General features: G+C 39.9%; 1 protein-coding gene across 1 annotated transcript; it reads left to right on the top strand.

The window, feature by feature from the left end:
- The first annotated feature begins 58,011 nt into the window (after positions 1–58,011).
- Positions 58,012–116,322, top strand: igsf10 (immunoglobulin superfamily, member 10). Its single transcript, XM_067449938.1, has 6 exons — positions 58,012–58,256; positions 58,365–58,494; positions 106,658–107,048; positions 107,240–110,953; positions 112,864–113,764; positions 114,201–116,322. Exons 1-6 carry the CDS (start codon positions 58,057–58,059, stop codon positions 116,113–116,115), a joined length of 7,251 nt encoding a protein of 2,416 aa, XP_067306039.1. The 5' UTR covers positions 58,012–58,056; the 3' UTR covers positions 116,116–116,322.
- Positions 116,323–144,179: the final 27,857 nt, after the last annotated feature.

Genomic DNA, 144,179 nt, shown 5'->3' with positions numbered 1-144,179 from the left:
ATGACAGTCAGAATAACCAATCATGCTCAAAGCAATACAGAGAGACAATGAATTAATGAATTGTTTAAATTGTGTGTGTGTGTATATATATATATATATATATATATATATATATATATATATATATATATATATATATATATATATATATATATATACATAAATATACATACATACATGTATATATATATATATATATATATATATATATATATATATATATATATATATATATATATATATATATATATATATATACCAACCCCTACTCTGCTAAACACATACAGCGTAAACACTGCATATGTATTAATTTCAATTTCTGCATCTTGGTGGCATTACAGTTACATTCATGTGACCTATAATGACCCTTTTACATTTGTACAAATTACTGACCTTTCCTTTAGAAATAATCTTGCCTATTGTCAACTTTCATTTTCCCTTTTACTGTGTGGCACTATAACATAACTTGTTGATTTAGGGTGGATGCTCTGTCCAAAGCAACACTTGTTTGCTAATATTGCCATAATTCCATACAAGTTACACCATACACAGATGAGGCTTTATGACCACCTTCCTAATATTGTGTTGGTCCCCCTTTTGCTGCTAAAACAGCCCTGACCCCTAAGATGTTAGCAGATCCTTTAAGTCCTGTAAGTTGCGAGGCAGGGCCACCATGGATCAGACTTGTTTGTTCAGCACATCCCACAGATGCTCGATTGGATTGAGATCTGGGGAATTTTGAGGCCAAGACAACACCTCTGCTTTGTGTCAGGAGCATTATCTGCTGGAAGAGCCACAGCCACAGCCACCAGGAAATACCGTTTTCCATCAAAGGGTGTACACGGTCTACAACAATGCTTAGGTAGGGACGTGTTAAAGGAACATCCAAATGGATGGCAGGACCCAAGGTTTCCCAGCAGAACATTGCCCAAAGCATCACACTGCCTCCGCCGGCTCGCCTTCTTCCCATAGTGCATCCTGGGGCCATGTGTTCCCCAGGTAAGCCACGCACACGCACCCGGCCATCCACGTGATGTAAAAGCACACATGATTCATCAGGATTCGTGCTTTGTGGTCCAATTCTGATGCTCATGTGCAAATCATGGCGAAAAAAGGCCATCATTTACCCACCAAACCTGTACAAGTTTCTTTTTCTGTTTGTTATGAAGAATGTTGGTAACCAGACAGCTGACTGTCATCGACTACTGTTATGGAGGTCAGTTTGAAGTCAGTTAGCTGTCTGGTTACCAACATTCTTCATAACAGCTTCTGTGTTCAAACAGAAAAAGAAACTTGTACAGGTTTGATGGGTAAATAATGACAATTATTTTTTTTTTTTTGGTGAACCATCCCTTTTAACTCCCGAATTTAATAGAAGAATGCTTTATTTTCAAATGTGTTTTTTTCCAAGGTTTTGACAAAAATAAACGTGTTTAACTATCATTTGTTTTTTCCTGATACTTATTTTACTTTTGTCAGAATTCTTGGCTTTCTTCATCTAGGCCAGAGTTGAATTTGTATATAATTTAAGAAAACAGAAAAAATACCATAATATAGTGATTTTCTCATAAATATTTGATTTACTGTTATTTGTCATTAATGATTTAATACTAAAACTTGCAGTCAAAATATTAATTTACAGATATTGTTTGTAATTTTACATTAATGTTTATCAAATTTATGAAAACAGAGATCTACTCTTTAAATAATAGTCATTTTCCTGTATAAAAAATAAGAATTACTGTTATTTGTCATTAATGATATAGTCCTTAAAATAATAGTCAAGTTGTTAATTTACAGATATTGTTTGTAATTTTACATGAATTTTATGTAATTTATGAAAATAGAAAAAATTACTGTATAAATAATAAGGTAATTTCCTGTATTAAAAACTGAGAATTACTGTAATTTGTCATGAAGGATATGATCCTTAAAATAATGGTTGAGTTGTTAATTTACAGATATTAATTGTAATTTTACATGCATTTGTATGTAATTTATGAAAACAGAAAAATACTATATAAAAAATACAGTATTTTTTCTGTATAGAAAAATAAGAATTACTGTAATTTGACATTAATGATATAGTCCTTAAAAAAATAGTCAAGTTGTTAATTTACAGATATTGTTTGTAATTTTGCATGAATTTTTATGTAATTTATGAAAATAGAAACAAATACTGTAAAAATAAGGTAATTTCCTGTATAAAAAAACTGAGAATTACTGTAATTTGTCATGAATGATATATTCATTAAAATAATGGTCAAGTTGTTAATTTACAAATATTATTTATAATTTTACATGCATTTGTACGTAATTTATGAAAACAGAAAAATATTATTTAAAAAATACAGTAATTTTCTTGTATAAAAAATAAGAATTACTGTAATTTGTCATTAATGATATAATCCTTAAAATAATGGTCAAGTTGTTAATTTACAGATATTGTTTGTAAGTTTACATAGTTTTAAACATAATTAAAAATTACAAAAAAATACTGTAAAAAATTTAGAGTTATTTTCTGTAATTTTAGGATTCTTTTTTACAGTGTAGTAAAACTCGTAACAAGAAAATGCCTCTCTGTATGACCAGGTCTTTGCCATAGTGTTTTAATTCTCTTTTCTTTTAAAACCCATGGCATCGATTGACCATCTTTACCATTTATTTTTATGGAAGATAGGCTGATAATATCTAGCTTCTCAAAGTCAGATAAACCCTTTAATTCCTCAGAATTAAAGCCATAATCACCCACCAATGAACATGGTCCGAATGATAGACTGAAAGAACATATCTAACTCCTCAAAGTCAGATTATATTAATTTTAATTCCTAGAATTAAATCAGCCATAATCACCAGACGATACTGTTTATATATTTATACATACGGAATCATCATCTACACGCTGCCTCAGCAAACGCGAGATACGATCCGAATACAACATATTTGGCTTTCATCCCTCGAGATGAAAGACCACAGACGCGAGGATGAAATCCCCGAAAAACGTACGCATTTTCTCTATACGCGTCGAGATATTCTCAAACAGTATCACATGTACACAGATGCTTGTGTTACTATAGACCGAAGTCTGAGGCTGAGAAGAGCGCGCGGGGAGAACGCGCTCGTCAAGCCTGCTTTACACAGACTCGCTCATGATGCTCCTCATTGGCAGGGGATTGAAGTGGTGAGTCCTCAACCCCTGCCTCGACAGAAGCAGAAAAATACAACGTTTTGGTGAAATAAATTCACATAACCACAAAATAGAAAAATAAAACAGGACAAAACAATATGTGTCATTCTTTAACATGTTACGCATGGGTGTGTTGTTTGATTTGGTTATGGAGAGGATATAGTTTTATCAGGGGTTTTGTTGGTTAGCCGAAAAGGTGGGATAAGTGATATATGGTAACCGTTGTTGTTATTTCAAATCACCAAAACAAACACGCCCCTACCCCCAAAGAGGGTCTCGGCCCTATATTGATAGCTCCGCCCCACACTATGGCAGAATTTGTGTGTTACTAATCCAGGTCGAATATTCACTGAAAAAGTCACCCCTTCCATCACAAAAACACAAACCGTTCTCATGAACAACTCGATAAAGTTAGAAATAAAGTAGGCTATACAAGCTCGATAGTCCAGCTAGCGACATATATTATAATTATGACCGGATGTCACTCCAACCTTTCATTTTGCCTGGAAGGCATCTGCACTGTTGTGTTTGTTTTTAGGACAGTGCTAGTTTTGTTTTTTGTTCTGGAAAGTCACCTGGGATAGATGGCTTTCCAGCTGAATTCTACCAAAAATGTATAGACATACTCTGCCCATTTTTGACTGAAGTATTTTATGAAGCGTTTGAATATGGATCACTTCCTGAAAGATTTAACCAGGCAGAAATATCTCTAATTCCAAAAGGCGACAAAGATTTAACTGATCCAGCCAATTATAGACAAATACGTTTAATAAATGTCGATTGTAAATTATTAGCAGCTAGTGTTAGCAACAAGGTTAGAAATTGTATTACCACAAATTATTCATAAAGACCAGGTAGGTTTTATCAAGAGCAGATCTGTGTTCGATAATATGAGATTACTGTATCTCTTATGGATGAATAGAAATAATGTTAACCCTGTGTTAGCTATATCTTGCCCAGAAAGCTTTCGACTGGGTAGAGTGGAGTTCTTTGTTTACAGCCCTGGCGAAATACGGTTTAAATGGAAAATTCAGCAGATGAATTAGAATCTTGTATTCGGGACCAAATGCAGCTGTGTTTACAAATGGGGTGCTTTCTTCTTTTTTTTATATTTCCAGATCAACACGACAAGGGTGCAGTTTAAGTCCATTATTATTCACTATCTTTTTAGAGCCATTGGCCATTCAAATTAGAGAAAACTCAAGAATTAAAGGTGTATTTGCTGGGGGCAGAGAACACAAATTATTTTTTTACAATAATGACATATATTATATATTATATATCTCTGTTGGAAATGTCAGATAGCTAAAGGCACTTTGATACATGTCCTTACGGAATGTCCGGTGATTTCTGCTTTTTGGAGCAGTGTTTTAAGTTACATGCAGGGTGTTTGCTCGGATACAAAAGATAAGTGCCACATGCCCCAACACTTAGAATGTGGAAAGAAAGAATGACTGAAAATGCTGCATGTGAAAAGATGTTGGGAAGACTACAATGTACGAATGAAACCATGAAAGAACAATGGGATAGTTTCTGCACCTACATGTCTACAATGTAATCTGAACATAAGCTGTTTATAGAGATTTACATGGATCCTCACTGTTGTTATCCGTTTTTTGTTTGTTTGTTTGTTATAAAATGAAAAACTCAATAAATATTTGAATTATAAAAATAAAAAAATACTGTTCAGAAATTACACTATGGGGTGTTAGCCAATACCAGGAGCAGAAACAAGACATGGCAGAAAATATTGCAAAAATACTTTTATTAAGGTACACCACATTAAATAAAAATTCATAACAATATATTCACATTTAAAAATGTGAGACTTTTGCAATTAATTGCAGTCAAAATAATGACTCTCATCATTTCCATATGAAAACTGCTAGTCATAAGGTCTGTAATATATCAGGTCAGATACACAAAGGATTGTAAAAATATCATCTATCTCCTCAATACAAAATGCATGAACATGCTCATTAAAACACGTAGTAGTAACCCTACTAGTCAAAAGGAATGCTTTCTCATCCTTCAAAACAATATTAACTATCTTATTAAAAACTGGCATTTCATTTTCAACAGCAGAACAAACGAACATTCCAGCTTGGTATTCAGTGCTGGAGTGTTTTACCCAAGATATTGTTAAAATAGTTGACTCACTGAAAGTTTCATTTAAAACCTCACTGCCTTCCAGACTGCAAGTAGAGACAACATTAACAGGCCCAAACTGAAATCTTTTAAAATGAAAAATGTCCCAATGAAAGGCCAACGGAGTATGATGTTTCTTTACCAGTGTTTTGGTTAGATTTTTGAAAATTTGAACAGACCTCTTAAAAAAAGTTATGTTTACCTTCAAACCGCATACACCACATATGTATTAGTGGACCTATTTTCCTAATAAATCTAGGGTAATGAATCATTAAGTGGTGCTTTGGAATAAGACGTTTTTCTGGAAACAGAGACTTTAAAAGTGTTTGATGATCAAAAATTAAATGCTTAAAAAAATAGGTCATACAGTCGGTTACAATTGGTGAAAATACAATGGTCACAATTTGCATCAAAAGGAGAATCAAATTCCAAAAACTATTGTCTTGGTCAACTTAATCTCCAAACATTAAAGTGGTATTGCGCAGAAGGCACCATGACTGAATGGCATTGAGGCCAAGGTCCTTGCTCCCATCATCGACTTTGATTCCACTTGGCCGGTTCTTTCTCTCGCCTTATCCATAGTTAAAGCTCTGAATACGTTCTTTAAGGCTGTTTACAGAAATACAGTCTTTAACCAGGTACTGATAGAGAAGTTTTAACTCGTACTATACAACCCCTTCAAGCAAATCATGCATAATGTCAACCGCAAAGTTCTCTGAAGAATGAAAATACTGTAATGAATTGAGAGGACAAGTCCTCTTAACACCAAACATTGACAGAAGAGTAGGATCTTGAGCCAGAGCATTACAATGTTCTGAATACAGTTCCTTTGTGTGGAGTATCAACCCACATAGCAACATTGTGTCGGCCCAGATCTGGCCCTCATCTGGCTCATGTGGAATACGGATCTGGCCCACATGCTGCGATGAATTACGGCCCTTGAGTGGCCCACTCCTGTTTGCCAGATCTGGGCCACAAGCAGGCCATAACAATGCCACGTGTCAGCCAAGAGCAAAGAAATAAACCAGAACTGGACCTTATCTGAGTCACAAAATCTGTATATAATAAATATGGAGTCATTTCAGCATTAATAAGCCTGTTAACAAGCAGAATTAAAAGTAGAGGAAAGTAGGAAAGATGAGAACAGAAAAAGAGACGAGCAGGAACACAATAACTACAACTTACTTCAGCCACAGCTTTAGATGAAATCAACTGAAGATAAAAGAAGACATTAAATCTCTGAAGATCTCAGCAGAGGATTAAACAACTCCACAAACAGCATTACCAGCTTCACACATTACTAACCAGACTGACTTTATTTCTGATATACATCTACATAAGCACTTATTGAGAATTAACAGAGGTTTAACTCTAATGTGTTTCATTTGAAGTCACCATAACGGTGATCAGTGTTTCCATTAGTTGGGCTCTTTACTCTTATTATACATTTGTCTGTTTCTGGCTGCTGTGAAAGTGTGTTTGTAAAACACATCTGCAGCAGCAAAAGAACCTTAAACAAACTGACATCAGATGGTGATTGTTACCTGTTAACAGTTTTATAATCATCTTAAAAATGACCGATGTCCTTTGGTTCTAACAGTTGTGTTATTAATGGATTTTCATTACAACCCCTGAGTTACTGCAGCATCAGATCCTGCAGTATTAGTCAATAAAAATCAGAATTTTTTTTTTCACAAACAAGAGGGTACTCTACAATGACTAGGGTTGGGAATCGTGAGAAATTTTCCGGTTCCGGTTCCGATTCCGCCTAACGATTCCGGTTCCATTAAAATTATTAAACAAATAGTGGTAAAGGAAAAAGGCACAATACGCCACTCAAACAATCTTTTTTGTGTTTATTACTTGCTCTCAAATTAAATTACAGGTTGGCAATGTCAAAAAAGTACTGCAATGTACATATATTAAAGTGTTAATTAAGCCTTTCTTGCAACAAGAAAAGTACTGTACTGTAAATATTAATTAAGCCATTCTTGCAACAACAAAAAATTAACAATTTTTCTGCAGGAAAATCAACATGTCTGCTTTCTCTGGTAGAATTCGGGACCTCTCCTGGCTTATTGTATCTCCAGCAGTGGAGAATACCCTCTCTGAAGGGGTAGAAGAGGCTTGGACAGACATGTAAGATTCAGACAGGTGAAACGGAATAGGCAATGCCTCTCTCTTCTCCCACCACCAAAGAGCAGGGTCTTCATAGGTGGGGATTGAGGACATGTCTTTGTAGAAAATAAGTTCTCTGTCAACTCTCTCACCAACTGACAAGCCAGTAGCCTTTGGAAGCACAATCCCCTGCAAAGCTTTATCCTCCTTTTCAAACCAGCCTAGTCTCACCCTTAATACGTAGGTATTAATACGTTACTTTCAAAGAGACTAAACGTACGTCTTAGTACGTTTGGAGAAGTGCTAAAATGTAAAATATAGACGTATTTGCAACATTTAAACGTAGTATTATTACATTTTTACAGCAAAAAAACGTGAAATATTTACGAATCCATCATTAAATCTTTTTTTTTGTTATATCATAAAGATATCTATATAATTTCCCTTTGACCATTTTATTGATTAATCTACGATCCCTTAACACTATCCAAAACCTAAACCTACCAATTTAATACAGAATATTAAGAAAATAAAAGGTAAAACGTTGGAAAATGACGATTTTGGTAAGAATATAGCATTAAAAAAAATATTTTGAACGGCTAATCCTACACTTACCCCTAAACCTACCCATTAGCATTTATTAAAACAACGTACTGTTATAAATCAAAGCATAACAGACAGAACAGTGTACTCACAATAATTTATTTATGGCAAAAATGTCAAAAGCGGTACCAAAAGTAGTTCAAATGAAGATGTGTTGCAGTCGCAGTCCTCTCTGGTGGTATATAACGTTAATAGTTTTGTATGAGGTACAGAGCAGAATGTTAGCTATTAATCAATGAAAATATTAATCCGGCTTCTCTCCGTGAAGTTGCGCGTTTCCCATTTCAAATACAAATCGACTGAAACACGACATGTCAAAATCTGTGACGAAGCAGGCGAGAGCCAATGAGCGTTCGATGCCACTGCCGTAAATCATGTCGTAACGCTTCATGAGGGCGCGTTTTTTAAATTTGAATTTACGAGCGCGAGATTTGATGTTTGCCGTCGCGCTACTGAGAGGAGATGAAGATCACCGGGCTCAATTTTAGATTTGTTTCTCGCAAACATATGGATTCTAACGATTTGGATTACAGCAAACGAATAAAGTGTTGCGTTTTGTGAATTGATGTTGTGTTTTGGTGTATATTGTGATCGCCAGTTGCTGGATAGGAGAAAATGCCTTTTTATGTCTGACAGCAAACAAGCTAAATACTACAAAATGGTTGGCAAGAATGTTATTCATCTGACGGTTTTAAAATTCAGTCTTCTTTTAACATTATCTAGTCACCCGAAATGAGTTTGTAGTGATGTCACGAGAGCAAAATGTTATTTTATATTTCTGTTATTTTATATTAGGTTGATTAACTTAGTAAAATGCATTTAATAAATGTGACTGAAAACATGTATTGATGTGACTATTGGATATAAAATAAACAATATTAATGCCACGATTTATGGGAGCCGGTGGCTGGCTGCTTACACGTTAACAGATACGTTGATAATTTACATTTTAGTGCTGTCAATACGTCAATATTGTACATTTTAGTGCTGTTAATAAGTCAGTATTGTACGTTTTATTGTGTGTTAAAACGTTAGTAAATGTACGTGTAGTAGAATCACACTTACTTGTGACAGAATCACAAATACTCACGTATTCTCATGAGATCACGTTGTTCAAACAGAACTGCTAATGGACATGTTTTTACTTTCTTGCAAGGCACTTCCTAAAAAACAAGAAAATGTGGGTATTAGTTTAGGGGTGTAACGGTTCACAAAATTCACGGTTCGGTTCGATACGATACACTGGTGTCACGGTTCGGTACGGTTCGGTATGTTTTAGATACAGCAAAAAGAAAAAATTGGCAGATAAATTACCTTTTTTATTATTTTTTTATTAAAACTAACAAAGTATGATTTTTTTACATTGAACAATGATGGAGCTATACATTACCCTTCTATGTAGTTACAGGAATAAGACATTATCTTTAAATTAGCGTGTGCTAATGTTGCGTTGCGTGTGCGTTGCAGGAGCCCCACACCCTGTAGTGCTTTCACATATACTGCCTTTGCAGTCCGCAACTGATCCGCTGTTGCATACCACAAACACAGCATTTATTCAGTATTTTTTATTTAAAATCCAGAAGTTTTTACTGAACATGCCTCGTCAGAATTCCAATTCTCTTTGTTTACTCTTTAATAGAAGTCAGGTTACGTAGCCTACTACATTTAAACAACATTTTATTAAATTCATTTATTCATATTTATATACTTTAGATTTAGCTCACACAAGTGGCAAAACATTTAAACATAGTTTATAGCCTTAAATCACAAACATTTTAAATTAGAAACGTACAATAGTCTATTCAAAAGCAGCCGACTCTCGTCTTTTCTTTAGTTTTTACACCCTTTTAAAAGAAATCCTGCAGGTCAAAAATAACTTTGCTTTTCACCTCCAAGAAAGTACGAGTGCTCTCCATTATGGCACATTTTTTACCTAAATGCCAGGTAAGGTGTCGTTTTGTTGCTTTACTTGAGAAAAAAAGCCATGTCTTGACTTTGAAACAAGAGTATATTTTAAATGATATGCATCTGTGGTGAAATGACTAGATATTCGCGTCAGTACATGTTTATTTTAATGCGAACAATGTTCTACCACTTTAATGCAGCAACACAGCGCAGCAAAAAAAAGACTCGGTACGAAAACGGTCCGTGCACTGCTGCAGACGCACCGCTCCTGGAACGGACTGACGGACTGCATCCGCGTGCAGTGTGAAAGCTGTCATCTGTTAACATGGGTACGGAAAAAAATACACACCGCACACGCACTGCAGACGGAGTATGTGTGAAACGGGCGTTAGGTCTCATATCCGCGGCTATAAATGGACCAGTTGCCGCGGTGATGTCTTTTGCCATTTGAATAAGTTGGAAATGTCTGTCTAAATGCTGCGGGGATAGTTTGTGGCTGTTTCTCCTTTTTATCGTCTTGTTGTCGGCGTAAATGAGTTGATTGACATGACATGAATTATTCCCGCTGCTGTACCATCAGAAAATGCGACATACCGTTGTTTTTTAATCCATCACTCTTGCCAACACCATCATAGCTTACAAAGAATCCAAAGTTCACCCAAACACCAGACCTGTTGGTTATTGGAGGATCTTCTATTTCTGGTTTGTTAAACGCAATAGCCATTTTGCCACGAGCATTCAGCGCGTAGCCTACTGAGTAAGAGCACCGACTGGGCAGCCTAAAACATATTTGTTTTTTGTTGTGTTTTTTTTACTTAGGCGGTGTCAGGGGCATTGCCTGTTATGTCGTTTTGGTTATTGGGCTACCTTGTTGAACGCATGTTATTATATTTCACACACTTTTTTTATTTTCCAAATCTAATTAATTAGTCCAAGAACCGTTCGGTACATAATGCGTACCGCGTACCGAACCGAAAGCCTCGTACCGAACGGTTCAATACAAATACGCGTATCGTTACACCCCTAATATATATATATATATGTAAGAAAAGACAATGTCTCATCCTTTTGATTGCCAGTGTGCATTCACCTTTGAAGTGTTGTCTTGTTCTTGCTCTTGGCCTTTCTCCCTCTCCTGTTCTTCTGACACCTTTACAGAGAGCTTGCCATTAGAAGTGGATATTTATACATATCTCTTTGTATCTGTGTGGGAAAAAAATACCTTGTTTTGTGCAATTAATGCAGCCATTCTCACCCTCTCCCAAATGTTGTCTGCAAGTAATTTATTTTTGAAGCGTGGATCCATCAATGTGGCCTCTTCAAGGAAGTGCCTGATGTCCTCATTCTGTAAGAAAATCAATTCAAAACAATTAATCTGTAAAGCAGTAATCTCTACTGGGTATTTCATGATTATTTATCATCATCATGAAATACCAAGTTGTAGCTAGCTGGATAGTGTCTTTTACTGTTTGCTGTACTGTACCTGGTACCGCTTGGACAGATCTTCCCAAACCTTTTTCTTGATTCCAGCCACAAAGAGGGTGTCATTCTCTTGAACTTGAAAGTGTTCTTCAAGTTTCTGGAGGATAGGAAGGACTTGGCCACAGGTTGGAGTACTGTCACTCGATACACATAGTGTGGAAGTGTACATTACACTCATAAGCTTTGTAAACTCCTCTGCCTTTTTGAGGTCCTCATCAGTGATGCGCTCCAATCTGAAATTTGCAAACATTATATCTGGCATCAAATAAATATTGTGTGGGGCTGGGGTATTTGATAAATTGTCCATTATGCAATGAATCAGATTCAGATTAGTTATACTGAAGCCACATTAATTCATTCTACCTGTCCCTCTCTATTGGGCCTCTCAGCCTTGGGTCCATGGAAGCTGCTTGGATGGCAGGATACTGTTCAAGAAATCTGTCTATCATTAGATAGAGGGAATTCCACCGAGTTCGGACATCCAGGATGACCGTATGCTGTGGCAGGTCTGAAAAACAACAAATGACAATTTCTACTGCTGTATATTTCTTTACTACATACAAGTACCAGAATTTTTTTATCATTTAATAATATTAAATGACTTACTAAGGAGATGTTGCTTCTCTAGCAAAACAGTCTTCGCCATTGAAGATCTCTTCAGCCATACAATGACACTTCTGATCCGTGCACACCATCGAGAAACAGAGTCTATCGAATAGATTTTCTGTGCTGCAATGTTCAGTGTATGTGCAAAGCATTAGGGCTGTGTATTGCCAAGACTCTGGCGATACAATACGTATCACGATACAGGGGTTACGATACGATATATTGCAATATATTGCGATATTGTAAGAGAGGCAATATATTGCGATATTTCTTTTTTGTGTGTTTGTTTTTTATAATTTAAAAGAATAAAGAACACAACCATAAGCCTAAAACACGAGACAAAGTATTTTATTTAATTAATACAATATCATTTATAACACTAATCATATGCAATGTGCAATCTAAGTTAAAGGAAATGTAAAGTGACTGCAGGATTCTTTATGTGTAAATGTTTTAAAGGTTCACAGTATAGCAGTGGCTATTTAACAACAGAAAGTGCAGTCCATTTCATGACTGAAGGACTGTTTGTTTTATATTTAACACAGCAGCCCCGATCACACAGAACGCGTTTTTGCAGCGAGAGGCGCCTTTTTTGAATGGATTTCGGTTGGCAGAGAGCGTTATGCGCGCTGCTTATGCGCGCTGGGCGCCTCGCGTTTTTGAAGGAGCGCTCCGAGCGCATGAAGTTGAAAAAAAGTCCACTCTGAGCGGAAAAGCGTGCAACATCATCGCGCTTATGTTCTGTTGTCCAATCGAATGAATGAAGCGGCAGGCCTTCCGTTGTGTTGACCGTTACATTGATTTGACTGACAGTACAGGTGATTCGGGGGTTGCCTAGAAACATTAAAGCGCACTGCTCATTTTTGAATGAGAAAACACCGACCAAAAAAGGGAGTGCAGTGCGCCTCGCGTTTTCGAACCTGAAAAACGCGTTCTGTGTGATCGGACCCTAAAGCTGTTTTCTTTAAAGCAGTCTATTGTATAAAGTGCTATTTCAAGTAACGTTACTGAACTGCAGAGCTGGTGCATCCATATCCACATCGCAATTATCTTTCGTTCTCCTGCCACCGCTGTCAGTTTTGGTGTGTGTTTATTTTGTTACTGAGAGGAAAACGTGCAGGACATTCTATCGAAACACTTCTCATCAGCGCGGGTGACATCAGGATGTTAAGCGAGCTCTCTGTTTCAATGTTTTTCCCGAGTATTAGATTATGACTTTGCCTATTTTGCAAACAAAATGATTCTTGTCGATTTCCTTAGTGGCTTCTTTATAGCTGAAGCCAACATGAGTCCACACTTCAGCTCTGTATACTGCAGGAGCGGAATAATTCTATCGTCTTGAGAGTTGGGTTTGCTAATGTAAACGCTAGCACTTTCACCTTGCGCTTCTCCGGGTCCGCGTCCGTTATACGTTCTGAGATAACACTGCCATCTAGCGGTTGGGTGTTATACAGTCTGTGGTTTAAACCGAACACAAAGCCACGAATCTTGGATGTAAATAAATAAATATATAAATATCGATACAGCGTTTTTGAGAATCGATACAATATCGCCAAACATAGTATCGCGATATTCACGTGTATCGATATTTTCTTACACCCCTACAAAGCATCCCATTTTTTTTAAGCTGAAGTCTACTAACAGCTACATTCATGTTTGCAGCATTGTCCACTGTGACGGCAACTATTTTCTCCCTAACTCCAAACTCTTCCAAAATTGTCTCTATTTCTTTGGCAACATTAGGGCCTGTCTGAACATCATAGACTGCTTTACTTTTTAGGACTGTTTGTTTCATTTTCCCCTCACTGACAAAATGTAATGTGACTGTAATGTAGTGGTCCTGAGTAATGCTGGTCCATCCATCACTTGTAATTGGTGCACTGTTGATGTTTTTCAGAGCCTCGATAACATTCTGCTTTTCAATGTCATACCAAGCAGGAATAAGCTGGTTGGCTAAACTGTCCCTTGAGGGTGGGTGGTATTTGGGGTTAAGACACTTGGTCATCTCCCTAAAAGAAGAAAATATGGAACTTATGCTAATTAAAATTAAATATGTTCAAATGAACACCTCTAAACTGGTCAATTACATTTTCTGTCTCTGAATAAAGCCAAGTTATACATTATATTTATTAGTTATATTTAATTAGTCGTATGTTAGTAATTTAATAGTAATTCAGTTATTCAGTGAACTTGTAAACAATACATGGTAAATCAGCATTACAAATGTAATTGTGCCTAAACACTTACCTAAACCATGGTGACTCAACGGTGGAAAAAGGATGTAAGCCTTTTACTATAAATCTGGTAACAGCCCTGTGGCACTCATCTGTTCTCTCTGTCGTCATTTTCCCTTTACTTGCTAACGTAAATGGAGTTACCGTTTCCGACGTTCCAGGAGTGGCACATTGTTTTACATCTGAAAAAAACCCCGTAAATAATATTTTTATATAGCCTATATTAATGGTCTATAGTTTATTACTACTAAAATAATCTATTTACCCGTTTATTAATTCATACCTGGCGATGGGGAAGTGCAAGGTGCAGCAGTGTTCCTCAAACAGTAGAAAACATTGCATGTTTTGAAGCAAACACTGATCACCATAATGGTAACGTCAGAAGAAACAATCAAACATCATCTGTTCATTCTCAATAAGAGCTTCTGTAGACGTCTGACAGAAATAAAGTCAGTCTGGTTAGTAATGTGTGAAGCTGGTCATGCTGTTTGTGGAGTTGTTTAATCCTCTGCTGAGATCTTCAGAGATTTCATGTCTTCTTTTATCTTCAGTTGATTTCATCTAAAGCTGTGGCTGAAGTCAGTTGTAGTTCTTGTGTTTCTCTGTCCTTCAGTGATTCTTGTTAACAGGTGTTATCAGTTATCACTTCATTAATCTCTTAATTATCTCATGAACTTCATCAATGCTTCAATTACTCTAAAACTCTGTAGTGTGTACACTCTTCAGTGTTCATTTAAAACTGAAGATTTTGCTGTGGGGTTAAAAGGGTTAAAGGGGTTAGATGAAAAAACCCACAGTGGGAACCGTAAATTAACAGTAAGAAACTGTAAATTAATTTACGGAAAAGTTCTGTAAAAAAACGGCACTTTACTGGAACCAGAGCTGCCAGTAGATTACCGTTAAATCAAGGAAAAACAGTAATATACTGTAAAACGTAACAGTCAGATTTACCAGATGAATCAAGATATTTGCACTGAAATATTAGTGAAAGTTAATAGAAAAAAGTTGTGCAAAGTCAGTAACTGATAAGGAGAGTAAATATTAAAATGACCTGTGTTTATGTGTTGTTGCACAAGATGATATAGAAGAGATCTTTCAGTTGAATTCATTAGTTTTGTGGGTTACCGTTGTGCTGAAGAGTAGAGCCTGTGCTTCAGTCCAGGATGAGCAGAGAAACATTGATGATATGCTGCCTGATGCTTTATTTAATGGCAGTGACTGTGCTGATGCAGTTATGAGCCGTTTGTTGAGTAATTTATCACGTACGTGTGTGCTATTGCTCACAATGAACCGCAAAAAGTGAAGTTAAAGTCATGTTTCTAAATGATTTCACTACTACACCGTACACATGTGAAAGGACTCAAATGAAGTTTTACGATACAAACACCTATAAATACTAGTTTTAAAATGAGAACTGTTTGAAGCAATCAGTTTTCCAAATGAAAAGTTACCTTTCATGGTATTATTACGGTAAAATACTGTAAAAAATGAGAGCTGTATATAAACAGTAGAGGGCTGTAAAATAACAGTACATTGCTGGCAACCACAGCTGCCAGTAGATTACCGTTATTTTTCGACACAATTTTTTACAGTGTAGACAAAGTTTCAAAAACTAAAGTTGGACGTTTGATGGAGTATTTCTGTGTCAAAAATACTCCTTCCGGTTTCTCACAAGTTTTGGAGAGTTTTTTTCGAGTATGGGTCGGCTTGACGTCGATAGAGCGGAAGGTCCTTGTATGGGCCGTACGGGCTCTTCTCCCGGTAGGGTGCGCGCACGCGAGACTAGAGCGAGAGAGGAAATGCACGCCCATAAACACTATCTCAGGTGCACATCCACTCGTCCGTGAACACTTCTGTCACGCCGCATTCCACTTTATTCCTATGGGTGACGTCAAGCGACTTCAACGCTTCAGCACAGCATTCCGGGAAGGCAGCGCTGCATTTGTACCGATTTGAACGCAGAAATGACGGGAAGCTTCACAACATACGCTTCAGTCTTGTCGCAAAAGTGGATCTCCACGGTCACTGCTGTCACAGGACTTCACCAAATCAACAGTTACATTTACATTTAATCATTTAGCAGACGCTTTTATCCAAAGCGACTTACAGAAAAAGGGAGATTAATAGAAGCACCGAAACACACAAGGCCAACAACCTGTAAGAGCTGTAAGAAATCTCAATTAATTAGCACAATACACAACAATTTTTTTTTTATTTTTTTTTTATTTTTTAGACATCTACAACAAAAACTAACGTACGCAAAAGGCCGAACACTGGATTTTGATAGCTATGATAACAACTCATCATAACAGGGTTCTGTTATTCAGGTTACGGGTGACAATTTAGCTATACATGGACTTTTTGGTATGGTTGAGTCATTCAGTGCAACCCATATAACCATGTATAGCTAAATTGTCACCCGTAACCTGAATAACAGAACCCTTAAATGGAGCATGTGAAAACAGTAAACAGACACCCCCTGTCTCAAGAGTTTTTAGATCATCAATAAGAGGCTGGAGGATATGTTTTTAAGTCCTCTGAGTAAAAAAGAGTCACAAGATGAATGTTCATCAACACAGAATTGAGCTTGGGGGCAAATTTCTTAAAATAAAGTAAACGCAACCATGTTTGTATATTCTTTTTTTTTTTAAATCTGAGCGGATTTGCAGTTTCAAAATCGTCATAATATAGCTGTACCTGAAGAGCATGCACAGCAAAATTCCCAGTGTTAAATCAACACTGCTCAGAGTGTATTTGGTCCCACTCCACAGAGAGTTAAAATAACACTGAAGCCGTGTTAAAGTTAATGAAATAATTAAGAGATGAATTAAGGAGTGATTGAACCATTAGTGATGAACACCTGATGATAACGAGCATAATCACTGAAGGAAAGAGAAACACAAGATCTACAACTGACTTCAGCCATAGCCTTAGATGAAATCACTGAAGATAAAAGAAGACATTATATCTCTGAAGATCTCAGCAGAGGATTAAACAACTTCACAGTTATTCCTGTCATACTGTTCGTCTACTTAAGCTCCTATTGAGAATTAACAGGTTTAGATGTTGATGTTTTATGGAAAATGTTTGGTCACCATTATGCTGATCAATGTTTCCTTTAGTTGGGCAGTTTGACTTGGCTTTTTCCAGAGCAGTGTTGCTAACAGTGTTTTCTACACTTAGTTACAATGGAATTCAGAAGCAAATCAGTTCATATAGTTTTCATAATGAAATGGAATGATTTTATCTCATCAGTGACCAAATGTGTGAGTGTATATATATATATTTGCCACGGGTCAGAGTTTGAATTTAGATTAATTTTTTTAAAGTTACAGAACCAATTATTTTAGCAAGACATCAAGAATCAGCATATGATTCTCAACAATGGTGACATGGTTCATGCTGCAATGCATGCTGGGAGCCATGAGTTTTATAATTTGTCGGCTCCCAGAATGCATTGTGGCACAAAAACATGTCACCATTGTTGAGATTCATATGCTGATTCTTGATGTGTGTGTGTCCAAATATCCCCCCCCCCCCAAAAAAAATAAAAAAATCTAAATTCTGTTTAATTTGTGCCAAGATTTTCACATTGATGATCAATTTACTTAAAAACAAATAACTGCTTTTGTTCAGTATAAGATTGGTGAGCTTGATCTTTAAAACTTGACAACAAACTGTATGATGCATGTCACAAGATCACATTTCTTTGCAAAAAAATGTGTTTTGGCAAAACACTGTTACAAAGATTGAAATGTTAGTTTAAAGTCAAACTGCTCAACTAAATGAAACACTAATCGCCATAATGGTGACCAAATAATTTCCATAAAACATCAGTATCTAAACCTCAATAAAAACATATGTAGAAGTACAGTATGACAAAAGTAATTGTGGAGTTGTTTAATCCTCTGCTGAGATCTTCAGAGATATAATGTCTTCTTTTATCTTCAGTTGATTTCATCTAAGGCTGTGGCTGAAGTCAGTTGTAGATCTTGTGTTTCTCTGTCCTTCAGTGATTCTGCTCGTTATCATCAGGTGTTCATCACTAATGGTTCAATCATTACTTAATTAATCTCATATTATCTCATTAACTTTAACACCACTTCAGTGTTATTTTAACTCTCAGTGGAGTGGGACCAAATACACTCTGAGCAGTGTTGATTTAACACTTGGGATTTTACTGTGTGTTCGTGTCCAAATAATGTGTTTTTTGAAGTAAGAACCATCATTAATGTCTTTGTAAAAGCCATCTTGAATAAGCTTTACTTGCTGGAAACATTGGCAAAGTTCAGAGTTGGTGAACAGAGACTCAAGAGTTCTTAAAATGGGCACATCAATTTGTCATTGACAGGGACGTGGCTGTATACACCTGTTGTTTTATCTTTGCGCATATCGTAACGCACACCAAGAACATATTCTACGGGTTCAGTGATTTTCCATTTATTCTCAAAATGTTTCTGTCTCTTTGCTTCAGTATTGAGTAGTCAGAAAGGATTTAAGCTGCTGAAAACACTTTTCAACTGTCCAGGGCTTGCCCAGGGGCCTCAGACGAAACGCATTTAAGAACAGCATCTCGTGCTTGAGCATGAACATCAAGTTTATGGAATGACCTTTGTCTCAATAAAACTGAACGAAACTTTTTCAGAAACTATCAAAAATATGCCATTACAAAATTAAATATTTTGATAGTTTCTAAAAAAGTTGTGTCCAGTTTTACAAAGTTTCGTTCAGTTTTATTGAGGTGAAGGCAATTCCATACAAGTTCCTCCATAGAACCAACTAAACATTGAACAGTACTTTCAGAAACTCCAGATGCTTGTACCTGAGCAACAATAGAGCTACACATATCTAACAGCTGAACATTGTCAACAGGAGTTGGGAAAGAAACAGGAGGATCCTCAATTTGCGGTGAATTGGAATTGGGTAGAATGTTACCCCTTTCCAAGCTGTCAGCAATATCTGAAGTTAGACCGTTTCCAGCAGCACAGTTTCCATGCACTCTTCAATGTTTCTTAAAACCGTAATATGTATAGAACACTGATAAACAACCAGGTTCGCCTCATTTCAAACGCAATGCACACTCTGGGTACAAACCATGGTGAAACTTTAGATGCTGAAATAAAGCAGGACAACTTGTGTGGTGCACGGACTGTCACGGTTCATGAATTCACTAGCTGTGTCTCATTTCAGAAGGCTGCATCCTCCGGAGGTCGCATTTGAAGGGTGAATACGTCATAAGGCCATCTCATTTCAAAAAAGTGAGTAGGACTCTCCAAACGCGACCTTCGAATGCGCCCTTCTTTCACAGGAATTCGGAGTGTGCATGGGGTGTGTCCTTCGCGGCTGGAGATAACCCACAATTATTTGCGTCGCCGTTAACAACCGTCATAAATATTTTTTTATATTATATGAAAAAACGGCAACACTGCCAGATATACATGCGAGCGTAGGTGTGGTGTTTAAAATGTAAGTTCAAGCTTGTTTTTATTTTTAAGCTCTATTACCTCAAACAGATGATTGTGGTTAACAGGATTACAACGCTTTAGTGCTTTTTAAACGTTTAGAACAGTACATTGCTGTCAAGACAAGAAACATTTCATAGTCATTTTCAAGTTATAAATAATGTTCATTCATATAACTGGCGTGAGAGCGCAACAAGGCTGAACTTGTTGGCATAGCAACGTGATACCTGCCTGTGTGTCCTACGAAGGACGTCTCGTTTAATTCTGATTGAGGACACTCCGTATACTGCATCCTACACAGGACGTGTCCTCTGGAGGACGCAGCCTTCGAAATTTAACGAAATGAGACACAGCTACTGTCTCCTTCTGCCTGTGTTGTCTTGTTGGAGGCGTGGTCACTGATTACTCATCACCGATCACTCTCACCTGCTGCACCTCATTACCGGGCCTATATATTCCTGTGTCTTACTCAGTCTGTTGTCAGATCGTTGCAGTGTGTCTTGTGGTTCCTGTGTGTTCGTGTTCTTTGTGGGATTGCTTCGCCTCGGTTCCGGTTCCACCCGACCGCGTCTGCCCTTGTCTCCCTGCTCACGGAACATCTGTGTCTGCCGGCTCTCCGCACGGACTGCGCTGCTTCACTGCCCCATTACCACCTGAGACTGATCTACCTGACTTTCTTGTGAAAGACTGTTCTTGCTACCTTACTGAGATAAATAAATCTTTATTATTTCGCAATTGGATCTTGCTGTTCTTTCTTCCCAGCGCTCACGGCAGAACGATCTGACCAAAGATGGATCAAGCGAAATTGATTGAGTTACAGGAGTATTTGACTGCCCACAGTCAGCGGATGGAGCAGCAGGAGGAGCATGTCACCGCCAACGCCCGAGCCGTGCAGGCACTAGTCAAGCAGGTGTCCGAGCTCACGACTCAAATCAAGCAACTGACATCACCCACTGCGCCCAGCCTGCAGTCTGTTTCCCCCAATCCAGCCGCCGGCCCTAACCATCTTGAACCACGCATCCCCACAACTGAGAGATACGCGGGTGAGCCTGATGTATGCAGACCTTTCTTGACTTGCTGTTCTCTGTTCCTTTTCACTCCAGCCGCTTACATTCGCCACGGAGAGACCCAAGGTTGCGCTGGTGATCAACCTACTGTCCGGCCGTGCGGCGGTCTGGGGAACGGCGGTGTGGGAGAACGACCATCATTGCTGCTCTTCGTTCCGAGCACTCTCAGCGAAACTTAGACGGGTCTTTGACCGCGCCGCTACGGGTCGTGAAGCGGCCCGCCAGCTCTCAAAATTTACGCCAAGGCAAGGACTCTGTTTCGGATTACATGATCCAGTTTCGTACGTTGGCCGCTGAGAGTAAGTGGAATGAAGAGGCGCAGTGGGACAGATTCCTGCATGGGCTGGCTGACCGTGTCCAACGTGAGATTTATGCCCTGGAGCTTCCCCACCGCCTTGACGACCTCATGGACCTAGCACTTCGAGTGGACTCCCGATTGGAGATTGGAGATGCGAGACCGGCGCACCCATGTCAGAGAGCCCACCGAGCCGGTCCAACCGTCGGCGAGAGACACACCCACCCAGCGTCAGCCCACCCAGCGACACCGAGCCCATGCAGGTGAGTCGAGCTCGGCTTTCCCGGCAGGAGAGAGAGCGCCGAAGAACCGAAGGACGGTGTATGTACTGTGGAGCGGCGGGGCATTTCCTCAGTAACTGTCCACTAAAAGATCAAGCCCGGCAGTAGAGAGGAGGCTACTGTCGGGTGGAGCTTCACTGAGGAAATCCTCGTCCGCAACTCTCTTGCCGGGAAGAGTGCAATGGGCAGAGCGGTCACACAGCTGCAATGTGTTTTTGGACTCTGGAACCGAGGGTCATTTTATGGACCATGCACTGACCACCCAACTCCAGATTCCCACGCACCCCATCAACACTCCCATTTCAGTACACGCCCTCAACGGACAGACACTCCCTACCATCACTCACACCACTGACCCTGTCACACTCACCATCACGGGCAAATCACACTGAGACCATCACCTTTTACATCACTGACACACCCCTCATGCCCGTCGTCCTCGGTCATCCCGGTTGGTCAAGCATAATCCCAGGGTTGACTGGGGACGCAGTTCAGTATCTGCCTGGAGTAATAAGTGCTATGCCTCTTGTCTTGTGTCTGCTCGTACGTCTGTGTCTAGTTCTGTGTTACAGGAGGAGGCGGTGAATTTGTCTAACGTGCCAAAGGAGTATCACGACCTGAAGGAAGTGTTCAGTAAGTCCAGGGCTGCTTCTCTTCCTCCTCACCGTCCCTATGACTGTGCAATAGGCAAGGCAAGTTTATTTTTGTATAGCACATTTCATACCTTATGCCAGGTACGTCTCCACCTAAAGGCAAGCTTTATTCACTTTCAATTCCAGAAAGGGAGGCCATGGAGAAATATTTTTCTGATTCGCCCCTCTTCTTCTCCGGTGGGGGCGGGGTTCTTTTTTGTGGGTATAAAGGATGGGTCCCTGCGACCTTGCATTGATTACCGAGGGCTGAACAACATCACGGTAAAGAAAGACGACAAGATGCATCCGTGCACGTTTTTATCTCACCGTCTGTCGCCAGCCGAATGTAATTACGACATTGGTAACAGGGAACTGTTGGCAGTTAAGCTTTCATTGGAGGAATGGTGTCATTGGTTAGAGGGAGCGGGGGTTCCTTTTATCGTTCGGACCGACCATAAGAACCTGGAATATATCAGATCTGCCAAAAGACTCAACTCTAGGCAGGCTCGGTGGGCTCTTTTTTTTGGACGTTTTTGATTTTACTCTATCGTACCGCCCAGGTTCCAAGAACATCAAACCCGATGTTTTATTTCGCGTTTTTGACCGCTCCGAACGTCCATCTACTCCCAAGTGCATTTTTCCTGAGAGACTCATCGTCTCGTCACTCACATGGGAGGTCGAATCGAAGGTCAAATCGGCCTTAGAAGGGGTAACGCCTCCGCCCGGTGGTCCACCGAATCGTTTATTTGTGCCAGAGGGAGTTCGGTCCGACGTAATTCGATGGGGTCATAGCTCCAATGTAGCTTGCCATCCGGGAGTCAATAGAACCACATTTTTGGTACAGCAACGGTTTTGGTGGCCTTGTATGGTTCGTGACATCCGGGAATTTATTTTGGCTTGTTCAGTTTGTGCCATGGGTAAGACTTCCAATCGCTCCACAGATGGGTTACTCCAACCGCTGTCTGTTCCTTCGAGACCCTGGTCCCACATTGCTATAGATTTTGTTACCGCCCACCCAGGGCAAGGCGGTCTTTTTGACCATCGTGGACCGGTTCTCGAAAATGGTTCATTTTATTCGGCTGTCGTAGACCACGTCTTTCGCTTACATGGCCTTCCGACAGACGTGGTTTCCGACAGGGGGCCCCAATTTGTATCCAAATTTTGGCATGAATTCTGTAACTGGGGGCGACAGTTAGTCTGTCTTCGGGTTTCCATCCCCAGAGCAATGGTCAAACTGAACGAGTCAACCAAGATCTTGAGCGAGTGTTACGATGTATTGCCGCCAAAAACCCTTCCTCTTGGAGCCAACTGATTTCTTAGGTTGAGTACACTCACAACTCGTTACCAGTGTCGGCCACGGGCCTCTCTCCGTTCAAGTTTAGTTTAGGGTACCAGCCACCTATCTTTCCCAGTCTGGAATCCGAAGTCGCGGTTCCCTCCGCACACGCCTTCGTCCAGAGGTGTCGTTACACATGGAATAGAGCCCGTTAGACTCTACTCCATGTAGGTAGATGCACCAAGGCCCAAGCCGATCGCCACCGGTCTAAGCCTCCCGTGTACGTCGTGGGTCAAAAAGTGTGGCTTTCTACCAAGAACATTCCGCTGCGTTCCGTAATTAATAAGCTCGCTCCCAAATTCATTGGCCCGTTTCCTGTCACTAAAATCATTAGCCCAGTGACAGTCCGCCTCAAACTACCTCCAGCGTACGGGAGGATTCATCCCGCCTTTCATGTCTCCAAATTAAAACCTGTTTTTCAGTCCCGCATTAATCCGCCAGCTCCGGTAGGCCTGTATTTCTAATTCCATCTGTTTGAAATATAATTGCTTTATGTAAACCTTTTAATTTAAAGTGATCGTTCCAGTGGACAAATATTATAGATTTATTTAAGAAACATTTGCAAAAATATCACCATACAACAACATAATACGCATTTTTTGTAACTCCGCGCGCAACTCCGCATCTGAAGATGAACGAGTTCTCTGCGAATCTAGCCGAGCATGACGTCTCATCACATCGACCCCCAGTTTGCACATAAAAATTAGGTGCTTATATTTACTGAATGAGCCTACAAAAGCAGAAATAATATTATAGAACTAATATTAGTTGCGGAAATAGCAACTAATATTATAGAACTAATATTAGTTGCAGAAATAGAACTAATATTAGTTGCGTCTTAATCAGCTCCCTAGTTCAGTAGTCAGGGCATTGATCAGGGCATACCGGTAAATCAATGGGCCGACTCCCTGATCAGTGCCCTGACTACTGAACTAGGGAGCTGATTAAGACGCGCGCATTGTGAAGATCGATATTTGTAGCCTGCCTGTCACGCCATTTTCACAGACGTCACATCGGGGCGCGTGGCATCAGGATGGTTTCGCTCCATCATGTTGTCGGTCAGTCGTCACGGCTCAACCCTATTGAACATTACGATGAACTTGAATGCACATTAAATTAACGCCATTTAGGAGATTATCCACACCTTAGCATAGCATTTAGCTTAGCCCACTAAGCCCAGCTCATTCACTATGTTACCAAACAGAGAAGTTAGAAGCTACCAAACACCTCCACATTTTCCCAATTTAAATACAGTTAACCATTACAAAAATAGGTTTAACAGATCTCTAGGTGTTGATGTTTAATTGAAAATATTTGGTCACCATTATTGTGATGTCGTCAACTGTTTTTTTGTTTTTTACTGTGCCGAGTCGAAGTACTCTCAGAAGTGCTATTCCGCCATAAATTATAGTTCCATTTTAACCCGCTAATCAGAATGCTATCAGATCGTCACGTACTGAGACAAGAGGTATATATCAACTCGTCTTAGTTAAAGGAATAACACAGTTTAATATGAAAACGCGGTGGAGTATCCCTTTAAATATTAAATATTTAGCTAAGTCACACTCTCAGGCAATTAAGTGTGTGTCCCGCTGAAACTCGTGCTCGCACCTTCCATGAACATAAAGCCCGCCTTTTATGATTTAAATTTTCGCCTATGAGACCGCGGATGCACTGCAGCTCAGAATATATCATAATATACAGTCATTTAATTGGCATACATATTTGCAGAACCAAAGTATAGTTATTGTAAGAGATTTAAGGTTATTTCACCCAAGAATTATACAAAAATAGACACTGAACATGCTAGCTTACCTTGCCTCCTAACTCTGTAACGTTATCTCAAGTTCGAACGTTACCAATTGATTTTAATGGGACTTAGTGACCATAGTGGCCGTTCTCGGGAAACAGCCCTGGTCAGCTAATCAAACGTTAACACAACGTCCCAATTCAGAAAAGTTACAGCTCGAATAAATATAAGTTAACCAACATAACGTTCTTTAATTTGAAAAGGACACTAAAATATAACACTTTTGCAATATTAAAGAGCACACTGGCAGTGTTATTTCATTAACATATAGTGTTAAAGTAACACCAACACTCTTTATTTTACACTGTCCCTGGAAATTTAACACTAATGATTGTGCTGTGTATCTTGAGTAATATTAGTGTCTCTCTCTCTCTCTCTCTCTCTCTCTCTCTCTCTCTCTCTCTCTCTCTCTCTCTCTCTCTCTCTCTCTCTCTCTCTCTCTCTCTGTGTGTGTGTGAAAGAGGTCCCTTATCGATCCCTTTCCATCATAGAAAATCTGAAGTTCAGCCTTTTATATTGCTCTTACGAAAGGTTCCAGTTTACTCCAGTGACTACTTTTTCAGAATGAGAGGACAGAATTATGGAAAGCATTGCTCACATTGGGCAGATGAGACCCCGGACACAAGCAATGTTTAATTTAGCACTGGTTTTGACAACTTAGACAGATGATAAATCCTTTTAGAAAGAGAGGCACAGGTGTACACCTGGAGAGGTCTTGTTGTCATAAATTAGTAAAGTATGAAACATCTTCCTAGTGTTCCAACCTTCCTCTGGTTTTTACTGGTCAATAGTCAACAGAAGATGATTTGGGGAAAAAAGGATCACCAGAGAGCTGTTTTCTTCCCTCAGTTTTGGGCCATTACAGTCATATTCAGCAATCCAAAACACATGTTTCATTGTTCTAAAAAATGTTCTCTTGCCCAACACTGGATAAATCTTCATATTTGAGAAGAGTCAGTTGGCCAGACATGGCATTATGACGCTCTTTGATTAGAATAAAACATGTTCATAAAGACTACATCAACTCTTTCCCCGATCCAGTCTTGCAGTGTATACGGCAAACATTATTCATTCCAGGGAATCTGGTTAATTAACATAATGGATATGTTTGCTATTGCTCATGCTCTATTTTTATTTAATTTTGAGGAGAATGCTTCGTCAACCTATTTTGTTCTCTTTGGCATAACTTGGTGCACTGAATATAATGTACTGATGTGACTTTCTTTCTTTCTTTCTATAGTGCTTTGTACAATAGAGATTGTTTTAAATCAGCTTCATAGTAATAACAAGAAAATAACAGTGTTAATGTTAATTATGTTAATAATATTAAAAAGTTTTAATTTCAGCTTTAAAGTAGCCTTAAAGAAGACAATAGTGTCAGTGACCAGCTCTTCATAGTCAATGGTGAGTCCGTTCAGTTTAATGAGTGTTAATTTTGCAAATTATTTGAATTAATTTCTATTAATTATGAAACAGACGTCCAGCAGGCACATCGAAAGAAATCCACAGAGAAAAAGAACCAGTGTGGGGAAGTCCCAGAGCAAGTGAGGAAATTAATTAAATATAAGAGACAAACATAAATTATTCTGAAATGTTAATTGGGAAATTGAGAGATGAAACCACGTTGATGGTCTGAGTCTGTGGCTGAAGAATTGAGTTTAATGCAAAAGTCGGGGAGCAAATCTGCTCGGGTCTATTGAGACGCCCAATAGATTACGTAGGTGTGCTGAAAGAACACCATGGACAAAGTACAATAAACATGGGAAAATCTCACAGGAAAACCGGCTGCCAGACAAGAAGTTGACCTATGCATCATCTTTTTACTCTTTTAATTCCTTTTATAACTGCTTTCATTTGCCTTGCTTTTATTTTGTGATTATTTTAATACCTTTGTTCTGTGTAAATCTCTTTTAATCTCTTTTAATTACCATAGTGTGTGAAATGTGCTATAATAAAATTAGTGTCACTACAGTAAGATTGATTTATATTTTCTGAATATTAATTGTCTCTTATGCCCCAACTGAGCAAGCCAGTCAATGAACCCAAGCTCTGTCAGGTGACAGTAGATGTGGGGGCGGCAGTGGCTCAGTGGTTCGTGTAGGTTGTCTACAAACCGAAAGGTTGGTGGTTCAATCCCCGGTTCCACCTGACCAAGTGTCGAGGTGTCCATGAGCAAGACACCTAACCCCAGCTGCTCCCGTCGAGCTGGATGGCGCCTTACATGGCTGACATCACCGTCGGTGTATGAATGTGAGGCAAAATGTAAAGCGCTTTGGATGGCCATAGTGTCTGTTAAAAGCGCTATGTAAGTGCAGTCCATTTTTACCATTTAGTGGAGAAGAAAACCTTGAGAAAAACCAGGCTCAGTCGAGGTCCAGTTCTTCTCTGGTCTAAACAGAGGTGGGTAGAGTAGCCAAAATCTTTACTCAAGTAAAAATAAAAGTACTTACGGAAATATTTACTCAAGTAAAAGTAACAAGCGTAATAGTTACTTGAGTAAGAGTAAAAAAGTATTAGATGAAAAAACTACTTAGTACTTAGTTAGAAGTTTAGTATGAAAAAGTACTTAGTTAGTAGTTACTTTCGATCTGATTGATAAGAAGCTAAAACCCTGAATTTCAGACTACTTAGAGAGCTTTCACACACCTCCATATTTATATATATATATATATATATATATATATATATCGTCGCTGTCCGATAAAAACCATGTATGTCCATTTTGCCGATTTTTAGACGGATTGAATGTCCAGGTTCATTCCCGTATACAGTATGCTTCACATATCTAAATGACCAATGGAAAGTTGTGAAATCATGTCATCTGATTTTCACGTATATTCATTTGGTGTCAAAGCTGTCAATCTTGGCGCGTATCTCCCACCCGTGGAAGCATCTCACCGGTCTTGTGAAGTTTCATCGTATTGTGAAGATGTTAACGCACGGATTTCCAAAGTGAAGTGAAACAATGTTGACTGGGCATAGCGCTATATTTTTTCTGATCTATTTTTCTCCCTTCCTTCAGGATGTTTGTCTCTCTAAAGGAGCTGTGTGAATTGATGAGTGTTAAATATGATAGGGCTGTTATTGAGGCGATTGCGAGGGTCAACAATGATGAGGAAGGTTTGTAGGAAAATCGAATTGAGTCAGCCAAACAATTAAGTCTACATTACTGAAATGTAGGGCTGCTCCGATCACGATTGGACGATCGTTAATGCACATTTTGTCAGTAAAGCCGGTTCTCTAATCAGCGGTAAATTCTCTCAGGTGCGTGCTTTCACATAAAGCAGCTGTTAGCCTTAAATGCAGACGTCATTCACTACCCTGCTCCTCATTCATTTTTTAAAGTTAGACATCAACCTTCTTAGTATTCCTCAATCAATCCATTTTAAACAATATTCAATATTGATTGAATTGATTTAACAATACTCCTTCGGGGTCGGTCAGAAATCTTGGAGTAATCTTTGATGACCAGCTGTCCTTCAAAGACCACATCTCGAAGACGGCTCGGTCATGCAGGTTTGCATTGCACAATATCAGGAAAATCAGACCGTTCCTTACGGAGCATGCAACACAGCTTCTTGTCCAAGCCCTGGTCATTTCTAGACTTGACTATTGCAATGCGCTTCTGGCTGGACTTCCATCTTGTGCAATCAAACCGCTGCAAATGATCCAGAACGCTGCAGCACGTCTTGTATTCAATGAGCCCAAAAGGGCTCATGTCACACCTCTATTCATCTCTCTGCATTGGCTACCACTCGCTGCCCGGATCAAATTCAAAGCCCTGACTCTTGCTTATGGATCTTCCACAAGCGCAGCACCCGCATACTTCGACTCACTCCTACGCGTCTACACACCCACCAGAAGCCTTCGCTCAGCTAATGAGCGAAGGCTTGTGATACCATCACAGAGAGGCATGAAATCCCTCTCTCGAACTTTTTCTTTCATTGTTCTGGGTTGGTGGAAGGATCTTCCGTCCTCCATACGCACAACAGAATCACTCACTTCGTTCAAAAGACAGGTAAAAACTCATCTCTTCCATGAGCACTTCATCTTACATTAAAAAATAAAAAATAAAAAAAAAATTTCTTTCCCCTCTATTTCTCCTTTCTTCTTTCCTTTTCTGGTCTTTGCTACTCTGAGCAGTGTACAAATCTTAGTATTTAGGGCACTTTTTGTGTTTCGTTGCCTCTTCTTGACGGATCGCTTCCTGTTCTCCTGAGTTGTAAGTCGCTTTGGATAAAAGCGTCTGCTAAATGCATAAATGTAAATGTAATATAACAAGAAAAAAATTATATAATTATAATTTAATGCCTGTTTTTTCACTAGTTTTTTGTCAAAATTGTATAGGGTCGCTAATGACCCAAGGTGTGTAGGATTGTAGGCTAGGTATATTTTTTTGCACAATGATAACATGGGGACGATGACGAAATAGGGCGCAATTCACCTTTATTCCACAAGGTGGCAATGTCGGATACGCAATGATGAAGTGACGTTTTACTCATAGTTACCTCTGACAGAAAACGAAACGATAATAATTATGATCTGCAAAACTTGAAATGGCTCAGTGATTTACAGCAGAGAGCAAGAACTAAACACAATCAAATATTAGTGTCACTGTCTCTTGATAATGGATGTGCTCAAGAAGCTGTCAGTGAGCAAAATATTGATTTTGAAGACATTAAAAATGAGTTTGGAGAAAATGCTTGAGATTGCGAATATGAGTCTGAATGCATTGGTAAACGAGCTCTGACAAGGACATATGATGATGGTATAACATCTGCTCACACTGAACCCTTCCAAGCTCCAAAAGGTAACGAAATAGGTTTTGTTTTATTCTTATGTAAGTGTTACTCTAACATCAGGAGTTTTACGCGCCAGGTAGAGGTCTATCCACGTTAAATATAGATCCGGATCGCTAACGACCCGAATATGTAAGAATGCTTGGCAAAACAGTCATGCATTTAAGGCTGAGAATATGCGCAAATAAACGCTGAAAATGAATGTGAAATATGAAACGCGACTTGTCCATTCTAATTAATGATCGGAAGAACGCGTATCGACTACCGTTACTGTAAAATATGCCCGTATATCCATTTAAACTCAATTTTGGTCCAATCTGGATTATATCATTACACTGGTAAGAATATGGTTACATGTAAAGATGCCTTACCAAGTATGACAACGTTACATTCAACTGCTTTTGAAATACAGTGTTTTTTTCACTTCCTGAAAAGTTACCGTTTTGGACATACGTGAGTTTCATCGGGCAGCGATGATATATGTGTGTGTATATATATGTGTGTGTGTGTTTAATGTAAATTAATGTGTTTAATGTTAAACAGTGTAAATTAATGGTGTGCTGGGCTAACCACAGCTCTTTTTAAAACATACTTTGTTCTTATATTTTTATAAGTATATGCATTCTTAAAAATACAGTCCCATTTTTAAATGTATGTATACACTGCAGACTGTTGTTGTCTGTTTTGTTTTTAGCGTGATCTCATTGGTACCCGTGGCAATGCTTTTGCAAACCACAAAATAAGTACCAATACGTACATATCACGACAGTTTCAAAGTGAAATGTCCACTAGGTGGCGCTAAAAGCCTAGTTTTTTCCCGGAACAGATTTGTGTGAATCTGGCATGTTTTTTTAAGTTGTGTTTTTAACATACACCCACACTAAACCCTAAACCTACACCATAGTGTTAACAAAAGCAAATGTGACAAAAATAAAATTGTGTCCATGTATTTTTAGCTTGTGTTTAGATCTCGTCTATGAGCTCTTTTATCATGACTCGTTCTTCACGGGGTTCGTTCTCAAGCTTTTCGCATTGCAAATACGAATTTGTGTCAGATGAGCTATCGAGCAAGTGTGGTAAATCAAAAAAGCAGAACATATATAGCTGTGACGCAAACTTCAAAATGTATTCGTTTACTCGTACCCACGTGTTTCATAGTCTAAAAAAAAAACAATAAAAAAAATATTTTTTCCTGCCTAGTGTTGATTTCTGTTGGAAAACTACAGTGTGTATTAGTATGTATTTTGTGGTTTTCAAAAATCATTTTCAAAGGTACATTTTGCCAATGAGGTTGCTCGTTTTGTGAAAAAAAAAGATATGTAAATATGCAGATGTGAACGTTTGTTTCTGAACGTGTTGTTCGGAGGATTCAAACGATTTGTCAATGCTTGCACAAGAGCGCATATGAGGAAAACACTTGGACAGTATGGGCACTTTTCCTATATTGTAATACTATTTCACACAGTTTCCAAATTACCATTAATAGTCTTCAAATATAGGCATCATTGTTACACTTACAACTGTTTTCTCAGGTAGGAGCTGGAATTATTGTACGCTGAGATGTCAGTTCATTTTGGTGCACACAGCATGCATTAAATTATGAAACTGTTCTTTTTGACATCTTGGACTGAAAACATAAGCTGAACTTAAGGCCATGTACGGGTGATCTGCCTATAGCTCACACACATGTCCCTCTGCTTCGGCCATCATCTTCTGACTAAACGCACGCTTTATGCGGGTGATGCGTATCCACCTCTCGCGAAGCAGCCTCTCCAACATTTCGCGAGACTTGCGAACTAGTCATAGTCATAACTTATTTTAAAATATAGAATTAATTATTACCATTGACAGTAGCGGAGGAACGCCACCGAATGTAATGAAGTAAAAGTACAGTTTTTTCACAAGAAATGTACTTGAGTAAAAGTAAAAGTACCCATTTTTAAATATACTCTAAAAGTACAAGTTACCCAGAAGATGTACTCAAGTAAATGTAATTCATTACTACCCACCTCTGGGTCTAAATGAACAAACACAACATGATTTATGATTCTAGGCTGCATCACAAGTCAGTCGTTTTTTGGACTGATATTATGCAAGTTTTTGAATAAAACTTGCTGTTTGGAGACCATAATATGTGGCGCAAAGACAACAAAAGAGGATTGCATTAATACTGGGGTAAAGAGAAACACACACACGCAAAGAAAGAAATGTATGGGTTTGACTCACAACAATGATATGATAATGTTCAGAAGGACCATGCAATGTTTCTGCCTTTAGACACTGAAAATAAATGGATAGTTCACCTAAAACCGATGATAGTTTGAAAATGCAAAAAAGGTTGGCAGTAGCTACAGTAAAATGTTTGGTCATATAGCAAAAATCTTTAACATAAGCTTTGAACACGCAGTCAAGTCAGTCACGGTTTATTGCGGCCGAGGACATATTCAGATCATTCAAACCAAAAAAATTTATTTGTTGTAGTTTCAGGGTTCAGTACCATCAAATCGATCAAAATCATTGTATTGTTGCTGACTTTTTTTTAAGACATATGCAGCTTTTATTTGTGTAGGCCTATTTAACTTTTGTAAAAATTCTATTGCTTAAAGGTGCAGTGTGCAGTATTTATGAGGATCTATTGACAGAAATGCAATATAATATACATAACTATATTTTCAGTGGAGTATAAAGACCTTACATGATATACCGTAATGTTTTAATTACCTTATAATTAGCAGTTTCTATCTACATACACCACAGAGCTTACAGTGAAGTCACCATTTTGTGCAGTCATGTTTCTACGGTAGCCCTAAACGAACAAACTTCTCTCTCGGTCATGTTCGATGTACGTCGGAACTGACCGACGAATTGGGATCTGATTTCAGAGACCAATCTAGTTCGAGTGTGTTAAAAACGAGACAATGGAGATTGGCATTCGATCCACACATTCCACGCTCCGCCCTGCAGCGCGGGTATAAATAAGGAAGTGAAATGGTATATCAGCGCTTTCTACTTCGGAGCCGAACAGTGCATCGTGCTGTTTCTACGAAGAGTGTTGTTAAGACTGTGTCTCGTGAGAGAAACCAAAGCTGCTGCCAGTGCGGGTGTGACGGTGCGTCAGCGAGTGATCGCTTCTTCATTCATAAAATAACTTGTTGGTTCACTGGGCGTTTCCCTTTCTTAAAGCTCACACATGCTTGCACCCCCGAACTGCGTGAGCCGCGGTCATCACCCTGAGTGCTTCAGCACGCTAAAAGAGCATTTTTTCATCCTAGCAACACGGTTTGACTCTGCGTCTTTTTCAAAATGTCATTAAAACCGTGTTTCTGGGTGCGGTCGATTTCTGTCCCCGCTTGACAGTCATGTTCGATGTCCCACGTGTTTGGGAGTACAGCAAGCTGAGGCAGCATTCATAGATGAATCATGTTCCCACTGTGGGAATATGACAATCACAGTGCTCTGGTCCAGACTCCAGTACCTCAAAAGAGGCGGAGAAACATTGCGCATCCCCCGATCTAGCAGTCCTCCTGCTGCAAAGCAGAGGGCTGCTACTTTGGCTGATGACATTGGCAGGGACCTGAGGATGACGGTCAGAAACAGCTGAGGTCACTTCGGGCTATTCACATTCCAGGTGTGCTCAACCGGACAGCCGACGGGCTCTCTCGGCAGCCGACACCTCCGGAAGAGTGGTGACTCCAGCTGATATGGGACCTCTTCGGAACCGCACAGGTAGACCTGTTTGCCTCTCCGGACTCGACCAATTGCCAGCTGTACTATTCCCTGACCGGGATCACTCTCGGCACGGATGCACTGGCACACAGCTGGCCCCGGGACCTACGCAAGTATGCGTTTCCCCCATAGAGCCTTCTCTCACAGACCCTGTGCAAAGTCAGGAAGGACGAGGAGCAGGTCTTGTTAGTTGCGCCCTATTGGCCAAACCGGACCTGGTTTGCAGAACTAACTCTCTTCGCGACAGCCCCTCCTTCGCTCATTCCCCTGAGGAAGGACCTTCTTTCTCCGGGATGGGGCACTCTATGGCACCCGTGTCCAGACCTCTGGAATCTCCATGTCTGGTCCCTGGATGGGACGCGGAGGTTCTAGGTGGGCTACCAGAGGCAGTGGTAGACACCATCTCTTCGGCTAGAGCCCCCTCTACGAGGCACCTCTATGCTTTGAAGTGGAACCTATTCGTTGAGTGGTGTTCTTCCCACCGCGAAGACCCCCAAAGGTGTTCGATTGCCGTCGTGTTTTCTTTCCTGCAAGATGGGTTGGAGCGAAGGCTGTATCCCTCCACCCTCAAAGTGTACGTCACAGCAATAGCTGCGTATCACAACGCAGTTGAAGGTAAGTCCGTAGGGAAGTCAGTTTGTACAGCCTTTCGTGGAAATGTTTTTTTTCTGGTAACTGTGGTCTCTTTCACCAGGATAATGTGCCCTGCCACAAAGCACAAATAGTCCAGGAATGGTTTGAGGAGCACGAGTTTTAGGTGTTGACATGGCCTCCGAATTCCCCAGATCCCAATCCGATCAAGCATCTGTGGGATGTGCTGAACAAACAAGTCAGATCCATGGAGGCCCCAACTTGCAACTTACAGGACTTAAGGGATCTGCTGCTAACTTCTTGGTGACATATATCACAGCACACCATCAGGGCTCTAGTGGAGTCCATGCCTCGATGGCTTCAAGGCTGTTTTGGCAGCAAAAGGGGGACCAACACGATATTAGGGATGTGGTCATTATGTTATACCTGATCGGTGTAAATACATTATTTTTTCACTTTTTACAACTCTCCATATAACAATTTGAGAGAGGCATGAGTATGTAATGATGCTGTGAACATGCTGGCATAGCAACATGATACTTCCCATTTCCTTTCCCACTCGTATGTCCAACGAAGGCCGTCTCCTTTCTAAGACACTCGACAAAACAACTTCCCTCAGGGCTTTTACTTCAAATGTGTGCAGATGTGGAGAAATATTGATAGATTCTCACATATTTGAGTCAAATTTCTATACAGAGAAGTATTATTTATTCAATCTTTATCCAAAATCCATGGATGTATCATTATGAGCGCAGTAGACTGTGATATGCTGTGTTTTCAATTCATTCTGGCAGCCGGAGGGCGCTGGAAAGCTGTACTACTGAACAATCACTCCATATATGGAATAGATGAAGAACAGACACACCATGTGACATTCAGGAAGTATCTGACATGACCAATACAGCTCCCAGAGATCTTTAGATCGCTATTTCATGCAGATAGACACGTTTTAAGACAATAAACACACAATCGCGGCAATATATGGTTGGTCTGTGTTCTTTATGCCATGTTGGGTGGTTTCATAATAGATGATATTTATAATGCAATGCTATCCACATAGCTTTTAGCATTGTATATTTTCTGTCAGATTTTTTGACCCGAAGCTACATGAGATCACGTATTGTTATATAAAACACTTGACTTATAAATTATAAAGTGATATGAAGCAAGTTTTGAATAAAACATGATTTTAATCGTATAAATTGTTGTTTTGCTGGTGTGCTAAGCTAACATGCTAGCTTGCCCTAGATGCACCTGCCATTGAGTAAATACTTAATTTTTATGAACATTTTCTAAATGTAAAACTACTGAAATGCTTATTTGGACGAAATGCATTCAATAGAGTCTCAGTGAGGGTAAAGTGAGAGGTTTGATTTAGAAATGAGGTTTGAATAGAACAGTTTGAATAGAGAATCGTTAGTAATTATAATGCAGACAAAAGAATAATAATTAGAGCCATAACCAGTCCGCAGAAGTGTGAATGTGTGCCTGGGAGACAAACTGAATGGGGCAGTTTGCACCTCTAAACAATAGAGGCAGGCAATAGACTGAATGAAAGCTGAGAAGACATGGCAATAAACATCAGTTGATATTTTAGAGATATATCAAAATAAAATCACATGAAACGATCTTGTAAAACGTTTAATAAAATTCAGAGTTTTAGACTGATCATCTTCAGATCTGAAATATAACATGGTCAGACTTGTGGCTTTAGCTGTAGTGCATTTCTAGATTTCTCCAAGGCCCACTTCAATTTTATTTTCTTAAAGATATTTCATACAAATACATTTCTAATAACTTTACAAAACTTTGAAGCTTATTATAGCTTTTTTTGATTATAAAAAATATTATCATTTTGACTTTACAGTAAACTGCCAGGTGTCTGCTTTCAAAATGAGACCATAATTATGCTTTTAGTGCAAAGGATTCACAAACTGTATTTGTTTTAGTCTGAGTATGCATTTCTTAGGATTTTTTCAAAAGTTGTGATTCAGCTTAACAGGTTAAAAATAGTAATGTCACGTTTTTTGATAATTTAAAATATAATATGTCTTTGTAAACTGCCTTTGGCTTTAACCCTCAGTCACATACCTGACTCAAAGCCCTATTCATTATGCAGCTCATTGTATAGTTATTTGTCTTCTCAGGTGTAAATCACAGCATTATTCATGGTAATTCACGCCTCCTTGCATATGTCCTTTGAAAAGAAAAAAGTGTCTTACAAAATGTAAATCAATATATTCTCACAAAGGCACAATGATTAGTTTGAAGCAACAACACTCATTAGTCAAAAGTCTTATGGACACATATCTATTGTGTGTTTTGTGGTCCTAATTCAGTAAAATACATTAATTTTTTTCAAAAAACATGCATAAACGTTACTTTCTCAAAAATACAAGCATGTACATACATGTTGCTCACCTATTATAGTAGCTCAGTTTGTGCTGAATAAAGGGTAATGACACTTTTGTGATTTATCTGTTTATAAGAAACTGAAAAAAAGCACAAATTTCTGAGCATGTCAAAACTTTTAAAGGGCACCAAAACTGTGCAGTCCTCTAGGGGTTAAACATTTAAGTAAAGATGGTTTAAGTAAATATTATTTGTGCTTCTTATGGAAACCACAGTCAGAGCGCAGATGTGAGAACTGAGATCAAACCAGCAGATAAAGCAACAACCAGAAACCAGCTGTAGAAAATAGAAGAAAGAGGACAGAACGAAGACAGAACGAGAGAAGACATCAAGCTAGACTTGAAAACGCTCTTATGCCACGAGCACAGCACTGTAGAAATCTCTAGAATAACTCTAGGTAAGAGACATGGTTATTCTTGTTTAAAGGGATAGTTCACCCCAAAATTAAAATTTGATTTTTATCTGCTTACCCCCATGTCTAATTCTAATTAGACCCCATTGACGTGCATTATACGGACAACGGTTGGAGTTACAAATCTTCATTTGTGTTCTACTGAAAAAAACAAATATTGGATGTCCTGGGGGTAAGCAGATAAACATAACATTTTAATTTTTGGGTGAACTATCCCTTTAAGTTATTAAATATGAACTGACACGTCATACAGATTAGAACGCATTAATATTTTCAGTGTGATGATTCTGAGTGGTAGAATATAAAGAGATTTATAACTTCTGAAAGGTGCTTAGCATGCCGATACTAATTTTCCACTCATTCATATTTTCAGCTTGCTATCACAAAGAGATCAAAGACAGACTGGAACATGGAAAATTATCTATTTAGCTGGAATCCAGAAAATTATCTATTTCAAAGGAATCCAGTACCTGTCCAGATAAGGGTCAGATGGTCCATCTTCATCACCATCAGTGTGTGTGCAGGTCTACCAGCTCTTGTTTGGTCTGCCAGTTATATAATTAATCACAGAAGGAACAGATACTGTATTTCAGACTTCATCATCCCCCTCCTCCTCACTGACTGTATTGAGCTGTTCTTAAGTCCCTACGTACTGATTAAACTTCACTTAAATGAGCTCAACTGGGATGGAGATTGGACATGTCGGGTTTCTATAATTGTATGGTCCTTATCAAGGGTCTGTGGTCTCCTCCTGAACCAGCTGGTGGCGCTAGAAGGAAATCTCTCAGTGAAATATCCACTGTACACTGCTCAGGTTTTCTCTTCAAGGAGTTTAGTCACTTTCTATGTATTTTTGTTTCTCTGTATCGTTATTGCTTGTATTTTAAATCATTTTTTGGTTGCTCTTTTAGTGATCATTGTGTCAGTGGTCGCATGGATCGTTTCTTGTTTCGCTTCGTGTTGTTCTGATCATCACTCTCACACATCCAGAGAACCAGATCCTTATATTTGGGTTGTTTTCGTATTCACTCTGCTGGTGCTTTATCTGCCCTTGATTTTATACACTTTTTTTCTCTTACAGTTTTCTCTATCTTTTCCTCTGCTTCTTCACGTCTGGTTTATTCCTTGCTACTTAAAGAGTATGAGACTGATTTCAGACCCTCTCCTGTGTGTGCTGGTCTGCAGGCAGAATCTCAGGATTCAGACATCACAAGCCGACAGGACTAGTTTAGTCTGAGGAGGTCTGGGAAGATGGACTAGTTGTGAAGACATTATTTTGATTATACCAAAGACAAGAAGACAGTATCTTTTCATTCATAGTACTTGTGTACAAAAATGTAAGGCCAGTATGACCAACACTGATACTGATGCCTCAATATATTGGATTTTTATTTTTCAATTTCTGGGGATGAAATTTGTAATCATAGCCATTCAATATTACAGTAAAAATTATTATTATTTTTTTTTCTCCATTTCCTAGTTTGTACTCCAGTTTCAAGTCAACTGTCCATTCATCTGTCCCTGTCTGCGTTTGCACTGCACCAATAAAGAGACTAGGTCTCTGTTTCGTGACATCATCATCCACCGCATGCATTTTTTTTGATTTACACAACTTAGCAAAGTGATTTATTTTATCCAGTGTTGTGCAAGTTACTTCCAAACTGTAATATATTATAGATTACTTATTACTGCTATTTAAAAGTAATTCTTTACATTACAATATTACTGTCTCAGAATTGTAATGCGTTACATTACTGCTGTATTACTTTTGAGTTACTTTCACCAAAATAACTACAGAAGTAGCTCTTAACATTCTAAGATGTAGGCAGAGAGCATTTTACATCCAGTAGAAGGCGATATGATGAAGAATAATGACATGGGCTATCCAGGCTAACAATAGAGAATTGGCAAAAAAGTGAATGCTCAAGACAATGCAAGAAATCATGACGATCCAACTCTGTTATAAGTATTATTTTAGAGGTAAAGTGATTATCTGGCAATATCTGGGAATAGCTTAGGTCTGTTCATAGACAGAACAGAACTGTGTAAACTCTAAGTTATGACAATAACTTTCTTTTCTTATTGTTGCGACATAGCTGCGAGATAGTTATTTCGGTTTTTAGACAAAGGTTGCATTTGACTAGCCTACGTTCTTCTCCTTATCTCTGATAAACTAAGCAATGCGGTGGGGACATTTTCCCACCGGTTAATCAAAGTGTGATGACATCACCGGTATCTGGGCTTTTAAATCACTAGTCTATTTAACCGAAAGGAACATGCGCACCGCTGCTTGGGCATTAATGACGGGAGCGGATGCAAAGCGAGTGCTTTCAATGAATTCCTATAAAAGTTAAGCTTCCATACGAACTGAAAAAGCGCCAGTGCGCGCACACCGTGAATGATGACAGCTTGTTAGTAAATGCGGCCAAGCAGATTTGAGTTTTGGTTTAGAATTAGCCTATTATTCTTAATGAAATACACAACACAATGACAAACACCCTTTAATAGGCGCTTTTACATTTCACTTTGAAACCAAATCTTCCGCGATCATCTGTCAGCTCAAGATCACACGTTCGGATCATGCAGCAGACATCCGTTCCGTTTTTATTTGTACGGTCTGTTCTCTAACTGAACTAAATTACTTTATTATTATAAAAAATCTAAACGACGGTGTCACGGTGTGCAGTAGTCTTATTCTGTCATCTTCACCCAAGTGTTGTTTATAGACATTAGGCCTATAGTTTGGCTCAGCAGCGCGCGCCTCGTCTCTCGTCCGTTCTTCGACGCGCTTGTTGTTGTGCTATTCTTTGAAACGACAGAGCCTTTAAACCTTCTTTAGCCACTTTTCCACTGGCCAGCGCGAGCACAGAGGCTGAAATTATGCCTGCGGCACTTCTGTAAAATCCACAATAAACACGTACGCCTACGCCTTCACTGGACTACAGTATTGTTCAAAATAATAGCAGTACAATGTGACTAACCAGAATAATCAAGGTTTTTAGTATATTTTTTATTGCTACGTGGCAAACAAGTTACCAGTAGGTTCAGTAGATTGTCAGAAAACAAACAAGACCCAGCATTCATGATATGCACGCTCTTAAGGCTGTGCAATTGGGCAATTAGTTGAAAGGGGTGTGTTCAAAAAAATAGCAGTGTCTACCTTTGACTGTACAAACTCAAAACTATTTTGTACAAACATTTTTTTTCTTCTGGGATTTAGCAATCCTGTGAATCACTAAACTAATATTTAGTTGTATGACCACAGTTTTTTAAAACTGCTTGACATCTGTGTGGCATGGAGTCAACCAACTTGTGGCACCTCTCAGCTGTTATTCCACTCCATGATTCTTTAACAACATTCCACAATTCATTCACATTTCTTGGTTTTGCTTCAGAAACAGCATTTTTGATATCACCCCACAAGTTCTCAATTGGATTAAGGTCTGGAGATTGGGCTGGCCACTCCATAACATTAATTTTGTTGGTTTGGAACCAAGACTTTGCCCGTTTACTAGTGTGTTTTGGGTCATTGTCTTGTTGAAACAACCGTTTCAAGGGCATGTCCTCTTCAGCATAGGGCAACATGACCTCTTCAAGTATTTTAACATATGCAAACTGATCCATGATCCCTGGTATGCGATAAATAGGCCCAACACCATAGTAGGAGAAACATGCCCATATCATGATGCTTGCACCTCCATGCTTCACTGTCTTCACTGTGTACTGTGGCTTGAATTCAGAGTTTGGGGGTCGTCTCACAAACTGCCTGTGGCCCTTGGACCCAAAAAGAACAATTTTACTCTCATCAGTCCACAAAATGTTCCTCCATTTCTCTTTAGGCCAGTTGATGTGTTCTTTGGCAAATTGTAACCTCTTCTGCACATGCCTTTTTTTTAACAGAGGGACTTTGCGGGGGATTCTTGAAAATAGATTAGCTTCACACAGACGTCTTCTAACTGTCACAGTACTTACAGGTAACTCCAGACTGTCTTTGATCATCCTGGAGGTGATCATTGGCTGAGCCTTTGCCATTCTGGTTATTCTTCTATCCATTTTGATGGTTGTCTTCCGTTTTCTTCCACGTCTCTCTGGTTTTGCTCTCCATTTTAAGGCATTGGAGATCATTTTAGCTGAACAGCCTATCATTTTTTGCACCTCTTTATAGGTTTTCCCCTCTCTAATCAACTTTTTAATCAAAGTACGCTGTTCTTCTGAACAATGTCTTGAACGACCCATTTTCCTCAGCTTTCAAATGCATGTTCAACAAGTGTTGGCTTCATCCTTAAATAGGGGCCACCTGATTCACACCTGTTTCTTCACAAAATTGATGACCTCAGTGATTGAATGCCACACTGCTATTTTTTTGAACACACCCCTTTCAACTAATTCAACTAATTGCCCAATTGCACAGCCTTAAGAGCGTGCATATCATGAATGCTGGGTCTCATTTGTTTTCTGAGAATCTACTGAACCTACTGGTAACTTGTTTGCCACGTAGCAATAAAAAAATATACGAAAATATACGAACAGGTAATAACTTGCATTTTTCATGTGTTAATTTATGGCATCTTTTTTTCCTTTTTCGTTTTATTGTATTTTTTGGGGGGGTGAGGGTAACGCAAGCGTTACTGAAAATGTACCGAGTAAAATATTACTGAAAATTGATTAATAATTCCTTACACTACTGCGTTACAGCAAAAAGTAATAAGTTACTGTAATGTATTACTTTTGTAATGCGTTACTCCCAACACTGATTTTATGACAGTTCTTGCACTGTTTGCCATATGCAGGGCAATTGCGTGATGCATGCTCTGTTCCACTAGCCTGACGTGGTCATACTCAATTCTAGTCAGAATATGAGTCTGAAACTGCTCCATTGGGCTGTGATTATAGGGTGTGTTTCAACCGAACCAGGAAAGACATCAATTGGATAGACCTACAACCAATCAGAGCAACGAAGCGATGCATTGTCAAATGTCAACAGAGTTTAACTGCAGTGTGTTGCCAAGTCCGCGTTTTTTCTTCTTCCGCGGGTTGTTTTCTATGTCCGCGGGTTGAAGCGACTATTATGTGATATATAGAGCCATGAGTGTGAATGTTAGCAGGCAACCTTGCCAAAATAACACACATTTTACCGCCCAAACGCCCTTTTCCCCCCGGAGAACCCCCCGAGAAGCTATTGTTTAGGGCTAGTAGTTGGCGGGTTTTGTTGTAAAAACTTGGCAACCCTGTCTGCACGTGTGCTGAAATCAGGCTGGAATACACCACTTGGGTGAAGATGACAGAATAAGACTACTGCACACCGTGACACCGTCGTTTAGATTTTTTATAATAATAAAGTAATTTAGTTCAGTTAGAGAACAGACCGTACGACCCAGGTGGTTTAGTTAAGTAGCCTACATGGTATAAAGATATTTAATCTCAGGAGTATATTTTATGTGACTTTTTTTTAAATTCAAAATGCGTTTAATTACAAAGTGTGTTATGACTGCTTTGAGTCACAATTTTAAATTTAAACACATTAATTTACACAAAATATAAATTAAAAATGTATATCAAATTCTTAGTTTCTTCAATTATACTGTATATTGATTAACCTCCTTAAGTTTAACTAATTAGTTCATTATCAGGTAAAATAAAGATGGAATCAGTAGGTTATATGTAGTCACTAAATTACAGTCAGATATTTTAAAGGTTGTCTAGAGGCAAGACAAGACTCAAGAATGATTGAAAAATATATATGTCATTTCATTTGAAAACGTATTTTATTATTTTGGCCTTCCGTCCACACTGAGACAGCGTTCTTGTTGTACCCCTGAAAAGGGGAGAAGATGATTAAACAGAAAACTCGCACTCGCTGTTTCTCCACTGCAAGCTTTATGTAGAATGAATTTAGTAACAATTAACATTAAAGTTTTTCCTTTAAACCTCATTGTCATATTTCTTGACATACATTCAACACTTTGTACCATACACATTTAAATAAGTGAATACATGTCTGAAAGTAGGCTTTTCGAATACCATAAAGCTAATCATGTATACAAAAATACAATAAAACATTTTTAAGGCATTTTACAATTACCTGAGACTCAATTATTTTAAATCTTTTACTTTTTAGACATAGATGCATATTAACTATATGGAAAATCAGCCATAAGCATGTAAATGTACCATTTCAACTAGTTATTTTATCTGAAAATGCATCTGAAATTCTCAATTCGTTTTTCACACTCAATATATTCACCTTTGTTCAGCACATCAACAAATTACACATTAAATTCACAAATATAACCCAAATACTGAACATATTCGAGACTCGCGCCATTACATCGGCCTAACGCCATTATCAGCGCGCTCAAAATGGATCCCTGAGCTCGTACATCTCTAAATTAACCTTTTTAACATTTCCAAACACACAATCAATATAATACTCGCATCTGGATACTCTTAAAGCTACACTGTGTAACTTTTTTAGTTTATTCTTAGCTAAAATCACTTAGTTCTTTCAAAAATATATGTGCTCATTAATGTATATTTACTTATTTCAAGTAATAATGCACTCTCGTAATTTTATAATATACCATTGAAAATACATACGTGTTGAGGGTTCGGATGGCGGTCGCCATGTTGCTCCTCCATCTTGAAAGTACATTTGCCAAAGAAGGACATACCCGTAAATTCAAGCTTCGCTTTTCGCGTTTTTACACTCGATGGCACCGTGTCGAATGTGAAGAGGGGGATTGCTTGAGGCTGCTATATGATGATGGAGGATCACTCTTAAAGGGTTACTTCAGCGATTAGCATATGGCTTTGTATCAGTAGAAACCCTGGAGAATATTCAAATTATTGTGCTTTCCCCTCTCATATCTCCCTGAGACGAGAGATTTATGCATTTTATTTCAGGAAAAATTCCTCCTATGATGCAAAATGACGATTTTTGCATCATAGGAGGAATGTTTGCCCAGAGGCTAAAGACTACAGCCAGCAGAGGGAGCCATTTCCGCATGTTTTGAACCCGCGCATGGGGGATGGGAGATTACACTCAGCTTGCAGGGAGAGCTCAGCTTGCAGACAGGATCATTTAAACGGAGCTATGGTGAGCAATGTAAGTCTTTTAACTTCTCAAATTCATTTCTATGAAAGTTAAGCTTGCAAATGCATGAACTGAAACGCGCCAGACTGAACTCGCGTTGTGAATGTATGCCGCGAATGTAGTCGCGATTACCTCAGCTCTCAGTTAGTGCTCAGTGCTGTGAGACTCGCGCGGTGACTCACTCATTATATTGAACAGACACGTTCAGTTTTTAATTGTAGTGTCTCTAACTCAGTCACAGTAATGAAGTTGTTGGCGTTGGGAATGGCCTCACAGGGCAGCGAAGCATTCTGGGAATTGTAGTCTTTCATCCCCATGGGACAAAAATACATTTTCTGTCTTTTCTCAGTCTAGAAGGCACCAAATTCAAAAATAATTTCACATTTCTACTGCATTGATGACCCAGTTTAAATACAGATTCATCTTCCCAGCGCTGAAGTACCCCTTTAAGCCTTTCTAAATGCACGTCGGACCCGCAATATTGCCGGGTCGCCTTCTGTGTGAAAGCAACCACGTCCCGGAATTGATTACCGAATTCGGGGACCTAGTAACATTGCGGGATATGTATCAGAGTCGCCAAGGAAGCGGAAAAGAGAATTAAGACGGCAACACGACAGGCAAATCAACAAGACAAAAGTAAATACTGGAGTGGCCTTTCCAAGATGGAAAGAGCTCATGAGGAGCAACGATTTTAAAAAGAACGCCGACGTTGCCTGCTTTCTTCTCGACAGGTAATATTAATTCAGCCTATTTGTGTATATTGGAAGTTTTATTGTTGCTTGGCTAATTATATCATGGTGTGCTGTGCATAACACTAGAACGACGTCTAGGATAGTTTTCCTCGCGTCAATGATGAAAAAGTATTGTTTACCTTATAACATAAATCCGTGTTCTATGACGGATAACATGAGATTAATATTTTAATTGCATTATAATTTGTTTGCCTTACGCTAGTGATGTCGTACAATATACAGAATAACGATAGCACTGATAAAAGTTACTTTACTAAGATTAGCTTGCATTCGTCTGGAACCTGCTGATGTTAGCAATGAAATGGTAAAAAAATAACGAAAACGTAAAACTATTATTCATTTTACATAGATTAATTTGATCATAGATCATTTGGCAAATTAAATAACTGCAAATTATAATAGTTTTCAAAAGTAACCTCATCACTTGAAGCAACACTCACCGAAGAGGTCGAACTGGAAGCCATGACTAAATCGGCCACCGTAGGAGTTGAAACGAAATCGAAATTGAGAGGAACAGAAACTATTATTCACTGGATGGTCATATACCGTTTCACCACTAGATGGGGGAAAATATCACACAGTGTAGCTTTAAACATATTATAAACATCACTTCAAGGTATTTTGACTAATTATTATTATTTATACCTGAAAAGGGGAGAAGATGATTAAACAGAAAACTCGCACTCGCTGTTTCTCCACTGCAAGCTTTATGTAGAATGGAGAAATCCCGCGAGTTCTCCCCCTAGTGTTCGCGCAGACCAGAGCAATCGATCGTCCAACTTATCATACCAACGAACTGATAACAGATAACTAAGAATGACCATCAAATACATATTAACATTTTATAAACTTTTTTACATATTCAAAATAGCAATTATATATAGAAATATGCATATATAGTACAGTATAACAGACTTATGCATTTTTTAAATGCACATGTTCATTTTCACTCTGTCACATTCTAAGTCAATGAAAACGTATCGTTTTGAAAACGCTCTCCTAAGCGGATAAATTTGAAAACGCCGTCTTCGCGTCGTAGTGTGGACTGTGAAAACGGAGGCTTTTTAATACGATGACGCATTTTTAGCCATGTGATGCAGTCATATGACCAATTCACGCCGTATTTATTGTGGCATGTCTCCCAAGCACTTTAGCACTTTATATTCATGTGTTACTCGCAGCAACAACTCCACCTCACGCCCATTTCACACATACTCCGTCTACAGTGCGTGTGCGGTGCGTATTTTTTTCAGTACCCATGTTAACGGATGACAGCTTTCACACTGCACGCGGATGCGGTCTGTCACGCCCGTTTCACACATACTCCGTCTACAGTGCGTGTTGCGTTGCGTGTGTGTTGCAGGAGCCCAACGCCCTGTTGTGCTTTCACATATGCTGCGTTTGCAGTCCGCAACTGATCCACTGTTGCACACCACAAACACAGCATTTATTCATTATTTTTTATTTAAAATCCAAAAGTTTTTACTGAACATGCCTCGTCAGAATTCCAACTCTCTTTGTTTACTCTTTAATAGAAGTCAGGTTAACGTAGCCTATTACATTTAAACAACATTTTATTTAATTCATTTATTCATATTTATATACTTTAGATTTAGCTCACACAAGTGGCAAAACATTTAAACATAGTTTATAGCCTTAAATCACAAACATTTTAAATTAGAAACGTACAATAGTCTATTCAAAAGCAGCCGACTCTCGTCTTTTCTTTAGTTTTTACACCCTTTTAAAAGAAATCCTGCAGGTCAAAAAGAACTTTGCTTTTCACCTCCAAGAAAGTACGAGTGCTCTCCATTATGGCACTTTTTTTCCCCTAAAATGCCAGGTAAGGTGTCGTTTTGTTGCTTTACTTGAGAAAAAAAGCCATGTCTTGACTTTGAAACAAGAGTATATTTTAAATGATATGCATCTGTGGTGAAATGACTAGATATTCGCGTCAGTACATGTTTATTTTAATGCGAACAATGTTCTATCACTTTAATGCAGCAACGCAGTGCAGCAAAAAATAGACTCGGTACGAAAACGATCCGTGCACTGCTGCAGACGCAACGCTCCTGGAACGGACTGACAGACCGCATCCGCGTGCAGTGTGAAAACTGTCATCCGTTAACCTGGGTACTGAAAAACCGCGCTGCAAACGGAGTATGTGTGAAACGGGCGTCACTGTCGACCCATTTAAAAAACGTAGTGCCTTTTCTCGACATTGCCGCAAAATTTCAAAGAGTGAATAAACAAGTAGAGGTAATGACGCAAGTCGAAGCGTCTTGGATTTGCACATGCGCAGTACGGGGATGTAAGCGTTTTCAGACATTTCAGTGCAGATGAACATTTTTTGGAAAACGATTGAAAATGATAGTGTGGATGCGGAGTGTTTTTAGATGAAAACTTTTTAAATTAATCCGGATTAGTGTAGACGTAGCCTGAGGCAACTATTGTAAACATTGTAAACATTGTAAACTTACTTAGCTAAATGGATGACGACTGAAAGTCATTATACTAATCTGGTGAACATGGTAATTTTGATAAATGAGCCACGGCACAAAATGAACTGTAGATGATAACATAAATTTAATAAAAACCTGCACAATTTATAAAAACCAGCAAGTGTTACAGAGATGAATATACAAATATATTGTTATAATACCCTTCTATTTTGAAGTGCTCCATCAGAAGAAGACACCACCACTTTCTAATGAAAGCCATGTCCATCTGAAAGATGTGTGACATTGAAAGATACTATATTAGCATATACTTGGCAAAAAAACAAAAAACAGAAAAAACAACAACAAAAAAACACTGAGACTTTACCATTAACATGAAAATCCCGCAGTCATTTCCACAGTGATGGCGTGGCAATCCCTAAAAGCAAAAAAAAAGGTAACATGCATGTCAAAAGCCATTGCCATCTCGGTTACATTATGAAATCTACATGATATGCAGAATGGAAAATAATAATATTTGTTTGGAGTAGCTAAATATGCATTTATTAATCACTACAATATTATGCCCAGTCTTTTCAGTCCAGCTCCAAGGATAACAAAAAAACATTTGTGCAAGATTCATACAGAATTTATTTTTATTTTTAAATTAAAGGATTAATTTTAATCTTTTTAATCCTTCGCAGCAAAAATATATCAGTACAGGCTTTAAGAACGTAGCCAAAGTATAAATGGCTGAACTTGTCAAACATTATGAATCATTTAGACAGGCTAATATTGTAGTGCAACCAGGCAGTCAGCGCAGTTATGTAAGAATATTTTATTCTTAGCTATGGTAAAACAATGAGTATTCAGCAAGTTTGCCCTCTAATACAGTACGCTACAGGTAAATCACACACCCTTACACCAACATGTATTTGTCATCTTTTTAAGTTTAATAATGTGCTGGCTAGATGTACTATAGTCATTAAAAATCAAAAAGGATTAAATAAATCATGGCCACACCACGATCAAGTACATCATAGTAGCTAATTAATAAAACTAGCACACAAATTCTTAATTTGTGTGAATTAATTCTTAATTCATAGTTAGCAGCTCACTTTAGTACATTTTGTTTCGTTTAAACGTTATAAAATAAAACTTGATTGAATATCGGTACTCACAGTCTGATCGGTGTCCATCTTAAATTCGGTAGGTGGTGCTGTCACAAAAAACTAGGGTCCTAGAACTGCGGTCTTAGAACTGGGGTCCTGAAACTGCAGCCTCCGGTTGTGCAGGAATACCTTTCTTGGTTGTCTTTCAAACTCCCTCTGCACGCGATAGGATAGCACTACAACCAACCAGAGCAACGAAGGTGAAACGGAGCTCGTTGATACATTAAACTTTCGGCATATCCGGTCAGCAAAACTCAGAACACATCTTCCCTTCTCCAAGTCTTCCAGAATCGCGGTCAAAGCTGATTCGAAAGACCGCCGTTCGCCAGTTTCTGTGTTTACTAACTCTATACACGGTGTGATTAGTCCGACAAGCGTTTGGCGTTTACAGCTCAGAAGAGTATTGAGAGTTGCTAGACGACACTCAGGGGCAGATTAGATTTCTAGGCTAGATTTACATGATATGATAAATTGGAGACCAGTTAGTTTAATATGTAGCGACTAAAACAAAAATTGTCTACAGTCTTAGCAATTAGATTAGGTGAAGTCATTGAAGCTATTGTTGATCCAGACCAATCATATTGAGTGCCGGTAAGAAGAATTTTTGATAATGTCTCTTTTATTAGAACAATTTTAGATTGTGAAAAACTTTTTGACTTAGAGTTTGGTTTGATATCTTTGGTTTGATAGGGATGGCAATAAACTGTTATTATGCCTATCCATTCTGACCAACCCAGTGGGTCCAGGATTCGTAAGAAAATCAATGTTGGCCTACTAGCTAAAAAAACTTGAATAAATAAAAAAAACCTACACACTAGTTTGTGAGGAAGGTTGTGAATAAACTATTTTCTGTATCTAACACGGCTGTCACGTCCTGTGACAAAAGAACAAGACTCGGACCGAAGACTCAAGAGAACTAATCATTTCTGTTTACAGCACAGACGGCATAGCCTTGTCTATGTGGCTGGGACTCGATGAACAAATGACTCAAACCCGGACTCGAAAGATGAACTAATCAGTTTTGTTTCCTGTACAGAACATATGGGATGTTGCGCATGCGCGGTCAACACAAAATGAACGAATCGCTCTCTGAGAAAACCCGTCGTTCTTGAGTCATATTAAAGATTCATTCAAAATGAACGAATCATTCATGAATGACACATCACAACAATTTAGTCATACAATTCAACTAGTAGTCAGGTTAGCACCTATAAAAAATAAAAATAAAATCTATATCGTATTTCATTAGTTTTGTGTGTGCGGGGCGCCAGACAAATGGGTGTCTATGTAGGTCCATCATTTTTTGAAAAGCATGTGACTTGAGGCTGAGCTCTAATTGGCTTTTTTCAGATTGCCCTCAGGGCGCAGAGGCTGCGCGCTCCACACCCTCTTTTTTTACTGTAGCCAATCAATATTGTTTTATATATTTTGGACTTGTAATCAAATTTCAAGTAGGCAAAAAACCTACAGGATATTCAAATGCGGAAAAGGGAGCTTGGATGGAGTTGACTAGCTGGATGCGATGTAAGTCATGCCTTTTATTGATTTCCCTGTTTGCTATTTCTAAGTCAGTCAGCGAAGCATTGAGGACAACGACACAGGAGGTAAAAGAAACAATGCTTGTGAAGAACAAGAACAATTGCTTGTGTAGAGGTTAGTAAGGTAGTTGGCTTAGGTATTAAAGGTAGGGTAAGTAAGAAATGGTTAAAAAACCTTTTTTTCCAAATTTGTTTAAACTTTCTTTATATATCAATACATAATTAAAATGTAAGTACTTTAAAAAAGAAAGTATAAAATTTGATTGTTTGTAGACCTCTCACGACTGTTTTAAAGACAGCTCATTATTTCCATTCACTCCACCTTCTCCCTTCTGGGCTCTTTCCAAAGCCACGCCCCCAAAATTCATGAACGCGCTTCACCGACCAATCAGCTGGAAGACGCATTATTGACCTGAGAGGAGCGGTCTGCATGTAGTGACAACATGTCACAATCACATGTAATAAAAAAAATCTAACTTTATCAGTATGAATATAAACAAATAAGATGTCTTTTAGTACTCACTATCAAGCTAAAATGGTAAAGTTTAAAATATATTTTTGTTTAATTCGGTAACAAGCTAGTATATTTATAAGGCAAAGCTAAAAGCGGGCAGCATTGATACACCCCCCCCCCCCCCCAATAACATCAGTTATACTGTGATGAAGATGAATTTTGTGTAAGATTCATAACATATACTGTTTTTTGCACGTAAGAGTTTCCATGATGAAAGCATTGTTGATTAGCAGTAGCTAAAGCTAACTTAGCTCTAAAAAAAGTTCCTGGATGCAGTGTACTAGCTTTTACACATGCATTTTGTTATCTAAAGTTAATTTTGTGAAATTCAACACGACAGCGATCAACTTGAGCTAAACATATTGAGTATTTATCATCTCTACTAATGGCTAAGTGTATAATATTGTAACTTTATGCTAAGTAATGTTATGCTATATTAGGCAGCTACATGTGCTAGTGATACATGCTTCATGAAATCATAAACCGAAAAAATGTATACCGTATTTTCCGGACTATAAGTCGCACTTTTTTTCATAGTTTGGCTGGTCCTGCGACTGATATATCAAATTTAATTCATACTGACTGACAAGAATAAACATATAGCCGCGAGAATGCGCTCTATGCTGCTCCTGTAGCCTAATATTTACTTATAGACAACAACTTAGAAAGACTGAACACAAACAAAATGCCCCCATAAAGAAAATGTTATTCTGCAAAACACAAACAGCATGTAGTAAAACATGCAGCGGAGAACGAGTCTTACAGCGTTCGTCTCGCGCGGCTGCGCCTCTCCCGGCAGAGAGTTCAAGCGTCTGTGGACTCGTTCCTTCAGCTCTGGCCATCTTGCTTACAGTCCGCAAGTAGATTTCTTTTTCTTCTTCATCACAGTTAAAGTAACCTCTGCCTTTCGCCAGTCCCTTACAAGTTTCTCACTCACTTAAAACTTTCTTTCTTCTGCTCGGGTTATGCAGTGAAGCGGGCACGAGCGAGTGCACGCGAGCAGGTGCTCGCATGCGCGCGCGGGTGCTCGCGTGCTCGCATGCGCGCGGCTCCAGCTCTGCCCTAATGCGACTTATAGTCCAGTGCGACTTATATATGTTTTTTTCCGCGTCATGACGCATTTTTTGACTGATGCGACTTATACTCCGGAGCGACTTATAGTCCGGAAAATACGGTAATCAAAATGAAAGATTACCTGTCCAGCAGAAATACAGCCAGCAATGAGTCGTTTTTCAGGTCCCTTTAGGCCCCTTAGTTCTTGACATTGTTGGAAAGCCACGCCCATATTTACTCATGGTTGATTTCTTTGTTTATCCAAAGACTTTTTGTGCATTGCCTTTACATGTAGGCCTACTGTCTTTCCTTTTTTTGCATTGATTGCCTTCACTGACTGCAAAACCCGGCACCTTGCATTTTTAATGCTTTTGCTCTTCCTAGGGGAGTCACTTGATTTTTATAATCTCTTTTTCAGAGTACTTACATTTGTATTATGTATTGACATATAAAGAAAGTTTTAAACAAATTTGGACAAAATTAAATTGTGTCAACTATGTTGAGTTTTATGTCTGATGGTTGACAAGTGCTCTCAAAAAGTCTTTATAATGTAATATAAGAATTTCTTTTTTTTTTTTTTGCATATGGGGAATTCTTCTAATGCTATTTCATTATTCTAGTTACATTTACTGTATATTTGGCCTCAGCTCAACCTTTGTCAACTTCATCAGTATTTTACACCGTAAGGTGAAATTTTTTGTTAATTTTTAAATAAATATCTTATTATTATTTTTTTCAATTTATTGTGTACAATTGTTAAAACATCAATGGAAATGATGTCTTAATTACCTGAGAACATTGGTGATATATATTATTAACATGATGGAGGAGAATTAAGGAATTTGGAAACTGGGTTGTTCATCATAATGTTCATAGTTTTTCACACACACAGAAAAAGAGAGATCATATATCTATGATTTCGTATTCTATGATTTAGATCATTTACTGAAAACCAATATCACATAACTGAAGATTTACATATGTTTTTGGATGGATTTAAATTTATTTTACTTTATAGTGTTTCCGATGGAGTTGACAAATTAATTTTACTAAAACATTGCGTTTATATGACCACATCCCAGACTTCTAGTAAACCAGAAATTGCACATATGGCACATACTGAAAATCGTGATACTGAAAACTGATAAGCAATAAATTCATCAATAATGACAGAAATATATAAAGCACACTTACCAGGTAACAGTTTAACTATTTAGATGAAATATATATATATGGGTCAATATATAATTGTGGGAGATTTTGAGTTTGAAAAATTCTGGGAAAAAATATATTTATTTACAAAATATTATTATCTTTCCTGATAAATCATCCCTGAAATATTTTGTTTTTATTCATTGCCAAGCTCAGGCATAATTTATTTCAGATATTTAGTTTTAAAAACAAAAAGTTTAGTCATTATTTGGTCAACTATGTTACGGACAAAACCAATACGTTTTAACTTTAAGTAAATGGCAGACATTTAAAAAAATCATTACTCTTGGAAGAATATGTGTCTATTTACCTACCTTTTCAATTCAAATACCCTATTAATTTAGAAAATACACATTTTGTTCAATTAAAACCCTTAATTTCAAGTTCTGAAGTAACCGGTCTGTATATTTTTTTTCCAAACTGCTAGATTTATGATAATTTTTTTGATTAAATTATGCTGAGGTATATATTTGACAGCTACTCAGTTTCTAAATATTTACTTGGAGATTAGGGAACCATTAAAATACATATATTTTTTAAAAAACATAATGGTAACTTAATTGACAGCCCAGTATCATAGTTGACAAAAGTAACATAGTTGACTGGACATGACAAAGTAGGATGATGTATTTAACAAAAACAATCCTAAACTATATCAATTATTATATATTAGCTAATCTTTTATTGTATTGAATCAAGACCTGTTGAATTTTTCATGACATAAAGGAGAAATACAGACGCACATCAGTTTAAAAGGATCAATCACAACTTTATTAACAAGCACATACACTCACCTAAAGGATTACTAGGAACACCTGTTCAATTTCTCATTAATGCAAATTTCTAATCAACCAATCACATGGCAGTTGCTTCAATGCATTTAGGGGTGTGGTCCTGGTCAAGAAAATCTCCTGAACTCCAAACTGAATGTCAGAATGTGAAAAAAAGGTGATTTACTACAAGCAATTTTGAGCGTGGCATGGTTGTTGGTGCCAGACGGGCCGGTCTGAGTATTTCACAATCTGCTCAGTTTCTGGGATTTACACACACAACCATTTCTAGGGTTTACAAAGAATGGTGTGAAAAGGGAAAAACATCCAGTATGCGGCAGTCCTGTGGGCGAAAATGCCTTGTTGATGCTAGAGGTCAGAGGAGAATGGGCCGACTGATTCAAGCTGATAGAAGAGCAACTTTGACTGAAATAACCACTCGTTACAACCGAGATATGCAGCAAAGCATTTGTGAAGCCACAACACGCACAACCTTTAGGCGGATGGGCTACAACAGCAGAAGACCCCACCGGGTACCACTCATCTACACTACAAATACGAAAAAGAGGCGAAAATTTGCACAGGCTCACAAAAATTAGACAGTTGAAGACTGAAAAAATGTTGCCTGGTCTGATGAGTCTCGATATCTGTTGAGACATTCAGATGGTAGAGTCACTTAGTGCCAATTGGGCATCGTTTAAATGCCACGGCCTACCTGAGCATTGTTTCTGACCATGTCCATCCCTTTATGACCACCATGTACCCATCCTCTGATGACTACTTCCATCAGGATAATGCACCATGTCACAAAGCTCCAATCATGGTTTCTTGAACATGACAATGAGTTGACTGTACTAAAATGGCCGCCACAGTCACCAGATCTCAACCCATTAGAGCATCTTTGGGATGTGGTGGAACGGGAGCTTCGTGCCCTGGATGTGCATCCCACAAATCTCCATCAACTGCAAGATGCTATCCTATCAATATGGGCCAACATTTCTAAAGAATGCTTTCAGCACCTTGTTGAATCAATGCCACGTAGAATTAAGGCAGTTCTGAAGGCGAAAGGGGGTCAAACACAGTATTAGTATGGTGTTCCTAATAATCCTTTTGGTGAGTGTTTATCATAAGCAAGAGATCCTAACATAGAAAACAACAAAAACAACAAAAGTATCAAAAAAAGCACTTACACAAAAATTCCACCATGTAAACATTTTGAAAATCTTGTTTGTGGAATGAAAAAAATAATAGTGCACTGCAATAAGTAACAATAACCAAATAGTGTTTTATTCTGTTGGTTAACAGAATAAGTGTGCTGCATTGGATTCAAATTGTAATAGTGCAAACAGTTGTATCTCAAAAACATTCAAATGTCAGAACCCAAGTAAAACATTTGCATAACCCTCCAACTTCCAGGCGTCCATGAAACCGGCGGAGACAGAACACACTCCCCATTTTGTAACCCAAGAGCATGGCCAATTATGTTTTTTTTTCAATGACTTTGTCAAGCTCAATCAAGTAATCTTTGTGTGTGTGTGTGTGTGTGTGTGTGTGTGTGTGTGTGTGTGTGTGTGTGTGTGTGTGTGTGTGTCTGTGTGTGTGTGTGTGTGTCTGTGTGTGTCTGTGTGTGTCTGTGTGTGTCTGTGTGTCTGTGTGTTTTGTTTTGAGCATGTTTTTGTGACATATGAGGACAAAAATGTGTATAATGACATGGGTATGACATATAGGTATTACAAGGAGAGGGTGAAATATGAGGACATTGGCCATGTCCCCACACTTCAAAATGCTTATAAATCATACAGGATGAGTTTTACCCAAAAAAAGTAAAAATGCAGAATGTTTCCTGTGATGGGTAGGTTTAGGGGTAGGGACAGTGTAAGGGGATAGAAAATATGGTTTGTACAGTATAAAAACCATTACGCCTATGGAATGTCCCCATATGTCACAAAAAAAAAAAAAAAAAAAAACATAAAAAACGTGTCTTTATCTGTGCGTGTGTGTATATCAGAGGTGTTAGTCCAGGTGCCAGAAAGTAGCCCAGGTGCCAGAAATCCTGTCCAGCCGCTGTTCCAACCATCACCTCTACCAGATAGATGAGCTCATTAATGAAAGCAACTCTTCTAGATGTAGAGGCAGATCCAAAAACATGGCAGGATTTTTACTTTCTGTCACATGGACTATACAAGTATGGTGTCTATATGTGTGTGTGCTTGACCGTATGCTTGTGCCACGTGTTTGTTAGCGTGTGTGTGTGTGCATGTCCTTAGTGATGAAGATATGATTTGGCAATATCTTCCCACACATCTCTTTTTATTTCAACATGACGTGCTGTCACGAGCTGTGAGGCAGGAATCAACCTGAGCACATCCTCAAATGGATACCATAGCGCATCATCACGCATTGGCCAATATTAACGATTGTGTAACGGCGCTGCTTTTCTGCAGCAGATAATCGTGGCATTTGCTTAAAAACAAGTTTACTTTTATAATATTTATTACAAAGTCTTTTATAGTTACTGTACAATTAGAATATTAAATGAACTCCTGAAAACTATGAGAACATGTCATGAATGTCAACTATGTTACTCTTGGTCAACTAAGTTACATTTGCAGAGTAACATAGGTGACTGGTAACCTTGTTGACATTTTTGTTGTTTTTAGGGATAAAATCAAAATGGTTGCCTAGGACCAGACACCAAATGGCATTTTACGGAGAGGTTCTTCTAAAAATTGTATGTACAACTGAGTAAAATTGAAATTCAAAGTTATTTATGAATTCATTGTAGTAACATTGTTGACATATGATAAGTACACATTTGCCCCAAGCACTACTTTAAGTGAAATAACTGCAAATGTGGAGGGAGAACATACCTTGGAGTCTTGCTAGTTTTCTCTTCAGGAGAAAATGACATAATGTGGAGCAGGTCATGTGATTTGGAAAACACACTCTTCCTTGAGGGGTGTATTTGCTATGGGTAACTTAGATGACAGCAACTTCTCGGACACATATTCAATTTGTCAATTTCTATTGAAAATGTGACACATTGCCCAAAAAGACACATTGTTCGCATTTACATCAACTTAATGTAAATAATATAATTACAACTGTTTTTGAATAAGTTTTTTAAATGTTTTTTTAGGTAATGAGATTGTGGTTGTAATTCATTTCGGACGGTTATTTAGTTGACATTTTAGGGATATCTAGTGAATTTTTATAAATAAATAATTATTTCCACAATAATTAACTATGGAATCTGTAAAGACAAGATCATGAAGAACACTGGAGACTTTTTAAATTTTATTTTAATAAGCACGTTTGCGAAATAAATCTCATGGACATGAAAACTCCCTCAATTATATATTGACCCATATATATATATATATATATATATATATATATATATATATATATATATATATATATATATATATATATATATATATATATATATATATATATATATATATATATATATATAGTTTTTAAATTAAATTAAAAATGAATACGGAAAGTTCAGTCATATTAACATGGCACAATGGGATGTATTTTACGGATTTTTCTTGAGGGAAGACATGAAAGTGATGCATCTGTTCACAAATCATGCTGTCGTCCTTATGATGATGTTTTCCTTTTACTCCGTGTGAACCTCTCGCGCTACAGCCTGAAGAAGAGCGCGAGGAGAAGGCTTCAGTCTCTCAGTCACACACACCATCAGCCGACACGCGTTTCTACACGACAGTCGACGCGTTCGCACTTCAGGCTCTAAACGGCGAAAGGACAAAGTAAAGGGACACTGTGGATTATCAGTTTCAGCATGTGGATTGTTTCATGCGATTTTTCATCTAAATAGTTAAACTGTTACCTGGTAAGTGTGCTTTATATCTTTCTGTCATTATTGATGAATTTATTGCTTATCAGTTTTCAGTATCACGATTTTCAGCATGTGCCAAATGTGCAAATTCTGGTTTACTAGAAGTCTGGGATGTGGTCATGACTAATAATTATATAATTATACTAATTAAGAACGTCCATAGTCGTATATTTACAGTATCAACATACAAAAGTGCCAACTTTGTGATCAAAATGTGAATATTACTTTAACATACTCATTGTTTATTCCTATTCTTAGATCTGTACATTTCTTCCATATTTGACTCTTTATTGTAACGTCCTTAGAAACATGCACTAATTTGAAATATGTAACGATAGCCTACTATTGTGAATAAATAAGTGAATTAAATGAGTAATCATGAAATATATATTACAATCAACTTTTTATTGTTTAATAAACATATTTTAACCTTTATTACCACTGCTGAATAGTAATGTAGAAATGATTTATTATTTTCTTCTTCCAGAAAGCTTGAGCTGGTCAAAAAAAGGGAAGAAACAGACGTCCTCCTCCAGAATGTGTGGCCCAACAGCAGAGCCATGTTTGCTGTGGAGATTCATGGTGCTTCTGTGTGTTTTGGCCAATATAACGCACAGAAGCAGTGGCTGCCCCAAATCATGCGCCTGTTATGCTCCATCAGAAGTGCACTGCACATTCAGATACCTGAGTGAAATACCAAGGGACATTCAGCCAGCTGTTGAACGAATTAACCTGGGGTAAAGCATACCACAGACAATTTAACTATAGCATGAATATTTCTCTAAAAATGTCATTAACAGCTTATTTAAGGCTGATTCCTACATTTGTATTTTTTTTTGTTTCAGATACAACAGTTTATCAACTCTTAAAGCGAACGACCTCCCAGGACTGAAAAACCTGGAGCTGTTAATGCTGCACAGTAACATTATCAAGATGGTTGAGGACAGCTCTTTCCATGACCTCACATCTCTGCAGGTAAAATACTGATTTTACTACTTAGCAACATAATAAAAATCTAACTTTCTGTTTAACTCTTTCCCTGCCAGCGTTTTAAAAAAAAGTTACCAGCCACCGCCAGGGTTTTTGAACATTTTCACAATTTTTAAAAAATAGCAACAGCAAAAACAAAACCTGTTTTATTCTAGCCTCATGCATTCCTTTTTTATCAGCACTATAGAATATGGGTAAGTTTCAACATTTATTTAACACAAGGGCTATTTATCCATATAATGCATGTCATTTTGCGATCACATGACCAGCCAAATTCTAATCACTTCATCTCTGTAACACCCCAAAATCTCCATTGTGGAATAAATTACAAATATTGTGCACAAACGATGGACATTTACATGCGACTTAGATTGTCTGGTACTGTCTAAACGGGCAGTTCTTGGCCATAAGAATGAGTTAGGAGAGGCTTCCGTCTGGCCATTCAGGCCTGATTGGTAGAGTGATGCAGAGATGTTTTTTCTTCTGGAAGCTTCTCCTCGCTCTTCAGAGAAACACTGGAGCTCCTTTAGAGTGACCATCTGGTTCTTGGTCACCTCTCTGACTAATGCTACATTCACAGCAAACGCAAATTGAGCGTCAAAATCGCGTCTACCGCGTCTAGTTTGAGGCGTGCAAATTTTGAATCCATTTGCGTGTCCGCAGCTAATTGGACGCGTGCAGAAATCGAGCATTTGAAGCGAAATAGACGCGTGTTAAAGGCGCTCCAGGTGAAATATATTAAGCATTAACAGCCACACATGTGGTTCAGCCAACGCACTACCTGGATTATCTTCACTGCATGTATATTTAAATAAAATATTAAGTTATGAAACTTCACTTTGCCCTCAGTCAAAAATGATTTGGTAGGCAATAATAGATTAATTGGACCAAAGATCGCCCATCAGATGTACACAAGACGAAGTATATGTCATGTTTAACCTCTACATAGACATCCGAGCCAGCGGCGAACGGCAGAAGGACTGGCCGAGGAAAGGCTGCTCTCGCCGGGGTTAACGAGCGCTGAGCGCCTGGAGATCGCCTGGATGTTACAACTCCAAAAACGCACGAGTATTCTTTTTAAATAAGCACTGTCTTTATAGGTAAACCACATATTTTAGCTTTAAACAATTACGTTATCAACTGAAAAGCATTAAAACTACATTTAGTGACAAAATAACAGTATTTTCTTAATTATATGCAGGGTTTATCACGCTACTTTACCACGTGACAGCAGCAAGCAGGCTCCTCAATGGTTAACACGGCGCGAATTGACGCCAAAGTTCAAATTTTCGGGCGTAGACGCCAATTTGCTTCAAACGCGTGAATGCACAAAAAGGACCGCTCGCACGTATCGTGCAAGACGCTCAATTCGCTTCAAATTCGCGTTATTCGAGAAACTGAACGCGCGAATGAGGCGGAATCGTGTCCATCGCGCCGCAGGACCTCCAGACGCACGTCAACACGCCTTTCCATTGACTTAACATGGAAATAATTCGCCCCAGACACTCTATTCGAGTTTGGTGTGAACGTACCATAAGGCACTTCTCCCCCGGTTGCTCAGTTTGCCCGGGACCGGCTCTAGGAAGAGTCCTGGTTGTTCCAAACTTCTTCCATTTATAGATGATGGAGGCCATTGGGCTCATTGGAACCTTTAATGCTGCAGAAATGTGTCTCTACCCTTCCCCAGATCTGTGTCTCGATACAATCCTGTCTCAGAGGTCTACAGACAATTCCTTGTATGGCTTGGTTTGTGCTCTGACATGCACTGTTTACTGCTGGGCCTTATAGACAGTTGTTTACCTTTCCAAATCATGTCCAATCAGCTTAATTTACCAAAGGTGGACTTCAATCTAAGTGTAGAAACATCTCAAGGATGATCAGTGCAAACAGGATGCACCCAAGCTCATTTTAGAGTGTCATGGCAAAGGCTGTGTGAATACTTATGTATATGTAAATTTTGTTGTTGTTGATTTTTTAAATTTATTTCATTTTTATAAATTTGCAAAGATAGCAAACAAACTTCTTTCACATTGTCATTATGTGGTAATATTTATAGAATTTTGAAGAAAATACTGCATTGAATCCATTTTGGAATAAGGCTGTAACAACAAAATGTGGAAAAAGTGAAGTGCTGGGAATACTTTCCGTATGCTCTACAAAAAAGGACATTTCCCTCTGGTGCAGAGACTAAATCAAACAAACAAAAAAACAGGCTATGTAGGCAAGTTGACATTAGCTGGCTAATTAACATAACCTAGGTAGCATATCTTCTTGTTTAAGGAAATTTCATGTAGGGATGTGCATTATCACGATTTGTGCACGTGGACGATTCAAATATCTCCACAATCTGCTTTTGAAGAACTTTTGACATATCATGCTACAGTGCACATACTGTAAAATACACACAATACAAAAACACAGTTAGTTATGTCTAAAGTTGTGTTTAGTGATGTGACATTTGAACCAAGGCGTCAATGCTTATATGGAGCATAAATCGGCGTTTCAGATGAAGCCTTGATTTGAAGCTTGTGTTGTTAACGTAAACATCACGGGACCAATGACAAACAAAGCCTCACTTTCTGTCCAATCTTGTGTGCAATTTATTTTGCGTGTCGTAATGTTCGAACCCCCAGTTCTTACTTTACGAGTATGTTTTTATTCAGACTTATTCAATTATACTAATCATTTGAAGCATAGGCTATTGTAGCCTACGTTTTATAGCTACACAGCAAAAAATTTGACCGAGATTGCAGAATCTAACATCGTAAATGTTTATTGTCAGTGTAGGCTATGTGACACTACATATAATTGGGTTTAATAAAAACTTCCCAATAAATATAGGAGAGAATATACATGGTGTCCTCCATGATTCCTGTTCATTCCGACAACAAAGCACTTGAATGCAACAAGCTCATAATCACGACTTCCGAAGTGGGATGTAGGGCATTTCCGATAGCACGTGAAGAAGGCAGCATAAATGCTACAGTTTAATGGTTAAATGAATTCATCACAGAGAGAAATGGAGCACAGACGGACACTGTTTGGCTTTTATTTGTACACTTAACATGAAACTATCTATGGAATGTGTGGTGGTGGTTGCTTTGTCCGACGAAGCTTCTTTCACTTGTTTCACATGGCATTTATTTTGAGCTAAACACCAGATAGCACTGTTACAGACACTCTTAAAGCTTTGAATCTTTCCACAGAACAATCAGGGGAAAGCCTCAGTGCTTCTTGTAATGAAGTCCACTGAAGTTTGAAGAACTCAAGTGCAGCTTTATTCTTCCAAAACATAAAATACAAAGCCAACAAAGACTTGGCTTGGTAAACATGGCATGAAAAACAGTGGTTACACAGAAAAATCTAGACAAGAGAACAATGAAATATGAGGGCTATTTACTGTATACAGAGAAAGACTAATGACAAACAGGGAACACCTGTGAACAATCAAGACAATCACAAACACAGCTGAGAAACCACATGAATAAATTAACCAATGACAACATGACACATTCACAAGGGGAGCACAGATAAACATCCTACTTGGAAGTGCAAGAAGTGTAATGAACCAGAAAAAGTTGAACATGTTCTCATAAACTGCATAATGCATAGCAAAGAAAAATAAAAGACATGATTTAAATGATAAGATGAAATAAATGGCACATAATACACTGTCATTAGAAAATCTTCTAGCTAAAAAAAAGTGGAATAATTCCTATGTAATATTACAGGAATGTAAAATACAGGAATTTATTTAAGAATATATTTTTTTTATTAACAAATACATTTGTTTTAATTGAAGTATGATTATTATTATTATGTTTTTTTTCTCTCCAGCTAAAACTCCAGTTCAGTTTGTGGCGGTAATGCACCGAAAGCTGGTCTGCCAAATTCACTGCAAGGTGCATTAAACTACATTAAAGAGTACACCTAAAACGTCATTGTAATTTAAATCATTATTAATATGTCTTTGTAATAAATTTCGTAAATATGGGAAGGAAGGAGGCGGGAAACAGCGAACACTCAAAGACTTTTAATTCAAAATAAATAAACAAAACAAAAGTAACGCGGCAGCCCCTCACGGACGACTCCCCGTACACACACAACAAAACGTAAACAAAACACAAATCAAAATTCAGGCCTGGGGCCCGTTCTTCGTACCTCGCTTAACACATCTGAGATGATTTGACAGATCCCAGATCTTTTAATCGTGATAACTGATCTCTGGCTAATTTGGTTCTCCAAACGAATTTGCGGATTGGATCGGGAGTCAGGATGTCCAATTCTGTTTCAATTTGCTGTAATTAATTTGTTTTTTCTTTATATCGCTTCCTCATATTGTGTTGGACTTTGTAATGAGCTGTGTCATCAAGGTGCCAGCCTTTCCCTTATGCAAGCTGGTCAGCATCCTTCTGCAGGCCCGTAGATACCTGGACCAGAATTCTCTTTTTCTCCCTCTGGTCCTCGATCTCGTATTCCAAAGCTTTGCGCTTCTATGTCTGTGGAGATCAGTAATCTTCATTTTCTTCGGTTGATCAAGGTGCATTCTGTATCTTGATCTAGCAGATGCAGCTGAAGCAAGTAACTCTTTTGAGATATGGACATTGAGGAGCCCCCCACAGATGCTGACATAATCACAAATTAGTCGATGGCTGACCATTGTCTCCTCCTGCATATTGCAGGTCTCCACTTCTTTTTTTAATGGAGAATCCCTCTCTCCACTGTTGCCTGCCCGTGGGACCGGAGAAGGAGTTTCTTGCAAAAGCTCCATAACTCCTCATAGTGTTGCCCAAGAACTCCATGCAGGAATATGTCTAGCCTGGTTTCTGTTGGCCGGTGTGACAGAAAGATCTCATTTTCAAAAGATAAAAATTCATTAAACTGCTGGATTATAACATCACCTACAAAAAACAACAAAATTATATTAATTTAATTATAAAAAGTATGCATTTAAATTAATACATAATATTTACACAAGCCATTTTTTACATTTAGAAGCACATTTCCTAACTTGATTGAATACACATTGATAGAACTGAACTATTCTCTCCTACCAGCAGAGACACCTCCTGACAACTGTTGGGCTTGCAAAAACCTCTGCACCAGTTTTGTCATACTGCTCTTGCACCAGTCACGCCGGCTTCACACTGCACGCGTAAGCAGGGTCGTAAGCAGCGCGTATTTTTTTCGGTGCTCATGTTAACAGATGAGTGCATTCACACCGGCAGCAGAGGCAGCGCAGCAGCGCGTAGCAGGAGCAGAGCAGAAGCGCCAGTGCCGCGATCGTTTCGGCGCCAGGTCTATTTTTGACGCGCTGCTCACGATGAATTAAAGCCACAGTACATTGTTCTGGTCAAAATTAACCTGTTTAACATGAAAAATAACACATTTAACCATGAAATAATTTAGTGAAGTGTTCCTTGTGTTTCTCAGTCACCATATGACATCATGTGAGAGAAAAAAAAGTTCTACATGAAAACCGAAGTCACTGCCATTAGTTTTTGCCTGAACTACGAAACTAATTTTAAATAATGTATGCCAGTTTATCTTAAATTAAATATGAATTAAATTATGTATATATTATAACTATATGCTGGCATAAAAACAGAAACGATAAACAAAAGCACGTGGTGTCACAGTCTTTAGAGTGCACCTGGAAAGACAGCAATGGATGACACTCGTCTCATCGTGGAGGTTGAGAAGCACACAGTTCTCTATGATCCACACAATTTGCTTTATAAAGACTTGCAAGTGAATGAAAAACCATGGGAGGAAGTTGGTGAGCGTGAGCGGCTCTTGGTGCTGATGTCTTTCGTTGTCTCACGAACGAACAACTAAATATGGATAGGTAAATAGAATGTACACACATTAATATAGCACACATACAGTATAGACATGTAGATAGACTATGATGTGCGTTATTTTGTCATTTTTAAAAAAACGTTTTTAGATAATTTGCCTACAATATTTACTTATTTAGCCTACAATATATCATTAAGAAGTTTCCTCTTAGTTATTACAGTCATTTATGAGTTATCTTTAAGAGGTTTATGATGGGTAATGCATGTAAATTTGATGCCTATCCAATATTTCAAGACAATTTCCTGAATTTTCTCTTTTTAGCAGTGTGCTTTTCATGGACATACAGTCTTGTTCAAAATAATAGCAGTACAATGTGACTAACCAGAATAATCAAGGTTTTTAGTATATTTTTTATTGCTATGTGGCAAACAAGTTACCAGTAGGTTCAGTAGATTGTCAGAAAACAAACAAGACCCAGCATTCATGATATGCACGCTCTTAAGGCTGTGCAATTGGGCAATTAGTTGAAAGGGGTGTGTTCAAAAAAATAGCAGTGTCTACCTTTGACTGTACAAACTCAAAACTATTTTGTACAAACATTTTTTTCTTCTGGGATTTAGCAATCCTGTGAATCACTAAACTAATATTTAGTTGTATGACCACAGTTTTTTAAAACTGCTTGACATCTGTGTGGCATGGAGTCAACCAACTTGTGGCACCTCTCAGCTGTTATTCCACTCCATGATTCTTTAACAACATTCCACAATTCATTCACATTTCTTGGTTTTGCTTCAGAAACAGTATTTTTGATATCACCCCACAAGTTCTCAATTGGATTAAGGTCTGGAGATTGGGCTGGCCACTCCATAACATTAATTTTGTTGGTTTGGAACCAAGACTTTGCCCGTTTACTAGTGTGTTTTGGGTCATTGTCTTGTTGAAACAACCGTTTCAAGGGCATGTCCTCTTCAGCATAGGGCAACATGACCTCTTCAAGTATTTTAACATATGCAAACTGATCCATGATCCCTGGTATGCGATAAATAGGCCCAACACCATAGTAGGAGAAACATGCCCATATCATGATGCTTGCACCTCCATGCTTCACTGTCTTCACTGTGTACTGTGGCTTGAATTCAGAGTTTGGGGGTCGTCTCACAAACTGCCTGTGGCCCTTGGACCCAAAAAGAACAATTTTACTCTCATCAGTCCACAAAATGTTCCTCCATTTCTCTTTAGGCCAGTTGATGTGTTCTTTGGCAAATTGTAACCTCTTCTGCACATGCCTTTTTTTTAACAGAGGGACTTTGCGGGGGATTCTTGAAAATAGATTAGCTTCACACAGACGTCTTCTAACTGTCACAGTACTTACAGGTAACTCCAGACTGTCTTTGATCATCCTGGAGGTGATCATTGGCTGAGCCTTTGCCATTCTGGTTATTCTTCTATCCATTTTGATGGTTGTCTTCCGTTTTCTTCCACGTCTCTCTGGTTTTGCTCTCCATTTTAAGGCATTGGAGATCATTTTAGCTGAACAGCCTATCATTTTTTGCACCTCTTTATAGGTTTTCCCCTCTCTAATCAACTTTTTAATCAAAGTACGCTGTTCTTCTGAACAATGTCTTGAACGACCCATTTTCCTCAGCTTTCAAATGCATGTTCAACAAGTGTTGGCTTCATCCTTAAATAGGGGCCACCTGATTCACACCTGTTTCTTCACAAAATTGATGACCTCAGTGATTGAATGCCACACTGCTATTTTTTTGAACACACCCCTTTCAACTAATTGCCCAATTGCACAGCCTTAAGAGCGTGCATATCATGAATGCTGGGTCTCATTTGTTTTCTGAGAATCTACTGAACCTACTGGTAACTTGTTTGCCACGTAGCAATAAAAAATATACTAAAAACCTTGATTATTCTGGTTAGTCACATTGTACTGCTATTATTTTGAACAAGACTGTATAATGCGATGGCCTTAATTTCTTCTATCAAAAACTCTCACTAAACGAAATGAAAAATATCAGAAACAAGTGAAACGATTTTTAAAAATAAAATTAGCTTCATAAATCTTTGATTTATTTCCATTTCAAATACATTAAAGGGGGGGGTGAAATGCTGTTTCATGCATACTGATCTTTTTACACTGTTAAAGACTTGGAATCCCATACTAAACATGGACAAAGTTTCAAAAGTTAAGGTGGACGTTTGATGGGAGTATTTCTTTGTCAAAAATACTACTTCCGGTTAGTCATAAGTTTCGGCAAGTTTTTTGAGATCATGCGTCCCCTTTGACGTTAATGGGGGCGGAATTTCCTTGTATGGGCCTTACGGACAATTCTACCGGAAGAGCGTGAGAGAGAGAGAGGGAGAGAGCGAAAGCAACAGCCTACGCCCATCAAAGCGCTGGCTTGTAGGATGCCCTGCACAGGTAATGTGCACAATTAACAATGACATCAAAAAGTGCGTTTTTGGTTGCCAGACCAAGACAGTCCTGCACAGATTCCCCAAAAACCCCGCGTTAAGGCAACAGTGGATGTAATTTGCTTTTCCGGATCAGCAACTGAGTTGCGCGAATGTTTATATCTGTTCGCTGCATTTCGGTGCCGACTGTTTCATAAACAAGGCCCAGCTCGACGCCGGATTTTCCAATCGCCTAATGCTGAAGGATGGAGCAGTCCCAACGATAAAGGTCCCAACGTTAGAACCGCAGGCGGTGAGTGAGACTGCTTCAAATGTCTGTGTTTTTGCCTATGCTCATCAAGTAGCCCAAACATGATCACGTATAGTAAATTGATCAATGGAGCATGCGATGTGTAGTGCGTGTACATTTGTTTAGCTGGCCACTATATGTGTAACTTTATGTTTGTGTATTGTAAAAGCACTCCAAACAACAATACACAAAGAGTGGGGAAATATGTTGAACTAAATAAGCGCGCTTCTTCATTCAAATGCGCTACTATTCCGTGTCTTTCTATGTAAACACTAACTTAGCCTGCCGTGCAAAACCAGTCCGCTTAATAACGTTACAATTGTCTACACAAACCATGCGTAAACACACACACACACACACGTGCACAACTGCACTTCTCACATGTACACCTTCAAAGACAAAAATACGACGATATAATTCAAGTATAAATATGTAAATAACACAAGCCGCTAAGCATATTATATAGTTAGTGTATAACTTGTACCACATAGAGACGTCCTGCTCTAGTCGTTTTTGCTGCTGCTCCTGTTCAACTGCAGCCTCTGGGTCTGATTCCGGATCATAGATGTATGGCTGTATCTGATTAAAAGCCATATTTTTATTTTGAATAAAGTTTTTTTCCCGCTGTTAGGGATGACACAGCTTTACGACGCACTCAACACAATAGCAGCGGCGTGCATACGTCATTATTTAGCTCCGCTCACACGACACGCCCCCACCCGCTCGGCTTTTTTCGGAAAGACTCGGAACAGCGCATCTTTCTTATATAATTATTAAAAAAATAAAGACTTTTCGGAGATATGCAGGATGCAATGCTACTCTGTAGGTACTCAAGATTGACATGACACTGACTGAAACTGAGTGTTTCACCCCCCCTTTAAAGAGAAATGCAAACTTATCCATTATAGAGTAGCCTACTCTGTACACAACTGCGCGCGACAAATGCTGCCTGTGTGAAAGCAAAAAGTGTGCGCGCTGCTACTGCTTTACACACGCGCTGCTTCGGCGCTGCCTACGCCCTGCTTACGCGTGCAGTGTGAAGCCGGCGTCAGGGTCAGACAACATCCTGCTGGGGTCCAAACAGGCCACCTGCCTCACTACAAGATATTTTAATGGGCTCTTGTCCTGTACTTTCTGGATGATGGTACACATCACCTTGACAAAGACTTTCCTAAACTCCAGGACTGTGAGTTCACCTATCTTTTTCTGTTTCTGTAGTTCCTTATGGGAGCATGCAAAGAACCTTTAATAACCTATTATTACCTATTATAAAATCAAGTTTTCTGCTGAATCCATCAAATTTTATAGGTGAAAAAATACCTTAAGGAGTGATTCTGCACCTAAGCCTATGTTTACTTCCTTTGAGTTGATTAAAAATTGAATAAACAAAAAATACTACTGTAGTATACTATTATTTGTGTTTGCTTCATCCCGTTGTCCCTTAAACTATGCAAATTTCCATAAGATTGAAATTAAATAATCAGATTCATTAATAGCAGTATCAGAGTGCTGTACAAGAATTACCTTCATTAGCTCAGCAAAGTCTTTGGCAAGGAACGGAATCACTGGTATATCTGTTTGATAGAAGGTAAGGAAAGGATTGAAGGTCCTTGTGAGAGCCATGTAGAAATGTAGCTTTGCCAGAATCTTCCAAGAGTGTCATAAGATGCTGTTCCCAGATTTGGTAGCTTCTTTTTCCTGACTGCATCCATGTACATGGTCACTGATGGCCAGAATTCCAAAGCTCTCTCCACGGTAGATTTTCAAGCCACCTGTGTCCACAGAATGGAAGTGGAAATTTTGTGCATTTGGTTAGAGCAGTGAAATCCTCCCTCCACAGCTCCCCACCACAATTAGCAAACTGCTCACGATTCTCTTGTTGCAAAGGTTTTAAAAACCTCCAATTGACATTTGGTCCATCCATGGAAACGGATAGAAGCTTTTGCAAGTCTAGCTGCAGTGCACATTCCTGCAAAAAAAAAGAAAGAAATAAAATAAAATTAGATCAAGATTTACCATATTGGTATGCCAATATTGGTATTAATTTAGCTCTGTATTGTAAATTACAAATAAAGTTAAAATTGATATAACATTACATTGCATTTATGTCTTTGTGCAATATCAAGGATTTTCGGATTGTATTTGTTTCCAAATTATTAACATTTACAATTTTATTATCGTTAATCTCAGACACCAAACAAGCATGTTCTAGCAACAATTTCGATTATGGATTAAGATGCTTATTTATCTTTGTTTATATGGAGTGCACAAACACAAAATATACACACTATCTATATACATAGTAAATACACACACACAAAGATGAATTACTGTTAGCTAGAATACAGCCAAATAATTTGTAGTGGATAAAGGCAGTCTTTCGAATCAGCTTTGACCGCGACTCTGGAAGACTTGGAGTTAAGCTTTTCTCTGAGAAAAGAACAAAGAACGGCACTGAAGTCATTCTTAAGAAGGGAAGATGTGTTCAGAGTTTTGCTGACCGGATACGGCGAATGTTTAATCTGTCAACAAGCTCTGCTTCACCTTCGTTGCTCTGGTTGGTGTAGCGCTATCCTATCGCGTGCAGAGGGAGTTTGAAAGACAACCGTGTATCCCGCCGCTCGGATTGAGCCCTGTCAATGGTGAGTTTCCAGACCAAACATCTTGATGTGGGTCTGGCTTGTCAGGCTAGGTTATGTAAGGAGCCATTCCAAATCTAGCAAAATGTCCCCAACAGCCTCGTTAGCGCTATAGGACTGGTGCTGTTACCGTATGCAGACACCTGAGTACCTCTGCACTAAGAGTTGAAGTGTAGCCAAAGGTTGTTCAGATGTCTGTTGGAGTAGAAGCCGCGGTGACTGAAGCTGATGTAGATGCGGGAGTATGGCGTGAAGCAGCGCTCTGTAGGGCTGAAGTGGGCACGACAGAACAAAACTGAGAAATGCCTGGTGTTTGTCGACAGGTTTCCGAAGCCGATTTGTGTTTATCATACTGCATATGGGTCTCCAAAGCTCTTATCCCCATTGTTCCGAGTTTAAAAAATTCCACTTATTATGTACTACGTGACAAATAGACGTAGCCTATGCCTACACGCTTTTAAAAAGCAACGAACAAAAATAAAAAACGTCTTTACGGTTTCAGTTCGATTTGCGACATTTTACGTATTGTGGATTTGAGACATTTTAATGCTAATTAAGGCCTTATTTTTACATTAAGGAATTTAAGACTTTTTAAGGACCCGTGAACACCCTGTACCAAGCATAATTAGTCATGGACTCACGGGTATGGTGTGTGTCGCTTGAAGGTCAGCTGCTGTGTCTCACCTCTATAAAGGGTAGAAAAAAACAAACATTAACCCTTTAGGCGCCAGAGGTTTTTTCCTAAAACGTTGGATTTTGACATCTTAATTTCAAAAGGCTATACCTTAAAAGTGATAAAAGATAGAAACTTTCTTTAAATTAGAGAAATATTAAAGATGACCCAAAGTTTATGTAGGGATTACAGTTTCCCATCTAATTTGCATATTATGGTGTCAGAAAGTGGTGGCAATCTTGGATTATAGAATTTTCATGAAAAGCCACATGTTTAAATGATAAAATGGAGCACTTCTTTCCCCCCAAAATGTCCCTCACCTTCTGTGCTATATTGCACAATACTGAGTGTTCAGGTAAATAGTAAACAGTAAACAAACTGTGTAAATCATTACTAATAAATGAAATAAATTACTAATAAAAATGCATGTAGCGGTTTGCCTTTTGCTGTAGAGATTTTCCATTTACTACATACAGTAGGCACTCTGATTCCATATATGGGGCACATATATATTATACATTATATATTATAATGACACAGCCACGACCACTGTCATTGTCATTTTGACTCCTCACCCTGCCTCCACATTGCCCCCGAACTGCCCTATGAATACTTTGACCTCGTCTAACATACCCAGTGTCATTAGATAAAGTCTCCACCACAATACCGTCGCCGCGATCACGGAGAGGCGTGCGGTGAGAAGACGGGCGCTTCATGGCGAGCGCTGTAACAATCTTCCGCGGCCGCCTCGTTCCCAACACTAACACACCTGCTAACTTTGCGATGATCACTCCGACCCCGCGAAACATTATTTCCACAACTGACATTGGGCAAAGGACCATCTACATTGGGCAAATGATCCACTGTTTGTGCTTAGTGTAGCGTTAGGGTTAGTTTCACTTTCAGAATCACCGTCATCTGATATTTCTCTTCAGAATCAGGGTCCGCGAATAGAAGACCCAACACTTCATTGCGGGTAAACTTTATTGATGTCATTAGAACATAAAATTAGTAATAGTAATCTAATGCAAATACTCACTGATGTTGACAATGCTCTGATAAAACGGCTCACACACACCAGCTCCGCTTTTGTTTGCACTGATTCAATGCGCTCTTGCTCGTATATTTTGTATAGAATCATGATGTTTTTATGAGTCGGGGATGAAGTACAACATGTCTACCATCTAGTGGAGTGGAGGTTGAATGAAATTTGACACCCTATTTGACAAAATCAGCCGTTTTATTCAGTGACCGCATCGTGGCGCCTAGAGGGTTAAAGGGGTGGTTGCATGCGATTTCACTTTTTAACTGTTCCACACATCTTTAAAGTCAGCAAAACATTTCTCTCTTAAGGCGGAGAAAGAGAGGAGAGACCTTGACGGGGTTGCCAGGTTATCACAACAAAACCCGCCCAATTGTAACTCAAAACTGTGTTAAAGTAGCCCAATTCCGCATGAAAACCGCAGACTTGGCAACACTGGATCGCAGTTTGCGTGCAGCAGCAACCACAGCCTCCCAGACACTGTTCAGAGAGGTGTACTGTTTTCCCTCCTTGTAAATCGCACATTTGATGATGGACCACAGGTTCTCAATGGGGTTCAGATTAGGTGAACAAGGAGGCCATATCATTAGATTTTCTTCTTTTATACCCTTTCTTGCCAGCCACGCTGTGGAGTACTTGGACGCATGTGATGGAGGGAGAGCTGACCCTGAGATGCGCTTGGACAAGCGCACCACTCTTTGCAGACTTCTTCCTGTACCACTGCTTGAAGAAGGTGTCTTCCAGAAACTGGCAGTAGGACTGGGAGTTGAGCTTGACTCCATCCTCAACCCGAAAAGGCCCCACAAGCTCATCTTTGATGATACCAGACCAAACCAGTACTCCACCTCCACCTTGCTGGCGTCTGAGTCGGACTGGAGCTCTCTGCCCTTTACCAATCCAGCCACGGGCCCATCCATCTGGCCCATCAAGACTCACTCTCATTACATCAGTCCATAAAACCTTAGAAAAATCAGTCTTGAGATATTTCTTGGCCCAGTCTTGACGTTTCAGCTTGTGTGTCTTGTTCAGTGGTGGTCGACTTTCTGCCTTTCTTACCTTGGCCATGTCTCTGAGTATTGCACACCTTGTGCTTTTGGGCACTCCAGTGATGTTGCAGCTCTGAAATATGGCCAAACTGGTGGCAAGTGGCATCTTGGCAGCTGCACGCTTGACTTTTCTCAGTTCACGGGCAGTTATTTTGCGCCTTGGTTTTTCCACGCGCTTCTTGCGACCCTGTTGACTATTTTGAATGAAACGCTTGATTGTTCGATGATCACGCTTCAGAAGCTTGGCTATTTTAAGACTGCTGCATCCCTCTGCAATATATCTCACTATTTTTGACTTTTCTGAGCCTGTCAAGTCCTTCTTTTGACCCATTTTGCCAAAGGAAAGGAAGTTGCCTAATAATTATGCACACCTGATATAGGGTGTTGATGTCATTAGACCACACCCCTTCTCATTACAGAGATGCTCATCACCTAATATGCTTAATTGGTAGTAGGCTTTCCAGCTTACATATATATATATATATATATATATTTTTTTTTTATATATATATATATATATATATATATATATATATATATATATATATATATATATACATAATACCTTTCTTAAAGCTGTCTAGCAGTTTGCAAATCTGGATGGGCGGGAGGAAATCAAACGGGTCCACCCCTGGAGCTCCCGCTACTTACTTAAGATCATCTGTGCTCTCCACACCCCAGCTATGAAGTCTCTGCACCAACTGTTCCTTCTTTTCTTCAAGAAGACCAGGCAGTGCTTTGGAAATGACCTTTTGTACTTCCTCCCCCAAAGTTGTAGACATCATTCAAGAGAAGGAAAAGAGTGGTGGAGAGCAAGCACTGACAGACCACACAACTTGTATATGGGCAAGGGATAGTAGACCAATAGGTTTTCCTGGCTGATGCAACACAGCCTTTTTGCAGGTTTCTCAGAAAGGCAATGAAGGCCCTGATCAATGAGAGCTGAAGAGCTATATCTGTCTGTGATAAAGTTGACATAATCTTATTGAATGAGAATGGCTTTTATTTTGCCAAATACAATTCCATCGTGGTAAATGGACTGCATTTATATAGCGCTTTACATTTTTGCCTCACATTCACCCATTCATACACCGATGGCGATGTCAGCCATGTAAGGCGCCATCCAGCTCGTCGGGAGCAGCTGGGGCTAGCTGTCTTGCTCATGGACACTTCGACACTTGGTCAGGTGGAATCGGGGATTGAACCACCAACCTTTCGGTTTGTAGACAACCTACATGAACCACTGAGCCACTGCCGCCCCATCATCAATTTGATCAAGCACAAGAAACATTTTTTTTGTATTTTGTCCCTTTCACTTTTGCTTCACTACCAGCATTTATGTCACATGGCTTATCATGTGCATCATTACCTAGGTATCTGAATTGATTTATCCTTCTATTTAGTTCCACATATGTAAACTGTTTCTCAACTCTGACTAGATGTTTAATGCATAGAGCCAAATCATAGGACACAACACCTACAAACAGATCAAGCCCAATACATGCAGGCAAGCCAGACTGGCAGACATGGTAATGTGATAAGTCATTGAAAAGTGAGTCAAATTTGACCCCTTTTTTTCAGTACCAATATATCACTGCACAGTCCTGCAGTCCCCTTGACCAGTGGGTCTGCCACAAATGTTGGTCGATCGATCTCACAGAATCTGCAAAAGAAGGAAGTGGTTCTGAAATTTTCAACGAAACCTCCAATAGCATGTGAGCCAAGATTGTCTCCAGCAATGGCACACACAATTGCTTTCCTAGACTCACCACTAGACATTTGGATACCACTCAGCTCAAGGTCTTTGAGATCCTTTATCAACTGCCCCATCACCAAGTCATTTCTGAATAATTTGAAATCTTGCTCTCTGCAAAGTAGAAAAAGTTGCATATGGTCAGTGGTTGACCGAATATGAGGCAAAATTTCTCTTAAAGTGAGATAGACTGCCAGCATTTTTTTTTCTGAACCTAATGGATTCACAACTTCAAATGAATGCTGGTAGAGAATCAAGCCCAGGGACATGGGATCTGACTTAAACAATGCATTTTCTGCAATTCATTTTCCATCCCAAATGTCCTTAAAAACATTGCTGTCATAAACTTGCAAACGGGTGTTGCTGTGCTGCTCCCGCATGGACTTGCTCTTGAAAAGACTAGCAACTGTTTGTTTTACTGGAATGTACTGGGCAAAACATTCATTTCCAGCTTCATTGTTCCCTAAACAAATTGGAACTGAAGCTTTCCTTAAACACAGTTTTCCTTCTCTGATCAGCTTTCAATAGCCGAGTGTTGCAAGTTTGGAGAAGATCATCAACTTTAATCTCATCTACCACTCTTTCTATGTCTGTCTCAGGAACTTGAAGAACAATACATTTTTTATTTTAGTTTACTCAGTAAATTTGACAGGCTGATGTCATGTATATCCTGGAGTCCTTCAATGATTGTTTGAATAACAGATGCAAGAAGCAACAACTTTGCCTGCAACTTTAGATAAAAGAGGGCCAGATTTTTTAGAAACATGTGATCATCTACATGTTCTGGGCATATCTCATCTAAAGTCGTTTCATTTGAGGCAGTAGCCTCACACCTGTGCTCAGAATGGAGCACAGACTCCTGAGTGCTTCCTTGGTTTTCACTTGTTCCCTAAACTGGTTTCAATTAGACTGTGCTCTGTGTCCTTCCTTTATGACATCTTGATAAATGTGATGTGAATGTTGACAAGACAGAATGTTTTTTTTTTTGCACTGTTTAAATGGACAAGATACTGATGTGCCCCCTTTCAAATGGATATTTAGATGTGAAAAGAACCCAGTCAAGTCCTTACAATGCAAAGAGAAACATTCAATGTGACAAGTCAAATCAGTACTGCTGAGTTGTGCCACAACTACAGATTGTCTCTTGTTATGACACTGGTATGAGTGTGACTTAAATGCATTAAAGCTTTTAAAAACCAAACAGCAGTTAGCTATTCCACACTTAAATGTTGCATTTGGCAAATTTCTGTGTAATTTCATGTACCTTACATAAGCCAAAACGGTATCAATTTCACGTGAGCAAAACTGACAGATCATCTTGAACCTTATTCTTTTGGATGCTAACTATCCTTAATTTCCACACTCCGAAAACAATGCTATCTGGAGTCAGCCATTAAAATACAATGGATAGAAGGAACAAGGCACAAAAAAGCGTACGTAAAAAAGTATGTGGGACTTTAAATGCATTTTAAACAGTTATAAATGCTCTACACAACATACTACATCCTTGCTAATTATGTATAAATAAAACACTAATACGTTTTACACGCTATACCAGATACATATTCCAACTGACGCAAAAATAAAAGAATATTAATCACATAAAAGAGGGGGAGGAGAAAACAACAACACTAAAATCAAAGTCTAAATCACTGCTATAAGTCACCGTTCTACAGCCAACAAGCCAACAAATTCAACAGCCACCTATCTTTTATTGCTAACTGGAACACCTTGCACTGACCTGTCAACTTTCCACTCAACTGAAAATCTGCTTAGGGTCTTGTAAAGGCTTTAGCTCGCGTCTAGTCCAACATTCTATAAACCACAAAAACAGAATCAGCTGCCATGTTGTCTGAGTTTGCTGTCATCATACAGTGTGGCTTGTTTATGTTCTTAATTGTGAAGACATGATTACACACTGCTGCTCCCTGTTCCAACTATGATCAAACCATGGCCATGTTTACATCTGCTAAAGCTGCCTCTGCTCTTCTGGGGCCTGTACCATGAAGCTGGTTTAGCTGGCTAGCCAGATTTGTTTAAGCTTAGTTTGTGCCAATCCTGGGTTTTAGGTACCATTAAAGTGGTTTGGCTTTTAGCTGTGTTCATCGCCATAGTAACGTACGCTCCACAGCTAACCTGCTCCAGGGCAGGTTATGTTCTGGATTAGAGATCTCAAACTGAAATTGGGCCAATCAGCTGTGAGTAAAGTGACACACCTCTGATGCAGTAAAGTCACTCCCACTGTTTCTGCTCCAAATTAAAGGTCACTACATAGCAAATGGTTTTTAAACACTAAAGCGTATATTAATTTTGAATGATTTAGAAATAATTTATGTAATTATTATACCTTTCATCAATTACACATTTAGCATTTTAGTTAATCAATCATTAATAGGCACTTTGTTAAAATTAATACATAAGTCATATAACATCACCTGCATAAAGTCATATGGATAAGCTTTAAAATCAATAAATAAAAATAGCCTATTAAAAAAAAGAAGCTTACTGATCTTAAATGTTCAATTTTCTCTATATCAACTAAACTAACTTCATAACTTTTACTTGCATTGACGTATACAATTTTTTCTTAAAGTTGTCCTCTTTCATAGAGAGCTTTTCTTCTTGCTGTGTATTTTTTTTATTTTTAATTCTTAATATTTTTCAATCATGTAATATATTCCTCAGAAGAGAGAAATTAATCTCACTGATTGTCTCGCGAGAAGTGAATCTCAGTTCCACAGCGTGTGATTGGCTTATTGATGTCACAGCTAAACTCCTGAACTCAGGATCAAAGCCTGAATTGACAGAGGAAGCTGATGATCAGCATCATGGGACCAACAAAGCCTTAATACAATGGTTTGGTTTTGTCAACTCAAGACTAATCCTTTAACCCTGAGTTTGTTAAACTACCATCATGGTACAGGCCCCTAATCAGGCCATCCTTAAAAATATTTTGGTTTGCAGTAACAGTAAAAAAAAAAAGGGTCGGTAGGTAGGTCTATATATATATATTTTTTAAGTTTAATGTAAAAAAAGTAAAACATTTTTGATGGTGATTACATAGGTATAAATTTAAACAAATTAGCATATTGTGACGTCAATGACAGGGTCTTCAAGCCGTGCCTTCGGGCGTGTAGGCTAATTGCAGGCTATATAGAGCACAAACAAATCGAAATATTTGTCAAAAACATGTTTATTGCATAAATTTCAGGTGCATTCATTAAGAAAAGGTTCCAACCACCAGCTAGCTGTCATTGACTCATAGCTGTCAACCCTCCCTTTTTTTCCGGGTTTCTCAGGTATTGAGAAACTGTCTTCCCGCTGTCTTCCCGTTTTAGTATTTTCCCGTGATATGTTCCGTATTTTTACGCTCGATTGTGTTAACTCAGAACACGCAACTATCTGTGTCTCTGAAGTGGCTTGCACTTGTTGCTAGACCAACACATCTGGTGATATAGACTAGTGTATTTGAATATTAAAAAGCAAAAAGTTGTTTTTATGAATTCAATTAAATAAGTAGCTATAACCAACTCTTTACTGGTAAATATTACAGTAAACAAACATCGCAGACAATGGCAGACCATTTTTTTCAGACGTTATTTTATTTTTGTTATATTATGTATAGTCTCTCAGTTTTTTTGAAGAGACACTGCCCCTCTTTCCTCCTTCTTGACAGCCTACATTTAGAAAAATAGCTTTGATTAACGTTAATGATGAAAAATGTTTAAAAATCGTGATTGTTTGGATCGTTTTTCCTGCTGTCGAGCCACAACCGTTCACTAAATCAGTGTTTTCCAACCTTTTTTCAGTCATGGCACCCTTTGAAAATGTTCTAATGTTTTGTGGCCCCCCATACATACGTTACGCTAGGGGTGTAGAGTACAGATTGCTCACGGTTCGGTTTGTATCACGGTTTTAGGTTCACGGTTTCAATACGGTTTGGTATTTGCCATGCTCAGGGACAGAAAGAACTACTGTCAAATAAAAATAAAGAAAATAAGAACAAAAAACTTAAATACAAGCAACAGCACAAATAAATACTACTGAGCAAAGATACTAATAAAATAAACAATACTTTTCAGATTTTTCAGGTAGGTCTAACATTATTTTTTATGTATAGAAATTGAATAAATTAATCAAATGTAAAATAACTGCACATTTAACTGTTTAAATTAAAAATTAATCCTTATTAAAATTACAAAAGCTATTCAATCAAGAGCAGTGAGTGATGTCCTTATCTTTTGTTTGACATTAAACAGACAGCAGTAACCGCTACTGCCCCTTTAAGACCTAATACAGGGATATGCATCGTCTTTCTCGACTGTATACAGTTCACTTTAGGCATATACAGACTATGTCTGCTTGGATACTCATCAAGATCGACAAGTTGACATACTTTTTGTGTGAGTTTGTCTGTTCAAGCGCAAGACTTGAAAGATAACTCAATATGTGCGCGCTGTGAGACGTGTGCGCGCTTTTGGACGAGCGCACAGAGACAGATCTTCTCACACTGCAGAGTTCTCATTCGCATCTTCTGGTGAATATACCCGGGTGATGATGGCGAAAATGACTGATCATACGGCAGCACTCGCATGCATTTAACACAGTTTACAAAGAGAGACCGTTTCGCCCACGTTTTTCTTTTATTTTCGCTGTTGTAGTGTAGCCTATCATTGAGGAACCAGCACGTGTACCATCGACAGAACCATACATAAAGCATTATTTTTCAAGTTACAACCAGTGCCGCGAGCTGCGCGTAGTCGAGCAAAACACACGCTACCCATAGCAACGCGTTATGACAACGAAATTTCAGACTGACAGATACGGCTTAGGCTTGATAAACTTAATAAAGATAAACGGCTTTTCCGCCATTTGTTACTGTTTTGGACACGTTATATTAATTATAGTTCAAAATCTGTTTTATTGGCCACAATATAGTAATGATGAATGTTGAGAGGGGCACATTTGATTAAAGGGGGGGGGTGAAATGCTGTTTCATGCATACTGATCTTTTTACACTGTTAAAGACTTGGAATCCCATACTAAACATGGACAAAGTTTCAAAAGTTAAGGTGGACGTTTGATGGGAGTATTTCTTTGTCAAAAATACTACTTCCGGTTAGTCATAAGTTTCGGCAAGTTTTTTGAGATCATGCGTCCCCTTTGACGTTAATGGGGGCGGAATTTCCTTGTATGGGCCGTACGGACAATTCTACCGGAAGCGTGTGAGAGAGAGAGAGGGAGAGAGCGAAAGTAACAGGCTACGCCCATCAAAGCGCTGGCTCGTAGGCTGCGCTGCACAGGTAATGTGCACAATTAACAATGACATCAAAAACGTCCCCGGTTACGTATGTAACCTTAGTTCCCTGAGAACAGGGAACGAGACGCTGCGTCAGCTGACGCTACGGGGAACGCCTTCAGCGTGACAGGTGTCTGAAATCGCTATCAAATCACAATCCTACTGACCGTCGGCAGCTGGTGATGTCATCACCGTGCGACCAGGAAGTATAAAAAGGCACCGTGCCAACATGACAACATCCGCTTCGTCTGAAGGGACTGTGGGCAGGCACACCTTGAAGCATGGCCATGTGACGCAGCGTCTCGTTCCCTGTTCTCAGGGAACTAAGGTTACATACGTAACCGGGGACGTTCCCTTTCGAAAGGGAACTCGCGCTGCGTCAGCTGACGCTACGGGGAACGATATACCCACGCCGCCATGCTGAGGGGAGTGCACGCCCCTTACTGGCAGTGAGAACTGCCTGGACGAGAGTTCGAAGAAAGTCTGAACCACTCCCCCTCTAGCCACACAGGCTGCCAGTGACATCATTCCCTACGGTCATAGCCCAAGCTATATGCCTAAGAGAGAACCTAAACAAGTTTTAACTGAGGTTTCCTACTCTCGGCTTGCTCGAGGGCCTGGGACCTACTACTTTCGAAGGAAGGAGTCCCTTAAGGGAATGTGGCTAGGGGACCCGAGGGCGCCACCAGCCGTCACTAATTCGGGAAACCCTTCACCGAATGCCACCAGGGAGGCCTCACCTGGCATCACTTCTGTGGGACACCCCAGCTTGGCCAACCCTGTCTGTCAAAACAGAGCCTCCGGACATCGCTCTACTTATGAGCATCCAGACTGAGGGACTGCAAAGTGGCAGTGTCCTCCTCAGACCGGAACTCGGAGACGGGAATCCTGGAGAGCAGTACTCAGCTTAGCGCTTCTTACCCTTGCCATCGAGGGGAGTCTCTTCTGCTCGATCCTAGGATCTACTGAGCACATTTATTACAGGGGTGCTCAGGAGGCCTAAAAAAGGCCTATGGACTGATCTACCCGGGAGGCCCCGAGGGGGGCCTGCCCGTCTGATCAGACTCAAGCGGCCGTAAGCTCGCAGACGACCCTCAATGAGGGGAGCTCTTAAGCCAGCTTGGTAGGTAACCCATGCTGTAGGCTAGCCAGTCCCTGTCCTGAAGGGACTGCGCAGCAGAAACGGAGTCTCGTTGTGCTAGGGCATAAGCCCGCCCTTGAGTTATACCGGCGCAGGCCGGGACCCACCGGCGGGCAGCCGCTAGCTGTCAGCCCAAAGCCAGTTATACGTTCCTGTTCCAAGGAACCGTTTCCCCTCCAGGGAGGCCATGAGGCGCCTCCACCCAGCACCGTTAGTGTTAGCTGTTTGCTGTTAAAAGCCGCAGGAAGGTGGCTTTACTGGTTCCTCAGGGGGCTCATGAGGCTATAACGCCAGAAGCCACCCACGCTAATGGCTAGCGTGTCACCGAGACCTTGGTCCGGGAATCCTCTCCCAAAAAGGCCCAAAGAGGCCTGACAGCATAATACACTGGCCTAACGAGCGTCCCAGCTCGGGGCTCACCCTCAGGCGGCCTGCAGGCAGGTGGCTTTACTGGTTCCTCAGGGGGCTCATGAGGCTATAGCGCCAGAAGCCACCCATGCTAATAGCTAGCTTGTCACCGAGACCTGGTCCGGGAATCCCTCCCAAAAAGGCCAAAAGAGGCCTGACCGCATAATACACTGGCCTACCGAGCGTCCCAGCTCGGGGGCTCACCCTCAGGCGGCCTAGAGCGGCCTACTTCCTGTCAGCCAACGTGCAAACTGTTGGGAGCTGTTGTGTTCCCGGGGCTCGCCTCCAGGGAGGCCTGTTTGATGCCTACGTACAGTCCGGTCTTTTTAGGGCGGCCCGGAGAGGCCTATTGCCGAATGGCAGTTCCCTATTAGATTGGTGACATACGGTGCTTATCCGATGGCAAATCCCACCGGAAACCCCGCAGGGCCGGGAAACGACCATAGGACGGCCTGAAGCGGCCCGTCCCTGATAGCAGACTATGCTAGCCACCTGGCTAGCACCCGCGCACACTGTTGCAAGACCTGGGAACCGGGGCTCACCCTACAGGCGGCCTCAAGCGGCCTAGATCCTGTCAACCAATGGTCGGAACCCTAGGTCACCCCCTCAGGGGACGCCATGTGAGGCGTGCTGAAACTCAGCGAGCCCTTAAAGTCGGGCTGACAGTGGCTGTCTGCTGGCTGATGAGGACTGGGTATCCAGTCACTACCTGGGGACTCATCCCCAGGGAGGCCGTTAGGGGCCTACTTATGACGAGGTTTCTACTGCAACCGACATCGTTGGGGAGAACCCTCCCCGCTCACATGGGCCACGACGTCGGAACTCACCCGCAGGGAGGCCTACTGAGGCCTACCACCTGACCCAGAGTTAACTGCCCGGACTGCCTCGGCTGGCGTCTCCCGCCAGCCAGCCTTCTATAGTCGGTCCGCCCCAGCGGCCCATAGCAGCCTTCTGCGACGGCGCAGTCTCTCAGGCAGCGCCTACCAGCGTGGACCTAAAACACAATGCCCACAGCAGTGCACTCAGCATAAAGCGCCTTGAACCCTCTAAAGCGAGGGGAGTACAACTTACGCCACCTGCCTCCAGGGCGGCCGTCTGGTCGGCCAGCGGTCCGCCGTCCGCGCAAGGGCATCAGCCGTGACAGTGTTTCGACTCCAGGGGAGCATCCTACCAACCGATGCTTTCAGATGGTTGCGAAGTACAGCTCGACCCGAGCCTAAAAGGTGAAGCAGAAGACACAGAGCAAAAAGTGAAAGATATTGAACACACACACATAACCGGCCATTTCTTGAACCAAGCCGGGGGGGCCGCCCAGAAGTGGCGGCCGCACTAGCTCTGGGGGGCGGGGCTAGCAAAACCAGTCTAACTGCGCACCGCGAAGAGACGCCTACCCCGTCCCCACGACCACTGGCTGAGTCGCGATTCATTCTGCTACACACCTTTATGCATTAATAATAACCCCCAAATGCAGAAGAGGGGTGGGCATTGGCCGGACGACCCTACTGCGGGGAGGCCGGGTAGGGATATAAAGCTCCTGCGGGACTCCCGACAGGAGCCCGGGGCAACTGCCAGGGCGATATGCCACCGCGAGACGCCACCGTCATCCCATCAACAGCCTAGGCCAACTTGATGCACTAGCATCGGTCTGATAATCCCACACACAACGGCCCTAAACAGGGCTGGGACAGACCTTACTGTAGTTCATGCGCTAGCCTAACCTCACAAATTCATCTAGATATTTCACTAGCAGAGGTGCCAACGCTACCCAGAGGTGGCTACAGCTAAAAACGTTCGCCAGGAGAACATACGTCAGTTTATATCGCCGCTACATGCCCGCGGCCTGTGCGGTGGCCTCAACTGCTCATATTACACATATCCAGAAGAGAAACAGCCTTATAAACTACTGTTGCTACACTAGCAAACATACAGCCTACATAAACACACTGTGTTTATACCAAACATCGTTCTAGCCACCTTTACCGGGGAACTACAGGCCCACTGTTACACTTTTCTTCATCTTTTGTAGACAAAATATCCCTCAGGGAAGCATAGAGTCCAAACATACGGCATTAAAAAGAAGAATGTTTGCCCTAAAAGGGGACTCACCCGCTGTCTTCAGTGCCTCATCGCTTCATGTAACATGCATGCTTCGGCGCACTAACCTGAGGGTGGGGCGCTTCATTCTCAAACAAGGCCGATTTTGGAGGCGGCCGCGAAATCCCGCTATTCCCAGAGACGATGCACTGTGTGCGGGCAGAGCACACACCGGCCTGGCAGGCCGTCAGAGTCTCACATCCGCTCATCATCGGCCCCCGCGGCCTGGTGTGAAGCGCGCCCGGGGAGAGAAAAGAACATAACAGAAAAACAAAGGAGGGGACACATTTACATCACTTCCGCGCCCTCGGGGGCGGAGACTCACCACCCCGCTTCCGGCGCTGGAAGCGGCTCTTCTCCCCGATGTCCCTCCTCCTGTTGCGGGTGTCCCGCCTCTTCTGCGTCCTACTCCTCCACGGAGGGGGCGCCCGAGAGGCTACGCTGCTGCGTTGGCCCAATCGATGATCCTCGGACCTCGAAGGGCTAGGGACACCCTCCTGCCTGGGCGCCGCCCCGGACCTCAGCGGAATACACGTTCTATATGCCGCTGAGCGCGCCCTCGCCTCTCTGAACTTTCCCACCACCGCCTCGACGGAGGTGCCGAAAAGCTCAGAGGGCGAGACCGGGGCATCAAGGAGAAAAGCCTTTTCTTTCCCCCCGATGTCCGCCAGGTTCAGCCACAGATGCCTCTCCGTGGCGACCATAGCCGCCATCGACCGTCCGATGGCGACTGCTGTGTGTTTGGCCGCCCGGAGAGAGAGATCCGTGGTGCGGCGCAACTCAGCCATCGCATCAGGGGGTAGGCCCTCCCCCTGATCGAGGTCCCTCAGCAGATCGGCCTGATAGGCCTGCAACACTGCCATTGTGTGCAAGGCCGCCGCCGCCTGACCCGCCGACGTGTATGCCCTGCCGTTAAGACGCGAGGTCGTCTTTAATGGTTTAGACGGCAGGGCTGGAGCTCTTAGTGTCGATGGCCGCCCGGACGCGAGATAGTTCGCGAACGTCTCATCGATGGGCGGCATCGACACATACCCTGCCTCGGCCAATCCCTCGACATCAGCGAAGTTAAACCGCTGATGCCGATGGATTCGCGCCGAGTAGGGTTTCTTCCATGCCCCCACGACCTGCTCGTGAAGGTCGGGGAGGAATGGAAGGCTCCCGGGAGCTGGGCGGCTATGGTCGGGGAGAAACCGATCGCCCAATCTGTCAGGGCGGGCGGCCTCTCCCCTGGCTCTCTGCCACGGCAGCTGAAGTCTCAGCGCCGCGCGCCCCATCACATCGTACAGCTCCCCATACACGGGGCAGGATGGCTGGGAGGATTCAGCCTCAGCTTCATTTTCCCCCTCCACAGCCATCCTCTGATCGACCGGAAGAGCGTGGGCTGACGACGAGGAGGAGTCTCCATCCGACTCCTCCTCCGTCAGCCTGCTCTCGCGACCTGGCTGATCATTCGCGAGAACTGTACTCTCCAGACGATGAGCCAGGTCCATCTGGGAGCCCCAGGACAGACGGTGCCGCTCAGCCTCAGCTTGAGCGGGACCGCTCCCAGATGCTGGCTCTTCTTCCCTCGAGAAGAAGGCCAGGCGAGAGCGGAGCGTCCTCAACGGAAAACGCTCGCAGTTCGCGCAGGAGGCCCCCTCGAGAACCTCCCGCGCGTGCTCTTCCCCCAGGCAGAGCACACAAAGGGTGTGTGTGTCCTCAGGCGTAATAAACCTGGGACACGGATCAGCGCATTTCCTGTACGCTCCCTTCACTTTGCGTGTGCACTTCATTCTGACTTTCCAGCGAACCAGACAAAACAGTCCCTGAAGACGAAAGGATGTTGTCATGTTGGCACGGTGCCTTTTTATACTTCCTGGTCGCACGGTGATGACATCACCAGCTGCCGACGGTCAGTAGGATTGTGATTTGATAGCGATTTCAGACACCTGTCACGCTGAAGGCGTTCCCCGTAGCGTCAGCTGACGCAGCGCGAGTTCCCTTTCGAAAGGGAAGTGCGTTTTTGGTTGCCAGACCAAGACAGTCCTGCACAGATTCCCCAAAAACCCCGCGGTAAGGCAACAGTGGATGGAATTTGCTTTTCCGGATCAGCAACTGAGTTGCGCGAATGTTTATATCTGTTCGCTGCATTTCGGTGCCGACTGTTTCATAAACAAGGCCCAGCTCGACGCCGGATTTTCCAATAGCCTAATGCTGAAGGATGGAGCAGTCCCAACGTTAGAACCGCGGGCGGTGAGTTAGACTGCTTCAAATGTCTGTGTCTATGCTCATCAAGTAGCCCAAACATGATCACGTATAGTTACTATATATATTACTATATATAGAAATTGATCAATGGAGCATGCGATGTGTAGTGCGTGTACATTTGTTTAGCTGGCCACTATATGTGTAACTTTATGTTTGTGTATTGTAAAATCACTCCAAACAACAATACACAAAGAGGGGGGGAAATATGTTGAACTAAATAAGCGCGCTTCTTCATTCAAATGTGCTACTATTCCGTGTCTTTCTATGTAAACACTAACTTAGCCTGCCGTGCAAAACCAGTCCGCTTACTGTCTACACAAACCACGCGTAAACACACAAACACACGTGCACAACTGCACTTCCCACATGTACACCTTCAAAGACAAAAATACGACGATATAATTCGAGTATAAATATGTAAATAACACAAGCCGCTAAGCATATTATATAGTTAGTGTATAACCTACCACATAGAGACGTCCTGCTCTAGTCGTTTTTGCTGCTGCTCCTGTTCAACTGCAGCCTCTGGGTCTGATTCCGGATCATAGATGTATGGCTGTATCTGATTAAAAGCCATATTTTTAGTTTGAATAAAGTTTTTCCCGCTGTTAGGGATGACAGCTTTACGACGCACTCAACACGGCGGCGCACACGTCACTATTTAGCTCCGCTCACACGATACGCCCCCACCCGCTCGGCTTTTTTCGGAAAGACTCGGAACAGCGCATCTTTCTTATATAATTATTAAAAAAATAAAGACTTTTCGGAGATATGCAGGATGCAATGCTACTCTATAGGTACTCAAGATTGACATGACACTGACTGAAACTGAGTGTTTCACCCCCCCTTTAATTTACAAAAAGGGCAGGGGCTCAAAGCCCTCCCCTCCCCTCTGCAATGCACTTGCCTGGTGTGTGTAACGTGTCCATGGTCCTGACTCCTGTTACAAAATGCGGTGAAATCTCCGACAGGGCTTTAATAGTCTAACGTTACAGTGAATGAGAGAATGAGCCGAAACGAACGCACAGGCCATAGTGTGACATCCCTTAACCATAGTGTAAACATAGATGACATTGATAACCCTAAACATTTACATAACCCCACCCCGGGAACATGTTGAGAAGAGGAGTTGCTGTAGTCGAGCACATTTTGGAGTCGCTCAAGCTGTCGTCCGTCTTTCACATTTATTTATGCAGTACGAACACAAATGCAATAGCATGTCATAAAGCAAGATGACAACATAAGTTATAACCATAATTAAAATAAACTATCCCTGTTCTCTTCATCAGCAGATATTCTCTGGCTCATCTCACAACTCGCAGTTCACACACCAGCGGTTTATATTTTATCATGACAGAATATGCTAATCGATGACTAAAGATAGTTAAAGGGTTACTTTAGTGAGAAACAGTAGAACCCCTGGAGTATATTCAAATGATTGTGCTTTCCCCCCTCATATCCCCCTGAGGCAAGAGATTTATGCATTTTATTTCTGGAAAAATTCCTCCTATGATGCAAATTGACGATATTTGCATCATCTGAGGATTGTTTGGCCAAAGGCTAAAGACTACAGCCAGCAGAGGGAGCTATTTCCGCATGTTTTGAATCCGCGCATGGGGGATGGAGATCACACTCACAGCTCAGCTCAGCTACAGGCACTCATTTAAACGGAGCTATGGTGAGCAATGTAAGTCTTTTAACTTCTCAAATTAATTTCTATAAAAGTTAAGCTTGCAAAAGTATAAACTTAAACGCGGCAGACTGAACTCGCGTTGTGAATGTATGCCGCGAATGTAGTCGCGATTACCTCAGCTCTCATCACGAGAGCTCATCAGCTCATTTTTCTCACTCCTGCAGTTAGTGATCAGTGCTGTGATACTTGCGCGGTCACTCACTCATTATATTGAACAGACACGTTCAGTTTTTAATTGTCTTCTCCAACTCAGTCACAGTAATCAAGTAGCGGTGGCTTTGGGAATGGCCTCACAGGGCAGTGAAGAATTCTGGGAATTGTAGTCTTTCATCCCCATGTGACAAAAATACATTTTCTGTCTTTTCTCAGTCTAGAAGGCACCAAATTCAAAAATAATTTCACATTTCTACAACATTGATGACCCAGTTTAAATACAGATTCATCTTCCCAGCGCTGAAGTACTTTAACTCAAAAATTCATCAACTATCCATTCAGAAACGTCCTCTCATTCTACATGTTGTCTCTTCTTCTTGAGTCTCTCCATCATTGTCCGACTCCGGTTTGAACATAAAAGGCTGAACAGTTTCTGTCATTTTCAGTGACTGCATAAGTCTGCATAAGTTAATCTTTGCTCGTTTTTCATTGTTTGTAAAGCTGTTACATTTTAATTACTTTTTTGTGGTGGGATAAACTGATATTTTCAAGGCTTTAAATCATTTATTTAACCAATTGCTTCATAAAATGATTCACTGGTTCGAAACCACACACTGGTGACACCTGCTGGTCAAAAAGATTTGGTCATATTTTGCCTTTTTCAAAAGTCCTGAGGGAAACTTAATCGAAGATGGTCACCCTGTCTAAAGAAGATGCAAGAAGAAAGTCGGTGTAATAGGGGGGAAAACTTCAAATCGGCAAAGATTTCATGCGCAAGGCAAGTGGACTTTGATCTCAATACCAAAACTACGTCTGGGAAATAACGTGAAACTTGAGCCAAAGACAAACAAACAAGTTCAGACAATAGGGTGACATTTAAGGAATTTTGTTCTGTAATCTGCACTCAAAGCAAAGATTAATGTGCAATGTACGCAGAAGATTCATTCATCATACAGTGGTTGAATGTTTTTGTTCTATTTCAGCAGCTAAAATAGTTTCACACAAACACAGAAGAACCACAGCGCATCTGATATGACATAAAGTTGGCTCGACGTTCGAGATTCGCAAATTTAGAGACTAAAGTTTCATACAACATTGATGTATAGGTTTCCAACATCAATAGGATTTGCAGAGAATGAAGAAAATGACTTGCAGTCATTAAACTGAATTTAAAGTATTCCTCTAGGTGTCGGGTATGATGCACGCCTTTTGGATTTTTGATATTTAATAAAACTGTCAAATTATGAAAATATGGATTGGATTGGGTTTATTTCATTAGGATACTCTTTGGGCTCTTACACAAAATATGCCATATTTAAATGTCATAGCTGATGAGCTGAACACTGATGAGGATATTGCTTGAGAATATATTTACAGAGATAATATTAGAGATTATATTGACACCAAATTATTATTATTTATCCATTATGGGTTGCTATTGACAACGGCCATTAAAAGGAATAAAATCCGTACAGAATGGAAGCTTTCCTCTCATTTGAACAAAACTATGAGAATATTGATAACCGTGATAATTTGGTGAAATTTGAATATTTCCATACCGTTTCATCCCTAGGAGAAAGTAAGCAATAAATTAAGTGAAACAGCAATAAAATCCAACCAGATTAAGCCATTTTATGCAAAATCATAGATCGTTATCTACAGATCAAATATAATAATAGAAAAAATTGTAATTATAGAGAGTTTAATTGCGTTGACTGTCATAAACGGATGTGACACAGTTTGAAAACTGAATGGAGAATGACTGACAGATGCACCCGATCTGGCAAAAATAGCAGTATTGTAGCCGATACGATACTGAGTATCAGATTGGTGCACCCCTAGTCCCGAGTCCGGTGGTCCTGGAGGTTTTTCCACTGTTATGGTGTCCCTATGATGGCAACCCACACGTCTGCAGCACCCCCTGAACCATCTGCTCGTCCTGTCATGACCAAGGAAAACGTTCCTGGACACTCTGGATTCTGACATCCTGTTCACCCTTTCAGCTCTGTTGCCTCCACAGTGGTCATCTCTGAAATCTCTGAAACTGAAAGTTTCAATTGTGTGTATGGTGGTGCCTTCTCACTGTCAAAAGATAAGGCATAAGAAAAGTTCAAGCTCAGTCTCAATTTCTGCAAAGTTTTTAAAGCCATGGGAAAATTCTGCAAGCAATCAAAGTGCTGCTGTACCTCTCAATGTGTTATTGGTGTGCTTAGTTTCAGTGTAGGAAAATGAGCAAAATCTTGGCTGGATATCTGTCTGGAGAACAATACAAGCTTGGCCTTGAACACTTTCACGTTGCTGTGCATGTGGACAAAAACGTCCTTTCCTTGAAGTCTCAAATTGAGATTATTCAAATGCCTCAGTGTGTCCACACCAAACACGATGTCGGCCAGCCCGTCTATGTCTTGTAGTTCGGGAAAGTCGTCAGTTTTACGAACCGTATTGAGGAATGCTGCTATCTCACCTTTTACACTGTAAACAAATGCTGTAAAAAAACGGCCACATTTTGACAGTAACATGCTCTTTTCCATTAAAACAGTAATATACCGTATAGAAAACAATGCATTCTGGGTAATATTTGTCATTTTCGAGAAAATAGCCAACAGTAATATACTGTGAATTAACACGCTTAAAGTCGACACTCAGAGGCTGTGTTCAAAATCACTCCCTATCCCCTTATTCACTATTCCCTACACTAGTTCACTGATATACACTCGCCAGAGAGAGAGGAAAGAAGAGAGTGAATTCAGACACTGATGAACACCTGCTGTTATCACTGAAGGAAAGAGAAACATGATTTCATCAACTGAAGATAAAAGAAGACATTAAATCTCTGAAGATCTCAGCAGAGGATTAAACAACTCCACAAACAGCATTACCAGCTTCACACATTACTAACCAGACTGACTTTATTTCTGTCAGATGACTACAGAAGCCAGAAAATTGTAAAGAGGTGTTCTCTTTTCTCATGCAGCAGAAGTAAGAGATTTCAGTCAAAACGCTGCATAACTGCATAAGGGATAAATTTAGCTGTAAATCTCCCGCTGACACGGTGCACGCTTTATTTAACATCACAACTGATGTAACATTTGAAAAACTCATAGTCAGATATACGGACATTATTATTTTTGACGTCACTACAAGGAAATATCCCGGTTTATAAATAGTCATGTAAACGCGGTTTAATTGCGTTGTCCGTTTACTGGTTTGCATGTAAACGGGGAAAACTGGTTATTTCAATAAGCTGATTTTGTGGTGTTATCCGCTTACTGGTGTGCATGTAAATGCACCCAATGATTCCCAAAGTCAATGACGAGCCATTTATAAATACAGCCACTTGCTAAGTTACTGAATGAATGACTCAATGCTTCACTAATTAAGTCTGTGACTTTCCACCTCTTACTAGTGGTTTTAGTTTAGTATTTGAAAATATTATTTTGTTTTTACCGTCTTGTATTTCTCTATTGAATTTTTATTTAGAACATTATTTCAGATGATTTATGCTATTGTTATTGCATTCATGCCATATTTGAGAAGCATTAAACAGTGTGTAAATACATCTTGTACTACTAGAGTGCAAAGATGACTTTTGTTGATACGGATTTTGTTTGATTTAAATTACTGATATAGTTTAATGTACAGGGAGTGCAGAATTATTAGGCAAGTTGTATTTTTGAGGGTTAATTTTATTATTGAACAACAACCATGTTCTCAATAAACACAAACAACTCATTAATATCAAAGCTGAATATTTTTGGAAGTTTTAGTTTTAGCTATTTTAGGGGGATATCTGTGTGTGCAGGTGACTATTACTGTGCATAATTATTAGGCAACTTAACAAAAAACAAATTTATACCCATTTCAATTATTTATTTTTACCAGTGAAACCAATATAACATCTCAACATTCACAAATATACATTTCTGACATTCAAAAACCAAACAAAAACATTCAGTGACCAATATAGCCACCTTTCTTTGCAAGGACACCCAAAAGCCTGCCATCCATGGATTCTGTCAGTGTTTTGATCTGTTCACCATCAACATTGCGTGCAGCAGCAACCACAGCCTCCCAGACACTGTTCAGAGAGGTGTACTGTTTTCCCTCCTATCGCACATTTGATGATGGACCACAGATTCTCAATGGGGTTCAGATCAGGTGAACAAGGAGGCCATATCATTAGATTTTCTTCTTTTATACCCTTTCTTGCCAGCCACGCTGTGGAGTACTTGGACGCGTGTGATGGAGCATTGTCCTGCATGAAAATCATGTTTTTCTTGAAGGATGCAGACTTCTTCCTGTACCACTGCTTGAAGAAGGTGTCTTCCAGAAACTGGCAGTAGGACTGTGAGTTGAGCTTGACTCCATCCTCAACCCGAAAAGGTCCCACAAGCTCATCATTGATGATACCAGCCCAAACCAGTACTCCACCTCCACCTTGCTGGTGTCTGAGTCGGACTGGAGCTCTCTGCCCTTTACCAATCCAGCCACGGGCCCATCCATCTGGCCCATCAAGACTCACTCTCATTTCATCAGTCCATAAAACCTTAGAAAAATCAGTCTTGAGATATTTCTTGGCCCAGTCTTGACGTTTCAGCTTGTGTGTCTTGTTCAGTGGTGGTCGACTTTCTGCCTTTCTTACCTTGGCCATGTCTCTGAGTATTGCACATCTTGTGGTTTTGGGCACTCCAGTGATGTTGCAGCTCTGAAATATGGCCAAACTGGTGGCAAGTGGCATCTTGGCAGCTGCACGCTTGACTTTTCTCAGTTCACGGGCAGTTATTTTGCGCCTTGGTTTTTCCACTCGCTTCTTGCGACCCTTTTGACTATTTTGAATGAAACGCTTGATTGTTCGATGATCATGCTTCAGAAGCTTGGCTACTTTAAGACTACTGCATCCTTCTGAGACATAGCTCACTATTTTTGACTTTTCTGAGCCTGTCAAGTCCTTCTTTTGACCCATTTTGCCAAAGGAAAGGAAGTTGCCTAATAATTATGCACACCTGATATAGGGTGTTGATGTCATTAGACCACACCCCTTCTCATTACAGAGATGCACATCACCTAATATGCTTAATTGGTAATAGGCTTTCCAGCCTATACAGCATGGAGTAAGACAACATGCATAACGAGGATGATGTGGTCAAAATACTCATTTGCCTAATAATTCTGCACTCCCTGTATTGCTTTATTCAATATACTAATACTTTAATTGATAGAAAACATGACACATTTCATTGATTTAGAAAAACTTTTAAACACAATTAATCAGTGTTTAATCTTAGAATATTGTAGGTAGCCTACAAAATGTCAAAATGTGCCCAAAACTTTTAGTCTTTTAGTTTTGAAGCTAAAATATGTCACACTGAACTCACACACTCTGAACTCTCTAGTTGAACTGACGTGTCTGCTGTAAGACTTCAGTGTAAACACCCACTGCTGTGATTGGCTGAAATCTTTGTATATGAAATAGCAATTACATGTTTAACTCTCTCAAAAACTGTTAGCATGGTTTTACTATTACATCTCTCAAGGTTATCTAATTGTGAAAAGTGTTGATGGCTTTATATTTAGATCTATTGCATTATATTTAGATATATGGCATTGTATGTAGATCTCTGGCATTATATTCAGATTGGGGTATGAAAGGTTGCAGTGATGAGCATTAGCCGATCACAGACATGTTAAGAGCATAAATGCAGGATCATTGCAACTTGATTTCTGCATACTAATGAATGCTTTCATCTTAACTAACAGTGTAAACACAATGTTAATAAGAGATTTGTTAAATATAACGAGAGTCCAGAACTCAGTCACTGATAAACACAAGCTGTTTGATTGACAGTGCCAGCGACTGTAAAGGGAGCATTCTTTGACTGCTTTCTGTATATAAGTGGAGTTAGATTATACTACAAATGAATACGTGTTTGGGGTACATCTGTCTGGTTACCAGATGAGCTTAACACCTTCTGTGACCACACATCCTGCTGTGAAAATGCCTACTGACTATGACAGCTGCCCTCTGATCCTAACAGTAGCTGGGGTGAGTAGATTCTTCAAGAGGATTAAAAGCACTCAGAAAGCACCAGGACCCAACATCATTCATGGCCGGGTCCTGAGAGGTTGTGCTGATCAGTTAGAGTGATTACCATGTTTCAAGGAGAACACTGCTTTCCCTGTTCCCAATAAATCTGCTGTCTCCTGGCTTGAATTCAACACCATCACCCCCCACACACTTTGTAGTCAAGTTAAAAGATCTGAGCCTTTCTGACGTGCAGGCCCCGGGAGGTGAAAATTGGCAACTGTACGTCCTCCACACTCAGCAGTGGTTCTCCACAGGGATGCATTCTTAGCCCCTTCTGTATTCGCTGTTAACATATGATTGTGCTGCAAAACCCAGCTCAAAAATTGTCTGTAAGTTCTGTAATGACAACTCTAAGTGTTTGGCTTGGTAATGGATATGACAATGTTATTGTATTAATTTGTATTTGGTCTTGCACTGTAAAAAATTGTGCCGTAAAATAACCCTCCTTTTTTACAGTATGTTACCGTTATAATACCATGAAAGGTAACTTATCATTTGAAAAAATGATCGCTTCAAACAGTTCTCACTTTAAAACTAGGATTTATACGATGTTTGTAAACTGGTTTCATTTGAGTCATTTCACACGTGTAAGGTGTAGTAGTGAAATAATTTGAAACATGACTTTAACTTCAATCTTTGTAGTTCATTGTGAGCAATAACACACACGTATGTGATAAATTACTCAACCAAAACTAATGAATTCAACTAAAAGATCTCTTCCATATCATCTTGTGCAACAACACATGAACACACTTCATTTTAATTTTTACTCTCCTTATCAGTTACTTAACTAAAAATTCAGTGAAAATATCTTGATTCATCTGGTAGATCTGACTGTTACGTTTTACTGTATATTACTGTTTTTCCTTGATTTAACGGTAATCTACTGGCAGCTCTGGTTCCAGTAAAGTGCCGTTTTTTTACAGAACTTTTCCGTAAATGAATTTACAGTTTCTTACTGTTAATATACGGTTCCCTGTGTGGGTTTTTTTCATCTAACCCCTTTAACCCTTTTAACCCCTGTCACAGAGACCTGTGACAAGTGACTTTTATTATGAAAGGACTTATTTTGATTTGGACTCTCTACATCACCTCACATACATTTTACATTCATCTCTGTCTTGCGCAAGAATATACACCAGTTAACACAGAAATGTTTGTATTTCCACCTGTGTGTGTGTTGTTGAGGCTTTGTCCACATCCCTGACTTTTTGTTTGTTTGGTTAAATGTTTAGAAGTTTAATGTTTTGTTACTTTGTGTTTGTGTAATTCAAAAGAAACGTACAACAAGTGTTCATGTTAAACGTTTTTTATTTTTCCTACATCCATTTACAAATACAAACAGATATACTTACGTATTCGTCCATCATTCCATTCCAAACAGTCAAACTGAGTTGCATTTACGTCCGCCATTTTGTATATCCCGTTCCCGCCACTAAAAGGCACAGTTCAACTGTGTAGTTGAACAGGGGGAGTTTTGCCCACAGGTTAACATTTAATTGAGGGTATTTATATACTTGATATTGTTTATTACATTCTTTTCTTTACCTAAATGTTTATGTATTTGTATATTATGAAAGTTTATGTATTTTTATTTTATTTTTGCATTTGCAATGTATTTGTTAATTTTCTATGTTACCTCTTCCTTTATTTTTGGTTTAGTCCTATTAAGTGGCTTAGCCTATTTAAATGCTTCATGCAGCATTGTTCAGGGCTCGTTGAGTGAGTCAGTAAACCTGAATCATGTTACAGTGTATTGGACCAATTTATTGGTTTAGCCTTTCACTGCTAAATATTTTACACAGCCTGTTGTAAATACATTTTTGGATATTTGTTTTTTTTTGTTTTGTTTTGTTTTTTACTGTAAATAAGGACTTGTAAATATCACCAGCACTTTATTGGGAACTGCCTCTACGTTGCACCTTGTAAATAAACACCTTTTCCGTCACCCAGTTACCAGCCTCCATCCCTTGGTACATCCAGGTCAGTGTTGCTAAGCTGTTAAGGCAGTTTTGGATCCTCACTCTGTTTGAGGGCATTGACCAAGTTAACAACCCCACAGCAAAATCTTCAGTTTTAAATGAACACTGAGGAGTGTACACACTACAGAGTGTTAGAGTAATTGAAGCATTGATGAAGTTCATGAGATAATTAAGAGATTAATTAAGTGATAACTGAGAACACCTGTTAACAAGAATCACTGAAGGACAGAGAAACACAAGAACTACAACTGACTTCAGCCACAGCTTTAGATGAAATCATCTGAAGATAAAAGAAGACATTAAATCTCTGAAGATCTCAGCAGAGGATTAAACAACTCCACAAACAGCATTACCAGCTTCACACATTACTAACCAGACTGACTTTATTTCTGTCAGACGACTACAGAAGCTCTTATTGAGAATTGACAGATGATGTTTGATTGGTTCTTCTGACGTTACCATTATGGTGATCAGTGTTTGCTTTAGTTGGGCTCTTGAACATTGACGCAATAACATCAGTTTTTCTCTCGCTGCTGTAACGGTGCGTTTTCAATACATTTGTTATAGCAAGCAAAGCTGAGAAAAAGTATGAGTAGATTATGTATATATATATATTTAATAATGGTTTAATTCACTAATAATTTATTAGTCTTATCTATAAAGATATAGATGATGTTTTATTTTTTTGTAAAAATTGAATCCTACAATTTTATAAAATCATTGTTGCAACAACCAGATTTAAGTTATGAATTGTTTTATGAAATTATTTAAATTATTAGAGCATGGAAACAGTTTGTGGTCAAAACATCTGACTCAATCGGACTCACACAGACATCAAGAATCGGCGTATGAATCTCAGCCGTGGTGACAAAACTCCCAGCATGCATTGCGGCACGAATAAATTATGCTGCTGAATAGCCTGGTTATTTTCTTTAATTCTTACTATTTGCCTTTATTTTTGGTGCTGTTTTTGTGTTGACTTTAAGTAGTGTTTTGTGATGTTCAGAGTTGATCTGTTCGTTTTTTTTTTTATTGATTGTCACCATTGTTGAGATTCATATGCTGATTCTTCATCTCTATGTGAGTCTAAATGACAGCGGAGAGCAAACTATTCTTGTAAATCATGAGTTTATAAATCATTAATAACTAATTTCTAATCAGTGGTTTATATTTTTTAGAAGTTTCCCAGTTTGGTAACACAAAATAAGGGTAAATTTATGCTTTTAAAAGAATGGGTTTGTTTAGGGAAGAGCCACTAGACAAGATAAACAAACTAAGCAATCCCAATATGAGCAAAACATAACCAATAACTTCTGACCACTTTTTTTTTCTTGGCTTTTTTTGTTGTTGTTACAACAAATGTGTCTAAGAAACACACAATTATAGCAGACAAAGAAAAAGTATTGTTATAAAGTCAAGGGCCAAGAGCCCAATTAAACTAAAAACACTGATCACCATAATGGTAACTTCAGTGATAACAGCAGGTGTTCATCAGTGTCTGAATTCACTCTCTTCTTTCCTCTCTCTCTGTCGAGTGGTCTATATCAGTGAACTAGTGTAGGGAATAGTGAATAAGGGGATAGGGAGTGATTTTGAACACAGCCTCTGAGTGTCGACTTTAAGCGTGTTAATTCTCAAAAATGACAAATATTACCCAGAATGCATTGTTTTCTACAGTATATTACAGTTTTAATGTAAAACAGCATGTTACTGTCAAAACGTGGCCGTTTTTTTACAGCATTTGTTTAGTGTGGCAGACTAGATCTGCCATGCTGCTGATGTAGAGCAAGTACAGATACATGCTACTGCCAATACATACACAGACACAGTGCTGTGAGCATGTAATACGTACTGCTGATGCACTGCACAAACAGCATGCATGATATTATCACCTAACAGGAGTCAATTAAGATGAATAATACAAGTGTACATGATGCTGTGAATAAGAAATATTGCTGCTGCACAGATACAAATTCCAATGATAGGCAGAAGACAAAGGAGATGAACAATTTTGCTGATGATGCAACCATCTTAGGCCTCATCAATGGAGATAAAAAGGTATTAAAGGGATTAAATTACACACAGCATGGTGCGGTGACAATAATTAGATGTCAGCAAAACAAAGGAGATGGTTGTGGATTACAGGAAAACACCAACAGAGTGAAGGTTCAAGGGGTTAAAAAGTTCCTTGGATCTTTCCTGGTCCAACCATACAGATAGTGTATGTAGTGATTTGTGTATGGTAGCGAGTACAGCTGTCACTTTTGTAAAAAACATCAACATTTTGTTAGATTTTTGTGACATAGGTGTTCGCAGGGCCGTGCACAGATATTTTGAGGGGCAGTGGCCCAAACCAAAAAAAAGGGGCACTATAAGGGGATTGAGTATCATCTTAATATAGAACATAAATAACAAACCTTTTACAATCATACTGTAAATACAATTGTTAGGCTTTAGTGCTAATTAAATTTCTGTTGTTCTAATTATTCTTCCAAAAAGTTGATTCTGGGCTAATTTGATCTCTTTTCTATTTACATTTTTTATTGGAGATTTAAGTAGCAAATGAGAATCACTAAAATTGAATATATTTTGAGACAAAGGTCTTGTTTATGATTTATGTAAATCATACGCAACAGATTTTAAATAACAGAATATATAACAGTATGGTAAAATTTGGGGTAAAAGGCATATTTAACATAATAAACAGCTGACTGACTTCCATTTGTTGACATGACATGGTTAAGATTCAGCTGGTAAATACCTTAAGTTGGGTGTCCATCTTAGAGGCAACATCATATTTATAATAATACATATGATAATAATCATATAATACACATATATTTAGTTGTTACAAGGATAAAACTTTATAAAATTATTATGGAATCTCATTCATTCAATGTTTTCAGATTATTTACTTAGGCTAAACATTTGTTTCTGTATTTTAAAAAATATTTTTATATTAACATTTTAATATTTACTGAACAATAATTAAATATTTTATTAATCAAAATAAACAGAAAATACTGCAAACGTTGCTTTTTTGCACAAGTATGGACTTTTTTGAAAAATGAGCTTGTAGGCTACCCTGATACAACTCATTTATATTTATAATAGCCTGTATTACCTTTTTTTAAATTGTGTATACGATAAATATGGTCTAAAATAAAAAATATCATAAATATGAAGTATGCTAGGCTATAGATACTAGTAGCCTATTAACTCGTAAAATTGATTATAATCGGAAATCTATTTTACAGGAGTGGCATGCTGGAGCTTTGAATCCATGTTTGCACTGTTGAAACAATTCAACGTTGTGGATTGTAGTTTGTAATATACCTGTTAATGCGACGACATTCTGGAACAGCCGTCTCCACAGAGAGCAGGCAGCCGCAGACTTCGAGCGATGCTGTGCGGAGCGAGCGGGAAAACACGGAAAGGGTTAGCGGAACTAGTGGATTTTTAGCGGAACCGAACGCTTTTATGGAAATCCTCTGAGGGTGAGGGAGGGAAGGGGGCAAGAGGGGCACCTTAGCTGATGAGGGCAAAGGGGCAGTGGCTCTAGCCACCGGGCCACCCCCCTGTACACGGCCCTGGGTGTTCATTGAATCGATTGTAAAATCCATGATAGATTTTCATAGGTTTTCCATGTCTAAAGACGTTTCCATTTTCAAGGCCAAATATAGGCCAATCCATGGACAACTAACAGGCATTAGGATGAACGTAAAGAGAGCGCTTGAGTCACATGCACAAGTCAGCAATATTTCTGATGATTTATTGGCGGGAAGTTTTGTGCACAATGACAAACAGGAGTGGACTGCCATCAGTGAAAAACATTACTGCAGGCTTCACCACGGCTGTTTATGAATAGAAATATCAAACAAAATTTGCCTACATAGGCGATTGTAGCCCATGCAAAGCTCAGAGGAGAGGATTGCAGCCACCCAGCACATTACCTTTCTATTCCACAGCACTCACCTGAGTACTAGTGTTAGTTTCAGACTCAATTTCCCAAGAACATTCAGGTGCTGGTCATATAATTAGAATATAATTAGTCTGGTGATATGGATCAAGTGTGCAGTAATCATCTCAGCATGTGCTGGTCATATAATTAGAATATAATTAGTCTGGTGATATGGATCAAGTGTGCAGTAATCATCTCAGCATGTGCTGGTCATATAATTAGAATATCATCAAACAGTTATTTATTTCACTAATTCCATTCAAAGAGTGAAACTTGTATATTATATTAATTCATTACAAACAGACTGATATATTTCAAATGTTTATTTCTTTTCATTTTGATGATTATAACGGACAACTAGGGAAAATCCCAAATTCAGTGTCAGAAAATTAACATAATTTGTTAAAATATTGAAGACAGCTGGTGCCACACTCTAATCAGCTAATGAACTCAAAAACACCTGCAAAGGCCTTTAAATGCTCTCTCAGTCTAGTTCTCTAAAATTTGGCCCTGGCAAACCCAGCCCATGAGGTCCCCGTGAATGTTTGTGCTGGGGTTGGGGCCTTAAATTGGAGTAAATAAATTGAGCTAGGACAAGGACAAAGAATGATAGATATTATCGAATCTGCTGCAAATGCAGATAAACTTAATACTGATTTTTTTGTCACAAATGGAATTGACAGTAAATCACTGATTTTGAGGATGCTAGGATGCAGTAAAGTAAATTTACTGCTTTTAAATGCTGTCGTCATTTACTCACTCTCGTGTCCTTCCAAACCTGCATGACTTCTGTGAAACACAAGATGTTTTGAAGAATGTTGGCAACCAAGCCATTTTGGTTAGGCTACTATTTGAATATTGTATGAAAATGAAAAACAGACTCACATTATTTTATTTTATGCTACACAGAAATAAATTCATTTAGGTTTGGAATGACATTAGGCTGAATAAACGATTCCATTTTTGGGTTGAACGTCCCCTGTAAAAAAGTCATATTTTTCAAGAGTTTACATATAATTTAAGTAAGGCACTGATATCTATCTTTCATGAGGCTGTCATTGAAATATAATTTAATTACATTTAATTCGATCTATTAAAAAAGTTAATAAAACTTTTAAAGAGGAAAAAAAGTTTGTCCTTAATTCATGGGATCCAGACTTTAAAGCTGTTTTATAGACTGTAGTTTAACTGTAGGCCAGTTTCATTTAAATGTAAGATCATGGTAGTCACAGGGTAAAAAACATAGACTGTACAAACCTTGCTCCTCATTATATGGCTATATGGTATCGAAAATATATAAAACATATAATAAACTATTATATTTGTAATTAATAAAAATTATAAACACCTGTAGAAAATACGAAAACAGTCTCTGTGAAAGTTATTTATATTCTGCAATATTAATTTAAGTAATATAGCAACATTTTTAACACCACATTTCTTCGCTGTTAGCTGCAAGGTAAATTGGGGTTGTGGTAAAGTGAAACGTTTGTGTGTATTGCCGTTTTCCACTTTACCTCCTGATGAATTCATGCTCGCGGCTGTTTTCGGCTGATTCACCACAGAACCTGTAATGCTCCCAGATCACACGATTGTATAAAACAAAATTCAGAGTCAGCCGTTCATAGAGCAGGATTTAAACGCAGCATATGTTCGTCAGCGGCTGCGCTGTGCGGATAGAAAATAAATAGAAAAAAAAAACGCCTAATATGGAGGAAAGGTCTCTCTTCCTTCGGCTTGTCAATTCAGAAAACACCAATGGGCCGCTGTCGCTGCATGCTGTCAGTGGCACACAAAAAAAACAAACAAACCTATTGGCCCCAAAGTGCGTTATCCCTTACATATGCACACAGTATTTTTTTTTCGTGCATAGTTGTCACAACTTGTCAGCCCGCCGCAAACATGCGGTGGGGATGGAATGCGCATTCGGGAATATATATATATATATATTGTTACGTGTGGTTGTAGTCAGGCAATGAGAGATCCAAGACATCCAAACTAAATGGGTATGTTTAATAACAGAACTCAGAACAGATACATCGAGAGAGAGAGAGAGAGAGAGAGAGAGAGAGAGAGAGAGAGAGAGAGAGAGAGAGAGAGAGAGAGAGAGAGAGAGAGAGAGAGAGAGAGAGAGAGAGAGAGAGATTTCAAACTACACAAGATCAACACACACTATACAACAGGGCTCTACGCTAACTTTTTTCTTGAGGAGCACTTGTGCTCCTAATTAAAAAAAATTAGGAGCACAGTCAAAAATTTAGGAGCACATTCTAATCCATCAAACACATTCCAATTATAACTTTCCCATTACAGGACGATATTTGTCCTTTAATGTCCAGGGTCATTTTTACCATTATAAGAGCAATGTTTTCTAATCTTATTAAATGTATGCATCATCTGTCAATTTCTTAAATTCAACATAATTCTGACATTATATTATCATTAACTTCTGAGTACAGCACAAATACACACAAAAAGCAGAACTGGACTTCATACTATCAAACACCTATGCATTTAATGCATGAGATAATGTTGTATGAATGTTTTACATATAAGTTTTTGAATTTAGAAATATGTACAAATTAAACTTTAAAAGTTTAATATTTTAAATAAAAAAAAGTCCATGCAAAGTATAAATATGAAAATAAAAACCGCCAGTAGGTGGCGGCAAGTCATTCAGTCAATAGTTCAAAACACAAGATTCATTTGAATCGAATCGCTTGGAGATGCGAATCAGTTCTGGTGAGGCTTTGATTTTCACAAATAGACAGTGTTGTGGCTAAAACGTTGTTACTTAATATCAACTTGTCTATTAGATTGTTGTACGAAATCAGTATCACACATGCAATCATGCCAATACTCGGAGCTATAGCAAGCTGTAACTTTTGGCGCTCTGGCGCTTCATAAACAGAACCGCATGCGTCTCGCGGGGGAACATTGCAGCCGGATCTACTTCTCTCTGTTTGTGGAGAGTCACGCAGATATTGTGCTAATCCGCAGCAGGAATAATTTATTTTGTGTGTAACGTTACAGTGATTCAGAATAAGACAAAAACCCGGTTTGGAAAAAATCTTAATGATATACTCGCTCATTATATACATTTAGTATTTTTTTAAACAGCATGTGTGATAAAGATTAACTCAAGGGCTTTTTAAATGTATTATTAATACATTATTGTTTGATGGCATTTATGCCCCAAGCATCCGCTAATTTCTGGGCTTGTTTATGATAATCCAAATGTGGTATTTCCAGTTAATTTTGATTTGGCTGATAAACAGCGCGAAGCGTCTGGTAAAGTGCGCATGCTGCGTCGTCAGACTCGTCACACATGTTTCACTTCAATCGTTGTAAACAATCGTTGTTTGAAGTGTAGTCCGTCGCACACGTTTTTGCACTTCTTCTGCTGAGTGCTGACTGAAGGCATGAAAAGCAGTTGATTGCAGTAGGAAACATAGCCTAACAGTTTCTCAGTGTTGATTCAGTCAGTGTTGTAGTTTTTATTCCGATTGTACACATCCATTCATGAGAATCGATCGGGTCACTCGCACCGGTGCGCCTAAATATTTTTTCACAGTCGCACGCAGTAATTTTTAGGCGTAAATGCGCCCAAAATGGGCGTTATGTAGAGCCCTGAACAAACATAAGAACCGACAAATTGTGAGGGGGGTGAGTCCAAACATAAAGGTGCACTAATGAAGATGACCAGGTGCTGGGAATCCGGGGAGAGCGGGTGAGATGATGAGGAAGTGAGTTCAGGTGTGAGACAGTGAGGATCTTGGGAAACGGAGTCCGGGAACAGGAGTGATATGTGACATATATATATATGTCTGCCTTTAAATGTACATTAATTTCACATAACATCCTATTCATAATCCGTAGGGTTTAATATGGAGTCGGCCCACTCTTTGCAGATACAACAGCTTCAAATCTTCTGGGAAGGCTTTCCACAAGGTTTTGGAGTGTGTTCTTGGGAATTTTTGACCATTCCTCTAGAACTGCATTTGTGAGGTCAGGCACAGATGTTGGAGGAAAAGGCCTGGCTCGCAGTCTCTCCTCTAATTCATTTCAAAGGTGCTCTCTCGGGTTGAGGTCAGGACTCTGTAGGCCAGTCAAGTTCCTCCACACTAAATTTGGTCATCCATGTCTTTATTGACTGACGCTTTGTGCACTGGTGCGCAGTCATGTTGGAAGAAGAAGGGGCCGTCCCCAAACTGTTCCCACAATGTTGGGAGCATGAAATATTTCAAAATGTCTTTGTATGCTGAAACATTAAGAGTTCCTTTCAATGGAATTAAGGGGCAAAGCCCAACACTTGAAAAACAAACCCACACCATAATCTCCCTTCCATTGAACTTTGCACTTGGCACAAGGCAGTCAGGCAAGTATCATTCCCCTGGTAACCAAACCCAGACTCGTCTATCAGATTGTCAGACAGAGAAGCATGATTTACATGATCTGGGGAATTTGGAAGCCAAGTCAACACCTGACACCATTTCTTGATGCTTTGTGGCAGGGTGCATTATCCTGCTGAAAGAGACCACAGCCACCAGGCAATACCATGAAAGGGTCTACATCAGGGGTCTCCAACACCTCGCTCACGAGCTACCAGTTGCTCGTGGCCTGATTGGAGGTAGTTCACCAAGACGCATCTAATCAGAGTGAGCTAATTTAGACTGATTTAGAGTGTTTTATTTATGAACAAATGTAAATGTAGACATGCACATGTAGGGTTGTCATAAGTGCAGGTAGGCTACTTTAGTATCATGTTAGTAGTGAAAAAAAAACGGCAAAAATGATGATACCAGCATTTCCTTATTAGCCTACCGTTAGTACTGACTCCCGAGTATATTCGGTACACGCAGCTTTTGTGTTAATCCAAGCGCAGGGCTCCAAACTGTAGCCGAATATATACTAGTGTCTGTGAATATCAAACTGCAAATTATTATTTAAATATTACTCCTGCAAATTCTGCGTCTGTGTGAATAACGGGCACAGATGCGAGGGCACGGCAGCGCTCGCCCACGCGCACGCACACACACACTGTAATGGAGCATTACATGAAAATGCGAACTCAGTGTTTTCATATATCACTGTCAAACAACGAATAATCCAAGCTAATGCAAATTTTTTTAACCAAATCATTATGATAATTATCTTCATTATTTATCTGAACGAAAAAATAAAAATAATGAGAAAGAAAAGGGTGTGGTCCGCTAACGGAGAAAAAGAAGGGACATGCGTGAAGGAAAGGGAAGCGAAGACGAGACGCGGAAGTGAGAGCCGGGTGGAAATGGCGGAATGGGGCTGTTGAGCGGTTGCTGAGAATAATTAGTTGTTGTTGGAGTTTACCTACTCTCGATTGAATCGAAAACCTTGTGGGTACACCAGGAAGACCGCTGGAATCTTCGGATGTCCTCTGCAAAGGGAAGAATTGTGGCAATCAGAAAGGAAAAGGCCTCCGTCAACGCCGAACGGGTTTGAGGGATTTTGATTCTCCTCTTATAACTTGACTGTTGGCAGAAGCTAATTATTCTTGAAGAAACTTTTTTCCCCTTGACTCTTAAGATAGGAGAGCGCAAAACAGACTGTTTCCATGCTTTTAAACTTCTTGCGATCTCTCATTCTCTTAAAAAAGTTAGACCCTTGGTAGATTTTTTTCTTTTGGCCATTTCCCCGTTGGAAAAACGAACTCTAACGAATAACGAATATAGAACTTTAAATTGAATATTTTTTGGTTGGAGTAGTTTGTTTTATTTCGAGGGTTTTGGTTATTTACTTTATTTATTTTGTTTGACTTATGAAAAATGTGATTTTGAATATCATGACCATGTAAGTTTTGTATAGAAAATTCTTTGAACGAGTTCATGTCATTGAGATGTTTTGAACTAAAATAATAATACTTAATTTCTGAACTTTGCGAGAGGCATTCGATGTGTAGTTTTTCGACAGTAATATAAACTGTCTGGCGCCCGAACAAAACCTTTCAACTGCCTGGCCCCGCTACAACACACACACACACACACACACTCACACACTCACATGTCTATGCCGTATGCCACTCTGAGGACACGGACGCATAAACTTTCACTTCATGAGAATTTAACGTTTTATTTAAGAAAGCTGTCATATGAACACAGACACTCAAAGGTCTTGGCAACCCGTCAAAATAAAAGTTTGGTTTAACGTGAAGTTTAACGTGGAGACATTGACAGAATATATTAGGCTGCTATTGCAGCCTATACAGTAGCTTTAACTCTTTACCTACATCTCTATGTAATAATTATACGTCTCTACTATTTTTCACTTGATATTTTATGTATTAACAATGATTACTTTTTTAAATGTTATGTATGATTTACTTATCATAATTATCAATGTAAAAATATTAAATTTAATAGATTTTATGATAGAGTACCGTAAAATGTTTATATTATTGGTAGAGACTACGGGAACTTCTACTACACTCTTTCAGGTGTAAAACAGTTTGGATTGTTGTTAATATGAGAATTATGATGCATTATTTAAGAGTTTTAAGTATTGTAGAACATGAGTAGCTCTCAGCGACTTTCATTTTTAAAAAGTAGCTCAAATGAGAAAAGGTTGGAGACCCCTGGTTTACATGGTCTACAGCTCCCACCATGTGCATCACGCACTGTGCGTAGGGCACCAAGTGCTGAGGGGGGCACCACAAGAAATTTCTCTCAGCACACCCCCCTCCCACCCCCCTAAAAAATCGCGAACACCGCAGCCATCATAAAGTAATGAGGCTTAGGGCATCAATACAGCCAATGGCGGGACTAGTCTACAGCAATGCTTAGAAAGGTCGTACGTGTTAAAGTAACCCAAGGTAACACAGGACCCAAGGTTTCCCGGCTGAACATTTTTTGGTTTGCCTAAAGCATCACACTGCCTCCACCGCCTTTCATTCCTCCCATAGTGCATCCTGGTGCCGTGTTTTCCCCAGGTAAGTGATGCACACGTACCCGGCTCTCCACGTGATGTAAAAGAAAAGGAGATTCCTCAGACCAGGTCACCTTCTTCCATTGCTCCGTGGTCCAGTTCTGATGCTTACGTGTCACTGTTGGTGCTTTCGGCGGGGTCAGCATGGGCACCCTGACTGGTCTGCGCCTATGCCGCCCCATACACAACAAACTGAGATGCACTGTGTATTCTGACACCTTTCTATTAGAACTAGCGTTAACTTCTTGAGCAATTTGAGCTACAGTAGCTCGTCTGTTTGATTGGACCTCACGGGCCAGCCTTCGCTTCCCAGGTGGATCAATGAGCCTTGTTAAATAGTTAGAAAACATGCATTTTATAGGTCTAAAGCTTTTCTGAAATCGTGTCAATTTTAAAATAATATACAGTAATTTTTTTTGTCATGTCTTAATTATTATTATTTTTTCTTCATATCTAGGTTCTGAAAATGAGTTATAACAGAGTTGAGAAGCTTGACAAGAACACATTTAGAGGCCTGGACAATCTTGTACGTCTTCATATGGACCATAACCACATAACCTTCATCCACCCAGAAAGTTTTTATGGATTAAAAAGGCTGCAGTTGATCAACCTTGAGGGAAACCTACTCCAACAGCTTCATCCAGATACATTTATATCACTGCGGTTCAGCCAGATTTTCAAATGGTCATCTCTCAAGACCATTTACTTGTCAGACAATGCTTTAACCACATTACCTGCCTCTATATTCGCTGGCTGCTACAAGATTGATAATCTCTTCCTTAGTGGAAACCCCTGGTCATGTGATTGTCGGATGGGTTGGCTTGTCCAGTGGATAGAGAAACACCCTGGTGAGATATGAAACACAACATTGTAAATAATCAGTAATCAGGAACTGGACTTTAAAATTGCATATATATATATATATATATATATATATATATATATATATATATATATGTGTGTGTGTGTGTGTGTGTGTGTGTGTGTGTGTGTGTGTGTGTATATATACATTAAATAATAATTAATTTTCTTTTTGCAGATGTTCTAAAATGCAAAAAAGACAGGAAGTTTCTCAAAGAACAGTGTCCCGTCTGTAAATTCCCAATTTCCTCCAGAGGTAGCAGTATTGTGCATTTGCATAGTGACAGCTACACATGCACTAGACCACGGATTCATCCTCACTTAAATCAGAGGAATTTTACCTTGGGTGATGGTGACTATACCTCAGTCTCTCCTAAAGATTTCGTTGCACCCATTGGTATGTTGGAAATGAACATCACAGATCAATTCCACAATGATGCTAGGATTACATGTATTGTGCAGAGGCCTACAGGAATGGAAAACTTGACAGCAACCTTTCAACAGAATGGCAAGGATTTAACTGCCCTGAGTGCAGTCGTTTCTACATTGCTGATTTGCAACATTGATTATGACAATATACGGCAGATTTGGAACATTTTGGCTACCTATAGCGATTCCCCAATGAAACTTGAGCGAGGATTGTTACTTTCTTTTAAACCAGATAAAGTTTACACATACAAACAAGTGGATGACACTGCAGATTATATTTTTACAGATATTGAAGCAAAAATCAAAGCCAATCCTGAATGGTTAATGCAAGGTACAGTCCTGCTACAGCTGGATCGTGTTACAACAACATTCCCGACCCTTACTATCAAGTATTTATCCAATCTTCAAATAGATGTTGACAGCAGCAAGGATAGTAGAGAACAGTATAGCTGGGCAATGATAAGAAGAGATAATCAGACCAGGACTGAACACTCGGTCCTTTCTGGTGGAGTTACTGAACTGAATTGCCAGACCTTTGGGGATCCTAAACCCACTGTAGAATGGATTCTACCAGATGGAAGTAAATTGAATGCACCATACAACAGTGAGGATAAAAGGATCGTAATAACTTCAGAAGGAAGGCTTACTTTAAAATCAGTTGAAATCTCAGATACAGGTGTCTATCATTGTGTTACAACTAACTACCTGGACGCAGATGTTCTTGCCTTCAGGGTAACTGTGCTGCCCCTGGATACTGAAGAAGAACAGATTAATGGGATCAGAGCCTCACATACCCTTGGTCAGAACCTACTTCTTGATTGCACATCAGCCAGTAGTCCACAGGCTTCCATTCAGTGGATACTTCCTGACCACACAGTTTTAGAAACATCCTATGGCAACAGAGAGCTACACAAAAATGGCACTTTGGTAATACATGGACTGACACCCAGAGATGCAGGGTTTTACAGATGTTTAGCTGGAAACTTTTTAGGAGCAGATATGACAGTTTCTCAAGTAACTATTCTTGATGATTTGTCAAATAGCTCAAGGCCAACTTATGTAAAGGAATCTGGTGCTCATGTTGTGCAAATTATTGATGATAGCCAGAAGCTTGGAAGTAGGTATATCTCACAAAGGGTTAGTGAGGAGTCAAGGAGCATTACCTCAGGGAGACCATACACTTGGCTACAGTCCAGATTTCATAAGGTTCCCACTCGTAGGATGGGGAATAGAGGGAACTCTAGAAGAGTCTTTAATAAAAAGTACAAGAAAGAAGGTGCCACTTTCATTAATAAGTCTAAAATTAAAGGAGAAATTAAAAAGACATCTAAAACACTTGAATATTCTGACGACAAAGACGTAACCTCAGGGGATGGTATATCTGAAGATGAATTTATAGTAATGACAACTACTCAAACACTTGAGAATAAACCAGTTAGCACCGATAAAACCAGAGGTATTAAAATCCCAGAGACTTACGAAACTGTCGACAGCGCTTTCCTTGAAGTGATATCTGATAACTCTAGTGACATCTTAAGAGCAAAAGAGAAAACTAATTTGGTTGGAGCAACATCACACTCTTATACTCAAACACCTGCCACCCCAATTATGGCCAGTTACACTTCAAGTAATAATGGGACTCAAAAAGATGAAACAACCCTTACTACAACCAAGTCAGGTTATATGTTAAGTCATAGTGATAGTAAAACCCTCATATATGAGAGAGCAACAAATAAACCCTTAGGGAAACTCATTACCCTCAAACCTTCTGTGACAGAAGTTGCTGAGCTTCTGTTCTCTGGGGATTCAGAAGACGTTACCACTGGAGCTACACCACTTTACAACTTCCAGGGCCCAAATGTCACCCATTTGGAACCTAAGAGTCAGACCATATTAACAGCGGTCACTACAACTGAGGAAGACCAAGAAAAGATCACATTTCAGACCACTCAAAGAATCGAGTCAGAGCTCCTTCCTGGGTCAACCATCATTTCCAAACACCAGATCCAAATTGTTCCATCCAAAAAGATGCTATCTGGAAAGAGACGTAAAATTCAGGGCAGGCGTAGGATCATTCGGCCCAGCAAAATTACCAACATACAATCTTTACTTGATAAATTTAAACATCTTTCAATAAACAAGGAATACAATATCACATATTCACACACTATTGACAAAATCCAAGATTGTGCATCTGGATTGTATACAGATAAATGCAAACCATTAGTGGATCAAAGCCTGGTCAATCCTACAGCTAGGTATCACATGCCAACTTCCTCTTTGAGAGCGACAGAAAAACCTGCAATGGCAACTGATTTGTCAAAGGGGAAAGGAACGACTTACAGTGTCACTGATTCACAAATGCACTCCATGTCTGAAGAGTCAAGTGAAAATAAAAGTTATTTTAATGCAACAGCGAAAGAATTAACTTTCACAACTAAAACCACATCCACAATGCCTTACTCACATGGAAATACACATGGAAAGATTTCACGGCATAGACCATTTGGACACAAGGGGGAACTGACAGAAACCCTCAGCAAGCATCAAAACTCATTTACACTGTCCACTACCTCTGCATTCACAGCAGCACCTTACAAGGCAAGAACGGAGGTCCCTACTACAGAACTGCAGCTTACACATACTATAGCCTCTCCTCTAGTGACAAGACACAATATCAATACTCCAGAGACATCATTTGATGACTCATCAGGTTCTTCCTCTTTTACAGAAACAGATTTCTCTGATAATATCGTAACCCCATCTACAACACCTAAGTTTTTCAACTTTCCAGCTTTCCATGAGCAGTTCACAACCACAGAGTCAGTACAGGTTTCTCACACTCTAGCTGCCCCACCAACAATAAGGACTGCACTAAAGAAAGACTCTGGTCAGAAAAACTTCTCAGATTCTCAAACTGTATCGTGGGGAAACCGAAAGCCTGGTTATCACAGACGAGGCTCCAGAGGCAGAAAGCCCATAAAAAAAGCAACCACAAAATCCCCAACTATCACAGTGACTAATACCGCTGACAAATTGGCCACAACCAGAGTGAACACAAATATGAGGAATTACCCAGAACGAGGTTGGAGACAAACAACAGAGAGCCCCATGATCCGAGTACAGCCAACCACACATGCACAGAAATACAAGGATTGTTTAGAATGTCCTCAGCCAAAGGCCTCTAGTATTCCTCGGAGCAGAACAGTTACTTCAGACACAATGACTGATATAACTGCCAACATGTTCACTCCATATCCATACAGCAGTAGTACTGACAATGCACATGATAACACAAGGTATGACACCTCATCTATTAGGGATATTACTTCCAAGCCAAGGATTAATGGAGGAAAAGCTGCCAGTTTTACTGTTCTGTCAAACTCTGATGCTTTCCTCCCCTGTATGGCCACTGGCAACCCTGCGCCCACCATCAGCTGGAATCGATTCTCGTCTACCACAGGTACAAAATTGAAACAAAGCCTAACCTGGATTTTTTTTTACCCTCTGGTGCTCCTCATTTGGGTGTTCCTTTGGTTATCTTCCCGGTCAAAAGTTACCGGACACCAAAAAATGTAACTACCTCCACCTCAGTAAAAACCAATGTAATTTATTTGTAAGATTTTCAGATTAGCGCCATCTGGAGGAATTATTTGTGTGGAACCATGGATGTAGCACTAGATGGAATGTTCAGCTCTCTATGGAGAGGCTTGTGAATTCGCTTGCTGTTTTTGGACAAATTTACTTTATTTATTTTTTAAGGTGGATTATAATATATATTTAAACAATCTCTTTAAACTATTTCTTATCAAGTTTTAGATATTTGTTGTCGTTGTTGTTGTTGTTAGAAATAGTGATTTAAAGTGTTAGTTTTACATTGTGATTATAGTCAAACCTAATCACTGTGTTATAAAGAGAATACAAGGAAGCGTTTTGTTTCCCAATTTTTAAAATCAGCATTTGTAAAAAAAAAAAAAAAAAAAAAAATCCAATTAAATGTTAATACTTTGTGTAAATGATATATATATATATATATATATATATATATATATAGAGAGAGAGAGAGAGAGAGAGAGAGAGAGAGAGAGAGAGAGATAGACGTATATGTCTTTTTTGTTTAGTTTTTTTTATGCTCAAAAAGATGCAAAGGATCAAGCCTGACTTTCCAACTGCACAGTTTGTGTGTGAGAATTTCAGTTTTGAAGTTTTAGAGTGTCATCACTTATCTTTTGTAAACTTTTCCTGCATTCCTGCAATTATTGAATGGATTTTTCATATTCTCAGAAATTTGCACTTTATTACAGACACAGTGGTTCGTGTGTGTGTGTGTGTGTGTGTGTGTGTGTGTGTGTGTGTGTGTGTGTGTGTGTGTCAATGCCACATTCGTGATGATTTAGAGGCTCACCACTTTTACTGCTGTGTACTTTTTTCAGCATTGTGGCCAATTTGTAGATTGTACACACAACAATTCGGTAAAAACAAGTACATTTTTGTGTTTTTACCAATTTCTCATTAATTACATATGGTTGGTAGCCTGACATGCCAGACCCACATCAAGATGTTTGGTCTGGAAACTCACCATAGACAGGGCTCAATCCGAGGGGCGGGATAAATGGTTGTCTTTCAAACTCCCTCTGCACGCGATAGGATAGCGCTACCACCAACTCTCTATGGAGCAACGAAGGTAAAACAGAGATTGTTGACGTTAAACATTCACCGTATCCGGTCAGCAAAACCCCGAACACATTTTCCCTTTTTAAGAATGACTTCAGTGCCGTTCTTTGTTCTTTTCTCAGAGAAAAGCTAACTCCAAGTCTTCCAGAGTCGCGGTCAAAGCTGATTCGAAAGACCACCGCCGTTCGCCAGTTTCTGTGTTTACTAGAAGCACGCAAACGCAACACGGCCGTCGTCATTATGGCCCCGCCCACCGACTCTATACACGATGTGATTGGCCCGGCAAGAGTTAGGCGAATACAGCTCAGAAGGGTATTGAGAGTTCCTAGAGGACACTTGAGGGCAGATTAAATTTGTTGCCGCTAGGGTGCGTCTAGATTTCTAGGCTATATGGTTGGCCATTTAAGACCGAAAAGCACAAAAGGTAGTATTTTTTTATGACCTCTTAGCATGTATTCACATTACAAATGCCATAAAAGTCACCAAGTTTTATATGATTCTGATGAAAATTGAAAATTTAAATTTTTAAATTTCAAAACAGAATATTTTCCAGTCAGAAAGAGGCCGAAGAACACCAAAGGAGGATTCTATTGCAATACCATGTTCTTTTTTAATTTTATTTTCCATTTTGGTATGTTTGAAGTCACAACCTAAACTTTGTATATTTGCTGATCATTATTGTATCCTTTATATCATCAGGTAATATGTTGACCATCAAGGGGAAAATGGGTAAATTTGAAGTTTTGATGAATGGAACATTGCTCATCCAAAGAACAAACATTAAAGACCAGGGACAGTACCTATGTTTTGCCCAGAACAAGTATGGTTCTGACAAGCTTGTGGTTACATTGTCAGTTGTGGCCTATCCCACCCGGATATTGGAGAAAAAGATGAGAGAAATCAAGGTTCTTGCTGGGAAAACTGTACACATGGATTGCAGGACAGAGGGCAGACCAGTGCCCACTGTGTCATGGATTCTACCTAACCACACTGAAGTTAAGGGTCTGAACACTGAGCATGACAGAATAACAGTAACCACAATGGGGAAACTAACCATTCAAGAGGTGTCAGTTTTAGATCAGGGACATTATAAGTGTATTGCAAGTAATCCAGCTGGTACTGACACCGCCACAGTCCATCTACAGGTGGTAGCTGCACCGCCTGTAATACTGGAAGAAAAGCAACAGCTGGTGAAAGCAGATACTGGGCAGAATCTCTTTTTTCCATGTACCACTTACGGTGACCCGCAACCCACAACACACTGGGTCTTACATGATGGCAGGATAATATGGCCTCTAACTTCCTCACACAGCAAAGTTTCAGTTTTTTTAAATGGTACACTTTACCTGAGGAATGTAGAAATAACTGAAAGTGGAAAATATGAGTGTATTGCAACAAGCTCTACAGGGTCAGAACGTCGTGTTGTCACACTTTCTGTGAAGAGGACAGAAACAGCCCCTCAGATCACTGAGACATCACAAAGAAGAAATGATGTGATATACGGTGATCGTCTTCATCTGCACTGCTCTGCAGTTGGCAACCCAAAACCTCAAATTATTTGGAGGCTTCCTTCCAAGGCTCTGGTGGATCAGTCCCACAGGTAGACTATAACAATTATCATTCTTTTTTTATTGCAAAAATGTAAAACTGAAGTTTGTAATGTATTAATTGCTAAATACTATTCTCTATCTCTGAACGAGAAGAGATTTCTAAAACCATGTGGACTTGTCTGGTTATTTGTGAGTACTGGACAATTTTTGTAAAATATATTTTAGAGACTGTAGTCAAAATAAAAATAAAAATCGTTGTTGATGAAATATTTTAGAACTGAGTATTTTCCAGGCCTATTTATTTTTCTTTTTTTTAAACATTTCATTTAACTAATTGATCCCTTGAATGAACTAGAGTAAATCGAAATTAGGGTAAAAGAATGAAACATATAATGTAAATGCATATAAAAAATGTGCAAACCAACTGTAAACAGTTAGAAGTCACTATATAAACATGCATTTAAAAATATCACATTCTCATTTCAGAATGGGCAGCCGTCTCAAAGTCCTGGAAAATGGTACCCTTGTCATTGAATCAGTAAATGAGAAAGATGCTGGGGACTTCCTTTGTGTTGCACGCAACAAAGTTGGGGATGATGTACAGCTCATGAGGGTGTCAGTTTCTATGAAGCCAGCTCGGATTGAACCAAACATCTTTAGTAGAAAGCAAGTGCCTTATGGCAATGACCTAAAAGTGGACTGTATGGCTGCTGGTGTCCCCATGCCAGAGATATATTGGGGACTTCCTGATGGTACCTTGGTCAATAGTGCCCTACAAGCAGATGGAACTGAAGGGGATCAGTTTAAACGGTACATCTTGTTCAATAATGGAACACTGTACCTGAATAAAGTGGGTTCTGATGAGGAAGGTGACTACACCTGTTATGCTGAAAACAAACTGGGTAAGGATGAGATGCATGTTCACATAAGCGTGGTAACTGCAGTGCCTCACATTCTACTCCCTAAGCTGTCCTATGCCAAAGTGAAGCCAGGTGGAAATGTTCTATTTGACTGTAAGGCTATAGGTGAGCCCAAGCCAAAGGTCCTTTGGATGCTGCCTTCCAAAGACATGATTGCTGCATCTAATGAACGTTACTTAGTGCATGCTAATGGGTCCCTTGATATACGAAATGTTAAATTAGCTGATTCTGGGGAGTATATCTGCATGGCTCGGAATTCTGCAGGCGAGGAGAATAAAGTATATAAGCTGGACATAGATGGTACCCCACCCATCATCAATGGCTTTAACCAAAATAGAACTGTGATGAAAGATGCAGCGATCAAACACACCAGAAAGCTAATAGACTGCAAGGCTGAAGGGCATCCAGCACCAAAGATCACATGGATCATGCCTGACAATATATTTCTTACTGCTCCATATTATGGGAGCAGGATTAATGTCCATAACAATGGTACGCTAGAGATCCGTAATGTTCGGCCATCGGATACAGCAGAATTTATTTGTATGGCTCAGAATAATGGAGGCGAAGCAGTCATGTTGGTTCAACTGGAAGTGACAGACAAGCTCAGGAGGCCCATTTTTAAGAACCCTTTTAATGAGAGAGTGGTGACTCGGGTAGGGAGAACTGCAATGCTGAACTGTTCTGCTGATGGGCAACCCACACCCGAGATCATATGGACACTACCCAATAGAACTCGGTTCAGTGGAGGACCTGGGTTTGAGGGCTCAAGATATCATCTGGGTAAGGAGGGCACACTTGTTATTCATAACTCCAGCATAGAGGACACTGGTAAATACCGTTGTGCTGCAAAAAACAACATGGGCTACATTGAGAAGCTGGTTGTTTTTGAGGTGATTCAACAGCCTTATATTCTAACACGGCCAAAGGGGGTTATTCAAAGTATTTCTGGAGAGACCCTCTTCCTACATTGCCTGACAGATGAAATCCAGCCTAGTGTTTCTTGGACCACACCAGGAGGTTTTGTTCTTGCACGTCCACAGGTGAGTGGACGCTACCATTTAATGGACAATGGGACACTTGTTGTACACGAGGCAACCACAAATGATCGCGGGAATTATGTGTGCCGAGCAAAGAATGATGCTGGTGAGGCAGTTCTTGCTGTTCCTGTCATAATTATTGCATACCCACCTCGGATCACTAATGGGCCACCGCCAACTATGAAAGGAGTGGCTGGAGTTCCTGTTCATCTGAAATGCATTGCTAATGGAATACCTACACCAGAGATAACCTGGGAGCTGCCAGATCGGTCTGTTCTTTCTACGACTGTAAATGAACGACCTGTAGGCAGTGAGCTACTCCATGCACAAGGGACCCTTATAATTCGAAATCCCACAAGAGCGCATTCTGGTAATTACAAGTGCATAGCCTTTAATTACCTAGGCAGACATACCAGAACAACATACATCACAATAATATAAGTATTCAAAAGGAAGTTGGAAGATCTAACAAAGACCTTAATAGAGGGAACAAGGATAATAATTATGCTGTATTACGGAGGATATATATTATGAATTATATTTAAAAAAATATATATTTTATATTATTATCTCAGTCGAAATGTACAGATAATGCACACAAGCAGTATTTAGTCAAAAAATTGTTTTAAATGTGGTTAAAAGTGTGGATCAGGGTGACTGCTATCAAATTATGATTTGCCTAAGTTTATTTGAAAATGTTCAAATTAGGATAAAAATTTGTATTTATAGCAAGATTGCTGTATTATTATTCTGATGCCATTTGAGACATTTTCTGGTGGACATTTATTCATAAATGAATCTAATCCAATTTATTATCCAATAAATGTTACAGGGACAGGCTATTACTCATTCAATATGATGTGTGTTAATGAACACTTTAGTCGCTAGTTATTGTTGTTTTATGTAGTTTTAGTGTTATTGTTGGCAAGATTAATAAGCATGCCTTACTGTTGTGGAACATATTTGTGAAAAATGCAAGCTTCTGTTCACTGCTCTGAGGTTTATTTAAAATGGGACCTCAACATGCAATGATCCTATTACCCTTATGAGAAGATTCCTGGGGTCAAACAGCCAGGCTTGTCACAGAAAAAATGTGTTTGATGGTCCCCTCGGGTTAGCTTGGACTGCTTTCCTTATGACTATATGTTTATTTCTTCATTCCTGTAGATTATTTTGTTCTGCCAAGAAGTGTTGAGTTTAAAAATAATGAATGAGATTTCCTCTCTTGTTTAGAAACATTTATGAAGAGTGTGTTTTCCAAAAAAAGGTTCAGTTATGTAAAACAGATGGATGCGTGCATGCACATACTCATATTCTCTCTCTCTCTCTCTCTCTCTCTCTCTCTCTCTCTCTCTCTCTCTCTCTCTCTCTCTCTCTCTCTCTCTCTCTCTCTTTCACACACACACACAACACACACACATAGAGCAGGAATGAGGCCCAAACTCTGGTGTAAACTAAAGGCTCTCCAGGTTTTTCCTCCCCAAGTAACATTCCATGGCTTCCCACTTTTCAATCTTTCCTTGGATCAACACCTTTCACCACCACCCCTGGAATTTCACGATAGGATTTTAAAATCCACACCTCTGTTCTTCAGACACAAGGGACAGATTCATCTTTAGCTCAGTACCTCGGCCTGCCTACATTCATGAGTTCTATGGTCTCGTATGCCTTTTGGGGTGGACATAATAGAGATACACAAGGGAATAAGCTTACATTTTAAATGTGTTCTTGTAACTAATTAAGTTGAATCTTTCACAGGTCCCTTTCTATGACTAACATAATCCGAAGGCATCCCTTTTGAATGAATTGTTTTGAATTTTGAATTGTATATAGATATAGATTTTCCTTTCAAGCCAGCGACACAATTGTACTGAAGGTAAAACTTTTGAACACCATCATTAATGAATAATTACACAGGAAAAGAAAATTCAATATTAACATTGAATGATGTAGTTCACTATTAGCTACTCAGTAACTACTTGTTTTTTATTTTTCTTTCATACTCATAAAATGTACAGAAGCAGTCCCTGGGGCATAACGTTTTCAAAAGGTAGACTTTTGTTCCTTTTAGCTACTAATATGTACTCTTTAGGTACTAATATGTACATTTAAGGTACCAATATTCACCCTTTATATACAAAAGTGTACCATTTGGAAAGGGCCCGCCCCACTGACATTATTTGTTCCTTTATTTCTGAGAGTGCAGACTACCTCCGACTACCTTCATGTCCTCCTTCACTAAATCCATAAACCTCCTCTTTGGTCTTCCTCGTGACCTGTCTGGCAGCTCTAATCTCAGCATCCTTTTACCGATGTATTCACTCTCCCTCCTCTGAACATGTCCAAACCATCTCAACCTGGCCTCTCTAACTTTGTCTCCAAAACATCTCACATGTGCTGTCCCTCTGATGTACTCATTCCTGATCCTATCCATCCTCGTCACTCCCAAAGAGAACCTCATCTTCAGCTCTGCTACCTCTAGCTCTTCCTCCTGTCTTTTCCTCAGTGCAACTGTCTCCAAACCATACAACATCGCTGGTCTCACTACAGTCCTGTATACCTTTCCTTTCATTCTTCCAATACACTTTTATAACACAACAGACCTGACACTTTTCTCCACCCATTCCAAACTGCCTGCACACGCTTCTTCACCTCTTTTCCACACTCCCCATTAGTTCTTAATATAGTTCTTCCCTAGTAGTTCTTAATATTATGTAAAATCCAACAGTGATTCTAACTAACACTTTTTTGTTAACTTTATTGAAAAAGTCTAGCTCCATACTCCAGCTGTCTAACATAGTCATTAAATATTGAATAAAATAGAGGAAAATTAACTAATTATGCTGATTCAGTGTGTAGTGTGTGATGATATATATATATATATATATATATATATATATATATATATATATATATATATATATATATATATATCAGGGATTCAGTGGTTATGGCTTGGATGAGGTGTCATACATTTAAAATGTATACATCTATCTTCCCACTCATAATTTAATTCCAATCAAGACCCGAATCTTGAACTTCCAAAAAGTTCTCAAAAATTGCAAGTAAGTATCCTAGAAGTGACAGTCAAAGAACATGTGTCCATGACAGACTTTATTGATGGAGTGACCTGGTCACCTTTAGCGCCGCAGTGGGTAGGTCAGCCTTTATGGTTGGACTAAAAGTGGTGAAGTGTAGATTTATTGCCTGCCAAGGGAACCAGATTCTTGACTTTCAAACCGTCTGGAAATGGGACATTCTGACAGAATAACACTGGATGCTTTCTATGAGCGGCCTATGAATGTTTTTAAATGCAGGTTTCTCTGTTAATGAAAAAGTCATCCCTTTTAATTGGTCTGTTTAGGTTATAGGTCTTAAAAATGATAATTACACCTCAAATAATTAAAGTGCAGTGCCATTCTAAGTAATCTGACTTAAAGCTTTAAAGTAATGAATGTCATATCTAGAGACCAGAATATGACAGAGATGTGCAAATGTGCCAGGACAAGAATTATGAACCAATAAACAACACCCTAGTAACATCAAGGCTGCTTTTGCATGGGTAAGCACTAGGGCTGCACAATTGATCTATATTGAAACGCAATCACGATTTGGCTGAATATTGGCGACTATGTAAGCGTAAAGGCTGTGATTTGAATGAAATAAATATATGCCCAGTGTGTCAGTGAAGGAGTAAAATCTTCTCCGCCTGAAAGACTGCGAGTTTGAGTCGCTTAGTTTGAAAAAGCAACAGGAGTCAAGCATCTTCATAAACTAGTGAAGCGAAGTGCTAATAAACCTGTTTTACAAAATACAATGATTAATAGCACGCCGAGTCGAGTGTTTGTGAGCTGATGGGGCTTCTCATCACAGAATTAGGCATACAATGCCTAATTTTATAGTATTCTATAAAGTGATGAAGTCTATGTCAATCAACACTGCATACTTTATGAAAATACCCGAGAAGGCTTGAAGAACTCAAATACACCATATATTGATGCAGTCGTGTTTATCTTCATGTTTAATCAGTCAAAGCGTTTCTATCTTATTTTTATTCAGCTACAGCACTAGCTTCACATTGGGGATTTCGTGAAAATTATTACTTCTCTGAGGTGTATGTGAAGTTTCTGCTCGAGGGTGCCCTCTGGCTTCAGTATGAATGAAACTTTTGGGTAACAAATAAGAAAAAAATAATATATAATATAAAAATAATACTACTATATATATATATATATATATATATATATATATATATATATATATATATATATATTTATATATATATAAATATATATATATATATATAAATAATACTAATAAATTTATATGACAACCCATATGTTTTTCGTCAATGTACAGGAGGTTTTTTTTTTTTCCACAGTGGATGCATTTCCCTGAATTTTCAGTGTTTCCATGTTTTCAATGTTAGATTCTAGTGGGCGCTATTACGCATCTTCTGAATGAGTACAGAATCTCCTGATCTAAACACACGCGAGTAAAGTAAAACGCAGTAAAACAAGCGTGTGAAATAACACAATCATCAATATTAAACATCTCAATCAAAACTAATGTCACTGAATGAAATGTGGACACAGGACTGTGAAGCATTAGGCCGGCGACACACTGCAAGCGTGGCGTGAGCATTGCAACTGCATTGCGTGTCCGTTTTTATTTCAGCTCCCATGTTAAAGCAGCACTTGGCAACTTTTGCTCTCGGGGTCCCCCTACAGTTTGGAAAAAATAATGTCCTCAACTACTGTCGTAAGATCTGTCATCCCACAACAGGGGATGCCATCACGCGTGCATTTGTTGACATGACAGCCCTGATAGCCCTGAACTAGTGATGCGCGGGTCGTCTCATAACCCGCGGACCCCGTATGTCTATTTAATGGTCGCGGGTGCGGGCGGGTTGTAAAAATATACAGTGGTGCGGGGCGGGCCAAATAACTTCATAAAAGCATCCCGCGGGTTGGTGCAGCACTAACAGTTCCCCTGAACACTGCAGGAGGAGTTCACATGCAGGTGTTCTTCTGGCGTCGCGTGTGAAATGTCTTCATCCCAGGTAACGTTACAGTCAGTGGCATGTTTCAGCATATCATATGAATATAATTTCATGGGTTTTATTAACGCCAAATAATCACGATGCTCACGTTTGCAAGCCAGCGTCATTATAGTAGTCTATTGGTTAGCGTTTTACAGAATCTATATGATACTTCAGTTCAATGTTTGAGTGGTCGGTAATCACCATAACAAGCAGGACAGCATCGGTCGGGCACGCCTCCTTCAGCTCACGCCGACCAGCAAACGCTGGTCACATGTTGATCCTCGTCCTGCCTTTAATCACATCACTTTTTCGTTTCCTCTTATTGCTTTCCTCCAACAAAACCTTTTCTTTCTTATTTGTCTCTGCTGCTTCGGACATGACTATATTATCCGACGAACAAAGTTGGGCTCGCACGTCCGAATGTAAGGAAGTGTGTGTGTTGGTGGAAGTGACGTATATGCCGTAAAGCAGTCAAATTTTGTAGTTCTTTTTGTTCTCGGGTTACGACCCGAAACCCGAAGTTTAAAAGTACGATTAAAAACGATACAAACCCCATCAAGCTATGGCAGACGTGTCCTTCAACCTATTGTAGGTCGATGTATCATCACAAGAGTCTTGAAAATATATTATGAAGGTTGAAAAGTTACCTAGTGCTGATTTTACAGGTTGGAGCTTGCACACTGCCTGCGTGACACGCGGCGCTCCAGAAAAAAAAAACAATAGGAAAATATGTTTAGATGTTGTTGTTTTTTTTATATGAATACATATTAATAAATTACATTGTGATGTCTTTACTGTATAAGTAGACTATACATTTACGTTTAACATGAAGTATACAGTATATAAAGTATAGGCCTTCCCTGTACGTCAACTAGCAACAGAAACTCAACGCTCAGCCACGCTTGCAGTGCGTTTCCGGCCTTAGGGGAGTTGATGGACTCGATCTCCTCATCTGTGTTTGATCATCTCTGAATCTGATCATTAATCATCATATAAATCTAATCTATCTAATGTTAGAGAATGAGATGAGGAGCAGAATGAGCTCCAGGACTGAAGCATTAGAGGTGTAGATGGACTCGATCTCCTCATCTGTGTCTGATCATCTCTGATCATTAATCACCATATAAATCTAATCTATCTAATGTTAGAGAATGAGATGAGGAGCAGGATGAGGAGCAGGACCGAAGCATTAGAGGTGTAGATGGACTCGATCTCCTCATCTGTGTCTGATCATCTCTGATCATTAATCATCATATAAATCTAATCTATCTAATGTTAGTGAATGAGATGAGAAGCAGGATGAGGAGCAGGACTGAAGCATTAGAGGAGTAGATGGACTCGATCTCCTCATCTGAGTCTGATCATCTCTGATCATTAATCATCATATAAATCTAATCTATCTAATGTTAGAGAATGAGATGAGGAGCAGGATGAGCTCCAGGACTGAAGCATTAGAGGTGTAGATGGACTCGATCTCCTCATCTGTGTCTGATCATCTCTGATCATTAATCATCATATAAATCTAATCTATCTAATGTTAGTGAATGAGATGAGGAGCAGGATGAGCTCCAGGACTGAGGCATTAGAGGTGTAGATGGACTCGATCTCCTCATCTGTGTCTGATCATCTCTGATCATTAATCATCATATAAATCTAATCTATCTAATGTTAGAGAATGAGATGAGGAGCAGGATGAGGAGCAGGACTGAAGCATTAAAGGTGTAGATGGACTCGATCTCCTCATCTGTGTCTGATCATCTCTGATCATTAATCATCATATAAATCTAATCTATCTAATGTTAGAGAATGAGATGAGGAGCAGGATGAGCTCCAGGACTGAAGCATTAGAGGTGTAGATGGACTCGATCTCCTCATCTGTGTCTGATCATCTCTGATCATTAATCAACATATAAATCTAATCTATCTAATGTTAGTGAATGAGATGAGGAGCAGGATGAGGAGCAGGACTGAAGCATTAAAGGTGTAGATGGACTCGATCTCCTCATCTGTGTTTGATCATCTCTGATTATTAATCATCATATAAATCTAATCTATCTAATGTTAGTGAATGAGATGAGGAGCAGGATGAGCTCCAGGACTGAAGCATTAGAGGTGTAGATGGACTCGATCTCCTCATCTGTGTCTGATCATCTCTGATTATTAATCATCATATAAATCTAATCTATCTAATGTTAGAGAATGAGATGAGGAGCAGGATGAGCTCCAGGACTGAAGCATTAAAGGTGTAGATGGACTCGATCTCCTCATCTGTGTTTGATCATCTCTGATTATTAATCATCATATAAATCTAATCTATCTAATGTTAGAGAATGAGATGAGGAGCAGGATGAGGAGCAGGACTGAAGCATTAGAGAATTAGATGGACTCGATCTCCTCATCTGTGTCTGATCATCTCCGATCATTAATCATCATATAAATCTAATCTATCTAATGTTAGTGAATTAGATGAGGAGCAGGATGAGGAGCAGGACTGAAGCATTAGAGGTGTAGATGGACTCGATCTCCTCATCTGTGTCTGATCATCTCTGATCATTAATCATCATATAAATCTAATCTATCTAATGTTAGTGAATGAGATGAGGAGCAGGATGAGCTACAGGACTGAAGCATTAGAGGTGTAGATGGACTCGATCTCCTCATCTGTGTTTGATCATCTCTGATCATTAATCATCATATAAATCTAATCTATCTAATGTTAGTGAATGAGATGAGGAGCAGGATGAGGAGCAGGACTGAAGCATTAGAGGTGTAGATGGACTCGATCTCCTCATCTGTGTCTGATCATCTCTGATCATTAATCATCATATAAATCTAATCTATCTAATGTTAGTGAATGAGATGAGGAGCAGGATGAGGAGCAGGACTGAAGCATTAGAGGTGTAGATGGACTCGATCTCCTCATCTGTGTTTGATCATCTCTGATCATTAATCATCATATAAATCTAATCTATCTAATGTTAGAGAATGAGATGAGGAGCAGGACTGAAGCATTAGAGGAGTAGATGGACTCGATCTCCTCATCTGTGTCTGATCATCTCTGATCATTAATCATCATATAAATCTAATCTAATGTTAGAGAATGAGATGAGGAGCAGGACTGAAGCATTAGAGGTGTAGATGGACTCGATCTCCTCATCTGTGTCTGATCATCTCTGATCATTTATTATCATATAAATCTAATCTATATAATGTTAGTGAATGAGATGAGGAGCAGGATGAGCTCCAGGACTGAAGCATTAGAGGTGTAGATGGACTCGATCTCCTCATCTGTGTCTGATCATCTCTGATCATTAATCATCATATAAATCTAATCTATCTAATGTTAGTGAATGAGATGAGGAGCAGGATGAGCTCCAGGACTGAGGCATTAGAGGTGTAGATGGACTCGATCTCCTCATCTGTGTTTGATCATCTCTGAAAAATATCTGAATCTGATCTGGAGTCTTTCACAATAACTTGATTTTTCCCCCCCCAGCTTTTTGTGCAAAATGTGTCTTATTTATTTATGTATCTATTTTTCAACCACCCATATCAAAGTGTTTAAAAATGAATTAAAGTGATTAAAAAGGAATGCATGAGTCTAGAACAAAACGTCCCCGGTTACGACTGTAACCTTAGTTCCCTGAGAACAGGGAACGAGATGCTGCGTCAGCTTGACAGTACGGGGGAACGCCTCCAGCGTGACCGGTGTCTGAAACGCTATCCAATCACATCAGTCCTACTGACCGGCGACACCCTCTGACGTCATCGACGTGCGACCAAGAAGTATAAAAGGGCGCCTTGCAAACACAACCGCATCCAATTTGTCTGAAGTGACTGTGCGCAGGCAGGCCCCGAGGCATGGCACAGTGACGCAGCGTCTCGTTCCCTGTTCTCAGGGAACTAAGGTTACAGTCGTAACTGGAGACGTTCCCTTTCGAAAGGGAACTCGAGCTGCGTCAGCTTGACGCTACAGGGAACGATATACCCACGCCGCCATGCCGAGGGGAGTGCATGCCTACTGGCAGTGACAACTGTCAGGACGAGCAAATTCAACTGAAATGCCTGAACCACTCCCCCTCTGGTCACACTAGGCTGTCAGTGACAGCATTCCCTACGGTCATAGCCCGAGCCATGGCCTTGGGGCACCTTCATGTACCCTACCCTGGCCGCTCAAAGGCCTGGAACCAACCTGTCCGACAGAAGGGGTTCCTTTAAGGGAATGTGGCTAGGGGACCTGAGGGCGCCCCAGCCAGTCACTATTCGGGAAGAACTTCACCAAATGCCACCAGGGAGGCCTGACCTGGCGTCACTATGCGGGGCGCTTCCGTCTGCCAGCCCTGCCTGTTAACACACAGAGCTTTTGGAATCTCACCTCTGGAGAGGCATCCAGCTGAGGGACTGCAACTGGCAGTGTCCGCCTCAGGTCGGACCTCAGAGACAGGCTATCCTGGGGAACAGAGGTCAGCGTAGTGCTTTCCAACCCTTGCTAGCAAGGGGAGTTAGCTGCTCCATCCTAGGATCTACCGAGCACATACATTACAGGGGTGCTCAGGAGGCCTGAGAAGGCCTACAGGCTGATCTCACCGGGAGGCCCCATGGGGCCTACCGCCAACTGATCAGGCCCAGGCGGCCGTAAGCTCACAGACGACCCTCATAAGAGGTGAGCTCCTAAGCCTGCCTGGTAGGTACCATGCTGTAGGCAACCTATGCAGGCCCCTGTCCTGTAGGGACCGCATAGCAGCAGTGTCAACTCGTCGTGCTAGAGTATGCGACCGCAATCAGGTGCTGCCGGCTAGGACCGGAGCCTGATGGCAGGAACCACTAGCTGTCAGCCTAAGCTGCTATGTGTCTCCGTCCAAGGAGTTCGACCCCCCCCCCCCCCCCCCCCCCCAGGGAGACCCCGCGAGGCCTACTACCTGCCTGGCTACTCGTGACCAGTACTGATCAGTACTGACCAGTACTACTCTGTTGACGAGGTACTGCTGACTGTGACATCAAAAAGGGGAGATACCTCCTAAGCGCACATGGGCCCTGATGCCGCCACTCCAACCAGAAGGCCTGTTGTGGCACAGCTTGCTGCTGGCTTCATTCGGAGGCTCACGGGGTCCTCCCTGCGAAGCCCAGTCTCATCCGGCAGTACCTACAACACAGACCTAATTGCTTTGCCAAAGCGGTGTACTCAGCAGAAAAATGCACCTCCAACCCTCTAAGTGAGGAGAGTACAACTTACAACACCAGCCTTGGGGCGACCGCTCCTCTTATCCAGCGGCCTGCCATTTATGCTAGGGCGTCAGCCATGGTGGTGCTTGGGTTCCCAGGGGAGCATCCAACGGGACCCTCACGAAGCACGCAGGTTGTGCGTGGAGCTCACCCCGAGCCCTAAAAAGGTGGAGCAAAAACACAGAGCAATGGGCAGGATTATTGCAAGTATGCGAATAATAGTTACTACGGCCCCACATCTCTCCGATGGGGTTAATTAGCTTGGCCCAAATGGCCCATAAAACCTTTTCTTACGGCCTTACAGGCTAAGTTCCCAAATCTCATACTGCTCCCACCTTTTCAATCTGCATTACCAAACCCCGAACGCAGTAAAGGGGGTGGGCCCTGGCCAGGCGACTCTAACATGAGAGGAGGCTGAATAGGGGTGTGTGAAACCACCTTACACACCACCACCTGTTAATAACAGCCTAGGCTAACCACTTCTTTTTTTTTTTTTTTTGGTAGCCTGAAGGGCATGCCTGTATACCAGTATCTGCTAAGGCTGGGAGCACCCAAGCCACAGAAACCTAATGCCCAAGCCCCGCGGGGGCTGGGCACACATATGTCGTTCGCGTGTTAGCCTAACTCACCCTTACGTTATGCACGTCCGCAGAGGGTAACGCTAAAACACTTGCCCTCCGGTGGCCCGGAGCTTTAAGTCGAGCCGCTAGGAACACCCACACTCGCTTAGTTTGTAAAATATATTTCCGCAAGAATGAGCGATAGCCCACTCTCAATACTGAGAGAAAACTCCACAGTAACGTATTTACTGGCACAACGTGACGGCTACTCTCCACTAGCGAGGCTAGCTCTAACCAGCCGCATCACAGCTTCTATAAAAGATCGTTCTGGCCACCAAACAGGGGAACTAGCGGCCCTTACAACACACCCTCGGCGGGAGCACACAGCATTTAAGACAAATAAACCTCCCTCATACTGAGGACTTACCAGCTCCCACTGGCGCGCGATGACATCCATGCACAGGCATATACTTACAGCATCCAGCGTGCGGGCGCACACACCGCCCGAGGGTTGCTTTCCGACGAAGCGTCCAACGACGAATCTCCCTTCTTTTACGACCCCTCATGTCCACTCAGGGAAGCGGTCGAGTTTAGTCAGACAACTACTTTCTCACAAGGAAAAAACACAACTTTCCCGCTTCTAGCTCTTCATGCTTATAACTTTTTCGATAAGCCCATAACAAAAAGCACCCCAAACCTGAAGGGGGCGCCTGCTCACCAGACCAGACGGGCCGTCAGAGTCTCACGTCCGCTCATTATTGGCCCCGCCTGGCCTGATTTCAAGCACCGAGGGAAAAGGTGGGAGGAAGGGCTCGCTTACTTCGTCTTCGTCACCGGCACCTTTCCTCCGGTTCCGGGTGTCCCGCCTCTTTTGCGCCCTACTCCGCCACGGAGGGGGCGCCCGAGAGGCCACGCTTGCTCGCTGGTCTTGCCTCCAGTCCTCAGACTGTGACGTACCAGGCACACCCGCCTGCCTGGGCACGGCCCCGGACCTCAGCGGGATCCAGGTCTTAAACGCCGCTGAGCATGCCTTCACCTCTCTAAACTTCCCCACCACCGCCTCGACGGAGGTGCCGAAAAGCTCAGAGGGCGAAACCGGGGCATCGAGGAGAAAGGCCCTTTCTTTCCCCCCGATGCCCGCAAGGTTCAGCCACAGATGTCTCTCCGTGGCCACCATAGCCGCCATCGAACGCCCGATGGCGACCGCTGTTTGTTTGGTGGCCCGGAGAGCTAGATCTGTGGTGCAGCGGAGCTCAGCCATCGCATCAGGGGGTAGGCCACCCTGACGTTCCCCCTGATCAAGGTCCCTCAGCAGGTCGGCTTGGAAAGCCTGCAGCACCGCCATGGAGATAGTTCGCGAATGTCTCATCCACTGGCGGCATCGACACGTACCCCGCCTCGGCCACTCCTTCCACATCAGCGAAATTAGCCCGCTGATGGCGGAATAAGCGAGCCGAGAACGGGGTCCTCCATGCCCCCGCGATCTGCTCGTGGAGATCGGGGAGGAATGGAAGGCTCCCAAGAGCTGGGGGGTTATAGCCGGAGAGAAACCGATCATCCAGGCGATTTGGACGAGCGGTTTCTCCCCTAACGCGCCGCCACGGCACCTGCAGCCGATCGGCGGACCGTTCCATCACCTCCAACAGCTCCCCGTGCACGGGGCAGGATGGCTGGGAGGGTTCGACCTCGGCCGCTTCACCACCCTCCACTTCCATCCCTTGCTGAAGTGGGAGCTCCTCGGCCAATGATGAGGAGCAGTTATAACCCAACTCACCCTCGGGCGGCCGCCCCTCGTGATCTGGCCCATCGCCGAGAACAACCTCCGTCTCTAGACGGCGGGCCAGATCCAACTGGTAGCCCCAGGACATAAGTCGCCACTCAGCCTCGGCAGAAGCGGGACCACTCCCAGCCGCCGGACCCTCTTCCCTCGAGAAAAGGGCCAGACGAGAGCGGAGCGTCTTTAGAGACAGACGCTCACAGTTCGCGCAGGAGGCTCTCTCTTCAAGAACCTCCCGTGCGTGCTCCTCACCCAGGCAGAACACGCAGAGTGTATGTGTGTCCTCAGGTGTGAGAAACCTGGGACACGGGTCTGCACACTTTCTGAAGCCGTGCTTCCTCTTGTGCACACACTTGGACATGATGTTTTTTTTTTTTACTTTTGAATCAGACAAGACAGTCCCTGAAGACAAAATGGATGCGGTTGTGTTTGCAAGGCGCCCTTTTATACTTCCTGGTCGCACGTCGATGACGTCAGAGGCTGTCGCCGGTCAGTAGGACTGATGTGATTGGATAGCGTTTCAGACACGGTCACGCTGGAGGCGTTCCCCCGTAGCATCAAGCTGACGCAGCTCGAGTTCCTTGTCGAAAGGGAACAGTTGTTTTGTTTAGTTTTTCAGATATTTTTCAGTGTTCAGATATTCATAAAACTAAATATTCTGTGGGCTATTCACTGAAAATGGTCAAAAACCCTGGCGGTGGCTAGCAACTTTTTTTTTAAACACTAGCGGAGAAAGAGTTAAAGAGATAGACTTTTGTAAAATAAGTTTTCTGTAAAATATAATAATAATAATAATATTAATAATAATAATTATTATTATTACAGTGTCATTTATTCTTAAATACTCTATTCTTAATAATGAAAATTGTATTATAATAGTAATTTTTCTTGTTTGAAATATTTTTATTTAGCAATAATAATAATAATCGTAATAATTAGTCATATTAACACAAAATGTTATATACACACACTTTTCATTGGTAAAAATAAAATTTAAAAAAATGCTTTTTAAAACGTAAATCACAATTTTAACCAGAATAATCGAAAATAAATATTTTCCCCAAACCGTGCAGCCGTTGTAAGCACCATTCACACATTCTTGGGTAAATGTGATTTATACATCTATTTTTAAATACATTATTGATTTAATCCATTTTATTATATCCTATGTGTTACTAGTTACTATAGTAACACATAGGAGGAATGTGTTAGTTGCTAGTGGAAATGCTATTAGAACTCAAAAATGTTGTAGTTTGGGGTTAATTAGAGTCCAAAAGTCTGTTTTAAAGTAATAGCCCTGAATATTTGTAACTTGCCATCTCCAGTGAGGTTTGTCTTTTATTGTTGAAAAGCCTGTGGCCAGAGTATGTGGTTGGAGATCATGTTTTCACTCCGTCTATCGGGCAGATGTTAACCACCCCACTCGCAAGTCTTGACTAGATGTGCTCTGTACTGGACGTTTGACCATTGAAGCTTCTCAAAGAAGGAAAGTCAAAAAGTTTACAGAATCTATTTTGTGGTGTTTGTGTGCCATTAAACTTTTTGTAGAAGCATTCAATAAAAAGCTTGCAATAGCATATTCCAGCTGTAAAGCTGAATATAATTTTTCATCTCTGATATCTAAAAATGAATTACTTACATAGGCTATAAATGCAGTGATTTGTCCACATGACAGAGTGACCTATGACCAGAGTGGCCCTTAATGTCTTGTGGCATATATTGATTTATTGCTGTCAGTAGTTGTTGCCAACTATCTCCGAAACCGATCATCTTTGAGGTTAAATTTCTCATTTTGCTCAAATTTGCCCGCTCTTTTCTGCCAGGTGACTGACCTTCCTGACTTATAAGCTCACACATGACATACTGCGTTAAAAAAGACATACGTAGCACAGTAATGTTGTGATTTACAGGGGCTAGTCTGTCATTTTATTCCAGAATGTCAGTGTTTTTCTCCTACCACCCGCGTAAAAATGCCCGGCCGAATGACCTCCTGTTTTTAGACAAACACCAAGGTCATTTGGTAATTTAATTGCCATCCGAATCCACATCTCTGAGTTTTCAAAAAAGAAATCACTTCAAAATTCACTGTTTATATTCTTTTTGTACTTTGCTGTAATTTGGATGCAGTTTAAAGATCTATAGCCTACACTTTCATAAATGAAATGCTGGAAAGTATTTACAAGAATAATCTTTCATCACCGCTCAAAAGTGAAAGAGATGAAAAACACATAACCATTTTAAATGGCTCGTTATTACGGCAGTAATTATTGTTATATATGTTAAATTAGCAGCCTTTTGTTTACCTCATGTATATAAAAGAGGCTGTATTAACTTATTCCTCATTTAATTCATTTCCAAATTTTTAAAAGGACATCCGGTCAAACTATTTTTTAAACAGGAGATTTAAATAATTAATAATTTCCTATTATTAAATTAAATATGCATTTATTCTTATTATACCGAGCATATGACCTTTTATTTACAGCATACAGGTATTATATACATTCATTACCAGGTGCACAGGATCACAAAACTCGCTCCTCCACCTTGAATAAATCGCCATATGAATGCATGAGTTTTATCACTGAGGTGGCATGCACATTTTTTTTTTTTTACGGATGTCCAAGTGAGAAACAATTACCATCCGAATAGGGCTTATGTCTGGACACACAAATCTTATTTGATCACTTGCAATTAATAGTCTGGATTTGAGAAGAAAAAAAAAATCAGATTTGCCTGCATTCTGAACATAGCCTTGGAGTCTTTACTAACAAGCTGATTGTCACAATATCACCCTGTTTGGACTCCATTTCCATTGCACCATTTCCAGCCACTAGTTGCCGTTGTGGTTTCTATTCAGTTTGATTTGTCATCACTGTCAGCGATTTTATCATTAATCACCTCGGTTGTCTGTGTATTTAAGTCCTGTGGTGTTTTTTGCTTGCTGTCTTCATGTGGATTCACCTGTGGATATTATTTAAATTGTTATTTACCCAGTTGAATCAGGTGTTTTTGATTAGGAAGAGTTCAAAAATGTGTACTGTTGGTGTGCCTCCAGGAACAGGACTGGGAAAAACTGATGTACAGTCCCTGACAAAAGTCTTGTCGCTTGTGTACAAATTGACTTAAAGTGCCGCTGAAATATATTTCTAATCAAGATTTTTTTTACAAGAAATGGCTCATTTTAATCCCACCAGCGTTTGTGATAATGTTTCAGTGAAAAACTAAACTTTCAAAAAGTATTCTAATATTCACAGCTTCGTAAAGCCCATTGAGTCAATTTTTGCAAAGACATAAGTGTTGTCACCTTGTCATATGAGCTTCACCTGTGACTAATAATGAATTAATTAGGTCTCAAGTGTGTATAAAAAGAACCCCAGTACACTAGACCTTCACATCAACTGCAACTAGACCTCTGCAAACATGCCTAAGATTCACCCTGAGACTAAAGTTTTGATTATCAAGAGGCTGAAGACCAGATCCACTGCTGATGTGGCAGACACCTTCAATGTGTCTCAGCGTCAAGTACAGAGGATAAAAAAAAGATTTGAAGAGACTGGAGACGTTTTTGACAAGCCCAGGTCAGGCAGACCCCGCAAGACAACTGCTCGAGAGGACCGTTTGTTGGCTCGAAAATCCAAGGCCAGCCCATTTTCCACTGCAGCAGAGCTCCACGAGACCTGGTCACCTGAAGTCCCTGTGTCAACCAGAACAGTTTGTCGGATTCTGTCTCGAAATGGCCTCCATGGTCGAATCAGTGCCCAGAAGCCAGCACTAAACAAAAGACAATTGAAAAACCGTGTGGCATTTGCCAAGGCCCACAGCCTGCTAAAAGGATGGACGCTGGAAAAGTGGCAGAAGGTGGATTTTTCAGATGAATCTTCTGTTCAATTACACCACAGTCGCCGCAAATATTGCAGCAGACCTACTGAAGCCAGAATGGATCCGAGATTCACCCAGAAAACAGTGAAGTTTGGTGGCGGAAAAATCATGGTCTGGGGTTACATCCAGTATAGGGGTGTGCGAGAGATCTGCAGGGAGGAAGGCAACATCAATAGTCTAAAATACCAAGAAATCTTAGCTACCTCTCATATTCCCAACCATAAAAGAGGCCAAATTCTGCAGCAGGACGGTGCTCCATCGCATACTTCCATCTCCACATCAAAGTTCCTCAAGGCGAAGAAGATCAAGATGCTTCAGGATTGGCCAGCCCAGTTACCAGACATGAACATCATTGAGCATATGTGGGGTAGGATGAAAGAGGACGCATGGAAGATGAAACCAAAGAATATTGATGAACTCTGGGAGGCATGCAAGACTGCTTTCTTAGCTATTCCTGATGACTTCATCAATAAATTGTATGAATCCTTGCCAAACCGCATGGATGCAGTCCTTCAAGCTCATGAAAGTCATACAAGATATTAAATTTGGATCTCACAGCACCACAAATTAATTTGCTGACATATTTTTGTATTTGCAGTAAATTTGTTCAATTTCTGGATAGGCGACAAAACGTTTGTCTTGCCAAAATTTGACCTTTCCGTCTTGATTAAATGATAAATATTTTTTCTATGAAAATTATTTATTTCAGTGCATTAAACATCATTTGGGAGGGTTTTAGCTTTTCATATGAGCTATTTCTAACACCAATTAATTAATTAAAGGTCAGGTTAATATCAGGTATTTCTAGAAAATAGATAAGTGACAAGACTTTTGTCAGGGACTGTATGTGCTTGTCATAGAACTTATACTGTTAAATAAGCCAGCTAATATTATTGCCACATAAGTGAGTTATGCATTGTAACTGACATAAATCAATACACATGCCCTGAGCTTCATGTGCTGTCCCTGTAGTCAGCACAACTGTACATACGTTCTTAAGTGGTCTGAGCAGATATGTATGCATTTCAGCCAAAAATGAGGTTCTGTGGGTTATATATATGTAGAGTTAAAAACATTTATGTTGAACCCTAGCTTCTGTTTTTAGTTGGACTGAGATTCTTCCTGAATAATACCTGTAGAACAACAGTCCAGTCTGTGTTGCGCAAAGAAAAGGGTCTATGGAAAAATAAATCTGTTCATAGAGTGAGCTGCCAACATTTTTGCAGAAGCAGTAACTCTACACTGAACAAACACAGACTTGCCTACTCATTCAGCTTTCCATGTGCCTTTACTAGTCTGAGTGTCTGCCAAAGAAAATGTGCTCTTAAGAGTCATGTTAAGAGACACTGAGGATGCATTAACCAGTAAGAGGCTTTGTGTTTTTGTCTATGCTATGCTATATGTAAGGAATAATTGACGCCGGGCTGTTGAATTATTAGAAAAATAATGCACACCCGAGGTGGTGATGCGGTCACGACACGAAGCGGAGTGTGCATTACTTTTCTAATAATTCAACGGCCCAGCGTCAATAATATGTAAAAAAAAAAATCTATCCAATGATCGATCCGATTATATATTTAAAGGGATTCGAACGTTTTTTGTTCTTAAATATAAGGTTATTTCCTATTATTTCTTCCTTGTCTCATCCAGCGGCTCTTTTGCTAGTTCTGAAACGTCATTTTAAAGCTGGTAAGAGAGGTTTGAGCCGTTGATAACAATCTGCTGGAGTTATTAATGAAGTTATTAAAACGGGAGAGAAAGACACAGAGAGAGAGAGATAAAGAGAGCTTGTGTGAATCAGGCTACCTCTGTGCGTCTCTAAACAGCGCTGTTATGACCTCGCTAGTGCAAAAAATGTCATGTGTATCCTTTAAGTTGCTTTATGTTGTTTTGTTTAGTTTTTTTGTCCTGTAAGTTTCCGTCATTGCAGTTTAACTATGCGAAGTGATATGGAACTATAATGCTCAAGAGAGCGGCCTGAACTACGTTCACTGTGCGTTTCCCAGAAAATAATTGCACACCTCAGACATTCATCAGCCAATCAGATTCAAGCATTCAACCGTCCCGTAGTATAAATCCATGCAATGTTTTCAGTCTATCTAAATGATGTGCATGGACACGTTACTGTCAATACTTTCATACCCCAGTATTGTCTATTTTAAGAAAGAAGAATGGTCTCCCTCTAGGTAAGAGAGAAAAGCTTCCTTTCCTTTCTGTTCAAACTTTCAGATAATTCATCTGCCAGATTATGATGAACATGCATATGCTGAAGAGGAGAGTTTCAACCTCTCAAACTTAAAAGAAAAAGAAAAAAAAGGCTCATCTTCAGTCAGCCTTACTGGTTGTGGTTTTTTTTTTGACAATGATATTAAAATGAACCCCCGGAGTTTGAACTAAGGTCAGTGCACACATTCCAGGAATTTGGTAGTAGAAAAAAAACACAATTTTACCCTGTTGGGTGATAAAATTGGTCTCAAAATATCCATATTTATAGACCCATAAGTTGCCACCTAACAACTACCCAAGGCTATGTTTCCCAAAAACTGTATGGGAAAGTTCACCTTTTACATGTTATTGTAGGAGGTCTCTAATGCAAAAAATGATAATTTTTTAACATCTTTTACATTTTAGTTTTTAGGGAAATTTAATATTGCAACTTTGGGTGGCAGAATTTCAGTGATTTCACTCACTGTGTGAACAAACGTAGAAAACATCTAAGGGTTCATGTGCAGGGTGTAATGCTTATATCATTAGCATATATACTAATAATTACACTATATTAATAATTGGACATGAGTCATATTTCTATGAAACAATTATTTTTAATAAATATGTTCAGATTGCATTTGCAAAATCTGATGAACTAAATGAAAACTTTGGCATTTATGTGATTTAGCTCTGTTCATAGCCATGTTCAATGATGATAGTCCCAAAGGCAGTTCTTGTCCTGCGAGAGGCAAAGGGGGACATTGCACTTGCTGCAAAGTCTGTTGGTGTAGCCTTTACCACAGTGTCTATTTTGCCTCCTTTATTTTGTTTTTGTTTTCTTCTGACACAAACAGAAATATTTCAGTGTTGTATGAAGGGAGCCGGCATCATTAGTGATATCTTGACCTGAAAAATCAGTGTTTGAACTGATACAATCCTTTATCAGCCAACGATTCCTGTCACGGGAGATGGCCTGTGTTCTTGAGGGACTTGATTTTGTTGGCATGATATCCATATAAACATCAGATGGGTGGTCACTGGGTTGTTCATTTTACTTTTCCAGTTAACAGCATCTTCACATCACTGGTCCTTTTTTGGACGGCATCAATGACATTATACACTTTGTAGATAATACAGTATTTCCTGCTGTTGGCATTCGGAAAAAAAGAAAAAAAATTGCTTATTTTCCCTATCCCAATGATACTTACACATGAGTTCATACATTTCACATAATTCACACAATACAGTCTGGCTAGCTTATTGTGCCCTCTATCATGCTTATAGCAGTATTACCCCGCACATTCCTGAACATTATCACCTGTCCCTCATGCAGGAAGCAGATGTTTGTGCAAACAAAGCCCAGAAAAGGAAACTGGACCAGTTGATAGATGATACAGATAGTTTCAAATATTGCTATATATTATATATATATGCTATATTGCAAATATATATATATATATATATATATATATATATATATATATATATATATATATATATGGACATATTACATGTGTGAAACGGGCGTTATGTCGGGGACACACTGCAAGCGTGGCGTGAGCGTCTCGGCTGCGTGGCATGTCCGTTTTTATTTCGGCTCCCACATTAACCGGTTACGCCGTTTCACACATACTCCGTCTGCAGTGCGTGTGCGGTGTGTATTTCTTTCCGTACCCATGTTAACGGATTACAGCTTTCACACTGCACGCGGATGCTGTCTGTCAGTCCGTTCCAGGAGCGTTGAGTCTGCAGCAGTGCGCCGATCGTTTTCGTACCGAGTCTATTTTTTGCTGTGGTGCACTGCTGCATTAAAGTGACAGAACATTGTTTGCATTAAAGGGGTACTTCAGCACTGGGAAGATAAATCTGTATTTAAACTGGGTCATCAATGTAGTAGAAATGTGGGGATGAAAGACTACAATTCCCAGAATGCTTCGCTGCCCTGTGAGGCCATTCCCAAAGCCACCGCTACTTGATTACTGTGACTGAGTTGGAGAAGACAATTAAAAACTGAACGTGTCTGTTCAATATAATGAGTGAGTCCCCGCGTGAGTATCACAGCACTGAGCACCAACTGCAGGAGTGATGAGAGCTGAGGTAATCGCGGCATACATTCACAACGCGAGTTCAGTCTGGCGCGTTTAATTTCATGCCTTTGCAAGCTTAACTTTCATAGAAATTAATTTGAGAAGTTAAAAGACTTACATTGCTCACCATAGCTCCGTTTAAATGAGTGCCTGTAGCTGAGCTGAGCTGTGAGTGTGATCTCCATCCCCCATGCGCGGGTTCAAAACATGCGGAAATGGCTCCCTCTGCTGGCTGTAGTCTTTAGCCTTTGGCCAAACATTCCTCCGATGATACAAATATCGTCAATTTGCATCATAGGAGGAATTTTTCCAGAAATAAAATGCATAAATCTCTTGCCTCAGGGGGATATGAGGGGACAAAGCACAATCATTTGAATATACTCCAGGGGTTCTACTGATACAAAGCCATATGCTAATCGCTGAAGTAACCCTTTAAAATAAACATGTACTGACGCAAAAATCTAGTAATTTCACCACAGATGCGAGTCATAATTATTCATGCATGAATACAGCAGCATTAATTACATGTTAGTACATGTTTGGTAATTAATGCATTAATTAACATGTATGGGTAAACTTAATTAAACAGGCTCTCTAAGAAGGAATAACAGATATTTTGACTTTGAAATGCATTTTCAAATGAATTATTGTCATAATGTAAACCATTTTTATCAGAAGCTTCATCATAAATATTACTGAAAACCAAGATTAGTTTTTCATTAATTTCACTGATCATCTAAATCTACAATATTTTATCTCAAAAGTTCTGTTTTGTGATCTCTTTCCCATCACACTAAACCTACTGTGACTTATAACAGTTTTCTGAGGAATCAGTCCCCAAAAAATAACCAAACAGGAAACAAGCAGTTAAGTTCGGAAGTAAGTGAACGTCTGCTGTGATCCGTACAGTTCTCTCTCCACCCAGACATTGGCCATGATGATACAGTACCTCCGTTCTCTTAACTGGGCTGAATACTAGTTACACTAGTTACATGTGAAATGTATAATAAGTTTATTATAAATCATGAGCTGAATTTGGTAAGTAGTTAATAGTGAATTAATCATGAAGTCATGAACAATGGTGCATTAACAAGCTATGAGTTGATGTTAATGCATGGTTAGTTAATAATGAATTAATCATGATGTGCCCCCTCAAGTAAATTCATGACATAATGACGCATTAACAAGCCATGAGTTGATGTTAGTGTATGGTCAGGGCAGTTACTAGACTTTCTGGCATCCTAGGCAGGATTCATATCTTGCACCCCTCCCTCTTTTTTAAAACTATAACTTATAAAGCAAATATGACTTCCTTATTTCATGGCCATATTGTACATGCATTAATTCAATTATAGCCAGGTTTATTTTCACTGAGATCACAAATGTAAGGGGGGTTCGGGGGCATGCACCCCCGAGAAGCCTGATGGCTTTGACCTCTTCATGATGATGAAACCAAAGCACGGATGATGACGTTCCCTGCCGCCCTCTACACAGCAAAATCCTCAGGGTTAAATGAACACTGCTGGTGTTTATATGAGTCCACTATGAGTCCACACTCAGAGTGTTAAAAGGTAACACTGAATCAGTGTTGAAGTTAATGAGATAATTAAGTGATTGAGCATTAATGATGCACACCTGCTGTTAATAAGCTGTTACCCGATGATAACAAGCAGATTATCTAAAGGAAAGAGAAACACAAGAACTACAACTGAATTTAGCCACAGCCTCAGATGAAATCAACTGAAGATAAAAGAAGACATTAAATCTCTGAAGATCTCATCAGAGGATTAAACAACTCCACAAACAGCATTACCAGCTTCACACATTACTAACCAGACTGACTTTATTTCTTTTTTACATCTACATAATCTCTTATTGAGAATTAATAGAGTTTTTTTTTGTCACCATTATGGTGATCAGTGTTTCCTTTAGTTGGGCAGTTGGATGACTTTCTAATGTTAGTGTTTCTCTGACTGCTGTATCGGGGTTTGCTATGGCAAGAAAAGCAGAGAAAACACAACCAGATGCTGTCGGCTGCTTGATGATCAGAATTTGATCATTGTGTAGTGGCTTAATTAGCTGATCTTATGACTGAGTATGAGCAATATAACATCAACCTTGTTTTATTCTAGAAAACATCCAACATAGTTTTAACCGGAAAAGTTGAACACATTTTAAAACAAATTTTACATTATAGCACTTTGAACTCCTGCAAGATTTACTCAGACACAGACATCAAGAATCACCCTATGAATCTCAACAATGGTGACATGCTTAATGCCACAATGCATTCTGGGTGCATCATGCAAAACTCATCCATGGTTCGCAGAATAGATGGTGGCATGAAGCATGTCACCATTTTTGAGATTCACAGGCTGATTCTTGATGTCTGTGTGTGAGTAAAGCTCGCAAGAGTTCAAATTGCTTAGTGCTAAACTTGTTTTAAAAAAATAAAATAAAAATATGCAACTTTTCTAGAATCACAATAAAACAAAGTTAATAGTATATTGTTCATACTCAGTCATAAGATCAGCTAATTAAGCCACTACACAATGATCATACTCTGATCATCAAGCAGCCGACAGAATCTGATTGTGTTTTCTCTGCTTTTCTTGCCATAGCAAACCCAGATACAGCAGTCAGAGAAACACTAACATTAGAAAGTCATCCAACTGCCCAACTAAAGGAAACACTGATCACCATAATGGTGACATAAAAAACTCTATTAATTCTCAATAAGAGCTTATGTAGATGTATAACAGAAATAAAGTCAGTCTGGTTAGTAATGTGTGAAGCTGGTAATGCTGTTTGTGGAGTTGTTTAATCCTCTGCTGAGATCTTCAGAGATTTAATGTCTTCTTTTATCTTCAGTTGATTTCATCTAAGGCTGTGGCTGAAGTCAGTTGTAGTTCTTGTGTTTCTCTTTCCTTTAGTGATTCTGCTTGTTATTATCAGGTAACAGCTTATTAACAGCAGGTGTTTATCATTAATGCTCAATCACTTAATTATCTAATTAACTTCAACACTGATTTGGTGTTACTTTTTAACACTCTGAGTGTGGACTCATAGTGGACTCATATAAACACCAGCAGTGTTCATTTAACACTGAGGATTTTGCTGTGTACATGATCTCATCTCATTACAGCAGCGCCACTATCACCATGGCGACTTCACTCCAATAATCGCAACTAATCATAATGCCTCGAAATAGCAAAAGTACGAAATATTAATAATAAAATATATATGAAATAACTAAAAAATCTTGTTTGGGCGGGGGCTCTATGAGCCCCCCAGCTGTTGGCGCCCTAGGCGACCGCCTAGTTTGCCTATGCCTAGAAACGGCACTGTGTATGGTTAGTTAATAATGAATTAACCATGATATGCCCCCTTAAGTAAAGTCATGACATACACTAACAAGCCATGAGTTGATGTTAGTGTATGGTTAGTTAACCATGAGTTTAGACACTATGATGCACTAAAAATACAATTAATTACTGTACACACCTCCATAAATATCCCAATAAAACAATCATACAAACATTTCTTAAATTATTATTTCGGTTACCAAAGCAGTCGACATTATTATTTTATAAAATGCCAACATTACCGAAGGAACACAGCTAACAAGCTAGGAGCACAGAGAGCACCACTAATGAATGTCCCACCAGAAACAAACCAAACATACTGTAGTTCCAGGAAGAAAACTATAGCTATGACTAAATGTAATTGAACTATAAAATTCAGAAAACAGTTTAAATCAAATGAAAATTATTAGTGGTAGTTTTTAGTCTATTTTCCACATTTGATTAGACAAATCTGTGAAATTGATGGCTAAATAATCATGTTATTTGTCACAAAGTTGCAGATGGCAGATTTTAATACAGTTTAGTTTAAATTATGGCAGTATTAAATTGCATGTTTTCTTGTTCATGTTTCCAGCTGCTTTCAATAACGATACTCAGGTGAGTATAAATAGCGTGATAGTCCATGGCAGCGGAAGCGGCAGTGTGAAGCCCTCCGAGCAAGGACCCCGACAAGGCACTTGAGTATCATTTTCCTTTTCATTATTTGTGTTTAGTTTTTCTAATTTCTATCTGGCCTTTTCTTTGATCTGTATTCACCATGTGCTTTCAAATATCAACTATTACTACTAGCACTCGTAAATCACGCTCTGTACGAGCGAACGCCGTAATCCTAATAATTTGCGCAGTCTACAGAAATCCTCTGTTACTTCTGCTCTCTATTCCAATTGGTCTCTGGAATTGCCAGTCTGCTGTAAACAAAGCAGACTTTATTTCATCTATTGGGACTCATTCTCAGCTCAGCCTCATGGCCCTGAGACCTGGATAAAACCAGAGGACACTGCCACTCCTGCAGCCCTCTCAACCAATTTAACTTTTTCACACACCCCTCGGCCAATTGGGAGGGGTGGGGGGGTACTGGTTTGCTTATCTCAAATGATTGGAAATTTGATCCCTTACCATCTCTATCGGCCAGTTCATTTGAATCACACTCAATCACTATTACTCACCCTGTTAAAATCCATGTGGTAGTGGTCTATCGTCCTCCTGGTCACCTCAGTAACTTTTTGGAGGAGTTGGATGTGTTACTTTCTAGCTTCCCTGAGGATGGCACTCCTCTGATTCTGCTTGGTGACTTCAACATCCATCTGGATAAGCACCTGGCCACAGACTTCAGCACTCTACCGACTTCATTTGACCTTAAGTTAGTATCTACTACGGCTTCTCACAAATCAGGTAACTAATTAGACCTCGTCTACACACGCAACTGCTCCACAGACAACACTTTTGTTACTCTATTACACACCTCAGACCACTTTCTCATCACTTTTAACCTCATACTGACTCCTGATACAACACGCACTCCTACACAGATTATAGCTTTCGGCGTAATCTACGCTCACTCTCTCCCTCTCGCCTATCCACTATGGTTTCATCTTCACTCCCTCCACCTGCTCAGTTCTCAGCACTGGACGCTAACAGTGCTACTGACACTCTTTGCTCCACTCTAACATCCTTTAGAGTGAAGTTTTTGCCCCCTTTCATCCAGACCAGCCCGCCCCACCCCATCTGCCTCCTGGCTGTCTGATGTTCTCCGTGAACATAGCTGTGGACTCAGAGAGGAAGAGAGGAAATCTAAAAACTATACTGACCTTACCTTGTATCAGTCTCTTCTCTCTTCTTTCTCTACCAATATCTCCACTGCTAAAACAACATACTACCACAACAAAATCAACAATTGTTCTGACTCTTGCACACTCTTTAAAACTTTCTCCTCTCTTCTTTGTCCTCCTCCTCCCCCTCCTTCATCAACTCTTACAGCTGATGACTTTGCATCATTTTTCACAAACAAAATATCTCTCATCAGCAACCAGTTCTCCTCACCACAAAATGAAACGCACATCTCAACAACTAACACGAACACGCTTCCATCCTTCTCTCCGAGGCAGATATTTCTAAACTCATCCTTTCCAATCACTCTACTACCTGTCCACTTGATCCTATACCCACTCACCTCCTTCAGGCCATTTCTTCTTCAATCACTCCTGCACTCACTCACATTGTCAACACTTCTCTTCACACGGGAACCTTTCCCACAGCATTTAAGCAGGCTCGGGTAACCCCACTGCTTAAGAAACCCTCTCTGAATCCAGAACTTTTAGAAAACTACAGACCGTTATCCCTTCTGCCTTTCATTGCAAAGACACTTGAGCGAGTTGTGTTCAATCAACTCTCTTTGTTTCTTGAACAGAACAACCTCCTGGACAACAACCAATCCGGCTTCAAAAGCGGCCACTCGACAACTAAGGCACTGAGACTGGCAAAAGCAGCTTCCAAATCCTCAGTGCTCATCCTGCTGGATCTGTCTGCTGCTTTTGACACAGTTAACCACCAGATCCTCCTGTCAACACTTAAGAAGATGGGGATCTCAGGAACTGCTCTCCAGTGGGTCCGGTCTTACCTCTCTGGTAGGTCCTACAGGGTGTCATGGAGAGGTGTAGTGTCTAAGTCACATCATCTAGCTACTGGGGTTCCCCAGGGCTCAGTGCTTGGACCACTTCTCTTCTGCATGTACATGTCATCATTAGGTTCTGTCATTCAGAAACACGGCTTCTCCTATCACTGCTATGCTGATGACACTCAACTCTACTTCTCATTTCAACCTGATGATCCTACAGTCAGTATTCGTATCGCTGCCTGTCTGACAGACATTTCTGACTGGATGAAGGAGCATCACCTTCAACTCAATCTAGCAAAGACAGAATTACTTGTTGTCTCAACCAACTCAGTACTTCATCAAAACTTTCTCCATTCAGCTTGGTTCTTCGACCATAACTCCATCCAGGACAGCCAGGAACCTTGGAGTTGTGATTGATGACCAGTTAAACTTCACTGACCACATTACTGCAACAGCCCGTTCCTGCAGATTTGCTTTATACAACATTAGAAAGATTAGACCCTTCCTATCAGAACAGGCTGCACAACTCCTGGTTCAAGCTCTTGTTCTCTCCAGACTGGACTATTGCAATGCTCTTCTGGCTGGGCTTCCAGCATGCACTATCAAACCCTTGCAGCTGATCCAGAATGCAGCGGCGAGAGTGGTCTTTAATGAGCCGAAGAGAGTGCATGTTCAAAGAGGCATGAAATCGCTCTCACGGACATTTTCCTGGACCGTTCCCACCTGGTGGAATGACCTGCCGATCTCAGTTCGTGCTGCCGAGTCTGTAGCCATTTTTAAAAAACATCTTAAGACACATCTTTTCCAATTGCACCTGACTAATAAAGAATAGCACTTAACTATCCATTCTTGTTTGTTTGTTTTTAAAAAAAAAAAAAAAAAACTGTACTGTTTTGTGTACTGTGCTTAATTAACTGAGACTTCTTACAGCTCTTACAGGTTATTGGCCTTGTTTGTTTCGTTGCTTCTATTACTCTCCCCTTTTTTGTAAGTCGCTTTTGATAAAAGCGTCTGCTAAATGATTAAATGTAAATGTTTAATTAAAAGTCAGAGTACTTATTATTTATTTAAGGAACCTGTTTGATTTAGTTTATCCATACATGTTAATTAATGCATTAATTACCAAACATGTACTAACATATATTAATGCTGCTGTATTCATGCATGAATCATTATGACTCATGTCTTAATTAAGGATAGCTCCTCATTTGTTCATGATTAGTTTATGATTAGTTAATACATGATTATTAATGTCCTGTTATTGTAAAGTGTTACCATATACTCTTGTTTCAAAGTCAACACATGGCTTTTTTTTCTCAAGTAAAGCAAGGAAATGACGCCATACCTGGCATTTAGGTAGAAAAAAATGCCATAATGGAGAGCCCTCGTCCTTTCTTGGAGGTGGAAAGCAAAGTTATTTATGACCTGCAGGATTTCTTTTAAAAGGGTTTAAAAACTAAAGAAAAAATGAGAGTCAGCTCTTTTTGAATAGCCTATCGTAAGTTTCTAATTTAAAATGTTTTGAGATTTTAGGGTATAACCTATGTTTAAATGTTTTGCCACTTGTGTGAGCTAAATCTAAATTATAGGCTATATAAATATGAATTTATATAATATGAATACACACCTGAGACTGAGCTTCTGTTGTTATTTACCTGAGTACCTGAGCACACCTTTACGTTTCACCGTGATGCACAGATATGATGGCTTTATTCGACCAACATTGAGTTTGGAGTTTGGACGCG

Source organism: Pseudorasbora parva, chromosome 8 (assembly GCF_024679245.1).
Source record: "Pseudorasbora parva isolate DD20220531a chromosome 8, ASM2467924v1, whole genome shotgun sequence".
NCBI classification, from domain to species: Eukaryota; Metazoa; Chordata; class Actinopteri; order Cypriniformes; family Gobionidae; genus Pseudorasbora; species Pseudorasbora parva.
The sequence above is the reverse complement of the archived record's forward strand: the minus strand, read 5'-3'. Positions and strand labels throughout refer to the sequence as shown.

Coding starts and splice junctions, on each gene's coding strand:
- igsf10 (XM_067449938.1), top strand. CDS start 58,057: ATGTGTGGCCCAACAGCAGAGCCATGTTTGCTGTGGAGATTCATGGTG. Junction 58,495..106,657: donor ATGACCTCACATCTCTGCAG/GTAAAATACTGA, acceptor CTTCATATCTAG/GTTCTGAAAATGAGTTATAA. Junction 107,049..107,239: donor GTGGATAGAGAAACACCCTG/GTGAGATATGAA, acceptor TTCTTTTTGCAG/ATGTTCTAAAATGCAAAAAA.